The following is a 144,179-nucleotide window of genomic DNA, read 5'->3' as shown; positions in this document are numbered from 1 at the left end:
AGCCTAACGTGAACTGTAGGAATTTTGGTGAAGCGGGTGGTTCTACACGGTGTAATAAACTGTTTAATGTCTGTGGCATGGGGGTTCTTTTGCTGACTGGGGCGCTTCTAAAGCGAACTCAACATCGGATATCTCAAACATGTTTATTTTTGGAAGAACTGAGGATGAAAGGACATCCATCCATCCATGCCTGAAATTGATGGACGCCTGAGCCAACAGGGTTCTCTTCGAGCAAGTAACCATACTATCGCTGTAGAGGCCGGTCCTCAAGAACGGACTCAGGAAGGTTGTCCAGAAGACTCATTCCATATCGTTGCTAACGCCACAAGGAATCTGTTAAGGGACACTATACTTTGACATTCTCCTTGCTTTGGCAGCACCTGTTCAACAGAAGGGTTTGCCAACACCGTTGACATTTATTGATGCTCACATTGTTCCTAGTACTTCATATTTGGGGGTGGGTCCTGAAACCTGAACTTGTGGTGGTAATCCTAAGGCTACAACTGATATGGGGATTTGTGAGCTAATTTATCCCCTTTTGTCCAACTTACACGTTAGTTTAAACCTGGCGCTAAAAACTTTATGTGACACACAGGATAATTTGGGTGAGATTTTGTCTTGCCAGCAAACGCCATTTAATGATCTTTTAGTACATATGACATATTTTGAAAGCCTAATTAGCAATACGAATCTAGGCAGTAGAGCTGTACCCTTGGGCAAGAGTATTCATGATGATTTCAATTGTAGATTGACAATATTGGATTAGAAAATGTCTGTTATATTGGATGCTCTCACTTTAACACCCACGACGGCCTGTAAAGATAAGCATCAGGGTGTGACATTAGACCATGCAGAGGTGACTGTTCAGGATATTTCACCGGTAATCCAGGTTGAAAGTGCTCCTGATAGTCCTTCGGCTTTGGTCGAGGCTATGGGTCTTTTGAATGACAAAGCTTTGGAACAGGAGGTAATAGTAGTGGCTGATCTAGATTCCCCTTATAGCGGAAATGATCTTGATTCAGAGCCAGAAAGGAATAATCTTACAAGGGGGAAAAAGGCATAGGAAGGAGGCCAAACACATCAAAGAAACAAAGAACATGCCCTCTGTGAAAATCAATGGGAGAGATTCTAACCTTAAAGCCATGCGTCAATTGCAACAGCATGAAATACGTAGGAACAATGGCAGAGCTTGTGATGACTAATGGGAATTCTGCAGAAGTGTGTATGACTTCGCGTCCAGGCTTAGTCAGTGGTACAGGTGTTTGTGGAGAGATGACTACAGGGAGATTTGGTATCTGATTGGGATTGCAGAGGGGGGTTGACAGTGATAGTTTGCTAGAGCGCCCTCATACAAAGCAGACAAAGATGACAGCCTTTGGCAAAATCATCAGCACAAAGCATGCCCATACCTCTACGGGCCCACTACACTTAAGTGGCACTCTTGTTCCTCCGGTTACTAGTTTGCCTGCGGCAACTCTTGAGAACACTACAGAGGAATTACCTAAGTGTTGTATGTCATGTCTGCTCCTAAGGGAGTGGTGGGGTAGTCTAACTCCTTGATAGAGGGGGAGGGCGCAGCTGCTCAGGAGCTATACGAGGCTAGCCTGGCTAATAGTGGAGTCCCAAGTGGGGCTATACTCCCTAACGCTGGGGCTAGGCTGGGTCAATATGTACCAACTGGGGCCACTGAGTTGGTGATGGCAGAAGCTTCTCGCTCCGGTAGTAAAATCATAGGCTGGGTGCCTAATGTGAAATTTGTGAAAGGGACTCAACTTAATAGAACAGGTATATTGGTAATCTTTAAGAAGGTTCAGCTCCTGAGAACAATTACTACAGATGATATAGACGCTATATCCCTGCCTAGAACCAACAATGGTAGAATGGTTAGTGATTTACATTTGGCTATGGCGGCAACCATCTCTTTTTTTCCTCCTGTCACTAATTAGCCACTAAATAGTATTTATGTTCATACTGAAACATTTTCTCCAATACCTGAATGCAGCAAACAATATATTTGTATCTATTTTAAATGTTGTTAATTTGTAAAGGTTTTTGTACAACCATAAACAAATAAAAAATAAAATAAAAAAAAGAACATTGCTGAAGCCAAAACATTTCTTTCTTTTAAGGAACCAGTAGCATTGATTCCAGCTGCCATAGCAACGTGTGACTCCAGTACTGTGTTGTCTCTTATCTCTATCTCTAATTTCTTGGGTAATGGCCAGGACTGGTCATGGATTCAGCCGGCCCTTAAGACTTTAGAGTGTCTGAGGCAAGGTCCGGGGCATGCATGACAGAATTGAGATTGCGTTCATCTCCTGGAATACTTGTGGCAGTCTAATCTGTATAAATTCATGCTTAATCCTGCAGGTAATGGACTGCCAAGAATCTATCTGTTTCAAGAGTCTATGCTCATGACCAATCCTCTGTTTGATGGGTTCCATACTGTCTCATGTCCGGCTGTTAGGGGCGAAGGGGGGCATCCTATAGGGGACCTTACCATCGCTATTGATACCAACTTGGGGTTCTCATGGGATACTATATGTAACTATTTGAGGCCTAGTTATACACCTATCTTGATACTTAACCTTTATTGGAACCCCATTAGAATAACCTTTGAGACCATTGAGGATGGCTTTGGAGATATTTTGTATGATCGGATTCAGAGGGGCTATGGTAATCAAGTGATCTTGGGGGGGGTGATTTCAACTCCTTCTGTGCTGGAGGTGCACAGTGGATTCTATGGGGGCCTCCCCTTCCATGCAGCATGTGAATCTCAGAAGATGTATTCAGTGAGATTCTCTTCTGAGGGATTGGGATTTGGCTCCATTGGACCATCCGCTCTCCTCAACCGCCCCTAAATACACCTGGCATAGAGGGGAATTGACCTGCAGGATTGCCTACATTTATATCTCTAATGGCATCAGGAACAGCTGCAGTCACCTGATCCATACTCCCTCTGACTTGGGGGACCATTTGCCCCTATCCTTTTCCTTGTTTATTTCCATGCCTACACTGTGTATCAGACCGGATTTGGCGGGTCTGGACTCTAATAATAGAGGTATGAAAATGGTGTGGAATAGGAAAATTATCTACAAATTTAACAAGTTACTGCTAATGTCCTTGAAGTCTGCTGCTGTGACTCCTGGCTGTGAACCAGTGGAAGGATGTAAAGCTTCTTTATATAATACGATTCTGGCCTGTATCTGCCAATTTAGAGATCAATGCAGCTCATTGAATGTAAGCAAAAGAGTCTATGTGAGTGATGACAGAATTCTTCGATATAAGGCTCACAAAAGAAAGGAACTTGTTGAGTTGAGCAGATTGAGGTTGCCGCTCTCCGATTATGCTGTACGCAAACACAGACTGCTTTTGAGACATAAGAATTACCACAGGCACAAGAAGGCAAAAGCGTATCTCCACGTCACAAAGGCAGCAAGCAGTAACCTCAAATCAGACGTGATCTTAACCTTGAAGGAAATGGGTTTTGTCTTTGAGGAAATTACTACACCAGCACCATCTGACAAAAGCATATATGCCCCAAGCAGTTCGATAGAAAATCACCCTGCTCATCCAACGGACACAGAGATCCAGACTACAAAGAAAAGAGATGACATGAATAGGAGGTACACGGAAAGCCAGCAAGGCCGATTTCAAACAAATTACATTTCAACAAATGATAATGCAAACTACAAGAGATCTAATCACACTGAATACATAAGAAAGAACGACAGATGGGTGAACAAGCAAAGGCTCAATTCTTCGACTGAGCAAAGCCTGACTGGTCCCATAACAAAAAACGTGAACCCGTAGGTCCATGGAGATGGCTGAAAAAGGTGCTGAACCCAAACACTCGAGCATAACAACGAAACGTCCCATCAACACCAACATACAACATTGCTCAAGAATCTCAACACGTCTCTAAACCAAAAGAAACATCCTTGTGCTCATGGAACACGAGAGGCCATGAACACTTAACTAAATCAGATGCATTTGACCTGGCACAGTTCGACATCATCTGTCTCCAGGAGACCTGGTTGACGGATTTACCAACGATCGACGGCTATGATACCTGTATTTCACCGGCAAGTAAGGGCCTGTTTAGCAGACCATCATTCGGCCTCTTGACCGCAGTCAAACTTGGATCAGGCATCTCTATTAAAAAAAAAGTAATAGAATCATAGGGTATCTTGGCCTTACAAACAGAATGGATTCAAATGGAAAACTCCTCACGAAAGAAAACAAAATCCAGTTTAGCCATTATAAACGTGTATTGGAACCCGCAAAGAACAACCAATACTGAGTTCTGCAACGCTGTTGCAGGCACCCTAGATAAATTTACCATCGAACTGGCCACTGATCACATCCTTATTTGTGTAGACCTAAACGCGAGGTGTGACCAACTCGCAAAAAACTCCCATCTGTCGCCATCTCCAGAACGCGGTTCAATATGATCGGACCTTATGGACTCCAGAAATTTTCACAACGTGGCAACTCTGCGCGGCCGCTTTCCAATGATTCCAACTTGGGAACGTTTGGACACCTCAGCCACACTGGATTATATTTTTGTCTCACATTCCCTTCTCTCATTTATCGATCTCTATGAAGTCTACCGAACCAAAGCCAGTGACCACAATTTGCTGTCAACGACCTTTGTGTCAGTAAATACTCCCAAAGAACTCTATCCCTTCGACTTGGAGGTTTTACGTAACTCCTCTTGAATCCAACTTTCAGCAGCTAACATCACGGATATCTCCCGGAGATTTGACGAGGCAGATGATAAAAACATATCCTCACAAATTAGGACAAACTACCTCCCGCTACTTGTGAAGTACAGGAAAAAGCAAAGAAACCAAGCTCCATTGATTGAATACAAGACCCATGAATATGACTTGCAAGTGGTGATGAAAAGAAGAGAACTCCGTAAACTGAGACGTCTGGCTAAAGTTTCTGATAACAACGAACAAAAAGAAATCGCCATTGCGGCTGCAAAATCATATAAAGCATGGCTGAAACATCATAAAGGGACAATGTATCAGAACGATGCGGAAAAAATGCTGAAAATCCTAATGTCTAAAAATACGAAAGACTTCTGGGCACTGATCAAAAATAAAAGCATCGAGTCAGCCAGCCAATTATCAAACGTTATACCAGAATCAACCTGGATTTCCTTCTTTGCAGCCCAATTCGCACCCCTGCCAGAAACAACAGAAGCAACTGCTTTTCCTACAGCGACTCCTTGGGTTGATCTCACAGACCAAGAAGAGATTTTGACCACGATACTTAAACTGAAAACATCTAGGGCACCGGGCCCTGATGGTCTAACCAGCATGGACCTAAAACAACATCCTAAGGAATGGTCCTTCCTAATATCCAAAATTTTCAACCAATGCCAGGCCAAGAAACAAATTCCCAAAACTTGGACAGAAGCACTGATAGTACCCATCTTCAAAAAGGGAAGTAGAGATAATCCAGCGAACTACAGGCCTGTAGCCCTTTTGGACATTATGGGGAAAATGTTCGCAACTCTTCTCCTATCCCGATTTCACAGATGGGCAAGAACAGCTCCATGCCTGGACGAACTCCAAACAGGCTTTGTCAAAAACGCGAGCACAAGCATCAACATTATGATTCTAAACATCATAAAAGAAAAAGTGAAGAACGGCGCCCCGAAAGTATTCATTGCATTCATAGATCTGACACAAGCTTTCGGTAGAATTGGGCGTAGGAAACTCTGGTCAAAGCTATCAAAGTGGAACTGCCTGGGTGAAATCCTAGGACCTGTGATCGCTCTGCACACAGATACAATGCTGAGAGTTCGGCTCAACAAACAAGGCCTGATGTCTGAGCAATTTCCATCAGAACGAGGTGTGAAGCAGGGGTGCCCGCTTGCCCCGGCCCTCTTCATTGCATTTCTGGGAGATTACCAACACACCCAATCGGTGATAAGAGCTTTTCCTCCAAAAATAGGAAATACCGCAATATGCAGACTTTTCTACGCAGACGATCTGATCCTTATAGATCAGACCCAAATTGGGCTTCAACGCCAACTCAACAACCTGTCTAAATATATCGAAGAGAACGATTTGGAAATAAACACCAACAAATCAAAAATTCTGATCATGGGAAAAACCTGTTGAGCTGTAAGCAACAACGGACACTGGTTCCTGAATAACAAGAAGATAGAGATTGTCTCCAGTATAAAATATTTAGGAATAATGTTCGATGCAACGCGCTCAGAAAAGGCTATCCATTTGGCCTTGTGGTCAAAAATAAAAACGTTGACCACTCAGACCAAACTTGTAGATCGGAAATATGGAAAATGTTCTCTTCTACCGGCAATCCAATTCTATAAGCAAAAGGTGGTTCCATCAATAACCTACGCAATGGATGCAGCTTTAAACATTCAAGATACGATCTGGCCAAAGTTGGAAGGTTATTTGTGGAAAGCAGTTTTGGGCCTCCCGAAATCAACATCTATTTCTGCTATCAGGCGCGAGCTGGGCCTCTTATCATTGAAAGCATCTGTCAAGCAAAGCCAAATAAGACTTCTGTGCAAAATCATTTCTCCAGACGCTCTACCATTGTTTAAAGCGATCCATAAAGAACTTATCCAAGGACAATGCAACGTGCTGAACAAATGGGAGCAAGAACTGCAAAAAAATCTGGCAGACATAGCCTGTACATTTGAAGACTTAATTCATAACCCCGCCAAGATAAAAAGAAAAATAGCTCAGGAGGACTGGATTCAAACATGCGAGGCAGCGATGGCAAACAAGTTGCTCACTCACTTACCACCGACTACAAATCAGCTTGATAGACCTTTAAATTACTGTATAAAATTCCCTGACAAAAGGCTACAGAAAAATTTCATGAAATTAAGATTCAACCTCATGCTAACTCAAGAAATTAAAGCCATTCGGACAAAATCCACTACTAAAATATGCAGACTATGCCCAGAGACGCAAAAGGTGGAAACTGTAAAGCATTTACTACTAAATTGGGACAAAACGGCACACCTGCAAGAAGCTTTTTTACTGCCCCTAATGTATGGCGCAACACTCCGTGAGGAAGATACATGGTGGTGACGTTTGATTGCGGGCGAAAAGACGAAATGGTCCACGGCGGCGGTAAAGATTTTGGAGGCCGGTCTCAAACGAGCAACAGAGAGTGTAACATCTCTCAGTACTCCCTAACAAAGTCCCTTCCTACACGCCCCGTTCGGCTCGCTTCTTACGACACACTGTACTTTCTGCAATGCTTTTATGTGACATATAAGAGGTGATTTCTTGTAAAAATCAAATTTTGTTTTGATTATAAACAAGTAAATAAAAAAAATAAAAAATAAAAAAATAAGAATTATGTCAAATCTCTGAAGATGGACGTTTTTCTTTAGCGTCATCAGAACATGCTGGAGAACCTGTGCAAGGATAAAGATGGTCAATTCTGGTCCTCTATTAATAGGCTTTTGGGGAATGCTAAAGGGAGTATGGATTGCCGTATTGACTCTGCCAACTGGGTATTATTTTATACCAACAAATATGCCCTACCTGAGGATTCTAGGGTCTTCGATGGCCTTGATTTGGGCTCACCTGTGAAGGAATTATGCACCTGGAACAGGGAAGACATTGTGTGGGCTATAGGTCGGCATATGCCATCTAGGGCCCATGGTCCTGACGGCATCCCCCCCTTTCGTTCTTAGAGAGGATCCGGGCTTATGGGCTGAGCTCCTAAAACCTATGTTCGATCATATCTTTTTGTCCCATACTATCCCTGCCTCTTTGATCAAGTCTATCACTGTACCTATTTTTAAAAGGGGGGGCAAATTGGATTTGACAAACTACCATCCTATAGCACTGACCGATGCCACCAGTAAGGTCTTCTCCATTCTCCTTCTGCGGGACCTCAACTGTGCTATTAGGGAACTTAATCTTTTGAGTCGATTCCAGGTGGGGTTTCGAGCAGAGCTGGGAACCACACTCAGTGCCTCTATCCTGTCACATTTCAGACAGTATGTTCATCATTCCAAGGTGGGAGACGTCTATCTAGCTTCTCTAGATATGACTAGCGCCTTTGATGATGTTATAAGGTCCAGGCTCTGCCACAAAATGCTTTCTTTGAACATTCCTCGTAAATTAGTCCAATTGATTGCTTTGCTCCATTTACTGACCACCATGCGAGTTTGTCTGACTGAAGACGGTACTCTGTCGCTGGAAATACCTACTTGTACTGGGCTGGAACAGGGGTTTACTCTGGTGCCTACACTCTTTAACCTATACGTGTGCAATGTTGAGGGACTGTGGCAGGGTCCCTAGATCGCACCGGTTAGCTTGGGGAGCGTTAGGCTGGAGTCGATGGCCTTCGCGAACAACTTCATACATTTTGATAGAACTCAGCGAGGTCTTAGAGCTAAGATGCAGCTTTTCTTTAAGTATGCTCAGGAAAATAATCTTTTGCCAAATGCCTCTAAGTCTAAGGTTTTGGTTCTATTTAGTAGAACTAAGCTACAGCAGTATGTCTGGACTATGGGACCCAATAATGTGGAACAGGTCAAGACCGTGATTTATCTGGGCTATCATTTGTCTAACAGGGTTAGTATTGAATACTGGAAAAACATCCTGGCTGAAAAAGCTAAACAACTTACTGCTCAAATTAAGTTTCTGACACAGAAAGTTTGTACATTTTCTCTGTTGCCTTTGAGGCGTTATTATCTTGCCATATTTAAAAACTATTATTTTGTACGGTCTTGACCTTTGTTCCCATAACATTAGTAGCATCTGAAACATTCTCCAAGGAAGGTTTTGGAAGGATGTACTTAGCCTTTCGATGGCAATCCCCAATGCGATCATTAGACATGAGTTGTGTCTTGTGTCTTTGAAGGCCAGGTATCTTTGGAGACAGCTTTCCTTTTTTAGGAGAATGATTGACCCTCCCAAGAATTCCCTTTATGAGAATTTAAATACAGCTATGCATACTGGCACTGTTCCGTTCATAGGGGTGTTCAGTGAAAGGATGAATTCAGTGCTGGCTGCATCAATGTTTCTCATGAAGATCTGGTGTCTAGACCAGGGCACATTAAAAAGATCCTGTTTAGGTTGGACTGGGAGGAGCCAGTGGATTGTATTTATTCCTATGTCAGCTATGAGGAATACTCCCAATTTGTACATGCAAGGGAATGTCTACCGTTGTATTTTCAGAAATTTCCCAGTTCCAACATACGCATGAATTACATGCGTTTTAGGCTAAATCAATTACCTGTCTATGAGAAGATGAGGCATTGGAGCAAGCGTAATATCTCAGCTGCTTTGAATATATCTGAGAGTAAATGCAGGTTCTGTGGAGTTACTGAATCTCGGGAAAACCTGAAGCACTTGGTTGTTGTCTGCCTGTTCTTTGATAAGGATCGTGCCAACTGCTTCAGGGATAGGATCGCTGTCAGCACAGAAGAGTCCAGGAACTTGTTTTGGTGCCTCTGTATGTGGGGAACTAGCATTTCTTTGGTCCCAGCTCTGAATCTCTTTCTTACATTTCTTAACTCTGAATTCGATAAAAGGAATTTAGAATTGGGCAGTCTTAAAGGATTGGATTCTGATGAAAAGTTTCCACAGAAAGGGTTTTTTTATGTTGAATTAATTTAATTTGCTTATAAGGATGAACTGTGTTTCTGCGATTAATGTGTGATGTATCTAGTTTTTAGCATTTTTATTATAACATTTATGTTTTTTTAATGGAAAGTGTTTTTTTTCTTTTTCTTTTCTTTTTATTGTTCATTCCATTTTATTATGTTGTGTAAGGTTTTTTGTAAACTATATATGCAACAATAATAAAAAAGACACTTAGTGGCAGGGTGGAATAACATGAGCCAGGTAGATGTCTGCGACATGTGATCGGGGAGAAATGGAACTCATGAGGGGATTTATTGCGAATATGAAACCACAACCTTCCATATGTATGCATTGCTATTGATTAACATTGGACTCCTTGTTCCTTACCAACATGATAACCGTGCGTCACAGTGATTTCACCCAGCACCCATATTAAAGGTCACAGTAGGCCCACCAGTTCTATGCATCTCTTACTTTTCTGTGATGTTTAGAATTTGAGTTCGGAAGAAAACCATGATCCTGATCTTCTCATAATTCTGAGGAATTCGAAGGTTTGTGAAATGATAGAATGCAAAATTAATGTATGAATAGTGGAGTGGCAAATTTTCACTATTTTGGTTCGGGGGCAAATCGCAAAAAATGATACCTTCTCCCAGGAAGGTGGTGCAGAAATGAAATGAGTATTCCTTGATTCACCATAAAATGTTGAATTCAAAAATATACATGTTCATTGCAGTTGTCTGAAAAATGAAGGTAGTTGCCATATAGGGAGATTTTGTGTAAAAAAACAAAATGCAAAAACATGTTATTTTGAAATGATGCATCTTCCTCCTCCCCCATTATCCATAATACAGACCTCTAAACTCAGTGTCCTATCAGCCGTCAGTGGGTGGATTAGTGTGAGGGGGAGAAAGAGAGATGTCCAATCCGTAGCATGGGAATATTCATAATATGTAAGTATCATCAGCACTATATAATATCAGTTTTCAATATAAAGAGGAGGAGGCACAGAGAAACGGAGGCAGATGGGAAAAAGAGAGGAGAGCAAACTGACAACAACAGAGAGCTGACAGAAGGAAGGCTGACACCCAGGAGAGCAGATAGACCAGACACCCTGGGGCACTTGCTGGTGACATTTGCCTGGAAGCTGGGGGCCCTATCTGAGAGGCCTAAAATCTGGCTGGAGGGACCTTGCTGTGAATAGTGACCAGAGGTGTGAGCTGCCTACATATTCCTGAAAGAGGGTCTGAAGTCCAGCAAGCCTCTTGAGTTAAGAGCAGAGATCTCCCATGCAAGTAGATATATCCCAAAGATATCAGTTGTGTGGGGAGCTACCTGCCTTAATCCGTTTCCATTAGTGGGTGGGGTGGCAGCACTGGGTAGACCCTGACTATATTTGACTAAAAAGGTAGCTCAATTAATTCCTCATAGAAAACCCCCTACCTATTTTAATTGAATTGTGTTGGGAACCACCTGCCTTAATCCTATCCTTTTAAATTGAATTGTGTGGGGAACTACCTGCCCTAATCCTGTCGATTTAATTGCGGGTGAGTGGGGGCAAAACTCTGTAGCGTCCTTAGCACATTTAATTAAGGTTAATTCAATTAATGCCCATAATGAAAAGATCAGGGGATGAGTTTTGTTACATTTCGAAACTAACAAATTTCATACCCAGTGTGCTATAGCAATCATAGTAAATAAAGTACTTGGGTGATTCTACCTTTCTGAAACCCCGGACTTCCTCACAGAAGGGGGGTGTCTATAATCGCAAAATAAGTAACCCTAAGACTCTGCCATTCAAGTGAATGTTGAGTGTGCAAAACGAAATTTCCCATTTATTCACTTGCATCCCAAATCAGAATCCCAAAGCCCTGCATATTATTCAAATAAAAAGCCCCAAATAATGTTCCCATTGAGTTCCTTTCCCAAACCTTGCCTTTCAAATAAAAAGCCCAAAAAGATGTTCCCATTGAGTTCCTTTCTCAAACCCTGCCTTTCTAATAAAAAGCCAAAACAATCTTCGTACTGTATTCTCACTCCCAGTACCTTGCCTTCAAACTAAGGGGTCATATATAACTGATGCCTGTGGGTGGGGGCTGCTCAGAGAGAAGAGCATTGTGATAACCCAAGCAATCACTGGCTGTTGTTTAAAATTTCCTATTTGTGAATGTGCAAAGAAATCCTATGCATGCTTTGATTTCAAGTCTTCAAATTCAACCCGTGTTTGTTGTGGTAACAGAAAGTCCATTAAGAAATACATGTCAGTCAATTGATGCCAGTAATTTGCATTTATGATTACTGTGTTGTGCCATGGATTTGGTGGCTCGTGCTCTGGTGCTCTTGTGTTTGTGTGTAATTCAGTGAAGAAATTAAAATAAATATACACTGCTATTTCTATACACCGGCCTGGTTTCTAGCTCATTGATGATACAGAGGGTATCTGCTGAATGGTGGTTATACAGGTTGGAGGCCCAACCAAATTTGAATCTGCTAAGTGCTTTGTTGTGCGACACCTTAATCGGGGTGGGAGGTACTCCCTGAGTTAGGAGTGACCGTCGAATAACCCGTGACAAAGCTAGGGGCTTGTCGCTGGGAATTGGTTGAGAGTTTTCACTTGTGAAATGTACAGTAGTAGCAGACTGTTCATTTGGGTGTAATTGTATTGCAGTGGATAGGAAGTTGCATTTGCATTATTAAAATGCCACTCAGACTTATACCCTGGGTTCCAGGGAGGTGTATAGAGAAAACAGATTTCAATAGAACTATCTTGATTTGACATTCTAAGTAGAGACTAAGCAGGAACAGGGTTGAGATTTTGCCCCTGCATACAGAGTATATAAGGTTGCAGACCACATTCCAGAATGAGCACTGTATAAATCAATATGGGCAGGATGCACCTCCTATCCAAATTATTTATCAAATGGGAATGGGTGGAGGAAGAACATGAAATGTGGCAAGCCAGAATGATGCAGGTTACCTCTGCAAATGTTGACATGTAGCAGGATAATGGACTGTTGCATCAAGCTTTAACAGACTTTTATATGACACAAACTAAAGATGAGCAGACTAAAATGGCTCAGCTCACAGCATATATGTACTTCCATTTGATGATAGTGGAAGTACAACATCAGAATAGTGGGCCTCTGTGCAAAACCAGGCTGAGCTTTTGAATCAAGCCCAGCAAGAGCAGAAACAATTAGAAGCTAAAGTGCAACAGAGCCATATTATGGAGTTAACAAAGGAAAGTACAGGTAAAAGATGAGTTAAACATGCAGCAACCAGGAAATTCAGAGTGTGAAATGTGGTTTTCTGCACTGCAAGAGGAGCATAAAGAGTGTGTGGTGGGGTGTGGCTAACTGCCATCTAGAGAAGACGTGCTGCAAGAAAGCTCCTGCCGATCCGATATAGATCCATCAAATATGGCGTGTAAATTAAGTCATCCCAAGCTACAAAAGAGCACAAAATTATGAGACCGTAAGGGGACACCACCCACTTCAAGATACGGGGTACAACAGGCGTTCTCCAAATCACGAAGGAAACGTGGACGTCCGGAGGGACGGAATAACGCTGATGGCACCCCAGAGAAGCTAACGGTGTAAGCCAGAGTTCAGCGTGCGATGCCAGAGAGCACAGCAGTGGTCGTATAATAAACCGCTGGGGACAACATAAGACTCCACAAGGAAGCACACACCGACGCGCAGGCTGTAATACGAGCCAAGAGAAAGGGAGAAGTACATGAACCATTGCAGAGGCAAGGCAGAGCAGACAGCACTGTGACATAAGCGCTGGTCAGGTAATTCTGAGGCACACCCATCTTAAATATAAGCAAGACTAACCACACCAACACCCCAATATAGCACCACCCCACCGAGCGCGGGTAACCAAGAAGGGTGCACCACATGCAGCGTCGAGCGGGCTGTGCAGGGTGCAGAGAGGTATTGGCCCAAGTGATGCTAGAACTTTAATTACCCCTGTTACAGATCTTAGCTAAAAAGCAGCCAAGCAAGCAGGAAGTAATCAGGTGAATCAGAAGACGGGTGATGTAAATGGTGCCCAAAGGCAGCAAGGCAAAAGGGAAGCAGATCATCATGGAGGCATTCACTAATTCACTAAAGTCCAAGACAGCCCAAGAGGGGATAGATTGCTGGCACCGAAGGACAATATAATAGACGCATTAGACAATGGGGACCAACAGATACTCGCTGCAATAGTAGCACTGAAGACAGGGGCCAGATTCATGGAAGTGTTTTAGAATGATGCAATCCCATAGGAAAACATTCCATGAATCAGGCCCAGTGCTGGAAACAAAAATAGATGCAGTAATGGTGAACATGGGCTTACTGCGACAAGATGTGCGGGCATTCGTGGAATGCACAGGGCAACTGGAAACACAGGTCATGGACAACACTAACAAGATCTCTAAGATAACATTGGAAGTCAAACCATTACAGCAGTTGGTAAAATAGCTCGAGGACAGGGCTGAGGATGCAGAAGGGCGGGCAAGAAGAAACAACATTAGGATTCTCAGACTGCCTGAAGATATGGAGGCACCAACCCCACTAACTATGTGGAACTAACTATGTGGAAAATGCACTGCTGCACGAACTAGGACCAGGGAACCTCACGCAAGGCTTCACGGTGGAGCGGATGCACCTTTCTCTAATCAGGAAGCCATAACTGGGAGCACCCCCCATGCCCATCATTGCTAAAATCCTGAACTATAAGGACAGGGAGAAGATTTTGGCATTCTCAAGGACGGGCGGATCCATACAAAAAGCTTCAGCCAAACTAGCAATATACCCAGACTACACCTTCCAAGTCCAGAAATGCAGAGCCCATTACATTGCAACTAAGGAAAGACCGATGAAGGCTGGGATGATATATGTGCTAATCTACCCAGCCAGGCTGAAGATACTGCATACAGGTCGCACACTATTTTTTGACAATCCAGAAGAAGCCCAAGACTGGCTAGATAGCGTGAATGCACCAACGACAAGCACAGAATGACACACGCATGACCTGATATGAACAAACATTGCGACATGGCCACTGGTAAAGACCAGAAACCCAGCCAAGCAACATAGACGTAAGACTCAGGAGCCCAGCCAGTGAAGGCATTCAGAGACACAGCCGATATGACCCCAGTAACCAAGCATAACATTGTCGGTAACTGAACTAAGACTAGGGTGCAGGGGCACAAGCTAGGCAGTCACAGTCTTAAAGGGTAGGCAGTCACCAATAGCAGCGACATCCTAACCTCCCCACACTAATTTTGTTAGTGTGTGCCATAAGCACCCATCTAGGGGTGTACTGAAATTCGGGTTCGATTAAGTATTCGGTGGAATTCCAGCTGAAAATTAGGTATTTGGCTATGGCAGAATATCTAATGGAATGCTTACATGAAGCCGAAGTTACACTCCTAAACATAACTAATGTTAAATAAACCAATACACCATATCCGTTGTCAGATAACAAGGCAAAGTGCTCTCCTGGAATAAAAGGCTGAGTAAGTGCTCACTCGTGCAAATTAAGTACACAAAACTCTCAGTGCCAAAAAGTCTAATAAAATGCACAATGTAAAAGAGGCAGCTGTGAAGTACCCAACACAATAAAACAGGTTTAACCCTGAGCTCCTCCAAGAAAGAGTGCCATTCCCCATCACCACCTCATCTGATTTGGTGAAACAGCAAGAATGAGACTAGCATTGGCACAAAAGAAAAGAGGTTGCTTTGATTTACAGGCAGTTTGCCGTTCGTCGTCATCCCTTCCTGCTCTCAGTCAAATACGATCTGCCGATGGCCTTTGAGCTTTAGAGGAAAAAGAACTCGTTCCATTGTATCCCCTCACTCTCCCCAATATGCGTGGTACTGCCGTTCCACAGAACAAGCAATAAAATCAACATTCATTTTACAGCAACGCAGGCACTTGCGAGCCCCTACCCTACCCCTTCCTGAACCGATTTCTGCCTGGCCAGGCTCTGCGGGATTGGACCTTTGAAGCTAAGTGCAAGGCCCACTCTGTGGAATCGGTCACCCGCTGGTTCTTCTCTTGCATTGTCTATCACCGTGTTCCAGTATAATGTCTGCCCTTGAGGCATTATACCTCAGCAAGGTGACAGACAATGGGAGCGGAGAACTAAATAAAAGTGCCAGAAGGTGACCAAAGCGGACACCTGAGATACGAGAGAGGACTTCTAGGGGGTGGAAGTGGCTATGTGGCTTTGGGGGAAGGGTTGAACAGCGAGAGGACGACTGGGTGCTGAGGAGCCCCGCAGCTCGCACTGCCAGCACAAGACAGAGACTGCATGGTGTTATCGTTGAAAATTACTTTGCAGGAGTTGCACGGGGGTGTGCTGGAAACAGGGAAGGGTGTGCATGGCGAAGTCTGGGAAGATTTTGTGCATGGGATAGGCACTATGGAGCGCAATGCCATCATCCTCTGGGGCCACATCGGAGAGAAGGACAGCACCTGCAGTCAACAAGCAATGTTGTCTGAATTGCCTAGTTTGTTGCCATGGCATCCATAAGTGGGGAAACATTTTAGAGCATTTATTCAAGTTAGGTGTGTGTTTTCAGTATGCTTGGCGGCTGTGTGTCGGCATTTGCATGTCTGTAGTACCTTTTAGTGTGTCGGGAGCATCCTGGATTGCTTGCTGTAAGAATTTGTTTTCTGTTTGTGGGCGGTAATTATCACAGAGGGACTCCTGCTGAGCAGTGCCAGGTCGAGATTTGTTCATTCTAATAGCTTTTACAGTTTTGTTGTTTAAAAGAAACAAATACATACTTGGTTTAACTCTCCCATAGGGCTACGCTTTAAGTGGCAGATGTAAGCTGTGTAAATAAGAAGACAAATAGCCACTGTTAGCATATCAATGTTCCAGTGTGAGCTCCACCAGGTGTGACTGATGTGCCGAGGACAGCAAGCAGTGTCTTCACAAGATCTCTACCTTGGTTTCACTTTAGGCTTTTCTGCTTTTTTAATGGTTTTGTAGTAATTATAAGCAGAGACGTCTTTATGGAAGGGCAAAAGACACATTTGCCCAGGGCCCCCACCTTGGAGGGGGCCCCCAAAAAGGCTGCCGATCTGAAGAAGTAAGATTACATTGTTAACCAGTCTTAAATAGCACACATCAGGATATTTTATGGGGTGCTGCTGAGTCCTTAAACCCATTGCCTTTTTGTTTTGACAAGTACAGTCTGCCTTGATCAATTCATCATGTATTGCTTTCTGTGTTTGATTTTTTTATTTGATTTATTTATTTATAGAGCGCTTTACACCAAGGCGCTGTACAGTGGAACAACATAATACAAGATAACAACAACAAATAACAATGAGAGCAAAATTACATCATGAATCATTCGACAAAACAGTGCAAGGAGCAATTAACTGAAGGGGGGAGGGGAGTGGGACTAGGTGTGGGGGGGTGTAGATGGATTGGGTGAGGGAAAATGGAAGGGAGAGAGAGGAGGAGCAGGAGAGGGGAGAGAGAAATCAGATGAAAGGGGAAGGGGGAGGGGAAGTAGAGAGGGTAGAGGGGGAGTTTTCAAGGAGGAGAATGGAGGAGGAGGGATTTAAGGGAGGTGCGAAATGAGGTGAAGGTCATGGTAGAGCGGATTGAGAGAGGGAGCGAGTTCCAGTGCAGAGGTGCAGGAAGTTGGAAGGAGCGGAAACGGGAGGAAGCGCAGGGGGATGGAGGTACAGTGAGAAGGAAATGGTCAGCGGAACGAAGTGTTCACTGTGGTATACATAGTTTGTGTGTTCCTTACAGCACAACTCTGTAGCATTCTTTCCTTCCTGTGGGAATTATGTTGATCATGTGCAATAGGCAACAGTGAAATGCATAGTGATAGATTGAGTGTGACAATAGTTCAGAAGTTAGCTCAGTGTGTGAAGCACGCGTTGCAAAGATATGTGTTCATATGCAAAATTAGAATTTCATATTCCAACAAGGATGGCTGAGCTTTTCCTATGTCTGAAGTTTATAAAACTGCCTGCATATGTACTTGGTTTTGCAGAACAACATCTGCTGGTATCAGGATTGTACCTGTACCAGATGGGGAATGCTATAAAAACTAACATGTCATCCGTATGGTGAAGGTCTAGAAATTGGTTTGTTCAGATGAGGTGTTGTAAAACCTAGACAATCGCCTCCAACGATGGCATAAACTGTTAGTCCAAGAGGTGAATAAGTATCCAAATTCAAGACTATGGAACGAAAGCGTTCATGCTTGCATCCTGGCTTTGCCAGCAGACGATACAGTGATCCTGGTCAAATCATCTAATATATCTTACATTACTTTGCTGTCTTCTGTGAGGTTTGCCTTCTTGCATGCTTCTGGCATCGTTTAGCCCATTACTTGATCTTTCTTCTTATGTAGACCATTTGAGTGAAAGGGGTGGTAGACAGAAGAGAGCAGACCAGATGTTGCAGGCCTTAGGCAAGCATATTTCAAGGTCTGCTTGTTTGACACAAACATGGTTAGCTTTTTGGTAAAAGTCAAAGGTTTTTATGCACGTTTATAAATTAAAATGTCACAAGCCATTGTTTTGGAAGTATTTAAAGCTTTAAAATACAAAAGACAAACCCAGATTACATTTGTTAAATCACATTGATTGGTATGCTGATACTTATATACTTCCCTTGATGATGAAGAGAATGAAGCTCGAACCATTCCCATTTTGCATAGGACCCTTCTATAATATTTTGTTAAACATGGTCATGTTTGGTAATGTGATGTGTGTACATTCCATATAAAATGAGATTGTTTTAGTTAATGATAAGAACTGGAAAAGAAAGTGTTCAAATGCAGAAATTGCAGTATTGGCACAAATCCCAGCTTCACCCCTTCAGCCCTTAACCAATGTGTGATCCTGGGCATCTCATTTAATCTTATATTGCCAGTCCCTAAACCTTTCAAAATTGTCAGCCTTTCAGAGTGATTTCCTTCTCATGGTATGATCTTCATAAAATACTTATTCATGGTTTCACTGGCTATAGGGTTGCTTCCACTTTAATAGTGAGCATATTTATATCACACACCAGAGGCATTTGTTCCTTTGATATCTAATGGCAACACTATTTGAAAACCATATCCCACTTCTAATCTCAATCTGTCTGGATAAAGACACCTTTCTAGTAGCTTCTAATCTTCATCCACTATCCATGCTACAGTATGTGTAGCATTCTACTTCCTTCTAATTGGTCTCCTCTGTTCATGCATGAGCACTTTTGCATTCTATGAGGCAGCTAATGTGAGTTCTCTGTCTATTATGGGTGACATGTACCTTTTACATACAGTCCTGCATTAATACTACAGGCTGAACACCTTCCTGGATGTTATTGATAACAATTATCCTGTATGCACTAGAGCAGTAACCTCTTCGTAGACTGCTAATGTTGGTCTTCAAATGCTACTTGTTTATCATTCTGATTAGAGCAAGAATGAAGAAGGTAAGGGGACTTAAAGGGAGTAAATGTGCTTATTATGCTGCGAGACACCATATCAACCTATACGTTGTGAGCGCAACGGGTGGGGGTGGTGGGTGTAACCATTATGCTTGATCCCTTAATTCGTTTGGTTTGGTGGAGAGGGGCCCCAAACATGTCCGTGCCCAGGGCCCCGAAAGTGCTTAAGATGGCGCTGATTATAAGTGATTATGACCTCCGTTGGTGTGTTTCTAACATTGTGATCTAGTGTGGCAAATGCATGGCTCAATCGGCATTGCAGAAACTGGCTCCATGGGGGATGGCAACTCTGTCAGTGATTGTCTCTGCACTTAAGAGAGGTGACTCCCACTGTGCTACGACTAGGAGGAAAGGGAGCGGAAGCGAGTTTACCCGAGCATGCATCGCATAGCTGGGCAGTTTCAGTTGGGGATGGGACAGTTGAGCAGGGGAGTGGGTGGGGAGTTGTTAAAGGGTAAGAAGGGGAAGCCAGATAGTATATTACAAAAGATGGCCGCAACCAGAGGCATAACCTTAACAAACAGTAACCTGAAAAAGTGGCAGCAAACGGAGACGCTGAAACACACATACTATGGAAGGTAGCATTAGAACACTGACCTGGAAGATACATGGCCATAAGAACTATGTGAAAAGGCATACAACGATAACATGCCTATGAAGGAACAAAATTGGGGTGGCTTTGTTACAGGAAACTCACCTCGACAAAACCAGACAAGGGAAAATAGCACAACAATGTGGAGGCTATGTAATGGGATCCATGTACTCAACATACTCTAGAGAGGTCCTTATATGGATAGCTCCTACAGTCACACTAAAGATACTACACACGAAGACTGACGATGAGGGCAGACTGGTATTGATCCATGCATGCTAGAAAATAGGGAAATATGCATCGTGAATGGTTCTAGGTCAAAGGATCGACAGTAAAAGGGTCGAGAGGTCAAAAGATCGACACCAAAAATGTGAGAAAAAAAAATTCGATCCTTTGACCTGTCGACCTTTTGGTGTCGATCCTTTGACCTGCCGACCCCTTATATTCGATCCTTTGACTAGACACCATCGTGAATACCTATGCACCGAACCATGCCGCTACAACCTTTTTTCGCTCGCTATACGCAAGACTAGGCCTGTATAGAAATGGTGTGCTATAGTGGGGAGGGGACTTCAATTGCACGCTTAACCCCAAATTGGACAGGTCGGATTACAAGTTCAGGAGACCCTCCCCCCCAGCTAAGGTTCTAAATAACCTCCTACAGTCCTTTGGCCTAGTGGATATTTGGAGGAAGTTGCACCCAACAGACAGAGAATACTCGTACCATTCCACACAAAGTTTACACAAGGTTAGACTACTTATTTACAGGTGAAGAACACATAGGAGAGTCTGAGGAGGTGATATACAAGGCCAGAGTACTGTCAGATCATGCCCCATTATAACTCAAGTGGATAATAACGGCTCCTAGACCGCCCATACCAACCTGGAGGTTACGTAGGCAAAGCCTTGCTAGATGCAGCATTTAGCGAGCACATGTGAAAACACAATGAGAAATTCTTCAAGATTAACGAGGGCAGCGTTGGCTCAATAGGTACGGTGTGGGAGGCATTTAAAGTGGTGAGCAGGGGTGAGATGATAGCCCAAGAAGGTGGGGTGCGAAAAACCACCACTGTAGAACTGAACAAGATCAAACTAGAACTGGCAGAGGTAGAGAAAAAGAACAGTGTAGGGGAAGAAAACTGGGGAGAGGAAACTAGACTAACGCACAAGTGCATAACAAAATGGACGGACTGAGCAAATTTAGCTATGTGAAGCACATAGAGAAAACACATGCTGAAGGGGATAAACCAGGCAGACTACTAACATGGTTATGCAAGAATGATAATAAATGAACGCCAAAAGATGCCATACAGCACAAAGTGGGCACCGTGTGTAACAAACAAAGGTAGGTGAACAACGCATTTTATGAATATTACAGGGAGCCGTAGGAAGACATCAGAGCAGGAAGTTATAGCATGGTACAGGAAGCATTAGAACATATAACCTTACTGCAACTAGAGTCAGAGATAGCGCAGATGGTAGAAGAACCCATAACTTCCAAAGAGGTGCTGGCCACAATCAGAATGCTGCCCTCTGGGAAAACACCCAGCATAGACTTTCTGCTGGGTGAGTTCTATAAAGAACACACAGAGAGCTTTTCACTGCTGAAAGTATACACGGAGGCGTTCGCAACAGGGATACTTTCAGGTAGTATCAGAGAAGCCGTACTAATTCCCCTCCCTAAACCGAATAAAGGAACACTGGACTGCAGCTCATGCAGAACGCTGTTTCTACTGAAAGTGGATAACAAAATGCTCACAGCACTACTGGCAAAGAGGTAATGGAGAGTGATAGCGGAACTAATACACCCTGACCAAAGGGGTTACGTGGCAGGTAGGATCATCTCTGGGAACTTATTCAGATTACATCACGTAATCACCAGCACGAAAGATGGGGATGAGTATTGTGCGATAGCCTCTCTAGATGCAACAAAAGCATTCTACTCAGGCAATTGGGACTAGCTATACACGACAATGACAAAAATGGGCACAGGGCCGAAATATATGCAATGGATCAAACTGATCTACACTAAACCAACGGCGAGGGTAAAAATGGGAGGCATCTACTCTGAGAAATGGGAACTACCGAAGGGAACCAGACAGGGCTTCCCACTATCCCTGATGCACTATGTTATTGCAATGGAACCAATAGCAGCATTCCTCAGGCAAGAATACCACAAAGCAGGCAGCTGGATAGATGGTGGGGGGCATCTTATATCCATGTACGCAGATGACTCCCTACTGTACCTACAAAACCTGGAGAATAATCTCCAACACATACTAGATGTACTGGATAACTTCAGTGCACTGTCATGAATTATGATTAACAGTAGCCAATCCTGTCTATTCCTGCAAGCCAAACTGGCCACTTAAGCAGCGCGGAGTTACCAACACTAGCGCCCCCGTTGAAGACAGACACCTTTGGATATTTATGTCTAGATGCATACCACACCCCCAAGCAACAGCCCATGGCCAATACCTAAAAAGCGCTGGGTAGCCTGGTAAACTCAATGGGCCTCATTACAACCCAGGCGTTAAGGGTTTAACGGCGCCGTCGGCGCCGTTAACCCTTAACGCCTGATTACCATTTTAACGCCTGCTTTTAGCAGGCGTTAAAATGCAAGGCGCTAACCCGCCTTGGTGCTAATTACGGCACCGTAATTTACGGTGCCGTAGTTATCGCCTTCCCCACTCCCATTATGCCCTATGGGGCAAAAATGGGAATGGGGAAGGGTAAATGGGGAATGGGGATTTACCGCCCCACTCACCTTGGAATGGGGCGGTAAATCCGCCATCCACCATGGTGTAAACGGAGTTTACACCATGGTGGTAAAGTAGGGAACTTACCGCCTGGGTTGTAATGAGGCCCAATGACATTTTGGGGAAAGCCGCCACCGTCATTGATGGGTAGAGCAGCATTATTGAAAATGGTAGCACTGACTAGAAATCTGCTCTGCTTCAGGAACATCCCCTACAACATCCCTAAACCATTCTTCAACATGCTAGAAAAAGAGTGCAGAGGTTTCTTATGGCAAGGCGGCAGGCACAGGGTTGCACTTAGCACCCTACAGAGACCCTAGGAAAAGGGAGGGCTGAGATTCCTGAATTGTGAATTATATTAGCTAGCAAGCCAGTTGCAGTATGTAGTGGGTTGTCTGGCAGATGGCTCCTCAATGGACACAGCACTCCTACAACCTGCAATCCATCACTTACATTGAAAGGAGGCAGTACGGGTGACACCAACAGAACCACACCTTGTAAAATTGGGCATACCAGGGCGAGATGGGAGATATATATATATATATATATATATATATATATATATATATATATATATATATATATATATATATAGCAAGAGCCACCAGAGATGATGGCAGGATTCAAAGGAGCTAGTGAACAATGTTGCCCAAAATGCAAGAGTGTGAACGCAGGAATGCTACATATGTTTTGAGAATGTACTGTCATAGCGAAGTTCTGGGGGGACATACCACAAAGATTATCTAGGGGGCACATAGAACTAGACGTCCAACCCCCAGAAACATGAATACTGGGGCTCTTCCAGAGAAGTAAGAACGGTAAGGCACTGGCAAAATTGAAAGACTTAGCATACGTACTGGCCAAACGCAGCATAGCAATGGAATGGAAATCAGTCAGAGCCCCGTCAGTAGAAAGATGGCGGAAAGACCTGCAACAATAGACAATAGCAGAGACAGTGGTATGGCAACAGGCGATCAGCGCACAAAAGCAAGAGTGTAATGTAGACATGCTGCAATGGACAGAGTTAACACTAATACTGTTCAAACAGTAAAGGAAATGACGCAAAAGTCACTGCAAACGGGCACATAGGCCACAGGGTGTTTGCTGTAGTAAGGATGTTACGACAATGGGTTGCTACTGTCTGGCTAGTTGGGGAGTGGGAGGAGGGAGGGAAGTGGGTGTTTGGAATTGCGGGAGGTATGGGAAATATAGCGATATTGAACTGTGAGCATATAAAGACTTGTAAAATGCGATCATTCATATGTAGCCAAAAAAACAAATAAAAACATTTGACAAAAAAAAGAGTGTGTGGAAAATCTGCCCGCACTGCAATGCTAATTAAATGATCAGGTTGTTCTTAGTAGAGTCTTTTTAGAGGACATTTTCACTTCCAAATCACAAATAAAACAAATGAAAGATGAAAACACCCAATTAATTATCAAATGGATTGACTCTCAAGGTAAGTTTGATCAGATGTACCAAGATCTGAACACCTTGAAACAACAGAGAAAGCAGTCGAGGGAAGAAAGGGACCCATTAAACAAAGAGAATAGTGACCTGTTTCAGGAAGTGTGTCAGTTTAGGATGGATGCAGAGAAAAGTGAGTCATGTTCTAAGGTACTGACTGACAATAGGCTCGAAAATGCACAACCAATGGAATGTGTGAGGCAAGCATAAATTCACTGAGTGCAGGCAACACAGGGCCAAATTTTGCAACAGGAAGATATTAGCCTCCTGAAAAAGAAACAATCTGAATATGTGCACACGAGGCACGCCTCACAAAAGGAAAATGAGTCCCATTGTGAAGAACACAAGGGACTAAAAGACTGATTAATGGCCCATGGTAAAGTCCTAGAAGTCACTTATGCACTTGTGTCAAAATTAAAAACCCAGGTCTCTGCATCCCTCCAAGAGATAGGGACCGAGAAAAATAGATGTGAGAGGTTGGCAAATGAAATAGCCAAATATAAACATGCTTTGAGGCACCCAGACCAGTCAGGGTATGGAAAGGCGCCCTAAAATCACAGTGTGGTGACATCTCTACCAGGAACCTCAAGACAATTAACCACTTCAGATGTCCAGAGTGCGGCTAACCTCATGTGTACCACTTATCAAGAACAGGGAAACATGAGGCAGCTGGACTCACCCAGGCCTATTCCAACAGATACAGAAGGTCAGTCCTTATCTGACAGCCATGAGCATTCAGGGTCATCAGGCAGAAGGGAAGGTGGCTAGATCAGTGGGTTCTGGGAAATCAAAAATACCCTAGCGAGTGCTTCCGACCAGGAGGACTCTTATGATGAAAACATCACAGAGTTGGACTGGCAGAAAATGAAGCTACAAAGGGACCACATGGTCCGCTCTGCATAGAGAGAAGAGTCAGAGTTCAGGCCTCAAAAGAGTGTTTTAAAAACCTCCACATATTCAAGGACATGGGGGAATTTCCCAGCATACTTGGAAGGGGGATGAGGAGGATGAGTACTCTCCTGTGCGAAAAGGGGATTACAAGGAAAATGACCCTGAAAGTTCACAGCACCACAGGAGGAAAGAGCCCAGACCCCGTAATTCTGGTAGGTTCTTCCAGTCTCATAGATGTTGGGAGTTCCTAGAGGACCGCCAATGGACCCCCAACAGTAGCAGCTCTGACTCGAAGGGTGAATGGACTTAGGTGCAGCGGAAAAAGAAGTCTGCCAAACAGAAGAAAGGTCTTGTGAAAAACCCAAATCGTCAGATAAAGGCCATAAAGAGCTCCCTGTCTTCCTACAATAAGAATGCAAAATATTCGGTATGGGAGCATTTACAGCTTCATGAGGAAATTATGACCTCATTTGGAATTAAAAATGATAGAAATTGCATTGAGTTTGTCAAGTGGACTTTCTCCCCTGAGAACTCCAGCTTCTTTGCAGGCTGGAGGACCAAGATCACCATAAATGGTCCACCTACAGGGCGGCCTTTTTAACACACTTCTACATTCATAAAAACCCCCAGGCAAGGCACCATACAACCTGCAGTGTGGGGAAGACCAGGAGCCTAGAGAGTTCATGCAGGAGCTGAAACAAGCATTTGCCCAGACTTCTAGACAGGTGAACACCAATCGTAGGGAGTTCATCAATACATACTTTCATGCCCTCCCAAAATACATTATGACCCTATTATGCATTGGGTAATTGAACAGGTCACCAGGATATATGAGGTTCAAAAGCCCTCTGAAAATAAAAACAACCCTAAAATCCTTAAACCATCCAACACACTTGCCGCTGCAAAGGTAAGCGAGGTGAAAAATACCCCTCCATTGAACTTGGAGATGGGGGGGGCTAGAAATATTCCTTCTGCAAACACACAGAACAACAGGCAGAGGAGACACTCAGATTCAGACCAATCAAGGGTGGGTCGGGCAGGATACCAGACAAATGACCCTTCTGATCCTGACACCCCAACCATGTAAGTCCAAAATACAAAAGTACAAAACCTATAACTGGATATATATTGACTGCCCAGGCACAAGTGGGGGGGTCCAATCAGGTAAGTACCACCTGTGAGAAACCTGAAGGTGTCTCCCTAGCTAGTCACAGGGATATGTCATCCAGGTGGCCAGGACATGAACGTCGCTATTGGACCCAGTGCCTGGGAGTGGACCAGTGAGGATTTCCAGAACAATCCTCCTCTCTTTCCCCACTTTCAGGACAATAGATTCCTGAACCCGGGAGAAGAGATATCTAGGACAGAATGTTATCAGGGAAACTTCCAATACCCAAGCTACTCTGGGAGAAGGGAAAGTTACCCTTTTCGGGAGCGGCAAGGGTATGAATCAAGATGTCCCTAACAACCATAGAAAGTGTCACAACTGGAACAACAGGTCCAACAACTAACCCAAGATCTGGGTCTCATGCTGAGGGCTCAGTCAAACCCTCAACTGGAACCTGCTGCCCAGAATAACCTAACATCTGGGTGAGGCCCAGGGGGGACGTGACTGGAAGAGAATTCCAACAACCAACAGGTTCCTGAGAAGGGGGGCCAGGGGAAAGGGAGGTGCAAAGCCCTAGAGGAAGCATCCTTGAAGAATAAATCAATCTTGCTGATGCCTGTGAGACTGAGGAGCAAAAACAGAAGCTGGAACAAGTGTTTGTAGATTTTCAGGATATCTTTTCATTGGATTCATATGACTATGGACGCACAGATATACATACGACCACCATACCCACGGACCCCGAGATGGCACTAGTATAGCTCCTCCCAGAAAAGTGGTGCTGATATAAAAGTAGTATTCCCCGATCACCATAAAATATACAATTCAAAAATATATATGTTCATGCAGTTATCTGAAAAATGAAGTTAGTTGCCATGTAGGGAGATTTTGTGTAAAAACAAAATGCAAAAACATGTCATCTTCCTCCTCCCACATTATCCATAATACAGGCCTCTAAACTCCTTGCCCTAGCAGTTGGCAGTGGGTGGATTAGTGTGAGGGGGAGAAAGAGAGATATCCAATCTGTAGCGTGGAAATATTCATAATATGTAAGTGTCATCAGCACTATATACTATCGGTTTTCAATCTAAAGAGGGGGAGACTCAGAGAGATGGGGAGAGACAGAAGGGAAAGAGGAGAGTAGACTGACAGAGTGCTGACAGAAGGAAGGCTGACACCCCTGAGAGCAGATAGACAGGAGACCGTGGGACACTTGCTGGGGACTTTTTGCCTGGAATCTGGGAGCCCTATCTGAGAGAGAGTCCTAAAATCTGCCTGGAGGGACCTTGCTGTGAATAGTGACCAGAGGTGTGAGCTGCCTACATATTCCTGAAAGAGGGTCTGAAATCCATCTGGCCTCTTGAGATAAAAACAGAGATCTCCCATGTAAGTAGATAAATCCCAAAGCTACTAATTGTGTGAGGAGCTTCGAGCCTTAATCCCTTTCCATTAGTGGGTGGGGGAGCAATACTGGGTAGACCCTGACCATATTTGACTAAAAAAATAACTCAATTGATTCCTCATAGAAAACCCCCTATCTGTTTAAAGAGAATTATGGTGGGATCTACCTGCCTTAATTCTATCCATTTAAATTGTATTGTGTGGGAAACTACCTGCCTTAATCCTGTCTATTTAATTGTGGGTTGGGCGGAGGTGGGACTGTGTAGACCCTTAGCACATTTCATTAAAGTTAATTCAAATAATTCCCATATGAATTTTCTGCCTTTGTTCGTGGCAGCCATTTTCACTTGCCTTCTGGACTGTAATCTAGAAGGATCCTGGCCTGCAGCTAGAGTGTGCATTCCCTGGGGTGTAGTCCTTTCTTTATTTCTGGCGTTGTTCACCCCCATGCAATTGGTTGAAATAGTCTGGTGTGTCTCTGCCTTTGTTCCTGGCAGCCACTTCCACTTGCCTCCTGGACTGCAATGTAGAAGGATCCTCTAAGGAAACCACTTGGAATGCAGCCTTAGGGTCTGGTTGATGCTCAGTGAGTAGTTGTACATTGACTGTAATTTGTTTTTTACCTGTTTCATGTGCTCCTGTGGAGGGGTTTGTGTGTTTTTTCCATTGTTTTTTGACTCGTGTGTGCTATTCCGGTGGGATTCTCTTGTGTTTCTGTGGCTTTTTGCCCTGTTTTTCTGAGCTGGCCTGAATCTATAGTGTGCAGTCCGTGGGGTGTAGTCCATTGTTTATTTCTGGCTTTCTTCATGTCCCTTCCTTCCTCCTTGCAATTGATTGGAATAGTCAGGTATGTCTCTGCCTTTGTTCCTGGCAGCCATTTCCACTTTCCTTCTGGACTTTTTTCCATTTCTCTGCCGCACATGTATGACTTCTCCCCTGACCCTTGTCTGTGATTGGCTGTCACCCTCCAGGAAGCAGGTTGTTAACCATACCCCCTAGGTCAACCCACTGTCTGTGCAGCCCTTTCAGCGAAGGGCCCCAAGGCAAAGGGCAGCTGCCAAAGAACCAGCTCCAGACCGTGTTTGACTGCGTTTACCTGTGTTCGCCTAAGAAGCCATTAGCCAGCTGCCAACCAGCATCGACTGACAAGCTAAGTGTGGTCTGGGTGGGGAGGACAGCAATCACTATATTCCAAAAGCCTTGCATCTCTTATTACCTATACAATATAAGCATACCAAAATCAGCACCTAGTACAGAATACCCCTTCCCTGCTGTGTAACAAACACTCAGTGGTGTTATTCACTGTTGTGTCCCATACTTAGGCGCTTTCCATATATTCAGACATCTCAAATCTAGATGTGTCCACATCTGCTGTGTCTCCAATTTAGGCATTCACATTCTGTCCTGGTGAAGTTTAGCCATTCATCACACTCAGATAGAAGATGTGTGAAGACTAGCATTGCGTCACATCTAGACAACTGTAACACTAGCTTACGTCCCACCTCCACTCATCTGGATGGTGACAAGACACTCCACCAGCGACCAACACAAGCTGCCCCGACAGTGTCCAGTGTCCACGCCTGACAGATTGGGACTAGACGCCCATCAACCAGCATCAACAGATAAGGTAGGCACAGCTTTCAGGTACTAATAGCCACGTTAAGGCTCAACTCACCCTAAACAACCAAAACATGCAAAAATTGAACCAACGCACACGTCCATGACATCTTCTGCCAAGACCACTGGGAATCCAAGCGCACTTAAATGCCCTTCATATTTTGAAGCCTAGGCCTTTCCTCAACTGTCTAAGTATCTCAAATTTATCTGTGCTTATATCTGCCATCCTGTGAAAACTAGGCCATTCTCCCACTATCTATGAATCTCAAAGGTAGGTATGTTTATATCTGCCATTCTTTGAAACCCTGGCCTTTCTCCCACTAGCTAGTAATCACAAACATAGGTGTGTTTATATCTGCCACTTTGTGAAAACTAGGCCTTTCTCCTACTATCTAGGAATCTCAAACTTAGCTGCGTTTCTATCTGCCATTTTGTGAGACGCAGGCCTTTCTCCCACTGTCTCAAATTTAGGTATGCTTATATCTGCCACCCTGTGAAGCCTAGGCCCTTCTTCCACATTACAGGAATCTCAAATTTAGGAGTGCTTATATCTGCCATTTTGTGAAACCCAGGCCTTCACCAACTATCCAGGAACATCCAGCTACCATGGACGTTATTTAGGGGTCGCCAGGGGTCGCAACTGCAACCCCTGAGGTCTCTCTTGCTAGCCCAGAGGTCTCCCCCGCTACCCTTAAAAGAAATATATTTTTTACATTGAGGCCAGCAGCATGTGGCTCTTTGTTTCTGAAGTGGCTGGTTTTCTGATGGCTATAGCCGGTAAGATAACTGAATGGGTTGAGCACTGGCTGCTGCAATGTGTGTGCGATCTGCAGATTTCAGGTTTGACTCCCAACAAGTTCAACTCAGCCTTTCATGCTGCTGAGGTTGATAAATGAGTACCTACACAGGTTGGGTGATATTGTATGTATATTTGTTCTATATGAAGCACTTAAGCATAAGTGCTATATAACAACACATCATTATGGTTTGGCCTTGGCTGTCTGCTTGCATTCACAGTGATGTGGTAATATGGGCATATACGCACTGATATTAACGATACATATGGTGATCCATTCTTGTATAAAATGTGCATCACTTTACAGTGATATCCTAACCATATTTTTCTTAGTGTACTGACAAACAATGCTATATGATGCCACTTCCTGTTTTGTCGTGGGGTTAAAGGTTGTGTTCCATTGCTTTCCATGATGTCACTTTGGGTGGGGTCAAATGACATTACTTCCTGTGATGTCATCAGAGGTCAATGGTCGTGTGATGTCACTTCCGCTACCCCTGGCATTTTGGTGAAATTATGTCTCTGCCGGTTACCCGCTGAAAGCAACTAACCATAGCTTGATCACTACCCAACTAACTAAGAACCAAGGTCAGGTTGTTCACCTCCCACAAGCACCCGATAACCTAACTGCCTACTGTCTCTCCAATGCTTAATATACCAACACCACTGCACTTAGACCCTCCGCCCACAGGAAAGAGAGATTACAAAACCTAAATCCACAATATAGGCAGCCACCTGGGAAACTCCCAGAAAACTACCTGCACCCTAGAACAACCCAATCCCAGAATCCCCCAAATATCTCAAAAATCACTCATAAGCAGACACCCCAGTCAATCTACAACAGCAGCCCACTATATCACAAATACTCCACAACTAGCCCGGATTATAACTATCTACTAAAGATGCGAGGCCACATAGTGTGCCACGCAATCACAAAGCACAAGAGATCCTACAGGTGGGCTACAGCCCCTGTAACCCAAACCAAAAAGGAAAAAAAAAATCCAAGCCCTGCGACCACCTAGGACCACAAGATGCCCCGACACAGAACAGGACGCCGCCAAAGAAACAAGGAACAAGGAACAATCCCATTGCAGCCACTCCCTCTTCCAGTAGAAACTGCCACGAATTCAGAACACACCCCTACAAATACCATGACCAACAGACCAAACTTCATGTGAAGAGAAAAATCCCCATATCTAACACCATACCTCGCAACTGCCTCCACACTGCAACACCCCAATGCCACTGGCAGTTCTAGGCAGACAGAAAACCTATTGGAAGCTCGCAGGAAAAGAAGAGAAAGGAACGAAATCAGCACCCTCACTCTCTATATCACAAAAATACAAGGGCATCGTCAATAACTACATCAAAACATAGAAGATGAAGAAGTAGAAGATTTCTCAAACACAGCTATCAATCTAACAGAATGATTCAAAAATGAAGCAGAGCCCACAGAGCTCCAATCAATTTGTGTAAGCAAAACAGAAGCAACCCAACAGAACTACTGCAAGACAAAACAGACAAAAATAAAAATAATCATAACACCCTCGAAAAGATCCATTGTAACCTAATCAATGCAAGATCAATGTCCAAACATGCCACAGAGATTTTTGACCTTCTGTGCAATGGGGTATTGATATCCTATTCATAACCAAAACTTGGCTAGACGAAAACTACAAAATCACACTCCACAACTGCCTCAATGACAACTTCAACTGCTCATAGGCGAACAGAAAAAAATAAAAGAGGAGGACTGGCAGTAGCTTACAAGGAACACCTGAAAATTTAAACGGATGAACCACTAAGCATCGAAAACTGTGAATCCCCAATCATTCACCTAACAGCAAACCCCAAAACAAACCCCAAATTTGTTTTAGTTTACAGACCACTGACATTTGATGCGACCTTCGTAGACACCTTCACAGAAGCCATTAGCAACCTAGCCATTGAGCAAGAACACATGATACTCCTGTGAGACTTCAACATTTGGTGTGACAAAGAAACCGCTAACTCACAAAAATCACTAGCAAAACAATTGAAGACAATGAAACTACATCAGCTAGTCAAAGGAGCAACTCACACGGCGGGTCATACACTAGATGCAATCTTCGCAAACAAAAACCTCATCACCACGGCACCACCAATACAGATTCTCTGGGTCGACCACCTCATCATCCCTTTCGTAATCACGCTACCCAGGACAACACCGAAACAACCGGGCAAACTGACCACCATCATGAAAATAAACTGGAGGGCCATCAAAGTTAGCAACCTAAAAGAACAAGTGGAAATCAACAAACCACCAACAACGGCCCTGGACGAAGCTGACCTCAACAAAAAACAGAACTACTGAAAAAGTGGATCGCCGAAACAATTGATGACATCTCCAAGCAAAAACCTTTCGCCCCATCACACAAAGAACAACAGAAAAATGGTTAACCCGCTTCTGAGCGATATGAAAAGACAAAGCAAGACGCTTGAACTATAGTGGAGGAAAAAATACGACCAGGCAAAGAAATTACAATTCGAATGACAAATCCGCTCATTCAAAAAGGAAATCCACAAGGCCAAGAAGAAATTCTAAGACAACCGAATCTCCAGAGCTACCAACACTCAAAAAGAACTGTTTATAATCATAAACGAAATGAGAAACCCCCTGGTTGCAACAAAACACCCATGGCCTCACTGAAACTATGGAACGACCTTGCAGGTCACTTCAAGAACAAAATCAGCACCATCCACCAAATCATACAAAGCAGACCAATCTATCACAACACGCAACCGACCTTGCCAGTCAAGGATGGTCAGAACAAACTACAAAACATTCCCCAAATATCAGCAGAGACATTCATCAAGCTTGTAAGAAACAGCAAAAAAGCCAGCTCCCCCATGGATCCCTTCCCCCCAGACGTACACAAATCAATCCTCATGCAAGGAGCACCTATGGAACACTACAGAAACCTTTTCAACCAATCACCATTAACCGGGAAATTACCGCGATCATTCAAATTGGCATACATCAAGCCGCTCTTCACAGACACAGCAGGCAGCGTGGAAGACCTCGACAACTACAGACCCATCTCAAACATCCGCCATCCAGCGAAACTGCTCAAAACTTACGGATGAAGACCAATACAAGATAATATAGAAGAACACCTTCTGCTGGACCAGGCACAAGTAGGCTTCAGACCGATGAGAGGAACAGAAACAGCACTGCTCTCAATCTGGGACGACCTGAAGGCTAATGCAGACTCAGACACAAGTGCAGCTCTGATACTTTTGGAACTCTCAGCAGCATTTGACACTGTCATCCATGAAATCCTCATCAGGAGATTGGAAGAAATAGGAATCACCAACCTAGCCTTACGATGGATTAAATCTTTCCTAAAAGATAGAACAAAAACCATCTGGATCAAACCCTTCAAATCCACCCCAAGGGAATTAACCTGTGGAGTACCACAAGGATCCTCCCTATCTCTGCTGCTCTTCACCATATACCTGGCTCCACTAATCAAGTTCATTAAAAGACATGGACTCACATGCAACAACTACGCTGATGACACACCGATCATCTTCAAAGTATAAAACACATGTGAAGAAAACACAAACCTGCAAGAATGCCTCAAACTCAACCCTGGCAAAACAGAAATAATGGTTGTATCCAAAAACAGCCACTACATCCTATGTCCAAATGAACTAGGAACAGCACCAACACCATCAACAACAGTAAAGAACCTTGGAGTCCTGATGGACAACAAACTAACACTTAAGCCACAAGTACATGCTACAATCAAGAAATGCTTCTTCCTCCTGCACACAGTAAAAAGGATCCTAACGTTCCTCTCCTTCATCCACAAAACACTCACCATCATCGAATTCATAATGTCCAGAGTAGACCACGACAAGAGTCTATACTTAGGAATGCCAACACTTCAGCATATCCAAAATACAGCGGCCAGACTCCTGCTCAAACTACCACGAAGGGAACACATTGGCCCAGCATTTAAAATGCTACACTGGCTACCGATGAAACAGCAAATAAGGTTCAAAACAATGTGCATAACACACAGAGCAGTCCACGGCCGAGGAGCAAAGTTCCTAAAGAAGAAAATAACCATTTACCATCCAGCAAGACCACTCAGATCAAGCTATGACATTAGCCTAGAACCAAAAACATTACAATAAAATAAAATGTGCAGGAGCATCTTTTTCACACCTGGCTCCTAAAACATGGAATTCCCTACCAAAAAACAAACACAATAAAATGGATCATCTGGAATTCAGAAAACCACTAAAAACGTGTCTCTTCACCCCAAAATCAGAAGGGAACGAGTAGGAATCATAAATTCTGGCAGAAGACAGGAAGCCCAGGGAGGAACCTACAATCCATTGCCTAACCATCCCCAACTGGTGAGCATAGGGACAACATTTGGACCTCTTATGCACACACACCGCCAAGTTTACAGAGGAATACCAGCAGGGACCCTCCCCCCCACTAGAATTCAAGGTTGAGACCCATAACCTTCCGAACCTAACCATCTCTAACCCTAGGGTGGGGGGAAACACACCTCCACGACCCATGTCCACATACCGCTAGACTCCTACAGAAGATAATTACCACACCGCAATGTACCTGCCGACTATGATGCCAAACAACATCAAAGCACACAGGATGGTCATAGATGCCGACCACAGAAACTAAAGCAAGGAGGTAAGAAAAAAACCTGCTAACCCAATATTAAAACCTAATTTTTCCGCAAACTCTTCTCCTACAGAAACTTAGACGACCACATCTCTTCACAGCAAACCACACGTACTTCACCACACTGCAACAACATACAAACAACACATAACCATGGACAACAGCACATGGGAATCGCTCAGATTCGAAAATCGCACATAAACTCAGTGAACGGTGCAAACCGAACTGAAGCTGGCAACACATTATATCTCACTTTCCCATTCCCACTGCACCCTACTAACCAATCCCACAGCCTCCCTGTTTCACACTGTCCTTTGTCAGATCCGCCAGAGCGTCACGGGACCACTCCGGTGGTGATACTGCGTGGTACAAGTAATCTTTAACATCAGCATATAGAAAAGATCACGGGATGAGTTTTGTTACAATTCGAAACAAACAACTTTCATAACCACACATGAACCAGGTCGTGATCTAAGATATAAAGCCCAAGGGCTAGTGAAAATCTCACGTGCCAAAAAAGCAAACGGACTGGGGCGCTCATTCGCCACAAATGTGGTGACAAAGTAGAATGAGTTACCTAACTCCCTAAGACTAGAACCCACTTCTGTTCAAGTAAATGACCTTTCCACTGTCAACGAACTGTTAAAAGAATGCGATTAATCTCAGTAACCATAATTGTTGTCTTGTTTCTCTTGTTGTCTACGTCTAATTGTTGCGCCCTGATGCCCGTGGGCTTTGGCGCATTACAAATAAACAAAAAAAACAAAAAAGTAAGACTTAGTGGGTGAGGCAGAGCGGCTTGAAATACGAAATATACAGAATATATACAAAAATGCCTACAAAAAAGTAAATCTATAACAGGTTGAATGCAATGTTTGAAAATGTTATTTCCCAAAGAAAGAAAGCACATAATATTGATAGTGGTGTTTCAGGTCAAAGGTGTTGCAATGATAATCAGCCTAACTATTATCTCTGAACGTTTGATTGTCTGGCAATTTTATTCACGACCGGCAAAGGAACAATTAAGTGACATAAACCATAGTTGCCAACATGACCCATTCCAATTTGTAGGTGCTTATCCAGTCCTGTTTTTTTTTCTCTGCATTCTGCGATTTGTAGTTCCACTTTTCCCATTATAAAACTCGGAATACAAGTCCGAAAATGCAAAGAAAAAACCAGGAGTGGTTAAGCACATATAGATTGCAATGGGTAATGTTGGCAAGTATGAACAACTGTTGGCCCAGCAGGACTTTTAAAACGTGAAACAACGTATTAATATGGAGGTAAAATATGCAAGAATTGACTGGGCAAACTCCGGGTTAATGGACCTTCCTATGTACACTACGAAAACATTTTAAAAGAACACTAAACATGAAAACAGTACACTAAAATTATGAAGGAAATGTATTTGTCAAACAAAGTTCACAGCCACTACAGAGACATTCAAATCATATTGATATCAACATTGTGCACCTTTTACGCATTACACCTATTTTCGTTGTTGAGGTTTGATTAACATGAGTGTTGCCTATATTTTAAGACCAGAAATCCCACAAATGTCCATAGGGATGAATGGAGCTTATGCAAGTCCAGGAGGGATTTTTAGCTGAAGACGATTACAAGTCAAAAGGTTGAAAGTTGAAGAAAGGCCTTTTAGCCAGGTCCATGGTGAAATTGAGATATTTTTTTCTTTTTTAAAAAAATGTTTCCAGATCAGGAATTTAAAGGTATAGGAATCTGTGACGTTCCCAGGGACCCAAGCTGGGAAATAAGCGAGAACGGCAGCCACCATACTCGTGCATGACGACCGTCCTTAAAATGAATCCATTTGGATTGCACCAGATGTGTTCAGTTATTAAAATCAGATGGGCATCCATGGGGTTTGGAGCATCCCCTCCTACGTCCAAACGCGATTCGAGCAGAGACACTGTTGGCTTCCTCTAAGGGTGCAGTGCATTGTGTGGAGCGTATTCCCCACTCCGGGCCCCATTCTATCATTGTAATACTGATGACAGTAGCACAGGTGGGAAAACACGCAACACGCTCGTCTCACATTACTTTTTATTCATCCTATTTTCAATCACAGTCAAAATGAGGCTTTAAGAATTTTCGGCGGCCATACAAATCTCTTCTAAGTCAAAATGTAGGAATTTTTAGTGGGACAATCCAGCAAAGCAAAAAGGATGCAGGTTTGAGAATCGCCTTAGTCTGAAACTCATTAGTCTGAAAATGGGGTTATTGCTGGTAAAGACAGCAGCTAAGGTTCAAGTAGAAAGCAATCTGATCCATGTTCTTACTTCTTGGGGTTCTTGATGTCCTGAAGGTCTAAACATGGTATGCAAGTAACTTCCTCAATTGTGGGGGGCATCAGACAGGGCAGTGGGTGTTACACTAGTCATTGGGGGTGCAGTGGGAGCAGTGCTCTCTAGTGCAGGTTCCGGAAAAGTTGCTACGCCTTATAGCAGGAAGATGCTTTGAGACCCATAATGTATAGTTGTTGCAATGAATGGACATCTTTTCTCGGGTTCCGGTGACCCATCAAACCCTCTGCCCATCCACTAACTGTCCATGCAAGCAGAGACAGATCACAAATTGAGCCACACAAGTACACCCACACTTAAAAATCCACCTACCTACAACACGACACACGCAAACCTATACAACCATCCATCTGCCAACCCTTCACACACCAACACATGCTCATCCACAATCATAAAACCACAGTCAAAAGATTCCAATAGGTCAGCCTTTTTCGATTATGCTTTTCTGTTCTGTTCGAAGTATTGTTCTGCAAGGATTTGTCTAAAGATGATGCCCGTATGTGTTGCTACTCTCATCAGAGAGGGCAAGGATCAGGGGAGTTGCTAGGTCTGGAAAAGACCCGGGGCTAAGCTGATGTCGGAACTGTTGGGACTGGGGGCTAGCTAGTCTTTTGGCTGTAGCTCCTGAGATTCTATCCGGGGCTACAATCAAAAGATCAGGGGCTATAGCCCTCTTAGCCCCCCCCTAGCAACGCCCCTGGCAAGGATGTAATAACTGTGGAGTCTGAAATTCCTCTTCCTCTCCCTGAGCGTCACAATCATATGTAATGCTAATATGTGAGAAGTTACCGGGAGGTACAGCATTCTCAGCAGGGCTGTTATATTTATTGTGCCGTATTTGGCACTCCCTGGGAAAGTCTGCCATTTCTCAGCATGGCTTTTGTGGGGTGCATTTAAAGCCCCCAAACAGAAGTCCCTTGCACATGAATGGCAATTTTAAACACTAAAACAAAATTGGCCTGGCCTTTGTTTTAAAATTAAAGAGCCATGTGGAAAGGGGCCTGCCTGTCATTACCAATAGGTAAGAAGCATTTTAATTTTCAAAGGAATGAGGAATCAAAGATCCCTGTCACATGGAAAACAGGATTTTTAAACATTGAAAACAAAAACGCCCTGCACATATGTGTGCAAATAAAAACGGTTTAAAAAAAAGTAAAAGTGAAAAATAATAGCAACACTCACAGTAAAATGTCAGGAAAACAAAACATGATGTACGGGTTGACTAAAAGCAATGTATATTATGTTTCACCTACCAAAACTCCAGTGACATTTGAAGAGCCACTTTGTTTTCATGGAAAATGTCAGCCCTAAGCAGACCATTTTGCTGGCTGAGGGCAAAACTTCACAAGGACATCTCCCACATCCAGCCTGGAAGACACATCTCCCACCTAATGACCAACTGCAATCGAAATGTCCTGCTAAAGGTGTCGAAATTCAGTGTTCTCCAGACTTGCTGGCTCTGAAAGCATGGACTTCAAGAAAAGTCACCCTTGGCTGGAGCACGACTAATATGTGTGAAATTGGGGGCACCCATTTCAAAGAGCAAGCATCCAACACAAAGGAGACTGATAAAGGTACAGGCTGACCCAGTGAAAATAAATGTCCGGAAGCAGGAGCAGGACCATTTGAACCACATGTAGATTCACAATTCATTTAAAATGACTATTATCATTATCCTTTAGGCCTTCTTCTCAGCAACCATTAGGCAGACTGATTTCATTTTTGTACAATTTTTAACATAATTTTCAGGCAATTATGGGGATATAAACTCATCCATGTGCGACTCATGGAACTGTAATGGCTAAGATGTGTTTCTGGGTGATCTGAACATGTTCCAAATGTGAGAATTGGTGAGCCGGTGGAAAATGCAATTAGGGATATGCCTAAAAACTTACATATTCATGACTGTTGTGCTTTTCATGGAAACGGCAGAAAGGTGCCACATGGCTGTGCTACATGATACGGATTTGGTGGTCGGCTTAACTAATTCCATATGGTTAGCTAAAACAGAAAATATGTTTAGCATGGCAGTTGCTAGTAAAATTATGAATTTATGATACATAACTAGTTTTTGCCAAAAAATTGAAAGGAGAACAAAGGCTGATTCTAAATGGAAATTGCCATATGTTGCTCCAGACCCCTAAACTAATTCTGGCTTGGAGGCTGGGTTTGGGAGGAGAGAGAAGGGTAACTGTGGCAGCGATTATTGCAGGGTACTTCCCCAAGATTGTAAAATTGGTGGTGTCATTGCTGCTATATTAGGGGGACAGCACTCGGATAGGGGACACAGAAAAATGAGAAAGACCATCAGGAAGGCTGCTGAAATTGACCATATGACAGCTATAAGGAGACACAAGAGGAGATTGCTGAGAGCGCATGCGAGTGGAGCCGTCTATTCCTAAGAAGGCCACAAAGCTGACTGGGTCCTATGGTGGAGAGCTGGAGGCCATCTTTGAGAGTGGAGTGACCAGATTCCTGCCCTATCTTTCCAGAGCATCTTAGAATGTAGCTGGCTTTCCTGAACCTTAAACAGAGGCTTGCTATGCAAGTAGAACTGAGCCCTAGGAAACCAAAAGGTGTGCAAGTATGCTTGCTTGGAATCGCTTCCCTTTATATTGGGCAGGGGCGCAAAATGATGCAGATCCTTAGCCTATTTAACCAAAAATATTAATTTAATTAGTTCCCCATTTGGCAGAACACTACGGGGTGAATTTTGCGAAAATTCGAAATTAACAAAGCTCACGTCCCAGTGTGTGCTGAAAACTATAGCCTATAAATGTATTGGGTAATTCTTGTTGTCCAGCTGACTCTGACTTCTTTAAGAAAAAGGGGTGTCTTTGTTCTTAAATCAGTCCAAACTTTTTATCCAGCTTCCCCAACACAGGCCTTTCAGTAAGGGGGGTCTGAAATCCAGAATTCCCCAAAGCATTCCAATTTTTCTGTCGGACTTCCCAACAAAGACCTAAGCAAAGGGGGTCTGAAAAACAAAGCAAAAAAAAAATCAAAATCGCACAACATTACACATGAGCCTTTGTTATCGATCAGTGTAATTATTTTGTGAAGTGAAATTTGTAGAAAGTTAAGAATTGTAATGTGTTCTTTTGAACTCACTTTTGTGATTTATTTATGCTCAGAGAAGTTAATTGTGTTATGCCACAGATAAAGTGGTTTTTGATATTTTCATGTTAATTTCTATTACTTTTCATTTAAATATATACCAATATATTTCCCGTACACCAGCATGGTTCTTGGCTCATTTTTAGCTCAGGGGATCAGGATGCAAGGGGAATAATATGTGTCTGGTCTGAGATAGGGATAAAAAAAGAATCTTTTAAACAGTTTGTTGCATAACCACTTAAGTGGGGAGGGAAGGAACTCCCCGTTTTGAGGGTGGCTTCTCAATAAACTGTTACACTTTTGTAATTCCTCATGCATGACTACAGTGTTTCTGCTGGGCTTCCATAGTACAGTTGGCACTCTTTTCAGCTGGTCTGCTATACAGTACTGGCACCCATTGGAAGGCGCAACCAGGAGGACCAGGACTAAATGGATTTACAGTCTGAACTCTTCTCTCACGCTCCTGAGCGAATGTAATGCACACACGTATTGTGCATGCAGAATACCTTTGATGACATCTTGCATTCCTAGCACGGCAATGCCACAGGCAGACCAGCCATTCAAAATGATCCTGCATGGAGACATGGGTGGCCATGAAAAGTGCTGCATAGAGGCACATTCAAACCCAGACTCTTTGGATGACCACAAATATTGGAATTGGGTGACTAGCTCCCCTGTAAAAAATCCAGAAAAGTAGCAGAAGCAGACTAAGCATGAAGATTCATGGAGGATAGGTAACTGGAATACCAGGGGCTATCACCATCTCTTCACTGAAAGTAAACAGCCTATAACTGATTTAGAAATGGTTTGTATCCAAGAGTCGTGGCTAAAGAAAGCTCCCTTAGTTGATGGTTACACTGTATTATTTAATCCCGCAAAAGAGGGGGGGAGTGTAAGACCATCAGCTGGATTGCTGACAGTGATCAGAAATGGGACATGTCTATCCATAGTTGAATCGCAAAATATAACCTCTTACATACAGTTAACTGTCCTACAAATAGATCTTGGCACTGAAAAGCCAGGAGAGACACTACTAGTTTTAAACGTTTACTGGAATCCACTAAAAACGAAAGGAGAAAAATTCCTGGATCAAATCACAAATTGGTTGGATATCAAAACACATACATAACCATTTGCGGAGATCTTAATGCAAATTGCTTTGAAGAGGAGTGGACTAACTCAAAAGAAAAAATGAGCCATAAAAGAAGAAAAAAATGTGATCGAGGCAAATATTGTATGGAAGAAATGGAAGCCAGAGGAATCCATAGACTTAACGGTAATACGAAAGGTGACATACCGCCAGTAATGACTTGGTCAAATAGTAACATGAGGCACATATTAGATTATATGTTTATATCTAGAAACCTCCTTCAGAGAATTGTGAGTTTCATTGTAGTACCTGCTGTGCACAGTGATCATGATCCCATGTTTCCCACAGTTGTAAGAGCAAACAAAGTGATAAAGCAGCTGTGCAACACAAAGATTTAACTCGAACATGGATGTAATCATTTAAGAATAAAACAAAGGGATGTCCCAACTGTAATAAAAACATTTAAACAGTGGCAATTTAAAGAAGCAAACTCAGTAGAATATAATCTAACCTTACAGAGTTTCAAGGAAATAACTAATAATTCAATGAAACCCCAATTTATGCCAATTCATATCTATGACATAGAAGTAATGAAACAAAAGAAACAACTGCGAAAGGACTTAAAATTGATAAAAACATTGAAACAACTACAAAAAAAGAACTTATACGGAAGAGAAACCAGCAATATAAAAACTGGCAAAAGTCACATGAAGCAACTCTCCTCCAACGTGACGCAGAACACATGTGTAGAGCCCCAAATAACACTAACAACAGAAATATGTGGGAATTATTGAATGAGAAGCAAAATGCAACAGACTTATGTTTAATAAACCTGATCCCTGAGAACATCGGACAAGTCACTTTGAAAAGCTATTTAAAAATTTAGGGAAAAGCAGTGACTTGTGCGCATTACAGGGGACAACTGGTGAACCGTGTACTATTGAATTTGATAGGGAAGACATCAAGATCTTCATTAACAGGGCCAGTAACTCGAGAGCGCCGGGGCCCTGAGTGTCTATCAAATGAAGTACTTAAAACAGACCCAGAAAAATGGTCAGAGTACTGCGAGATCCGATTTACAAGGATTGTCAAGACACGAAAAAATTCCAGAATCGTGGAAATCAGCTATTATTGTGCCTGTTTTTTTAAAAAAGGGAATCGTATGGAGCCGGAAAATTATCGCCTCATTGCTCTTTTGGATTGTGTAGGAAAGATCTTTGCCACCTTAATTCTGATCCGTCTAAAAAAATTGATTAAGGAGTCAGAAATGTACGACAAAAGACAATCTGGTTTTGTGGAACAAGTGGGTTGCAGTTTGAAAAATGTGCTACTAGCACTGATGAAAAGAAGGGCATTCACCAATAAACAAAAACTGTATCTGGCGAGTATTGACCTTCAACAGGCTTTCGACAGCATAAATCGAAACCAGCTGTGGAGAAAGCTAGAAACAAAGGGATGTCCAAAAGCCCTTTTAAAAGCCATGAAAGACTTACATACTAACACTTCAAAAAGAATTAAATTAGACCGATATGGCAACTTGTCCAAAGAAATTGAGACAAGAAAGGGTCTGAAACAAAGATGCCCCTTGGCAGCCACTCTCTTTGGTTTCTTCCTAGAAGATCTACAACATATACCAGATAACAACCTATCCTAGCCGCCAAAAATAAATGGATCATCGGTCAGAAGACTTTTGTATGCGGATGATCTAATTATTTAAGATCAGACAAAGATCGGTCTGCAAAGATCCTTGAATCTACTAGAGAAATACATAGTTGACAAAGACATGGAAATAAATGCAGCCAAATCGGAAATCATGTTATTTGGTGATGGATGATAGAAAGGAAGCAAAAGTGTAAAATGGAAACTAAATGGCAAACAAATAGAATTGAGCAGTGAAATAAAGTATTTAGGAGTCCAATTGAGCTCAGTAAGGAGCAAAGTGCCATGGAAAAATATGCTGAAAACTAAAGTAAAACAACTAATTGCTCAAGGTAAAACTATTGATAAAAGATACAGTACATTTTCACTACAACCTGTAATTATATTCTACAGACAAAAAGTGACACCATCATTGATATTTGGTGGTGAAAACTGTCCGTTCATCAGTGAAAATTTCTGGAATGTCCTGGAGGGGCTATTTTGGAAAAACATCTTACCAATACCAAAAGCGACCCCAATGGCTGTGATCCATCATGAATTGTGCTTGTCTACTCTGTATGCCCATATAGTATATAACAAGCTAATGCTATATAGGAAGACCATGCTCAGCAATGTACCATCACAATTTGAAGTGCTTGGAGCAAACACTTCTGGCTACATAGAAAAGGTTGTAGGAGATTGGAAAAAGGAGTGTGAGTTGATCCTGTGTAAATTAGGAATAGACCCAAAGATCCTAATAGAAAATCCAAAATTAGTTAAAAGAATGATTTGGGCTGACGATTGGCAAAAAACTGAAATGCTAAGAGCAAATTCGAGAACACAGAAACAAATTGGAATCTAATGACTGTGACTCCAGGCTACTTAAGAAAGTTCCCTCATCATAAACAGAGAGATTTGCTTCTACGTTTCAGACTGAATGTGTTGCACAATAAAACTACCATGGCAAGATATGGAAAGGAATCTCTAGGCACAAGATGCAGGTTGTGCAAACTGAAGCCTGAAACATTAAGACACTTGATATTATTCTGCCCAGAGTTGAGGGATCAAAGAAACATCTACCTACGTGGACCCGATGCAAAAAAGTGGCGCAACATAATATATGAATGCAGAAATCGATAAATAAATTATGTAACAGCAACAATTTTAGAGCAAACATTCAAATTACTTAAAGAGAAGGAACAAAAGAAGGAAACTTGTGGGAAAGAAGAGAAAACTCGAGACAGGATAAGTCTTATAAGGATGGGCGGAAATTGCTATCTTAAATGCCCGACTGATAACTTACATTGAGTGGATTTTTACGGTTTACATTGAATTTCATGTAGACAAAAGAAACTTATTTTATCCTCTTTACGCCCTCTCCTGCTCTTTTCTTTTCTGCTTTGCATACTATATGTCATTTTAAGTATGAGTTATCCCTTCTTTCCAGATCAGGATGCCATCTGTTTATTTCTTCGTTCTGAAATTGTGTTTTGCTCTATTTGTTTTTATGGAATAGTGAAAAGTTTGTAATAAACTATGTACAATTTATTAAAAAAAATAAAAAAAATAGAGCCACAACCTATTAGTTGAGGCATAAGCCCCTAATCTTATCCACATTATTTTAATAAAAGTGCCATCAATAAATGAAAACTACACATACCCTGAAGCCAATAGATGCAAGGCACTGGGAAACTGTGAATACCCCAGATGACAAGATATTAGAACGTATATGGGTACTGGACACAATGCCATGGGAACATGCATTGTACACCTTTCATACACACATATGCAGTACTGCCCAGGCATCAGCGCTGCGGCGTTAATTGGCACAAAAACATAGTCAGTACATGCTGCAGCAGCGTAAGCACACACAAATAGGAACAAGATGGCAGCAGTTGTGCAGGGTTTCCTCACACAGAGGCCAGTTACAATATGGGCAGAAGATCAAGCTTTCTACACGAACCAAAAAACACAAAAACACACACACACACACACACACACACACACACACACACACACACACACACACACACACACACACACACACACACACACACACACACACACACACACACACACACACACACACACACACACACACACACACACACACACCCCCCCCCCCCCCCCATCCCCCTCCCCCCGCACTTGATCCACGTCAATCAATCCATCACACAGATCGGGTACGGAATCAGTAGCAGTCATGCATGCGTACCCACACACAGAAGGTACACCGCATGAGTAGCATCCTTTCCATTCCCAGACGGTTACAGTGCCGCCATGGATGCCGCTTCACTTACAGACAAACGAGTAAAGTAAAGACAGCAGTAGCAGAAGCGCATGCAACAGGGTGCAAACATGACTCACACAAGTGTTAGTGCAGCAGAAGTGCAAATCTAACGAACACGCTAAGAACATAATTAACATGACCAACATCAGAGCATTGTTTTCTGTGCTTTCCATTGAACATATGAATAACCTTGCATAGATGTTTCGATAGCGTCCAATCATTTATACTACAGTCCTGTAGGGAAATAGCAATCCTGTCCCAATTTATGAAATGCAATCCTCCACAAAGATGTAACGTCTACTGTCCCTTTCCATGCACTGCAGGCCCACAGACCAGTTCTTACACTGTCACATTGAAAGTATTGTAGTTCTAGAGCGTGTCAGGGTGTGTGTGTGTGTGTGTCCGCATTCATTCGTTCGTGTGTGTGTCTGTGTGTGTTAAATTTCATGGATGAGTGGATGGGTTCATGGATGGGTGAGAAACTGGAGCGTGAGCGGGTCAGTGAGTCAACAGATGAGTCAACAGATGGATGAATGATTGATGAGTCTGTTAATTCGTCGAAGGCTGAGTGAATAGGTGAATGGCTCATTGTATGGATTGGTGCGCTGCATGAGTGGATTGGTGAGTATATAACTGGATGCGTGAGTAAGTCTTTTAAAAGATCCATGAGCAGGTTAAAGGATGAGTGAACGCACTGATCTGTGAATGGATGGATTGGAAGATGAGAGAGGTAATGGATGTGGGAATCCATGGATGGCGGATGGATGAGTGGGTAAATGGGTGACTTAGTGCTTTGATGGATTCTTGAGTGTGTATGAATGGCATGCAGAGTGAAATGACCTTTTTTAATTTTCTAATTAAAAAAGGTCGAATTAGAAAGGCCGCACGGAGACAGGTCTTTCTAAATCAAGCTGTCACGAGTGTGCACAGCGGCTGACAGGCGTGGACAGGCGTGGCCAGTCGAGGAAAGCCGCTGGAGAGGGGGGGGGGGAGGGGTGTGTGTGTGTGTGTGCGTGCGTGCGTGCGTGCGTGTGTGTGTGTGTGTGTGTTTTTTTTGTGGGGGGCCAGGGGAGCCGTAGAAGTGTATTTGCATGTGTGTGTTGGAGGGTGCAGGGTGATTTGTTGGTCTGGGAAGGAGGAGGTGGGGGATGAAACAGAGGCTTTGAGGGGTGAAACCCCCCAATTTCATGGAAATCCCACCAACATGGGAGAGGGTGGGGGTGGAGCGGCAGTCACCTTCCCCGGGTGTGTGGACAGGGGGTTCAGAGAGTGATATTTAGGCATTTTGGGGGCCACAAAAAAAACTGCTGAAATAAGTCCGTCTTTTTTCTGTTCTGCCAAAATGTGGAAATAGCACGTAGAACTTTTTTTTGTTGTGTAGTTAGTCACACAAAAGGACTTTTTACACATTCTTCATCCAATAATAGACTTTGATATGACAGAAAAATAAACAGCAGAATATAAAAAGATGTCTATAAAAACAACACAAGTACTCAGCATCTAAACAGCCGAAAAAACAAAAACACAATAAAAAAATTCTTAATTGCTCTTTCCAAACAAATGTCAGCTATAAAATCTACAAAATAACATATATATTTGAAAAGTACTTAGATTCAAAGAAAGGAAACAGGGATACATATAAGAACTACTGCTACAGTTAAGTTCCTTACAATATTTCGCAATTACAGAGACATTTTTATGAAATAATATCATATAGAACTATAAACGGGTATGAGGGAAGGCTATTGGAAGGATGAGTAGGAGAGTAGATGTGTAAATGAGCACACTGGAGACTGTATGGGTGCGGGTACTAGATGTATAGGCGTGTACGTTATTGGGATTTTTTTTATACAAAATTACTTCCATGAAAATGATTCATAATGGGGGCCTTTAACACCTGATTCGTGCCACCATAGTACATATATAGTTGATACAGATTAAGATTAAATTCACCATATGACCTAGGTTGTAAATGGGCATAGATTGAACACCGCAACTTTGCAGTTATATAGTTCTAGCGTTAAGGGCTCCTGCGTGTTAAAAATAACCTGCCTCTGAACCCTGCTCAATTCATGTAGCAAAGAAAGGGCAACTCTGCCCAGTCATTTCAGGCTGGCGCTGCTGCTTTTAGAGGCATGTGCCCTGGCCACAGCATTTGCTCAACAGTAGGCCGGGCTATTACAAAAGATGCGATAGAACAGTGCACTGTGTGGGTGAGGATACTAAGGAAGCCTGGTGCTTTCCTTGCAGGACAGTCAGCCTTGCGTCTCCTGCAGTCCTGGCAGACGGACTTTAAGCTGATCTCGATGGGCCTGATTTACAAAAGCCTTTTTAATTGGACTTCCCCATTTCAAAACGTTTTTGTAAATCAGGCCCACTAAGCCTCTTTTCCCGCTCCTTTTAGCACTACTTATACCTGCGCTTGCTGATGTTGCTTTTTCAGCACTGTCTTGTCCCCTGTCCCCCCCCCTTGTATGCGCTTACCCTCATCTGAATGAGCGAAGACCTGTGCGGGATCAGCTCAATGTGTCCCCTCCTCGGCTTGACTACCCCGCCTCTTTCCTTCCCACCATCTCTCGCTCTTGGGGCACCAAGAACTGACTTGGTTTGCAGTTTGTGCCAGTGCTAGAAATGGAAAAAAAATACTCTGGGAACCGTGGCTTCCTTCGGAGGGTAGGGCTGGGATCACGACTGGGCGTGGCCGATGAGCTTGGCCCCAGGCCATGTACCATCTCTTCATGGAAACAAGGCCTGGTGAATTTGCATGAAAGCAAAACGTATTTAGGAGCATAAGGCTACCCACAGTTTTAAATGTCAAACATGTCTGTGATAGTGATTCATTAAGAAAGCCCATTTGTGCGAGTAATCGAAGTTGAACTCTGCTCTTTTTATTGGCCACAATACTCACCCTAACAAAAAAGTATGTAAATTACAAGACTTATATACCAATTTGCACAGACTCTCACACCTATTGAGGCTTTGGTTGCATATCAAATTGCACTTTGGTGAGTGTTGGCGGAACACAATCAAATGGTGGTAAAATGAAGACAGTCGAGGGGTACACACTAAACATCATGTCCACTTCAATTCATTTTCATTTCGTCCTGTTAAAAATTCTGGACTGTGCAACATACATACAGATCCAAGACTATTTGGAAAAGAACAATCTTTTGGGGCTCAGACAATCTGGCTTCCGTCCCCGTCACGGCACGGACACTGCCCTGATCGACCTCAAAACCCAGATTGAGGACCTAAAAGACAAAGGCAAACTTGCCCTTCTACTCCTACTTGATTTATCTGAGCATTCGATCTGGTAAACCACCAAATCCTCTGCGCCACCTCAAATCCGCTGCCCACTTCTCAGATAAAGCCACCACCTGGATCACCTCGTTCCTGGACAACAGATCTATGAGGGTCTTTTCCCCCACTGCTGCTGCTGATCCATCGCCAGTCTCTTTCAGAGTTCCACAAGGATCGTGTGTTTCCCCTACACTTTACAATGCGTTTACGAAACCACTGTTTGATATTCTGGATTATTTGGGTGTCACCTACACAAATTATGCGGATGACACCCAGATACTCATTCCCATCACCGGTGACCACACTGTGGACACTCTAGCCATAAACACCATCTACCAAGTCACACAAGCATGGATGGCTCAACACGAACTATGCTTAAATGACGATAAGACTGAGCTTGTTATCCTGGGCTCCCATCAGAGACTCACCAAACTAGATCCCTCGTTCAAATCATTTGTCATTGATGCCAATACCGTTAAAGTGACTAACGACACCAAAACACTAGGCATAAACCTCGATTCCACATTATCTCTCATCAGACAAACCAATGCAGTATCATCGGCCTCACCATATACCTGTAAACTCATTACAGCCTGCCGACCCTTCCTCACACCATCCAACTGTACTACAATAGCCAGAACCCTGGTTATGTCCAAAATCAACTATTGCAACACCCTCTACTTAGGTACTAACCAAAGCACTCTAAAAAAACTGCAGATCATCCAAAATAATGCCATCAGAGCTGCACTGAACATCCCCAAGAACCATCACATCTCTGATACCAGGCAGAGTCTACATTGGCTGCCAGTATCACACAGAGTCTCCCTTAAAACAGTAGCCTTGACACACAAATGTCTTGCCAATCAAGCACCCAATTACTTAGCTTGCAGATTTGCCCAAAGCAGTTCCGATAGACCGATTAGAACCGCCCAGGCTAACTGCCTCTCCCTACCTTGCTTCAAGCTACACAAATCAGGCAGGATCAGTTTCCCAGTCCTTGCTGCGAAACTCTGGAACTCGCTTCCAAATCCTCTCAGAGCTGAACCATCCTTCCCCGCCTTCAAGAGCAAGGCCAAAGCCTGACTGTGTAACCAAGACCTGCCCTGGCACTAACATGCCTTCACCATTGTTGCTGTACTGCCTCAATGCTTAAGTTGCTCCTATCATCTTCAATCTTACTGTACCTCATGTACTACCATTATCTACCTGTTGCATACTTGGTGCATGATAACCAACCTGTTTTTTCACTATTGTTTTTGTTAACCTATCTGTCTGTAAATTTCTGCCAGCGTCTCATCCCTGTTGTACTTTATTATAAGTACCCTATTGTTGTTAAGAGTTGAGAGTTGTTGTTCAATCTGCTACGTACCTTGTATTACTGTAATCCATCGTAACCCAAATTATGCACCCGGATGCCCTTGGGCCAGGTGCGCTTTATAAATAAAGAAATACAAATACACATTTTCAAAGGTGAGTGCTGTGAGGTCTCGTAAACATGTGCCTCCACATATACACCTCCATCCTGTTCACAGCCACTGAGGGCCTGATTCTGATGTTGATGTAAATATGGGATTTGCTTCATAAATAAGGATGAGTATATTGCACCAGTTCAGGATACCTGTGTGGCACCGTGACTCCTGATCCTTAATGTGCTTTGTGGGAGTAATTTGAATGTGCTCTTTGTTTACCAGTAGACTTGGCAAAATGTTTGCTATTTTACAACAAATTCAATATTTTATTCCAAATTTGGTAAATAAAAAACAATGGTGCCAGTGTGCTCTGTGGTATTTATGCAAGATGGAAACTAATATGGAAGGTGTTCTTAAGTGTGCTTATTGTGATAACATGATGAGAAAACATAAGCGTAGGTACCATACCACCTAGCAAAGCTAGCGTCTGCCCCCGCCACTGCCCAAGCTACAATATTTCTACACGTCATATGACTTTGAAATGTCTTAGTGCCACATGAGAGTGCATACATGCAGTTCCAACGCATTTCTGAATATTGCGTGGTCATGTTGGTTTCCAGTGTTAGGTGGAAACCTGTGCAGTTCCCTCTGGGACCACTGCAAAAGATTTAGGACTACAGGTGTTTGGCAGTAAACCCACTTGGTAGCAGTCTGTACCACACAGATTCACTTGGTAGCTGTGGCTGAGCAGTCAGACTTCCCTCAAGAAGAGTTAAGCAGTATGTGGAGTATACAAGATAGGGCAATTCTTCACAGTAAGACAAGCAAACACGCAACGAGACTCAGTGTAAAGATATTAAGGTATTTATTTATAGCGAAACATCTATCAAACACACTATGGCACTATCACGGCAAACAAGTCAAATACAATTACTCTACGAAGAAGAAACGATCAATCCCCCTAGCAATATTTCGACAAGTCTAGGTTCTACCGGCACCACTTATTTGCAGACAGAGGTGTATGCCTCAACCTAGATGGCACTCTAATATTAGTTAGGACGGGAGAGAAAAGTAAGTAGGTTACGAAATCAACACAGTTCAATACTTCACGGGAAAAATGCAAGGCAAGAAGGCAAGAACCACAATAGATCATAAAGTTCAGAGGCCAGGCCCACTCGGAGAGAGGCAAGGCGATATGTCCCAAAAAGTCTCTAGTGGAAATGCGTTCGAGTCTTTGTAGCAAATTGTTATCGGCAGATTGAACTAGTTCAGAACAATACGTGAGAAAGCTTGGAGGCGACCCAACGGAAAGGAGAGGATTAAGACACCTCACTCGAACCGATCGAAAGGGAAGCCAGGCGGACACAGTACCTTGTTTGTGGAGAGACAGCTCCGGCGGGGGCAGTTGTTCCTGGTGGTGGATGCACGTCGGGTCTTTGCCAAGAGTAGAGATGATCTCGTCGTCGAAGAAAAGTGAAGTCCTGTGCACCACCAGGGAAGAGACCAGCCGCGGAGTGCTCCGTCACAAGGCACCACCTTTTGGTCGCGGTACAGGGGTAGTGGCTATCCGGTTGCCGAGGTGCTCTGCACGGGCAATTCGACCACTGCGTCCTGAGGCGAAGAAAAAGCAAAGGGGACTGGTTGTTCACACCAGTCAGGGGAAGAGACTCTCCGGCAGGGAGATCTCCTCTGTCGTCGGGAAGTGGTGAGTCGGTACAGCAGGGCTCCACCAGAGGTGTCGTCGTTGCAGGTCGGCTCAGCTTTACCCTCGTCGGATTCTTAGGTCTTGTGGCGACTTCTGAAGATCCAGTCCCAAAAGCCCTGCTTTTATGCAGAAAACCTCCATTCATTCAGCCTAGCTGTCAATCAACACATGCTAAGTGGTGAGCGGGGAGGCTCACCACTTGGGCCAATCACACCAGAGTGCGACCGGAGTTGGCAAGGCAACTCGGTCCAGGGTGCCTAAACCCCCTCCCACACCCCTGTGGTAACCCAGACAGAATGGCACCACTTTGGAGGGTCTCTGTACAGAGCCCGCCAAAAGTGGAACAAAGGGCTCAACCTTTGGTTTAGGAGTCACAGAGACGAACACAGACGCCATTTTACAAACCGAGTTCTGGCAGAAAATACCATCCTAGAAACTTATTTAAGTTAAGTAGACCGGTGGTACGTTAGAGATTAACGAGAAACAGTATCAATCTCTAACAATGGGACGAATCGGTATCCAGTCATAATTTCGAATACAATATATTCGAAAGTAAAAATGTCGAAAATATTTAGTCGAAAAACAAAAATGTCGAAAAACAAAAATGTCGACTTTTTTTCGACTTTTTTCGATTTTATGTGTTAATAATAAATATTTTATTAAACTTTTTTTTAAAAATAATTAAAGGTATTTCCATGGGGGGTGGGGGTGATGGGGAGGATGGGGGGGGGTTGGGGATAGGGGTTTGGGATGTTTTTTTTAATAATTAATTAATTATTCAATATTATATTAAAGATTTTTTTAAAATAATTAAAGGTATATCTATGGGGGGTGGGGGGGATGGGGAGGAGGAGGGGGTTGGGGTAGGGGTTTGGGATGGGGGGGCTGGGGGGGACCCCCCCCATAATAAATGTTACTATCTGGGTAAAAAAAAAAAAAAAAAGTGTTTTGGGTTTTCGATTTTTTTTTCGACATTTTTTTTTCGAAATTATGACTTTTCCTATTATATGTATGTTTTTTCGACTTTTTTACATTCGACATTTTTTTTCGACATTTTTGCTATTCGACATTATGTTTTCGACTTTTTGACTATAAACCGGACGAATCCCATAGTTCGGGGTCGAACATAACAAGTAGTTTCCACTGCCACCAGCCAAAACTCGACGAGGGGGGACGGGACAGTGCCCCCTGGAATAACAGATCCAGGAGTAATCGAATTACCCCTACTAGTACGTCCACAATAAGATGGTTTGTACTAGTTCTGTTAGTAAATTTAGGTCTAGTAAAGCCAATGGTGACTTTACATGCCCGGGGACTGACTACTGTCTCCTGTATGGAGTCTATGATGGAGGTCCGCTAGGACGCCCCAGTGTTACGGCACGTAGGGTGTGGTGTAACACACATAGAAAAACATATGAGACCCTATGGAGTAAAAGACCCCATAGCCCATAGTACACATTGACATTCACAGGAATTACACACATTCATGTCCAAGAGTGGGAGAAAAAGAGTCTCACTCTTGGCAGGATGGAAAAAAAAAAAACTCCAGAAATCCAGCAAAGCTGCTGGGGGACTCACTAGGTTAGGAAATTCAGCCTAAACAGAGAATTCTCCCTAACACTCACCCCCCCCCCCCAGACTAAGGGACAGGAGGATTTAATCCACTCCTGGATGAATCTCATACCTCTAGTCGATGACATACATCCTAGAGAGACCATCAGCATTTTGGTGGTGACACCCTGACCTGTGCTCAATGGTGAAATCAAACCCTTGCAGGCAGATCGACCATCTCAATAGTTTTGGGTTTTCCCCTTTCATTTGCATTAACCATCTCAAGGGTTGGTGGTCAGTCTGAATGACGAAAGTAGAACCATACAAGTACGGCCTAAACTTCTTCAGAGCCCACACGATAGCAAAGCACTCTCTTTCGATTGTTGCCCACCTTGTTTCAGGATCCTTCAGCTTGCGGCTGATGAAGCAAACGGGGTGCTCCCTACCTTTCCCATCCAGTTGACTGAGTACGGCACCTATTCCTACATTTGAAGCGTCTGTCTGCACAATGAAGTGTTGGCGGTAATCAGGAGCTCTGAGTACTGGGGCTTGGCAAAGAGCCTTTTTCAGGTTTTCAAAATCCTGATTGCACTCCTCGTTCCATCTAACCTTTTTAGGAAATTTGGGCGAGGAGATGACATTCAGTGGAGAAGCTATGGTCCCATAGTTCTCTATGAAATTCCTGTAATACCCAGTGAGGCCTAGGAAGGCTCTCACTTGGGTTTGAGTAGTAGGTGTCCAATTTGAGCAAAGGCCTTATTTCTCCAACTCCTACCTCATGTCCAAGATAGACTACCTTACTCTGTCCAATTTGGCATTTACTCGCCTTTATGGTCAGATTGGCTCGTCCAAGAGCCTGCAAAACATCTCTCAGGTGGGTTACATGTTCTTCTCAGGAATTGCTGAACACTGCAATGTCATCCAAGTATGGCATGCAGAAGTCCTCCATCCCATTGAGAACCTGGTTTACCATCCGTTGAAACGTAGCAGGTGCATTCTTCAATCCGAAAGGCATTACCTTAAACTGTTAGAAGCCAACGGGGGTAGAAAATGCAGTTTTCTCCTTGGCATGGTCTGTCAGGGCTATTTGCCAATAGCCTGACATCAAGTCAAATGTGCTGAGGAACTTTGCGGCGCCAAGTTTATCCACCAACTCATCTGTTCTTGGCAAAGGGTGGGCATCAGTCTTGGTGACTGCATTAAGAGCTCTATAATCCACGCAGAATCTAAGTTCTTTAGATCCGGCCTTTGGTACTAACACAACTGGGCTAGACCATGGACTAGTAGAGGGCTCTATTACCCCGAGATCGAGCATCTTGCTGACCTCACCTTCGATGTGGGTTTGTACGTTCTCTGAAATTCTGTATCCTCTGCTTTTGACCGGCAGACAGTCACCAGTGAGTATGTCGTGCTGGCCCCAAGGGGTCAAGCCTGGTGAAAGCGAGAACAGAGAGGCAAACTGATTCAACATAGATTTGCACTCTTCTTGTTGCTCGGGTGTCAGATTGGAGGAAAGATTTACTCCTTCAATTTTTTCATCTAAAGGTAAGCCTCTGAGGAGATCCGGAAGAGCTTCACTCTCTTCTTCTTCCTCGGATGATGCTAGAAGCAACACTCCTACATCGGGTCTTGAGACATACGCTTTGAGTCGGTTGGTGTGGAAGACTGTCGGAGCCTCCTTGGGATTGCCCAAGTCCACCAGATAGTTGACCTCTCCGAGTTTACCCACAACTCTGAAGGGTCCCATCCACTTATCTTGCAAGGCCCTCTGCCTTGTTGGGATCATAACGAGAACGAGCTGGTTTTGAGCGAACTCAACCATGTTAGCCTTTTGATAGTGCCAGTGCTTGACCAATGCTTGTCCAGTTTTCAAGTTATCGCTTGCTTCCGTCATCATGTGCGACATTCTCCTCCAGAGACCTATCACGTAGTCAGTCACTCTGACTGGCTTGGGGGAAGGAGCACTCTCCAACCCCTCCTTAATCAGGGCCAATGGACCTCTGACGGGATGACCATAGAGAAGCTCGAAGGGAGAGTAACCTACTCCCTCCTGAGGGACTTCTCTATAAGCGAAGAGAAGGCATGGTAGTAGAAGGTCCCACTTGCACTTAAGGGGTTCTTCTAAAGCACCTATCATGCTCTTCATGGCTCGGTTGAACCGTTCTACCAACCCATTGGTTTGTGGGTGGTAAGCTGTTGAGAACTTGTAAGTAACTCCACAGGTTTTCCACATGGCTTTCATGTAGTGGGACATAAAGTTTGACCCCCTGTCAGAGATTACTTCCTTAGGAAACCCGACCCTAGTAAAAATACCAAGGAGGGCCTTAGCCACAGCCGGAGCTGTAACAGTCCTCATAGGAATTGCCTCAGGATAGCTAGTAGCATGGTCTACTACAACAAGTATAAACCTGTTGCCTGAGGAGGTTGGAGGATCAATGGGAACAACAATGTCAATCCCTACTCTCTCAAATGGGACTCCCACAACTGGGAGAGGCACTAACGGTGCCACATTCTTGGAGCCAACCTTACCAGAGGTCTGGCAGGTGTGGCAGCTCCTGCAGTGTTTTTCTACTTCGGCCCCCATCTTTGGCCAATAGAAGTAGAGAGAGAGCCTTTCCTTAGTCTTCTTGAAACTCAAGTGACCAGCCAAAGGAATCAAGTGGGCTAACTGCAAGAACTGTGGTCTGTTCTCTTGGGGTACTACAAGTCGTTTGTAGTCTCCAGGTGCAGACTCGGTCGGTTCACTGTAGAAGAGGCCATCTTCCCAGTGCAATCTGTATTTCCCAGGCTCTTGCCCTTCAGCCTGAGCTTCTGCCTGGTGGCGAAGACCTTCCAGAGTTGGACATTCCCTCTGTCCCTTACTGAAGTCTGCCCTGCTGGGTCCACCTTCTGCCAGTAAAGACTGCAGCTCAGGATGGTCAACAGGATCCAGATCTCCAATGAGTTCCGGGCCTTCCATTAGCTCTCCCTCAGAGTCTAATTCTACCACACAGGGTTGTACCTCCCTCTCAGCCTCGGCTGGAGGTGGAGTTACGGGTGTAACTTTGGACAACCGCGGGGAAGTCCGTGTTGGCTGCACTGGAATGCTGGCTGCTGGTTTCGGGATAGAAGTCTTAGGTTTCCCTTTCGCTTCTGATTTCTTGGAGACAGCGGCCGACAATTCCAGTGGAGCAGGAGTGATTTATTTCTTCATCATCTCCTGGAGAGTACCGCGCATGGTCCTCTCTCTTGCGGGTCTGGTTAGTTCCTGTAACCGTTTACTAGGAGGTCTAGGAGTATGCGATACAACACCGAGAGTTTTCAAATCGTTACCCAACAGTATGCGTCCTGGTACCTCACTCTGTACGCTGACAGGTATCTTCACAGTCATGTCGTTACACTGGATGAGAACTGGTAATTGGGGAAGCATCTGCACAGGCCCTTCAGCTAACTTGGTGAGGCGTTTGGGTGCCTTAGCAACATCCTCAGCCTGAAAAAATGATTTATCCACCACAGTTATGCTGGCCCCAGTGTCCCTAATGGCAGGAGTCTCCTGACCATTCACCTGGACACTGTCCTTATAATACTCTTTAGTATTATCGGGGATAGAATTATAGACATCTAAATTCTGTTGTTCCCACAACCCCAGAGATACTAAAGAAACGCTGGCTGAGACTCCAATGGGTTCGTCAGCTAGCAGTAGAAAGTTTCCACTTGCCATTTGGACTTCCTCCTCTGGAGCGAAGGCTAAGGAGACAAGCTGGACCCCTGAAGGTTTACCCTTACATCTGGGATCTCCTTTCACGTGGTCAGTCGAGCCGCAAACAAAGCATTTACCGAATGCTTTCTGGAATGGTGGCTTGTTCTGACCTCCTTCCGGTTTGGCACCAGAAGACACACTATTCTGCTGTGGTTTTCCTTGTGGCTTACCCTTCTGGTTTTGTTTGGGGCCCTCTTTGGAAGTTGAGTTATTAGAATTCTCTTTTGAGTCTTTTTTAGGCTGTTTTCCCTCATCCTTTTTCTGAGTTGCCCCAGAATTCTTATGAGTAGCCCTGTTGGCAACCCATAAGTCAGCAGCCTTAGCTAGCTTCCGGGAATCCAATTCCTTCGAATAAGCCAAGTGCTGTCTGAGCTCAGGAGAACAGGCATCATAAATAGACTCCAACATAAAAAGATTCCTCATACCCTCATAAGTGTTCACTTTGTAACCCTTAATCCATCCCTCTAAGTTTTTCAACCCTTCACTCACCCAGGTAGCCCAAGGGGTACCATCATGCTTTTTGAGGGTTCTAAACCGCTTAAGATACTGGGAAGGGGTCTTCCCGAATCTAGCTATCAAAGCTAGTTTCACACTTTCGTAATCCGTCTTATCCGCCTCCCCCAACTCCATTACCACATCAGTCGCAACAGGAGGGAGCCTAGAGAACAACCAGGGAAGTAAATCATTCCCGGTGATGTCCTGGAGCCCATGATTGTACTCAAACAGTTTCAACCAATCCAACACATCCAATCTCGGTTCATACATACCCACTAATTCCTTCGGCATCCGGGGTCTTTTGGGACTGGAGCTCCTAGAGGAACCAGAGGAGAGAGAAGCATTTTCCATAGACAACTTTTTCATCTCTAACTCGTGATTAAGTTCTATTTCCCTGAGTCTTAACTCAGCTTGCTTCTGCTCAGCCTGGGCATTCATCCATCTGAACTCGAGCTCTTGGTTTCGTTCAGATTGAGCCAAGAACCGTTCGTATTCTAATTCGAGCTTCATTTTTTCGAGTTCAAAATAAGCAGGGTTACTTGTAGGACCTGATATGGGCCCCGTAGGTACAGCTGATAAGGCAGGTAGAGGAGCAGGGGAGACAGGTTTGTTAGCCTCTCCGTCCTCTTCAGCCTCTTCATCGCTATCATCAGAATTACGATTTAGATCAACACCATCACTGTTATCTACATTTGCTGGAGAAATTGGTTCCTCTGAACCAGTACCCAGACTTTGGTTTGCCAGCAATCTCTCTATTAGTTCTAACTTCTTGCCTCTTACAGGAAGATTCTCTTGCCTACAGAGAGCTCACAGACTCTCAGTATTTTCACCTGACAAGGACTCTTGACTGTAAATTTCCATCGCAGACATGTTCCTGAAAGTTGCTTTTTAGTGCTAAGCTTTGTGGTTAGTTATCCTAAAGTGTCGAAAAGCACTCTAAACTGTATACTCGATACAAATCCCACCGCTGTACACCAGTGTTAGGCGGAAACCTGTGCGGTTCCCTCTGGGACCACTGCAAAAGATTTAGGACTACAGGTGTTTGGCAGTAAACCCACTTGGTAGCAGTCTGTACCACACAGATTCACTTGGTAGCTGTGGCTGAGCAGTCAGACTTCCCTCAAGAAGAGTTAAGCAGTATGTGGAGTATACAAGATAGGGCAATTCTTCACAGTAAGACAAGCAAACACGCAACGAGACTCAGTGTAAAGATATTAAGGTATTTATTTATAACGAAACATCTATCAAACACACTATGGCACTATCACGGCAAACAAGTCAAATACAATTACTCTACGAAGAAGAAACGATCAATCCCCCTAGCAATATTTCGACAAGTCTAGGTTCTACCAGCACCACTTATTTGCAGACAGAGGTGTATGCCTCAACCTAGATGGCACTCTAATATTAGTTAGGACGGGAGAGAAAAGTAAGTAGGTTACGAAATCAACACAGTTCAATACTTCACGGGAAAAATGCAAGGCAAGAAGGCAAGAACCACAATAGATCATAAAGTTCAGAGGCCAGGCCCACTCGGAGAGAGGCAAGGCGATATGTCCCAAAAAGTCTCTAGTGGAAATGCGTTCGAGTCTTTGTAGCAAATTGTTATCGGCAGATTGAACTAGTTCAGAACAATATGTGAGAAAGCTTGGAGGCGACCCAACGGATAGGAGAGGATTAAGACACCTCACTCGAACCGATCGAAAGGGAAGCCAGGCGGACACAGTACCTTGTTTGTGGAGAGACAGCTCCGGCGGGGGCAGTTGTTCCTGGTGGTGGATGCACGTCGGGTCTTTGCCAAGAGTAGAGATGATCTCGTCATCGAAGAAAAGTGAAGTCCGGTGCACCACCAGGGAAGAGACCAGCCGCGGAGTGCTCCGTCACAAGGCACCACCTTTTGGTCGCGGTACAGGGGTAGTGGCTATCCAGTTGCCGAGGTGCTCTGCACTGGCAATTCGACCACTGCGTCCTGAGGCGAAGAAAAAGCAAAGGGGACTGGTTGTTCCCACCAGTCAGGGGAAGAGACTCTCCGGCAGGGAGATCTCCTCTGTCGTCGGGAAGTGGTGAGTCGGTTCAGCAGGGCTCCACCGGAAGTGTCGTCGTTGCAGGTCAGCTCAGCTTTACCCTCGTCGGATTCTTAGGTCCTGTGGCGACTTCTGAAGATCCAGTCCCAAAAGCCCTGCTTTTATGCAGAAAACCCCCATTCATTCAGCCTAGCTGTCAATCAACACATGCTAAGTGGTGAGCAGGGAGGCTCACCACTTGGGCCAATCACACCAGAGTGCGACCGGAGTTGGCAAGGCAACTCGCTCCAGGGTGCCTAAACCCCCTCCCACACCCCTGTGGTAACCCAGACAGAATGGCACAACTTTGGAGGGTCTCTGTACAGAGCCCGCCAAAAGTGGAACAAAGGGCTCAACCTTTGGTTTAGGAGTCACAGAGACGAACACAGATGCCATTTTACAAACCGAGTTCTGGCAGAACCATCCGAGAAAACTAGACCGGTGGTACGTTAGAGATTAACGAGAAACAGTATCAATCTCTAACAATGGGACGAATCCCATAGGGTTATGTTCGGGGTCGAACATAACAAGTAGTTTCCACTGCCACCAGCCAAAACTCGACGAGGGGGGACGGGACAGTGCCCCCTCGAATAACAGATCCAGGAGTAATCGAATTGCCCCTACTAGTACGTCCACAATAAGATGGTTTGTACTAGTTCTGTTAGTAAATTTAGGTCTAGTAAAGCCAATGGTGACTTTACATGCCCGGGGAGACAGTAGTCAGTCCCCGGGTATGGAGTCTATGATGGAGGTGCGCTAGGACGCCCCAGTGTTACGGCACGTAGGGTGCGGTGTAACACACATAGAAAAACATATGAGACCCTATGGAGTAAAAGACCCCATAGCCCATAGAACACATTGACATTCACAGGAATTACACACATTCATGTCCAAGAGTGGGAGAAAAAGAGTCTCACTCTTGGCAGGATGGAAAAAAAACAAACTCCAGAAATCCAGCAAAGCTGCTGGGGGACTCACCGGGTTAGGAAATTCAGCCTAAACAGAGAATTCTCCCTAACATCCAGGCCATAAAGGGAAATGTATTTACCACACTCAGAATGGGGAATGTTTCAGTGGCCAGAAGCGGCTGCACTTAATCTTACAGAAAATCAGTATTCCACACCCATGTGAGAACCAGGCCAAGGCCCTCCCGCAAGGCAGATCCACCTCCTCTAGGAGGCGAGTAGGATGCCCTTTGCTGGGAACAAATCTGGACTTTATGGCAGTTGTCTCTGCTCCGGTCCGGTAGAAATGTATAAAGTAGGGAAGGCATACAAACCAGTTATGCTCAGTGGGTTTCTTCAACTGAGTTTCTTCTTCCATTTTTAATGAAGCTTTTAGATTCTCTGATCACTTTGTAATTCTTTTCTTGAAGAACCTTCTTATTTCCACCACTCACATTCTGGTTTCCGTCCAGGTTGCTGCCCTCAGAGTGTGCTGGTTTCCGCCATGGATGATCTGGCTCGGCCATATGATCAAGGCGGCCTCGGACCCTCCTGCAGCTTGATTCTCTGCTGACTTTGATACTATTGATCATTCTATTCTGCTCCATCGTTTGACTGGGGTTGGCCTCTCTGGTGCCATTTTGGCCTTGTTTTCTTCTTTTCTCTCAGATCGCTGTCAAACTCTTTCTCTCCCCCTTTTCCTTCTAAATCTGCAGCCCTCACTTGCAGTGTTGTTCAAGGGTCCACCATCTCACTGAAGCTGTTTAACATCTATATTCAACCCCTGATCAAACTCATCTTCTCCCACTGCTTACTCTGCTATTCTTATGCGGATGGTACTCAGATCCTGGATCGCCTTGATCTCTCCCTGAGACGGCAGGCAGCTTCAGATCTGTCTGGAGGCTGTCGGGGGGAATGGATGTGCAACAACTGGCTCAAGTTGAACGGCGATAAAACCGAGGTACTGGTGGTGGGCCCTCCTTCTGCTTCCTTTTGGACCCCTGCTTTCTGGCCATTCCCCCTAGGCCTTTTTCCTTCTCCGGTTCCCGTAGTTAAGGATTTAGGAGTAAAATATCTGCTGCATTGTCAAGTCGGTGCAGTTTGTCAGCAGGGCTATTTTCAACTAAAGGTGCTCTGTAGGGTCCTTCCTTTTATCCCAGTGCAGCTTTGTGCCCCGGTCATCTCTGCTCTTGCCACATCCTCTAGTCTTTGAAACTCTCTTTCTTGGCCCAGCCTGCCTATTTACTGCAGCGCCCTCAGGTTCTTCAAAACTCTGTAGAGAGACTGGCTACCTCCACTCCACACTGTGCTCATACCTGGCCTGTGCTATGGACATTACACTGGATTCTTGTGGCCCAGCACATCCAGTTTAAAGCACTGTGCCTAGTGCATCGTACGCCACGGTGCTGAGTATCTTCAGGAGAAATGTGCATATGCTCCTGGTCAGCACTGCATTCTGCAGATGCCTGCATTGTCCCCATCCCCCGGTTTAAAGCCATTCAGATTGGTGGGCTTTCTTTCTCCGTTGCGGCAGCTTCACTGTGGAATTCCATCCCTCGTGCCCTTCGGTCCACATCTAACCATCTTTCCTTTCGCCAAGCTTTGAAAACATACCTTTTTTAATTTCTCTTCTCTGCTGTCCTGTTGAGTAGCGCCAAAGTGCCTTTTTGGTGAACGCTGCGCTTTCCAAATATTTTAACATAACTGCGTCATCCGCTGAAGCAGAACCTGAGCAGCTCTCTCCAGGTGGAGTGCATCAAATGGCAGGAAGGAAGTGGTGCAGGAAGTGGAGGATGATGCTGGACTGATGAGAGTCACGTGCTGATTGGAACCAGGGTCCCTCTTAGATGTACCTTTGAGAGCTCTGAGATGGCGCGCAAGGTACCTTTTGTCAGATCCCTCAAAGCATACGCTATTTTTGATGTTCGCAGTTTACCTTGGATGTCCACTTTAAAAATCCTCCCTGCCTTTCCTCACCCGGATCCCACAAAAACAGTCGAGGATTGCATGTCACCAATTACAATGTAGACCAATAACCAGGTAATTGCTCAAGAGCTTTGTGGGGGGTGTTTTCATTCTGGCTTCCTTCCGTGAAAGCCGTGAATGTGTCTTTTTGTGTTTGATAAACAGTTAAATCACTACTGCAGAGTGAGGGTTAGACCCAGAGTGGCCAAGGGCGATATTCGAGCACCCTAACCACACCAGGTTTTTGGGCTTTCGAGTCACTGTATTCAAATGTAGTTTGAGGTGAAACCTAAAACACGGACTGGATTTGGTTCTCGAGGGCCGGACGTGGCGACCTATTGGTTAGATTATATCTCTTTTGCACAGGATAATGGTTGCGATGTGCCAAATGTTAATGTTAAAGGACATTTGTGCCGTGCACTATCACCGCCGAAGTGGTTTCCTGGCGCTCTGGCGGCTCTGAAAGAGGAAGGGAGAGGGGGTTAGTGGGAAGGAGCTGGCCAAGGGCGATATTCGAGCACCCTAACCACACCAGGTTTTTGGGCTTTCGAGTCACTGTATTCAAATGTAGTTTGAGGTGAAACCTAAAACACGGACTGGATTTGGTTCTGGAGGGCCGGACGTGGCGACCTATTGGTTAGATTATATCTCTTTTGCACAGGATAACGGTTGCGATGTGCCAAATGTTAATGTTAAAGGACATTTGTGCCGTGCACTATCACCACCGAAGTGGTTTCCTGGCGCTCTGGCGGCTCTGAAAGAGGAAGGGAGAGGGGGTTAGTGGGAAGGAGCTGGAAAAGTGCAAGAGAGCAGTGATGTGCTGTTGGCAGCCTTAGCCCGGTGGGTCCGTTGGCTGGGCCTGGGGTGTTTTGCGGCCGGTAGTCGTCGTGTACTGTTGTGCGAGTCTATGTGTGTTTTTTGTTTTGTTGTTGCCATGTAGTGAAGTTTGTGCGGTTTGTTGTGCTGTAGGTTTGTGGTTGTGTTTGGTTTGGAGTTTGAGAGATGTATGCAGAGGGGGAAATTGTTAGTGCAGTTGGTTAGTTGGCATCTCTATCCTGACTTGAGGCGGTGGGTTTCTGTATTATAATGAGTTTTATAATAAATAATGAGGTTTACCATGTTATAGTGGCCCCTTGCCTGGCACGTGGACCAGAGGGCGTCCTTCCACTGTAAGGAATGGCGGGTGGATATGTAATTGCTTGATCCAAGATTTGCACTGAAGGGAAATCCCAAGTGTGGTGGAGACTGCCTAGCTCTTGATCACATGACATGGGCTACCCATTGGATAATGTGTTTCTTGTGTATTCCACGCTCGACCTGTTCCCATAATATTGCACTATGAATAACAAGGCCCAAATCACAGTGGGACACGAATAGTCGTAAAACTTTTGTGATCACATACATAAACTGCCTGCAGTCAATTCTTTCACACAAGATAATCATTCAAGATGTTGATTCTTGTATTTAAGAAAACGGAGTGACTTTTCACAAGCACTATCTGACACGGCTGGTAAGTGCGTGCCAGGGCTCCATGCTGCTGCCCGTCGGAGCGCCTCAGACAGTCATTCCAAGAATGCGTCGTCCTGCTGTGTCAAAGCTTTGCATTTCAAAAGAATAATAATCCCCGAATCAGGTCGATGTTTTAACACCGAATCATGTTGACATAGAAATACCATTGGTTTCAAAGTGTTTGCTTAGCGAGAACACTGCTGGCGCGGACTCAGCAGCAGGGCAGGATCCCCACAGGTGACTACATTTAGGGAGACAGGTTCTCACACTTTCCTCTTAACAAAGTTGGGGTTTCACCCGTCCCTATCAGCAGCGCTGCACTGTGTGTGTATGACGGCCCAGTCGATTTAAAGAGAATACATGTATAATGTCTGATGTAGGGATGAAGTTTGTGGCCTGTAATGTGGGCTAGAGAGATCAGAAACCCCACCCCCTTTTGATGCACGTGGGACTATGATATGCACCCGAGACTGAGTGGCCAACCATCCCAGCAACAGCTACACTGTGAGTAAAGGGCCATGGTTCTGGGAGTTCTTGTACCAGCAACATGGGAACAAGAACACTCATTGGCAGTCGTATTTTCCTTTGCTTTTTCATATATATATTTTTATTTAAGTGATGAAACAGACTCTTTTTCCTCCTTTTCACTTTTCCACGCATTTTTGTTTATCTCAGCTTGTTTTTTTTGTGATGTTTGTTTTATGTTGTAGGTGCCCAAGAGGAAAAGTCGCAGATAGAAAGACGAACCTTTGAAAAGACATGTCACCGAGGAGAATGTCGCCATGGCAGACCCCTGCACACGAAAAAATCCTCTCAGAAGAGCTGGGCCAGTCGTCGGTCGCTGACCTTCATGGTCTACTTTGGCGCTTTTATTTGTGAGGGAGTTGGAAAGCACCCCAAGTCACCTGTCAGAAACCAGAGAGCGCTCAGGGAGGGAGGGGATTCTACTCTTCTCCATAGCACTTTTCAGTGGCAGACTACAAACCATCTCCCAATGCATGCATGGTTACATTCCATTAGCACCCATATTATACACGTGAATTGTGAGGACTTCTTTTAAATGGTAACATTTAGGTTTTCAAGGTGCCATGCGAGAGCTTTCAGATTCCCTTTGATTCTGGGTTGACATTTGGAAGCATCTATTCTATGCCAAGTGGACCAGGGTAGACAATGTGGAGCACAGGAGGTGGTTGGTGCTCTAATGCCCCATAGAGGCCCCTACTGCAGGAAGATGTTACTACCAGAACTTGACTCAGAACGCCATCTCCTTTTCCTGCATGTGGCAGTAGAAGTATTTCCCTGTGTTGGATGTCAGCAACTTTTCAGATATGCATGACAGCAGAATGGGCCCTATTCAGCAATGTCAGGCTTATGTCATCTGTGTACAACAGTCCACAAAGGACTAAAAGAAGCGGGCATTAACATCAAGAACAGAAATGTGAGGCATATAACTTTCCCTTTAAGGGAACCCCACCACATTACCAAGAAGGGAAAGGAGACAACAAACCAAGGACCGTTCTACGTGATTTCATCGAGGAGAAATCATCGAACTGGAATCCATCTGATTACTATTTCTTCTTTCATTCCATTAAGCCGCAAATATCTGCAGGGAGACCCGGCACACGCCCATACCGCCCCCCCTCCCACCCCTGTAATTATTACACTTACCAACTCCCCACATATATTTGCAGCCAAATTCGTTAAAAAAATGTGATGCATTCGAATTCGACGAATTCTCCTGCAACAAAAGCTACATATCCCTCCCCCTTCCTATTTAGAAGCAGTAGTTCTGGCTTTGTGAAGGTAGGGGGCAACGCTGGGCACTGCCCCTCCCCCTTCCTATTTATAAGCCGTAGTTCTGGCTTTGTGAAGGTAGGGGGCAACGCTGGGCACTGCCCCTCCCCCATCCTATTTATAAGCCGTAGTTCTGGCTTTGTGAAGGTAGGGGGCAACGCTGGGCACTGCCCCTCCCCCTTCCTATTTATAAGCCGTAGTTCTGGCTTTGTGAAGGTAGGGGGCAACGCTGGGCACTGCCCCTCCCCCTTCCTATTTATAAGCCGTAGTTCTGGCTTTGTGAAGGTAGGGGGCAACGCTGGGCACTGCCCCCTCCCCCTTCCTATTTAGAAGCCGTAGTTCTGGCTTTGTGAAGGTAGGGGGCAACGCTGGGCACTGCCCCCTCCCCCTTCCTATTTAGAAGCAGTAGTTCTGGCTTTGTGAAGGTAGGGGGCAACGCTGGGCACTGCCCCTCCCCCTTCCTATTTATAAGCCGTAGTTCTGGCTTTGTGAAGGTAGGGGGCAACGCTGGGCACTGCCCCTCCCCCATCCTATTTATAAGCCGTAGTTCTGGCTTTGTGAAGGTAGGGGGCAACGCTGGGCACTGCCCCTCCCCCTTCCTATTTATAAGCCGTAGTTCTGGCTTTGTGAAGGTAGGGGGCAACGCTGGGCACTGCCCCTCCCCCTTCCTATTTAAAGCCGTAGTTCTGGCTTTGTGAAGGTAGGGGGCAACGCTGGGCACTGCCCCCTCCCCCTTCCTATTTAGAAGCCGTAGTTCTGGCTTTGTGAAGGTAGGGGGCAACGCTGGGCACTGCCCCCTCCCCCTTCCTATTTAGAAGCAGTAGTTCTGGCTTTGTGAAGGTAGGGGGCAACGCTGGGCACTGCCTCTCCCCCTTCTTATTTATAAGCCGTAGTTCTGGCTTTTTGAAGGTAGGGGGCAACGCTGGGCACTGCCCCTCCCCCATCCTATTTAGAAGCAGTAGTTCTGGCTTTTTGAAGGTAGGGGGCAACGCTGGGCACTGCCCCCTCCCCCTTCCTATTTATAAGCAGTAGTTCTTATTTATTTGAAGGTAGGGGGCAAGGCTGGGCACTGCCCCCTCCCCCTTCCTATTTATAAGCAGTAGTTCTGGCTTTTTGAAGGTAGGGGGCAAGGCTGGGCACTGCCCCTCCCCCTTCCTATTTATAAGCAGTACTTCTGGCTTTTTGAAGGTAGGGGGCAACGCTGGGCACTGCCCCTCCCCCTTCCTATTTATAAGCCGTACTTCTGGCTTTTTGAAGGTAGGGGGCAACGCTGGGCACTGCCCCTCCCCCTTCCTATTTATAAGCCGTAGTTCTGGCTTTTTGAAGGTAGGGGGCAACGCTGGGCACTGCCCCTCCCCCTTCCTATTTATAAGCCGTAGTTCTGGCTTTGTGAAGGTAGGGGGCAACGCTGGGCACTGCCCCCTCCCCCTTCCTATTTAGAAGCCGTAGTTCTGGCTTTGTGAAGGTAGGGGGCAACGATGGGCACTGCCCCCTCCCCCTTCCTATTTATAAGCAGTAGTTCTGGCTTTGTGAAGGTAGGGGGCAACGCTGGGCACTGCCCCTCCCCCTTCCTATTTATAAGCCGTAGTTCTGGCTTTGTGAAGGTAGGGGGCAACGCTGGGCACTGCCCCTCCCCCATCCTATTTATAAGCCGTAGTTCTGGCTTTGTGAAGGTAGGGGGCAACGCTGGGCACTGCCCCTCCCCCTTCCTATTTATAAGCCGTAGTTCTGGCTTTGTGAAGGTAGGGGGCAACGCTGGGCACTGCCCCTCCCCCTTCCTATTTATAAGCCGTAGTTCTGGCTTTGTGAAGGTAGGGGGCAACGCTGGGCACTGCCCCCCCCCCCCTTCCTATTTAGAAGCCGTAGTTCTGGCTTTGTGAAGGTAGGGGGCAACGCTGGGCACTGCCCCCTCCCCCTTCCTATTTAGAAGCAGTAGTTCTGGCTTTGTGAAGGTAGGGGGCAACGCTGGGCACTGCCTCTCCCCCTTCTTATTTATAAGCCGTAGTTCTGGCTTTTTGAAGGTAGGGGGCAACGCTGGGCACTGCCCCTCCCCCATCCTATTTAGAAGCAGTAGTTCTGGCTTTTTGAAGGTAGGGGGCAACGCTGGGCACTGCCCCCTCCCCCTTCCTATTTATAAGCAGTAGTTCTTGTTTATTTGAAGGTAGGGGGCAAGGCTGGGCACTGCCCCCTCCCCCTTCCTATTTATAAGCAGTAGTTCTGGCTTTTTGAAGGTAGGGGGCAAGGCTGGGCACTGCCCCTCCCCCTTCCTATTTATAAGCAGTACTTCTGGCTTTTTGAAGGTAGGGGGCAACACTGGGCACTGCCCCTCCCCCTTCCTATTTATAAGCCGTACTTCTGGCTTTTTGAAGGTAGGGGGCAACGCTGGGCACTGCCCCTCCCCCTTCCTATTTAGAAGCCGTAGTTCTGGCTTTTTGAAGGTAGGGGGCAACGCTGGGCACTGCCCCCTCCCCCTTCCTATTTAGAAGCCGTAGTTCTGGCTTTGTGAAGGTAGGGGGCAACGCTGGGCACTGCCCCCTCCCCCTTCCTATTTAGAAGCAGTAGTTCTGGCTTTGTGAAGGTAGGGGGCAACGCTGGGCACTGCCCCTCCCCCTTCCTATTTATAAGCCGTAGTTCTGGCTTTGTGAAGGTAGGGGGCAACGCTGGGCACTGCCCCTCCCCCTTCCTATTTATAAGCCGTAGTTCTGGCTTTGTGAAGGTAGGGGGCAACGCTGGGCACTGCCCCTCCCCCTTCCTATTTATAAGCCGTAGTTCTGGCTTTGTGAAGGTAGGGGGCAACGCTGGGCACTGCCCCCTCCCCCTTCCTATTTAGAAGCCGTAGTTCTGGCTTTGTGAAGGTAGGGGGCAACGCTGGGCACTTCCCCCTCCCCCTTCCTATGTAGAAGCAGTAGTTCTGGCTTTGTGAAGGTAGGGGGCAACGCTGGGCACTGCCTCTCCCCCTTCTTATTTATAAGCCGTAGTTCTGGCTTTTTGAAGGTAGGGGGCAACGCTGGGCACTGCCCCTCCCCCATCCTATTTAGAAGCAGTAGTTCTGGCTTTTTGAAGGTAGGGGGCAACGCTGGGCACTGCCCCCTCCCCCTTCCTATTTATAAGCAGTAGTTCTTGTTTATTTGAAGGTAGGGGGCAAGGCTGGGCACTGCCCCCTCCCCCTTCCTATTTATAAGCAGTAGTTCTGGCTTTTTTAAGGTAGGGGGCAAGGCTGGGCACTGCCCCTCCCCCTTCCTATTTATAAGCAGTAGTTCTGGCTTTTTGAAGGTAGGGGGCAACGCTGGGCACTGCCCCTCCCCCTTCCTATTTATAAGCCGTACTTCTGGCTTTTTGAAGGTAGGGGGCAACGCTGGGCACTGCCCCTCCCCCTTCCTATTTATAAGCCGTACTTCTGGCTTTTTGAAGGTAGGGGGCAACGCTGGGCACTGCCCCTCCCCCTTCCTATTTATAAGCCGTAGTTCTGGCTTTTTGAAGGTAGGGGGCAACGCTGAGCACTGCCCCTCCCCCTTCCTATTTATAAGCAGTAGTTCTGGCTTTTTGAAGGTAGGGGCCAATGCTGGACATTGTAGATTTTACTTCAAAGATAATTCACAGTGAATTCGCAGGCAGCCAGGACCGCTGTTTGCTCTGCCTCCTGATTTGGATGTTAATTTCTCTGTCCAGCACCTTTCACTCGTTGGAATCAGCCAGCCCCCATTCGCATACCCAGGAAGAGCTGTGTTTGGTTTACAGGGTGATGTAACTTTCTTGCTGCAAATCATGTTGCATTTCCACAAAGGGTGATTTGCAAATGGTCATTAAGAGCAGAGAGTTCAGTCGAGAGACAGTGGGAAGAGCATACAAAGGGCACCTTAGTCTGACACTTTTCGGAAACAGTTCTATACACAAACATAAACACACACAAACGTAAACACACACACACACACAGACACACTCTGTCCGACTTTCGAAAGGCGTGTTGAGTTTAATGCACAGAGACGAACTATCACAAGCACTCGTAAGCGATGCACTTCTCTCCACAGCACCTTGAACTCGTCATACGAATAAATAGAGTAACTTGAAAAGTCGATAGATTTTGCAGATATAAGTACTGTGATGAGGAAGACAGCTTAGTCGAGGGCAGCAAAGTTGACACACATACGAGGAAAGCATGTGCACACACAATGCAAGCGTTCCAAACGGGCAGCCATGCACGGCAGGGTGAGCATGCACGGGACCAACGAGAGAACCGTTCTGCATCAGAGAACTGATGACACCAGGGTCGGCCTAGAAGTATCTGCTTTGCTTTGGGGTATCCCCAAGAGCTCGGTCAGGGAGCAGATGCTCTCTTCAGTGGGGACCTAAAGTCAGAACCCCAAAGGCATTACTTGCCAAGTTAAGATAACATTAAAGCAAAGGTTCAGGGCATACACAGAATGACTAGTGCAAGCCAGCCGCGTGCAGGCATCCAATGATACACAGTGAAGTACTATGGGGTGTGAGGCATACAATGGCACAGGCTAATGGGGGGGAGGCAGACGGTAGCAACTACCCACATGCATCCCAACTACAAAATAAATAGACTGCGGTGTGTTTCAACTAGCCCTTCCATAAACTCAAAGAAATCTGCAGATGTAGCGGCAAGAGGCAGGGCAGAACATGGTGGCCATTGCGCTCGAGACTGGAAGCGGACGCAATCCTGTGTGCAGTGTTCGGTACAAGTCAATGTGATGAAATCGTGCCAAATAAAAGAAATGTCCAAGCAAGTCTATATACAACTATCATTCTTTGCTGAAAATGACAATGGACTCTATAAACCCGCCCCCCAAGAGAAAGACACACAATAGGCAGACAAAGTACTAAACTAGCCAGCCTGGGTAACTGGGACTGGACATGCAGGCTGGGATGAAATGACGACTGCTCTGCAGGAGTACAGGGACGGGTAGTCGTTTCTAAACTCCTACTAAGCCCACACTACTTATAAGGCAGCAGTGATCTCACTGAACATGTTACCCATGAGTGGTGCACCTCTTGCCCTCTTTAAGGTGGCATGGGCAGAGAGCAGGCTTTAATCTTCAAGGGAGGTGTGAGCGAGCAAGGAAGCATCCAAAGCAACGGTAGCACTTTGGTACCAAAATAAATGTCCAATCAGCATTCTCTAATAATGCGAGACTTTAGTCAAAGTAAACAGACAGATAGCCTCATCACAATTCTGGCGGTAACCGTGCCGGTAAAACCAACAGGTTGCCGCCGGACTTGCAAATTTTACCGGCACCTGGCTTGCCAGAAACACTGGGGGATTACAACCCCGGTGTTCCGGAAAGTCAGGTGCTGAAAATTGTAAATCCCCATTCCCCGGAAGCACCAGCACCGTTAATAACAGTGGCGCTGCTTCCGTGAAATTCTGCAGGCGGGTGCCATTCCACCTGCCACGACTGGCCCTGGTGGGTGGGATGGCACCCACCCACAGAATCGTACTGTGCTGGTCCGGTAACAACAGTGCCGATAGGCCTACCCGCACCGTTGTTACCGGACCGGCATAGTTAGAATGAGGCCAAGAGAACCTAAAAAACACTAACAACTCACTTCTGTGATGAAATACACAGAATATACAGACTTTTGGTTGATAGGGCATTCTGAAGATGAAGACAGGAGTATTGAGGCAATTGTTTTTAAAAAGGTATGGTGTGTGGTCTTAATTATGCCAGCTCCCTTAAAAGTAAGTCGGGGGGCAGAACCACTGTGCAATTACTTGTAATCCTCTTCTTGAGGCTCAACACCATTGAGTCTGGCTTCTGAGTGCTTTCTGTGAGTTGGAGCAGGCATTGAAATGGTCAAGATGGTACGATGGGAGGTAGGTACAGTGTACTTCAACAAGCGGCAGTCGGCTCGAGGCTTGAAGGAAGCTTGGGACAGGCAGCAACAGGGTGTTGCTAGGTCTGGAAAAGATCTCGGGCTACGCTAATGTCAGGACTGTCGGGACTCAGGGCTAGCTAGCCTTTTGGTTATATACCCTAAGATTCTATCCGGGGCTACAACCAAAAGACCCGGGGCTATAGCCCTCTAAGATCCCACTAGCGACGCCTCTGGGCAGCAATATGCAGATTCTGTTGGTTAAATGGCTCGGATGAGTCTTGATGCAGTGATTGAACTTCAGCAATGTGCCTGCTCGACTGGGTCCAACAGATCAATGTGGTTCTGCAGTGGCCATCAGTTCAAAGGAGCTGGAGAACTGGTATGAGATGTCGAGACCGGAGCTTGAAGCGGCTCAAAAATGTAGAATGTCATCGTTCACTGTGCTGGCTATTGCAGCGACTTGAAATGGCTGGAGAGCAGTCAATCCATGCCAAAAGCACTTTGAAGCAGTAGCCAGAGCTTAAGCCTGCTCCAGTGGATCCTAGTGCACAGGATAGTGAGGGTACCTTAGGTATTTCCAAGATGGCAGGGCCCCTCTCCTGGGTTCTGCTCTCAATGATCTTCCTTGTACGTTTTAGCGCCCTTCTTTGCCCTCTGAGATCAAAAAGACTCTGGTCACTACCCCCAATGGTGTGACTTTCGTATTGTGTGAAAGAGATTCCTTTTGAAGTACCTTTCTCCCACTCCACCCCTTAGAGGCGTGTGCTGTCCTTCGGTGAAGCCGTGAAGCCTCTCCAGGCAGAGAACAAGGGAGGCAGACAGGGATGGGCGCAAACTCTTTTTTTGAAGTCCCCATCCCCAGACAGTAATACACAAAAGCTCTGACAACTATAGGAGTCACAAGAAACCAGTTGATAATAAAATGACATCCAATGGTTTTGGAAATGCACAACTATACCTCCTCATATGTCATTATATCGCACTGGATATAGCTTTATATTTACATTAAACCAACTGCCACCAGTCCTTGTGAATGCACAGGTATATATAATTTAAATCATTAATGCCTGCTGTTAGAGGCAGCACACGATGGTTGGAATTTATTTGGATTCCAAAAGGCTGTTGTCAGAAAGCTTGCTACTCTGTGGCTACAATGTTGCCAAGCTGCATGGCAAGTGCTGGTATCTCAGTGGTCCCAGGCAAGAGAACACGTGCTTGCTAAATGTTTTTAGATAGTGAGAGCTCATTAGCAGAGCTCACTTTTTGAGAGAGAAAAACTAGCATCATTTTACACTGGTGCAATTTAGAAAAGCTCGGGCTTGCACAGCCGCGCAGATGGGATTTCCTCACATAGGGTGACGTAAAAACAGGAGCTTTTGAAGAGGGGGAATGCAAAATGACACTTTATGTGTTCCTTCTTCTGACGTTCAATGTACTGAAACTTAGGCTGTCTCTATGACCCAAGGTCAGGCAAGGTGGGTTTGGTACCTACTGTGTCTTGGATTGGTGCATAGTGCAGTTACTGTAGCTGTTCAGTTCACAGGGTGAATAAATAACATCATCTCTGGCTCGTCTACTGCGAAGTAGACTTGGAAAAGGTACACATGCTTGATCCTGAGGCTACTGCACTACTGCCAAAGAAGGTGGGTGTAGAAAACCCTGCTTTAAAGCAAATAAACAGCCTCAGGGACTGTGATTTGTGGGCGTGTTGCTTGTTGGTGCGCTAGACAGCAGGCAGCACTACTTTGTGCATGCATGGCATCTGGCTCAAACATGGTGTCTGAGGGTTTAAATGCTGATTAAATCTCCTTAGGGTCTAGTGGGCTTCATCGCCAGCCAGAGGTGGCATCATTTGGTTCGGATGAAAAGATTATTTGAAACAGGAGACTTCTTCTGCTCTTGCTGCTCTAGCGACTCCAAGCACACTTCACTTTTCAAGCCTTTGGTGGGCTGCTCTTCTAGTCCTCAGCAGCAGTTACAGTAACGACCCCTTATGCCAGCAGTTTTCCTTATTAAGACTAGGTGGCCCTATTTGAATAAACTCAGAATATCACACATTTTCACCTATTCAGCCTCCTCGAACTTTCTCAGACTTCAATAGAGGTGCGTGCCGGGAGGTCTGGGTGAGATCAACCTTGCAGGTTACAAAAGGCCTGCAAGGCTGGAGTTTGTGATCCATCTTATAGGCAGAGGCAGAGGTAGAAGGTGCAGGGCTAGTTGATGGAGAGGCTATAAGCGGAAATAGGACTTAATTAAGGGGGATGTAGAAAGCAGAAACAGAATAGGGTAGTTGTTTCTTAGAATATCCAAGAGTAATTTGAGTTTGCGTACAAATTTAAACACATCAATATGAAAATCTTTAAGATCGGTCTGAGTGGTTGGTGCAAACGATAAGCCTTTATTCAAGAGTTTGTGTTCTGATTCAGATAATATCTTGCTCAAAAGGTTAACTACTAAGTCTACACCCGCTATTTTGCTAACTTCTTCTTCACATTGGACCGGGTTATATTCCCTGTTGAGGCTGCATCTTTGTCTGAACTCCCACTCCCGCTTCCTCCCCGTCTTCCCCCCTGACGTGACGTTTGGGGTTGGAATATTGGTAACCAACGATTTTTGAAATCTGACTTGTTTGTAATTTCTTAGGGTACACTTTCTCTAACGCCGGATTTGGTCTAAAAACAAACCACTGGAAGTGGGAGTTTGTTTAGTACTTGTGGAGCTATCATCTGTAATATTAGCAGTTTCTCCTTCTGACTCAGGATTGGAACTACCCAGAGTCGTGCTAGGTGTAGTATTTTGTGTGCTCCCTCTCGACCTGTAACCTATGTTGTCATATTTAGATTGAAATGTATACAGTCAATCATTTACATATGTTGAATTTGAGTTTAATGTCAGCCTTGAGAATGACCCAGTGGGTCGAAACACATGTCAGCCGAAGACCTTATTCTGGATATCAATAAATACAACACTTTTGTATTGTGAGATTGTGGAAATGATAGATAGATAGATAGCTAGATAGATAGATAGATAGATAGATATTTTATTTCTATCGCGCTCATACAAAAGTGTTTCAGAGCGCGACAAGGCAAGAGAGGGGAACAGAGGAGAACAAAACAGCGATCTTGCTAGGCCCAGTGACATTGAGAACGCGCAAGTGCATGGGAGAGGGGGATGGGGAAAGTGCATGGAAGGGGGAGAGGTGGAAAGTGCAAATCAGAGGAGAAACAGATAAATAACAATAAATAAATAATAAAGGCAACAAACAGTGGTAATGCAACCAGCAATTTGCAAGTGCTAGGTTTAAGGCAGCAGACAGGGTAGGTCTGATAAGTGCAGGAAGAAAAAGGGGGGGCTGTATGGGTACAGATACAGACCCCAGTGCAAGGGGTGGCCCGGAAGCAGTGCGGGAGGGTGGCAGGATGAGCAGGTACCTGGGCCCAAAAGACAGAGGGTGGGCAGGTGCACGGTGCCAAGAGAGAACAGATCAGCAGGGGAGAGGGGGAGCGAAGGCAGAAGAAAAGAGGAAGGTCTTGAGGTGCTTCCGGAACCGGAGATGGTTCTCCTCAAGTTTTAGAGTGGCAGGGAGGCTGTTCCAGAGGGAGGCCCCAGCTGAAGACAAAGATCTACCCCCAGCTCGTTTCTTAGAAAAACGACTGACCCTGAGTGAGTTGGAAGTAGAGGAGCGAAGAGCTCGAGAGGGGAGGTATTTGCGGAGGGATAGCTGAAGGTATTTTGGACCCAGGCCCCAGAAAGCCTTGTGTACAATGCAGAGAGTTTTGAATGTAATCCTTGCATCCACTGGGAGCCAGTGGAGAGATTTCAGAGCTGGAGAGATACGATCCCAGGGCTTGAGGCCACGGACAAGTCTTGCAGTCCTGTTCTGGATTAGTTGCAGAGGACGGAGAGTAGAGGCAGGTAGATTTAGAAAGAGCATGAAATTAATGAACTCACTATATCAGAATATTGGACCACTTTGTGGGAGAGCGCAGACACCCCATACCCAGCTAATATCCACTATCTAATGTGACGTAGAGTGCCTGGAGGCCATGAAGATGGTAGCTGTGCATGGCATAAATCAACATAACATAACATTTGCCGTAAGTGAGCGAGTGACTAGGGAGGTGACTAAAGCATGACATTTAGTGGATGTGACAGAGTGTGAAACCTTTCTGACTGGTACAGGGGAGGCGAGAATTCCAGGGCCCTCCTTGCACTCCCTACATGCACCTGGCATTCCTAGTGAGTGACTATGAAGGAGACCATTCAGAGTTGGTTGAAGCCAGGAAATTGCCATTCACTGGCTGTAATTCGGCAGGCAGTACTCTCCACCTTTTTATGACTGGTGAGGAAAAGTGACAACGGGGAGGGTGTGTATGTGGCTAACAGGAATTGTACATCAGCCACAACAGCTAATCAGTACACCTGGGATGCCCGGTTGTGTGTGGAAAATGCACGGCATCAATTGTGCATTCCGTAGTGGCTTTTTCCACACATCTCTCCGGTGTGTAAGATACAAAAGTGTATGCGCAGGCTTCGAAGCTACAGGAAGAGGTGATTTAGTCCACCTGCATTGGGGCAGAAGGGGAAGAAGCGCAGATTGTACAACAAGCTGTGTGAAGGCGTGGGATATGACAGGTTCCTGATATCCACCACCACCTACATCTTCTGATAGTTCTAATAATAATGGTGATGCTGATGATCAGCAATATAAGTACAATCAGCCCTCGGCGTCCAGGATGAAACATCTGATTCTGGAATCCAAAGATGCCGGGGAGGAGTGCACTCCCACTGATACTGAAATGGATGGAATAGGCACAGCTACCACTCCACAAATGCACACTGTCCTTCTAGTACAGCCTGGGGGATCTCAAATTGCACAACACCAGTGTGTGTGTGCGGCATCCACAGCACCAACACCCCCACCTCTTCATAGCCCACAGCAAACATCCAAAGTGCGGAATGCAGGACACAAAATAGCAGAACAAATATGAAGAACATCTTGCCAACTATCCTGTGCAAGGAAACTGTGTGCCTAGGGAAAGCTGGCACCAACGTGGGCACCAACACCTTTGTGGTCCATATGATCAGGGACCATGAACATGACTGGGATAAGCTCACACTACCTCAACTGCAGCGCTCCAAATAACTGCAACTAATCAACATACACAATCACACCAGTACTGTCAATCAAGACAACACTGATGCTGAGCCCCATCTCCATTTGCCCAGCGATGCATAGTTCATGCAAGCTGAGCTGTGATGCATCTTTGCCTTACGCCAGTGTCAGGGAGATGTTTTGCGCGGTCAAAAATAACACAGTCTCATGATTGACTCCACTTGCTGAATGCTATCCTGGTGGTCATGTTGTCTGGACTGCTTGCCATGTCCTTTTGCTATATAGACCTTGTTTCTGTTGGCTTATGGAAAAAGTCCTTCACAGCCGGGAAATTCACAGTTGCCATGAAATTTCTCGCAAGGCTGTACTAAAGTCCTTTAATGCGGGCGCTAGATCAGGCAGAGGGCCAGAATACAGATTTCAGCCTGGACATGTGGACTTGTGGACATAGCATTGACTACGCAACAGGCACTGCACACTATGACCATCCCAACTGCTGCCAGCGAAGAGAGGTCTTGCAAGTGATCCATGCGGGGCCCAGCTGCACATATTTATTTTGTCATTTATTAAGCGCATTTAGCCCGGCGGCATCTAGGCGCTAGTTGCATAAGTGTGGTGGTTTGTCATGGAATACATTCAAGGCAGGCTGCGTTAGGTTACATCAAATGACATGTGAATTTGCAGTTGTTACAGGATACAATAGGGTACATAATACAATCTGAAGTATGGCCCGCTACCCGCGCTCGTGCCTATACAATTCTAATTGTTAGAATCTTGAAAACTATAATATATAGAGTCCATCATCTTTATGTAATCTTTATTCGTGCAAAGTGACATCCAACACGTGTTTCGACATGTGTCATTATCAAGGCTTGCTTCTAATTTCTTATGGACCAATCCTAGAGGCATGCTCGAGTCAGACTAATGATTGCAGAGATAAACCTCAAAGAAGCAGCAACCATTAGGTGGAAACAGCGCCTAATAGTTGCAGTGAAAGATGTATGATGTACTGTATATGGTAAGGCAATATTAATGATGCCGTCCTGCCGTTAGGCTTGGTGAATGGAGTTAGCAACCTTTTCTGCAAAAGGGATAGTTCCCTACGGACACATCTTTGAGTTGAGTACATAACAAAAACTGTGTAGTGAGAAGCCTAGGAACAAGGAGCGAGCATGAGGTCTGCTATTGGTTCCCTTGGCAGAAGACCCAGGTTTTGAGTCCTTTGCGGAAGGACCATAGGGAGGCATCTGATCTCAGTGCCAACGGCATGGCGTTCCATTGTTTGGCAGCAATCACCAGGAAGCTGTAGCCTCCGGCTTTTTGGCATCTGAAGCGAGGGATATCGAGGCGGAAGGAGTAGGCAGATCAGGTGGGTCCGTTGGACTGGACTTCAAAGAATTGACTATATAGATAAACGGGGGCACTCTTTGAGAGACACTTATGTGTTAGCGATAGGGTTTTGAAGGTCATACGCTCCCGCATGAAGTCTGACTTGTGAAGGATGTGAGCTCAACCTTGTGTGAGGCTCCAGCATATTCAGAATGAAAGATACCATTGAATGCCTCCTGGAGTTGTGTCTTGACCCACTGATCAAGATTAGAGTGGTGGCCAATTTACAGGTGCATGTGGAGGATGAGAACTCAGACCCAGTAAAATGAGACATAGTTAAAGATTAGGAAATATGCACTGATGCAGGAATTAGAAAATAAATTGTGTGAAACACACACAGGCAGGAAGGAAGAAAATGCAACAACCTCTATGTTCAACATACCACCATAGATGTCGAGAACATTGGGGGCCATTACATGTTTGCCGGTATCCTGACGGTAATTCCAGTGGAGACTGCCAAATGGTGTTACCGTTCCTGCCGCTTGATATCCCGGAATTACTGGGATATTACAGGCAGTGGGAATACCGGTAAATCCAACAGGAGATGTTGTAATGTAGTCTTGTCTTGCCACTGGCCTGGGTGCTTGCTGTAGAATGTTGGTGCATGAATGCAGCTCAGGAGAATGTTGGGTGGATCTGTGTGTGGATGTTCTGTGAGTGTCAGTTGGGGGCCTGAGCTGGTTTGAATGGATGGCCTGTGGGTCAGCTCCTTTACAAGTTAATGTTATCCTTCCCATGTTCTTGTCCATGTCTATGCGTGCTGTAAATACATGAAGAGTAACAGGAGTATTGTACAGATTGAACATATGTGAATAAAGCCTACCTGGAACCAAACCTAGACTACAGCTGGTCTGTACTTCAGCGATGCATCTTGAATGTCTAGCATAAGGCTTTACAACATTGGCGACGAGGATACACCTGAAATAATAAAAGGACATGGAAAAAGGGACTGGTCAGCATGCGTATTGAGGAGCCCTCAGCAACTATAAAGTACAGTAAGGAGAGCTGTGGGGGGGGAAGCAGCCTAAGAGTGACCCACCGTTCCCCCAAAGACTTAAATATAACCATCCTGCCCAGCTAATATAAAAGAACATATGGCAAAAGATTCCTGGGGGTAGGCCCTCATTCAGTTTAGACATATACCAGGAATTCATTTTGAGGAAGATGAAAGGATAAATCTACATTTATTATGGAGTATGGTCATGAAATATGGAGAAAAGTTATGCCGGTTACATGGGAGTGCACGTTTCAGTATACAAAAAGAACAATTAATGGGCGCAGTATACAAAAGTCCAGCAGATGGCGTCTGTGCTCCATTGAACTATCATGGAATATGGGAAACTAAACGGAAATAATGCTGTAGATAGGAAAGTGCCGTGTGTTTGAGTAATATCAACTTTGATCAGTGATACCTGGAATTCGTTTACGGAGATCATTGATGTATTTAGTTTCCCGTGAAGCTTTATGAATGGAGATGTTATGTGTTAACATGTGAAAATTCAACATCATATAATAAAGTCCGTTCTCTGGCTCAGCAGAATCTGGATATTTTATATGATTAAGTGTGGAGAGCGTGAGTAATTTCAAGTACCAGCAGTGAGGGTTAATGACATTCGTTACAGAAAAAGTAAAACGGATAACGTGCATGAGCAACGCCAGTGCACCTAATGCATGTGAAATGACGATTGGAAATGCGAAACCCCCGAGATCCGCTCTGTTTGGTGCTGTCAGGCGAAATGATGACGTAGAGTGGAATGCATGTGGTAATGGCGAAGCTTGGAACGTGAGGAATTGCTGTTGCTGAGATCCTTTCAAACGCTCACAAAACGAAGAGATACATTAGGTGAGAGGCCGTGTGAACGTTGGCCAGCGTGATGACGAACACGGAAGGCTCTGGATCTGTCTTCCTTGTGATTAACTGTTATGGGAAGGAACGTGGAGTTTCCAACTTTCTGCTGCCTTGGAAATATTTATTGTGCAAGCGCTCGCACAACAAGTTAATGAAATGTATGAACGGCATCCATAGAAGTGTTTCTTCTGTTGGTTTTTCATCGTGAACAGCATGGGATGTGTGTTCATTCGTCCGAGGCAACATCAAAAGGGAAGTTACGTGCTGAACTAACAGTATATAATGCTAAAGTGAGGCGCATATTGTACCAGACGGCTGGCAGCCATTTGGGGGTGATTGTATAGTATCGAGTAACAATGAAGCTCATTGTTTTTGCAAGAGAGATTATGTACTGCTAAGCTTTTTTTCTTCAGGTGGACATTTTCATTTTTGAAGTAATGGTATTTATAGGTACTTAGGAGACACTAACAAATGAAATGCTGTGGTGATTTGCACTGAATTATTGAGTAGCTTTGGAACATTAAGGAAATAAGTTTTATGTATGGTGAGTAAAGTTACAGAATGCAGTATGTTTACATGTTGCACTGTATACTCAAGTCATTAGTGAAATCAATGTTCAATGTGTATTCAAATCATAATGTGAAGTGGGTTATTGTGTTTGATGTATGGTGAAACTAGTAAGTAACGTGACACCCTAAGTTGTTATGGGCCGTTGTCCTATGGAATGTGTTTATGTTGTGGCCCAGGAGTTCATGGGTTAGGCTATATATTTTAGTGACAAGTTTAGTGACAGGAAAAAGTTTGTCACAATGGTGAATACTGGAAAAGTGAATACAGAAAAGGTCAAGCAGAATTTATATGCATTTAGTACATGACATTTTTTTTTTTAATTCAATTTTTCTGGCGGCCACACTGCTTGATTTTGCAAGTGTGGCTGATGTCATGTTGTTGGGGACATCCTCCAAGTTTTTTGGTTGGATGGTGCGACAATTTTCAATAATTGCGCACTTATATGAAAAGTGTGAAGTTTAGGCAAAATTAAAATGCAAAGTGTATGGTGACATCCATAGAAGTTTGGAGGTGCGGCAATCTTTAGTAGATGCGCACTTATGGAGTAAAAATACAAGTGGTGTTAAGTTTATAAAGGTTAATGCAAAGGCTGATGAAGTGTAGTGACTATAGTAAAGAATTTTGAGTAAAAGAAGAAAAGGCCTCAGGATTTATGCTTAATGAGAATTTCAAATGTAAATACAGTGCACTAAGGAAAGTAAACAATGTATAGGCTGTTAGAGTTCTCAAATATTTTAAGCTGTTATAGTTTTACTTATTATAGCAATGTTTAACAATAAGTTAATGCTACCAGGAGCATTTCATTTGTTTTTTTGTTGTCTTGGCATGGGTCTGGTAGTGTCTGGTTTGCATGATTTTGGTGATCAGTGTTATGTGCGTATGTTCTCCTTGACTGGTTGCAAATGATTGATGGTTGAGGTGGTAGCTTTTTTTTCTGTGTGATGGTGATTCTGTGGGATGTACGAGGGAGTCAAGTGGGAGCGATTTGTTTTTGGATGAGATGTGAGGGTGTAAAGAGGAAGAGGAGTGATCTAAGTAGCGCTCTGTGCAATTGTTGACCTGTCATGGCAACACCTCTTTTTGTGTGTTAGTTGGTTGGACTTGGACTATGCTCCCCTGGGTGTCATGGATGTGGTGACACCGGGTCCGTAGCGGGGCAAATGCGTGATCCCCCCCTGTTTTCCCACCCGGATGTATGATTGGTTTCCTTGGCTGTGTATGGTTGGTGCCAGAGTGTGGCAGGCTCTGTGTTTGGATGTGGCAGGTACAAATGGAAGGTGTTTGTGTTGGTTAGATGGTTTTGGTGATAGGGAGATGTTGTGATGAGTCTGTGGTGAGTCTGTTATGAAATAGAGATGTTGGTGTGGTGAGTCTGGTATGAAAGGGAGATGTTGTAATGTAGTCTTGTCTTGCCACTGGCCTGGGTGCTTGCTGTAGAATGTTGGGGCATGAATGCAGATCGGGAGAATGTTGGGTGGATCTGTGTGTGGATTTTCTGTGAGTGTCAGTTGGGGGCCTGAGCTGGGTTGAATGGATGGCCTGTGGGTCAGCTCCTTTACAAGTTCATGTTATCCTTCCCATGTTCCTGTCCATGTCTACGCGTGCTGTAAATACATGAAGAGTAACTGGAGTATTGTACGGATTGTACATATGTGAATAAAGCCTACCTGGAACCAAACCTAGACTACAGCTGGTCTGTACTTCAGCGATGCATCCTGAATGTCTAGCATAAGGCTTTACAACACAGGACTCCATGGATGGGAATGCCAGTATTATCTGTACTGGTGCCGGTAATACCAGCTGTTTTTTGCCAGTGGGAGCCTGATTTTCCTCCAGCCACAGGTAACCCCCACCAGCAAACATTTAGTTTGCCGGTCTGGAAAGTGCTGATATACATAAATACTGGCACTTATTTTACAAACAGGCAAACTTGTAATGAAGGCCATTGTCTTTGTTATTATCAGCAAGTACCTACCTTTTGTCACATATACCACTGGAGCCATATTCTGTGAACACAACGGTTCGGTTGAGGTTCCTGTTGGACGCACTCCTCATTGATTCTGGAATTCTAAATACGAATGAGTTTAAAAGAATGTAGAGGGAACCTTCCGCAGCTACCATGGTGGATGCTTATGAGCGTGAAACACATCACATGACAAGGAGTGCCACAGTCTAAATGAGCCCTTGGTGTCGCTGGGAGAGGTGTGTCTGACCGCAGTAGACACGCAGAAGTGACGAAACGACATTCATTAAAATCAATGAGCACTACATTGTGGAAGACTATGGCGAAGGGCATCTTTAAAGCAAACACACCACCTTTTATTTTGAAGACTTATAATCCAATTAAGGTCACATATAGAGAAATGGAATAGAGTTGTTTGGTTGTGTTGTAGTAGAAAAACAGAAACTGACTGGTGACTGCAATATACATCAGGTACTATTAGTGTGTGTGCTAGTACTGCCATTCTTTCCTTGAGTTTTCTGCTTCTGGTATTGTAGAACTGCAGAAATGCACAGACAGCCACCTTTTAGGGCCGAGAGGAGCAATTTAGGGATTTGTTCAGTTTGTCCGAGCTTCACAATAGCTGCAATCAGTTTTCCGGCTGCCCAGCCTGCTACACAAGAGCTACAAACATGTGGATCTTTCAGGTTTGGCCTGCAGTACCAGAGTTTCAAACATGACAATGTTCAGGTCCTTCCTGCTACTCAAGAGCTGAAAACATGAGGATTGTTCAGACTCTTTCTCTCCTGCAGCAGATATGCAAGCAGCCCATTGTTTAGGCACTGGCTGCTACAAGAGAGCGATGAACATGAGAATGTTCCTGGCTCTGAGTGCGACTTAAAAGCTGCAAAGATGAGAATGTGTCAGGATTACTCTGCTTTACAAAAGCTACAAATATAAGAATGTGTCAGGTTCTCCCTGCAACATGAGAGCCACAGAAAATAATAATTGTTCAGATTCTCCCTACTGAGGGCCACAAACATGAGAATATGTCAAATTGTCCCCGATGCATCTGAGATGTGAACATGTCCCCTTTTCATGTTGTCCATGTGACACAAGCAGCAAACATGTTTGTGGGTCTCAGTAATGCAGTATAGCTGCATCTGGAAATGGGCTTTGTCGGCATTTGATTCAATTGTTATGAATGAAATTATGTATATGGGTCTTCCTACTATGTAATATCTGCAATAGCAAATATTTGTGCGAGTCCACCTGTTGCACACACGCTGCATGCAACTGTGCGTATTTCTATGGGTCTCGCTGCTACACAACATATGCGACCACACACCTTTCTCTGGGCCTCCCTCTTATCCAATAGCTGCAACTGTAAACATTTCTCTGGGTCTCTCTGCTATGGAATAGCTGGTAACATAAATATTTCTCACACTCTCCCTGCTTCACAATAGCCGCAACCACACATATTACTCACGGCCAACTTAATAGAAGACAGCAGCTTCCTTCCCATTTTCTCCTCCAGCCCCAACTCGTCTCCCACACCTTTGCTCACTTCACTGGAGGATGCCAGCTTGACATGAAGGAGAGCCTTAGCTTTTTGGAATGCACAGTCATCCGGCTGCCCCCAGCTGACAACCCCATTGTAAGCAATGCATTTCTGCATGCCAGATCAGGCAAACATGCTGGCTTCCCCCCAAATGGAAGCACAGCAACCGTGTCTAACACAAGAGCGGGGAGCCGACACTGGCCTGTTAGGCACGGCCAGCGCTATCGTGGTCATCGCTAGTGCCTCTGGGTGAGAGGTGGCTGTTTCTCATGCCTCTGCACTTGCCAATAAGGTAGGGCATGTCCAGCATCTCAGGCATGCCGGCAGAACCTTCCACTGCACCACTAGCGGGTGCCATGAAGACAGGAGAGATGAATGCCACACATGGGTCCTATCGATTTCTTTGTGACACCAGTGAACATGCTTAGGCATTACATTCATGCCCAATGTGTAACCCCCCCTCTTCTTGCCCACCTCACACTCTTGTTGCAGAGCTTGCAAAGAGAAGCAAATGCTTGTACCAGTGCCACCCCCATGGGCAAGCGGAGGCACTGCTATGTTTATGAGGAGCACCTTCTAGACAATGATGTGGCAGTTCCCTGTCCTTTATTGCACCCTTCTTCCCACCCCGCCCCGGCCAGGAAGAGAGTCAGCGGCATTAGCATGGTCAACTTCATCTTTATCCACCTCCTCCATGTTCTTGCCATCCTCCCCCTCGGGTTTCTCCACCCCCCCTTTGCTCCAATCTTCCTTTGCCTTGCATCTGTCTCCTCATGGGCAACCTCTGGTATCCCTGCCCTTCCTGCACCTCACCCGGCTTCTTGTGTTCCTCCTCCTGCCCCAGATCAACCTCTTCCTGCTGTCCTTCCTTTACCTCCCACAAGCAACCACCTACTGTTCCAACGTGTGTCACTCCAAATCCTGCTTCTCTTGGAATGCATCTGCCTAATTCTTTGGTGTTTCCTGCTGCCCTTCATAATCAGTCTCCCTCCACAATAGTTCCTCAATGGGTGCATCCACCTCCAATTTTCCTAGAGCCACAATCCTCTCAATAAAGCACCCAGTTGCTGACGTTCATGCCTTTCCCCCCATCAGTGAAGGGAGCTCCCCAAATAACCAGATGCTATTGTGTGCCTGTATCCTTTCTACCTCCCACTTGCACTGTTGCTTGGTGACTGTCTACCATGCCCCAAGTTAATATCATCCACAGCAGAGTCCTCTTCCCTCAAGCCTATCACGCTACATTCTCAGCCAAAATATCCCCCTCCATCCAACTCTACTCACATTCACGTCCTTCTCCTCAGAAGACTACATTCTTCCAAACATGCCCAGTAGAAACTCTCATAAAAATCCCACCACCACCAGGGAAGAGGCGACCGGCAAAGGTAACATATGGAGGGAGTCACAGAAAGGTTTTCAGAAAGGCTTTCTTTTCCCCTTTTTTAACATGTTTGGTGGACCGAGAAAGGAAAGTGTTAACAAATAAAATAAATCATTCACCAAGGGCAGTACAAAGGCTCCCACAAAGGATTTCTCAAATGATGTCCTTTTTTGTTTTGGAGCCGAGGGATTTCCTTTTTTTCTTTTGTTTCGTTTTTAGATGGAGGATTGAAAGTTCAAGAAGCAATGGGTTAAAAGCATCACACAAGTTGTTACAAAGGGTTTCACAAAGAGTTTCTTGAAAGGGGAGTACACATTTAACAGACTTCCGCAAACCCGCACAATAAAGTATACAATGCCACAGACAGGGACCACAATGTCTAAAGTACACAATAATGTCAAAAGCACACACTCCCCTGCTCTCTCCCATTGTGGGACAGTTCCCTATTTCCTTACAACAGACACAGAGAAGCAGCAAGTGTGCTGGGCCTTTTATATGCCCGCCAACCCCCCTCCCCCACCCCGCTGAGATGTTATCCCTCTGATTGGCCAGCCAAATATCCCTAAGAGGTTTGGCAGTTCTGATGGGCTTGCCAAACTCACGGCTGCCCTCAAAACGTGCACGCAAGCTTAAGCACAATTTTGGACAGCCCGCCAAACTCATGACAACTCAGGAGTCTGCCAAATCCCAAACGTGGCAGTTGGTTTGGCTCACAAATTTGGTGACTGTGATGTAAGGAAATGCTATGCAGTGATTTAAATGGATCCAAAGAATGAATTCATAACGAATCGAAAACAACGGAAAATAACGTTTTCTTTGGTGAAAATATATATGGGGGAATTAAGGGGTTAAAATGAGTATGGAGGGGGTTGGAGATGGGCTTTCAAACATAGGGAAAGGGGAGGCTTGAAGGAGGACCACACAAAATAAATAAAAAATAAAGAAATCAATATTTTTCATTGTTATAGGTTCGTTATTAATTCATTTTCTGTTATTTGATTGGTTTAAATCACATGGAACTGGAAATAGACTTTCTTTCATCTTGGTTTTCCCTGTCTTCACTCATATGGAAAGTCTTAAGATACAATCCTGCATAGACAAATTCTACAGGGGGCTGGTATATTCCAAGTGCTTTTTAAGGTATATTGGGGACACCTACTGACTTGGGTATCCCCCATCTCCTGTAAAAGTACCAAGGTGATTTGTTTTTGCCCGAGTTGCTCACTGATATATGCAGGTCATATTGGTATATGCAGAAAGGCAGATACCATCCATGCTGCCCGTGCCTCGACTGCTCTAGAACAAAAGCCCTGGATTCAGTTGTTTTGTTTTTTTTCTCCTCCACACCATTAGGAGGTTTGAATTGTATTTTGGATAGCAGAGGAACTGGTCTCTTGGCTAGTCGAGTAGAGGAATTGCCAATGTGGCAGTCTTGGTTACCTGGGCGAAAATATGATATTGTGCCTTGCCGTGCGGTGGATCTTTCGTGCCTCTTGGCGATGGCCTGCTGCATTGTGGTGCGATCCACAACGTCTTCACTTCCTCAGTTGATGCTGTTTGTGCACCTGCTGCCCTTGCTCTGCAGATGTTGTTGTGATGGTGGGTGGTACATGCGCAGATGGTAGCAAAACAGGCGGGCAAAGGAGACACCTAGGGATTTGGGTGTGCTTGGGACTGGGACTGCAACAAAGGTAAGTTGTTGGAGGCCTGCTGGTGGCCATGACTGGATAACTGGAGGCAGCAACTGGGCAGGACACCGGAATTTTCAAACAGGTGGTGGCTCCTTACCAGTTCTGACCGGGGAGAAGTGTGCTAGCCTAGTACACATTTCAATAGATTCTAGACAATGTAAAGGATTCTAAAGTGCATGCCTTGCTGTGTGAGAAACTAGTGTCATGACTTCCATCCATGGCTGATGAGTCATATATGTCCAAGCCAAGGCCGCCCTATTCTGATTCAGCTCTAATATGTAGAATTCTTTCTCAGGAAGTCCAGTGGCCATGTTGTTGCTATAGTCTAATTTTGATTGAGCTGAGGTCTGAGATATTTCCAACGAGGAAACGACTGGAGCACACAGCATACAAATAAAGCTGGGGTTTCTAATGCAAAGTCAATGGGCCTCATTCTGAGTGTTGCGGTAAGGCAACAAGGGTGCCGGTAGTGCTACCGGTGCCCTTGTTACCTCGCCGCAACATTCCGAGTTTGCTTACGGGTGCCGCTCTGGACGCCTGGTGAGACCAGGCGTGCAGAGCAGCACCCGTGAGCTGACTAGGATGGTAGCAGCGGTACCATTCTGAACGGTACCGCTGCTATCATCTTCCCCATTCCCATTGAGCCCTATCGGGGCTCAAATGGGAATGGGGACGTATCGGGTTCTGGTCCAGCAAAGTTATTATTATTCTCTGTCAGTGACCACAGTGTATATTTTGCTAGTTCTCCCCCTTTCTCTAATAAGGGGAATCCGTTTATCCCTGTGCCAATTCCCAGCACAGCTGTGCCCCTTGTCTTTGTCACTGTGTCTGTCATGCTAACTCTCTTCTGTCTGGGTAGATTTCAAAATCTAGTCACATATGGTATCCTCCCTTCTAAACTATCTGACAGTACCTTTGGGAGTCTCGAATATTCAACGGGTTCTGTCTTCATCGCTGGCTCATTGATTTCTGCCCACGCTACCTCTCTGCCTATCTGGGTAAACGTGGATGGGGTGTGTTCTGCCTCCTCTTCACCCCCCTCATCTTGTTCATCTTCAAACATCATATCATTTCTATCTTCATCCTCTGAATCTTCAAAATCTAATCTTCTAACGGGAACTGTTCTATATGTTCTGATCATCACTTCCTCCATTATGTTGCTGTTTTCCCATGGCTGGCCTGCTCCCCAACTTCCTACTGCACGAATGCTCTCCTTTCTGTTCCTGTTTAGACTGTAAATTCTCGTTTGCATAACCCCTTCTTCCTGTTTATCTAATCCCACATGCCTGCGCATAATCTCATCTTCTTCCTTTAATCATTTCTCTAAACTCCTCTCTCATTCAGTTTCTTCACCTCATCGCTTCTCTCTTCCTTCCGCTTCCCCTTTGTACTTTGCTCTTTACTTTTCTTCCCATCGCTTTTCTCTTTCTTTATCTGGAAGTGTATGAGCCTTAATAATATCATCAACTTCCTTTCAGCGCCTCTCCCTACCTCTTTGCACCTCTCACTCTTTTCCTGCTTTTCTCTTTCTCTTTTCCTTTCTCCTTATTAATTCCTCTTCTCTTTCTCCCTCTTTTCCCTTGTGTGCTCTCTTTCTCTCTCCTCCTCAATTCTTTACTTCGTTCTCTTGTCTTTCTCTAACTGTCTTTGCCTTCTTTTTGGAGTTATCAATGCCCTTTCCATCCAGGTAAGCATTCTTTGTCCTCCTACCCATTTGCTTGGTACTATTGCTATATCCACTTGGTCATTTTGCCCGCCTCTTTCTGAACCTCTTCCTCAGCTACTGTCAGCCTTGCTTGCAACTTGCGATGCTCATTATATTCTACATTTGTGGACACTGGTCGTTTGTTTATTTATTTTTTCACGTACAATGGGCCTCATTACAAGGTTGCCGGTCTGGATACAATGGTACCTATAAGGTTACCGGTACCGTTGTATCCGGACCGGCAAACTCAGAGTTGTGCCGTGGGTGCCTTTCATACGGCCAGGTCTGACCTGGCGGAATAAAAGGCACCCGCGAGCACAGCAAGCCTGTAGCAACTGGCACGGTAATGGACCTTGCCGGTGCTACAGGCACCCCCATTCTCATTCCGGCACCCGCAAAAGGGCAATTACTGGGTCCGGCGGGGCTGGAATACCCCGGTAATTGCCCATTCGTGGGTGCTGGATTTTCTTGCCAGTTTGGAGGTAGCCTTGCCGGTTTTACTGGCAATGCTACCTCCAACCTTGTAAGGAGGCCCAATGTCTTCACTGCTATATGCGGAAGGCGCCTCTGCACGGTTTGTATATCATGCTGCTGCTTTTAATAGATGTAATGGGTATTATCCCTGTGCAGTCAAGGACTGCTCCTCACTCTGGGAAAGAGGAGGAAGAGCTGTGGTTGTTGTACTCCCTTCGTTATGCTGATTAAGCATCCATTCCTTCACCTTTGGTTCTACTATGTTTCTGAGTAAACTTTCGATAATTCTAGTATACCTAATCTGTTCCGTAACTGTTTTCCCTTATATGCGGCATTTAAATATGTGCACATCTGCTGCAGTACTTTCTTTGAATGAGTGCCTTTGTGTGGCCAGGGCATAAAAATCTTGCCCGCAGTATCTTTAACCCATTCCGTATGGTACTTAAGGATTTTGTCCTTTTACTGGGGACATGATTTACATAAATAAATGATTGGAGTGTCACACATTATAATATCTCACAACACAATTTACCAATACTGACCAAACTTTTCTTTAATTCTCATTCACCCTTTTCTGCTTTTCAACCCTCCACCTCCAATACTTTTCCACAATTGAATACATCTGCATCTCTCTCTGATATCACGCCTCCACGTCACCCAGTCCTTTTGAGCGGCACCACAAAACGTCACTCATGCTTGGAGCAGCCCCATATCACTGCCCCTCAAAACTTCTGAGCAGTACCACAACCACCACTCACGCACTGAGCAGCTCCACCCCACTGCTGCCACTCCGGACCACACCCATTGGTCCACACCGTCAATTTTCATCCTCCACAAGTACCCAAAAATTCACTTCTACACAGCCTTAACTATCTCACAAGAAGAGGCTGGCGCCAGCAATCACTGCAAAATAAAATACAATACGCCCGTCGTCTCGCCCTCCACGAGGTATCCATCTCTTTTGTTTCTGCCCCATAACTTGGCTTATCACCCACATGAATGTTCCTGACTCCTGTCAGTAGCTAACTCTTTTTCTCTTACTCTTCACTATCCCCCAACATAAACAAATGCCCGCCCCCATTCTGCCCCCATTCTGCCATGACGATGTCATACTTGCATCTAAGAATCTGCTGAAGGTCTAAGACTGGGATTCTCCTCATTGGCACACCTGCTCCCTCCGTTCTTGTCACTCTCTGGCCGGCCTCTCTTGGCCCTCTCCCTACTCCACCTGTGAGGCTAAAAACCTCAGGGTCATCTTTGACTCAACACTCTCCTTCTCTCCTCACATCTCTGATATCTCTAAGAAGTCACACTACCAGCTGCACCTCCTCCGAGGTATTCTTCCTTTCCTCTCCTTCCCCCAGAAGCTCACTGTCTCCAGGGCTATGGTTCTCTCTAGGCTGGACTATTGCAACAGCCTCTTTCTAAATCTGCCTGCTTCTACTCTCTGCCCTCTGCAACTCATCCAGAACAGGACTGCAAGACTTGTCCTTGGCCTCAAGCCCAGAGATCGTATCCCTCCAGGACTGAAATCTCTGCACTGGCTCCCAGTGGCTGCGAGGATTAAGTTCAAAACCCTCTGCATTGTCCACAAGGCCTTCTGGGGCCTGGGGCCTCAATACCTTTAACTCTCACTCCCTAAATATCTCCCTTCTTGAGCTCTTTGCTCATCCGCCACCAACTCCCTCAGAGTCAGTCGCTTCTCCAAGCAACAAGTTGGTGGTAGAGCTCTTTCTTCGGCTGGGGCCTCCCTCTGGAACAGCCTTCCTGCCTCCCTGAAACCTGAGGAGAATCATCTCCGGTTCTGGAAGCACCTCAAAACCTTTCTCTCTGCTCCTGTTTTTTTTTTCTCCTCTCCCCTACTGACTTTGTGGCTGAAAATGATTCTGCACTGGTTACCTGGCCACCCTCTGATCTTGGCCCCAGGTCCCCTCCCCCCCAGTCAAACCCCTGCACTAACTTCCTGGTAACACCTGCACTTGGGGACTATGTTCTGTATTCCTAACAGTCCCACTACCACCTGATGTCTGAACTTATCCTTGCACTTGCCACCAGCGGGCCATATTTTTACTTATTGTTATTTATTCTTTTCCCATGTACTGCACTTTCCACTCCCCCTTCCCATGCACTTGCGCGATCTTATTGACACCTGGCCAAGTCCGATTGTTGTCTCTGTCTCCCCTCTGTTCCCCCTCCCTTGCCTCGTTGTGTCTTGAAACACTGTAATAAATGCCATATCATATCATATCATATCCTTTTCTACCATAGGTTTAGGGTTCTATGTGATTTCATCGACGGACTTTTCATCGTGGGGTTCTTTGCTGCAGATTTTTTTTTAAAAAAAAAACATTGATTTTTTATTTTTTTTTGGTGGGGTTACACCCCCAAACCCCCGATCCATTTAATTATTTTAATATTACCCTAGACACACACCAAATGCATTTAATTTTTAACCCCAAAAAAAATCGATTTTTTTTTTTTTGAAAAAAAAATTGCGGCAAAAAACCCAGCAATGAAAAGCCTGTTGATGAAATTACGGTATACCAGGTTTAGGTGGGCCCAAATTTCCCAAGTATGCCAGGGGAACTGGAGTCAAATCAAACCAGACTCAATGATGAAATAGACAAAGTGCAAGGCAAAGCCCAGCTTTATTGTCATCCAAAGAAAGCAGGGACAGTATACAAGCATTATAATCTCACGGCTCTCGGAGAGCAACTACAAAACAATAATTTACGTACTAAGAATGTGTCATCAAGGGCATCAAAACATACTTACAGTTACAAATACTTACAGGGATCAGGGATTGGTTCATAGGTATGGCTACATATAGATCATGTGGGGTTTAAACATTTGGTTTGGTTAGACCTATCTGATGGCTCCACCTGAGACCACCCTTCTTTTGATAAAGGTGAGAATACATAATCTGTTTGTTAAAGGATTGGTTGGCATATGATTCGATCAGCGACATGACACTATGGATTTTGATAGCTTGGCATTGTACTAACCATCCTTGGACACTTGACAGGTCAGCAAGATATGAGCCAGACAGGGTGCTGGGGGGTGAGAGGCCCATGGACTGTCCTTTGTTCATTTAATGGAGATACCATCCCTCATCCTCAGGCCATGAGACCAGGCAATCCCTTTGTACTTGACCTTGCATGGCGGCCAATATCTGTGTGTACTTAATGGGAGACTTGCAGGTGTCCTGGATTGTGCTAGCTCCTAATGAATAGCCAGTGTTCTCCAATTATAAATCACATGTTAGAGGACCGTGAACGAAATGGAATTAGCTCCTATTTATTGGGATTTTAGCTAATATTAATAGTGAAAATTTAGGCCAAGGTCTGGAAAAAATATTGTCCCTTCCTCAAGGGGTCCCTTTGCCGGTGATCAAACATGTACTGGGTTTACAGTCTCTACAGGCCCACATATCTGGAGCTGCTTACAGTTTTATAGAGGCTTCTTACTCCCACCTGTTGGCTCCCTATACACGCTTTTTGTGGCGGTCAGGAAAGCACATACTTGCCAGGTTCTAACACAGTGGAGTAAAGGCTGTCTGACGACATTGAGGGAGATTGCCTTATCAGAGGAAGAATTGTCAGCGTGTACCGTATCTTTTAATATGGTAGTGTTTTTTTAACAATGCATCCCTCCAAACAATGCCGAAATGTGATTAAGATTGAAATTTAATTTGTTTGAAACGAGTGGTGTGATAGGTACAAGGTTGAAAATTCCCAAAAATGAAAGATTATGCCGCCTCTGTAATAAGGCAGTAAAGACTTTGGAACACTTGTTCACAAAATGTGACAAATTGGTGCATATTCGCAAGCTTTTGGTAAATGTGGAACTACCACTGTTGATATATTTATGGTTACTCTTTTGTATTGATTGCTATGTGAGCCAAGTACTTCATTGTGTGTTGCTGCTATGATAAAATTGGTTATTTCTGGATGAAATGTGTGTACTGTTTTAGTCTTACTTCCTTTAATTTCGCTGTTTAATACTAGGAAGCATTGCTATATGAAAACTTTGGCTTTTATACATGTATTGCTGTTTGCTAATGTTTGTGTCAAAAGTTAATTTAACATGTTGTTTTATGCTTTTCTGTGATTTTATTTAAATTGTATCATACATGTGGTTGTAGTTTTTATATATGTGTTTTTGTACTGTTATTGACAGGGTGAAAAGATTATTTAAAGCTAGATCACACAATAAATAAATAAACTCTGGATCCGTGGGTCCAAGCTAAGATTGGAGAATTGTAAGGGTTCTGTGAACTAAAGGTTGAATGTTTGTGTTTACCGTGCTATTAGGCCTAATTGGACAGAAACATTTTCGAAGGTAATATGAAAGAGGCATGAAAATCATGTTTCCGATCAGGATAACAAATACCTCACTAGAAGTTTTATTGTAAACTGTGCTGTAAAGTACTGCCAAAGCAATACCAATATTTGATAAGGCTTTCTGGATAATTAATAGCTTACTATAAGTGTCATTGTACATTTTTCCTGCTTTTCATAATATCTTGCTTTCCTGGGTCTAACCTCCACCCCAAACACGGTCAAAATGCTGACATGTACCTGTCATAGGTTTTACAGCAGAGAATAGTGCAGTACCTGATGCAAGGCTCGTAAATAAGTTGGATCTCTTTGCTTAGTGCAAGAGAAACCACTTTCGCTGAGCCTCTGACAGACTTATTACTGGACAGCAGTATTATTGTGTATCTACCCCTAGAATCTAGGAATCAGTTCTTATTACATTTGTGTGAAGGATTAACAAAATATGTCATCAATAATCTTCCATGATGTTAGCAGTAATCGGTCTGTGAGGAAGGCATGGTATCAATCAGTAGGCACAGACACAATGGGCTTCATTACGAGGTTGCTGGTCTGGTAACAACGGTACCGGTATGCTTGATCGACTAGAAAGAGATAAAGACTGAGGCAGAGTGATGTACCCTCAACCATCCAAATCAGAAGTTTCAGACAGTATAGTGTGGAGCTGATTGCGCTCAGCCTATTATACCTGTATTGGTGCAAATTTGATAAGCACCTATTGAAAATCAATCACTATTCATGTGGAGGTAATCAGAATCCTTTAATTTAACTGACAGCCGACACGTGGTTCGGCCAAGCCGTCATCCTCTAGGCTCTACTACTTTATTGTCTCAATTAGCGGAGCAAGTGGCAAATAAGTAAGCACCTCCCTCTATTACCCAGTGGGTTGACTGCAAAGCGGCATACTTGCCAGTCATGATGATGTCAGTGGCTAAAGTGTTCTCCCAAAATAATCATAGCCAATTAATTGTTTGCTTTATAGGATGAAACAGCCTATTTTTGTTCTGCATGCAGTTGAATTTACATAATGGCCATCTTTCCAAAATTAGATAACATTGAGATGCATCTTGATAATGGCGAATTCAGTTCATTTTAAACTAGCCGAATCTTCATTGTTCAAGGACATGCTTTTCCAAGAAATATAAAGAATGATTTTACATTGTATTAAATCTGAAGTCAGTGGGCCTCATTCCAAGTATGGCAGTCCCGAAATAAGGGTACCAGTAGCAACATACCAGCACCATTTCCACACCGCCAGACTATGAGATTGCCTGCAGGAGCCGGATCTCCCAGCAGGTCTGACCTGCCGGGCGTACCGGCCCCTACAGACATGGTTTTCACTGAAGCACCGACACCATTAGCAATGGTGTCGGTGCTTTTTGCACCCATTCCCGTGGAGTCCTATGGGGACTTACAGTTTCCGCCGTAATGAGGCCCCAATACGTAGTTTATTCTTTCCAAATAACTCATTCAGCCTCATTTAAAAAAAATCAGTAATTCCATGCAGGGAACCACCAACGGTAGAACTTGCATGCTGTGGCGTCCGCTGCAGGCACTTTGAAATGTCCATGCGGCAGAGTGGAAAAGAAAAAAGCAAAAGCGAGGCAAACTCGCTTTTGCTCTTTCATTTTTCAACTATGTCTCATGGAAAACTAAATGCATCCTACAAAAGTGATTTACAGGTGGCATTTAGAATAGACTCTTATTGTGATCCACCTGCTCTTTAGAAGGTGCTAACGAGAAGCAGAATCCATTTGTTGCATGCTTGCATGAAAATCTTAAGCAGTCATACAATGAGGTGCATTTATGAGACGAGGAGGAGTGAGCGTTTTAGGTCTTATGTTACTCTGTGTCACTCCCCGTGTTTCCAGTGCACCCAAATGGGGCAACACATTCAATGGAGGCCTGAAAACATTACGCCTCACTTCCATGCCTCCATTAAATACTCTGCCCCATGCAATTGCGTTTTATTAAATAAAGCATCACACTTTTGTTGTGAATATGACATCAGCCTGTTTGGAAAATGTAGTATTGACAGAAAATGGATCAAATTTAAAAAATAATTAAAACAATCCAAAACTTTGTGAAAATACCTTGTGTCTCGTTAATGAAAAACCAGGACCCATTTTTTTTATTCTGTGAACATCCTGCATGTCTAACAACGGATAAGGTTGTGAGTGCATTTTTCTACTGGCACAGAGCAGTGTGCTTTCACATTATGAGGTGCAACATCAGAGCAATGTGCAAATGAAACATTCTGGATCACCGTGTGAGCTTGAGGAAGCTTGCATACAAATGAATGTTGAACTTAATGCAGCTTTTCCTTAGCTATGCTCATCTATATGTGTTTTGCAGCTAACATGTCTTTCAATAGTGGTCAATGCAATAGCACATTTTTACATAGGTTCAGACCTAATAGCTTACCCTGATTTGTAAAGCGTTCAACACATACTTATATAATATGGGACACATCAGTATATTGTGAATTATTTCCCAAACCAATAACTGTATGCGATAAGGGCATCGCTAGCAACATGTCAGCAGAATTGGGACATTTATGTCACCCGAAAAAATATGAAAAAATAGTACTTTATGCAGATGTATTCATTGATGCAAACTTTGTGGCAACCTAATATTTTGTGATTTGTTCGTTATGTTACACTCCTTGGCAAACAGAATATCTACCAATTGTGTCAAAAGTAAGTTGGCTTTTTCAACAGTTTTAAAATGGATGAATGGATTTCCTATCATCAATGTTAATGTTTTATATGAAGTTATTAATATAATTTTGGTAAATAACCAAAACGTTTATAAACCTTTTACCTAGCTCTTCATGGCTGTTGTAAAAGGGAAATAATTCTATATTTTGTACCCAAAAGTACATTATGTATTCTCACTAATAACCCTTTAACATATTAGCCTCAGTGCTTAATTCGCAACAAAATGAGTGCCAGGGCCCAAATATTTTCTAGCACTACTGTGTCATGCCAGGACAGGCAGGTTCCCACCCATTGCTGTGGCCACCAATGGCTCCTGCGCGTAGTGGCAACATATTTGGGGTGGCAGTAGCAACTGGCTCCTGGAGGGGGAGGAATCCGCTGCCTATGGCAGATGCATGATTTACTCCTACTAATCAACATTACCTAAAACATTTTGACAAACTAATTGTGTCTTCAATTGAGACATCAAATGCTTAACTCCTTCTTTAAACAGGAGGGAAAAAGGCATGGGCTCTAGGTTGGAACCAACCTCGCTGAGCCCTGGTAGTGGGGTTCCTTGGTTGCTAGTGTTGCGGCAAGACCACAGGTTAAGGTTGAGGTGCAACCCACACCTCGTTTGATTGGTAGAAAAAAGAAAGGAAACCTGGATACCTTGCCTTTGTTGTATATATGAAATAATGTATTGTCCACACAATTTTGTGTTTAAAGTGCTAGATTTGTAGCATGGCTTGTTTATTTTCTTAATTTATCAACACCTTTGGTGGGTACAGAAGGGGTTCTTGTTGCCCCATGTGGTCAGCCGACCAGCAGGACCGTTGCAAGCAGCAGAACGTGGAAAGGAAGGAGCTCCTCAAACTCCAGGGTCCAACAAGAGACTCTGTATATACAGGACCAATTGTAACCAGAACCCCATAGGGGGCACCAGACTGAAATACCTAGCCTTTAGAAGGACCTTCGGGTCGAAACACGTGTCAGCTGACCACATGGGGCAACAAGAACCCCTTCTGTACCCACCAAAGGTGTTGATAAATTAAGAAAATTAAGAAGCATCATTCTTAGGGGGAAGAACCTGTGCCCTGAGAGGAGGATGCTACACTATGTGCCTGGGAATCAAACCTTATCATCCTCCACATGGCTGTGTATTGTTCCACATGACTGTAGTGGAGAGAGTCAGAGCAGACACCACTTTATACCAGTCCTGTAAAGCTGACATTTCTCAGAGAGCTAACACAGTGTGGTATTACATTGCATTAGCTTTATAATTGCGTGACTCTAGCAGTTACCATGCAAAAACAGCCTGACGTATATTTACAGATGTACATGCCACCAGACTGTCTAGATTACACAATCATTAGAATTTAGATCAGAGGTGCAGACTGATAATATTACACCTCTGCCCGCTGGGATTTGGTGTTCCAGCAGCTGTATAAGATGCAAAGGTGACCTTTGAACCTACTCTGTGCCACTAAAGAGCAGGTGCTGTCGATGGCAGTAATATGGTTACAGCAAGGCACATGTGTGCACTATAATTGTTTGGGGGGGATTATTCAAATATTATGTGACACTTGGTAGACTCTTTCCAGAACCTCCCATTATGACATTTAGTAAACATTTGACGAATGTACTAGTCAAAGCTGATATATCTAATGTATTGGGAATGGTCACGCATAAGAACAAAAGAGGAACATTCCCATGTTGTTACTATCAACATTGCGGCAACATTATTAGAGGAGAATCAATTTTACATCCTTATACAGGTAAAAATATTTGGCTTAATGACTACAGCACATGTGACTCTATAAACATGATATATGCCATTACATATCCATGTGGACTTTATTATTAATCTGGAAAGACCAATAGGAAAACAAAGATCCGCTGGACGGAACGTAAGTCCAATATTAGGACGGGCAATCAAAAATTGCGTATCACAAGACATTTCAGGGTTTGAAATTGAGATTCGATGAGTAGGAGCTAAAACCAGCTCCTGGGTGTCAGCATCACCCTGTGGTCAAGAGCTACCACAGTTGAACCAGTAGCTTCCATAAATGCTCCTTTAACCTTTTGTCCACTTTGTATGAACCATTGTATTTAAATGTGTATTAGAGGTGTTCTAAATCTTCTTTGTTAAAATTCTCAAATACTCAAAGTTAAAGTCACATTTACATGTTTGGAAGACACCAGTTGGCTCTACGAGCCAAAAGTAGCTCATGGTAGCTGTTCTGTCAAGCTAACCAGGGTCTACGATGCTAGAAGCAAGAGCTAAATATCTCCCAGCTCCCCTCAATTTCGAACACTGCATTTTCAACAACATAATATATAACAAATGTGGTTTGTTTTACTAGAACTTCTCAAAAAACAACCCATCCAAGAAGTGAATTTAGATAGGTTACTCCTCTAAAGAGAGACATTTTGGATAGATATAATGGATACAATGTACCCTAGAGGTTTCAACGATGAATTAGAATTATACTGTTTCCTATAACTTTTTCCATCTGTAAGATAAGAGCTTTGGTGAATTGCTGGAATCTGTATATTTAACCTTATTATTGGAAGATTGGGTCTAACATCTTAAATAGTTCTATACTGTTATATAGATCACAAGCATAATAAGTACTAGGAGCTTCTGATGGTTTGATCTAAATTTGTCACACTAATGTATTGACCCTTTAATATAGATTGTATGAGTGTATTAAGAACAATTGACAGATTTGCAAAATATGGTAATCAATTCAGAAAACTGATCTAAGTGTCAGGATTGGAATGACTTTACGTTGTTACAGACATGGGCACTCTGCTGATTGTGACCCTCTGACCCTCGTAATTATCGCCTTCTGGCCATGCTGGACTTTTCGTACAAGGCATTTGCATGGATTCTGCTGGATGAGTTGACCGTGTGGGCAGAAGATAACAACATAACTCCCTGGAATCAAACTGACTTCAGGAAGGGATGCTCAACATCGGTTAACATCTTAGCACTCTCCTCCATAGTGGAACAGGCACAGCTGACCCGCAATCGGCCTATATATGCAACGTTTGTGGACTATAGCGCTGCCTTTAACACAGTGGATCGAGCTAGGCTGTGGGGGAAGCTTTAGGGTTGGTGGATCCCACCAGGTCTAATGAGGATGAATGTATTGCTCCATACCAATACACGTGTCAAAATAAGGCTCAAGGGAGAAGGTGGAACCTCTGCCTGGATCTCAACGGAAGTGGGTCTGAAGCTCGTCTGTCTCCTGGCCCGATCCTTTTTAATCTTTATCTCTCTGACATGGGCCTCGCATTGGTGGATCTTAGAGCTCTTACGCCAAAGCTAGGCGATACAGTCATATTATGGATGGGTTATGCGGATGACATTGTCGTCCTGGACCTGATGCCAGGCGGCCTCCAATCTTTCCTGGATAACGTCAACTGAACTCTCTAAGAGTAAACATCAATAAAATTAAGACTGAGGTCTTTGAAACATCTCATAGACATGCGGCTAGAGTGGGGAGGAATATGAAGGGTGTGCTTATCGAGGTTGTGTCCTAGTATGTTTACTTGGGTCTTGTTTTTTAACCAAGCTCTAGAGGTTTGTCACACCTGTGTGGTAATAGGGTGTATATGGTGCGAACTGTGTGGGGTATATGCTCCTTTGCATCACGGGGTGGAGGCTACTCAGTGGGGATATTGCTCAAGCAGTTCTCTACCGAGGTTGTGCCAATCCTGTGCTACGCAGCCAAGGTTTGGGGCTCGGGCATTTTGGATCTAATTGCCAAGTTTAAGGTTAGCCTCTTAAAGCGTCTGTTAAGACTACCCTCTTTTGTTCCAGCCAAGATGATCACCCTTCAATTTGATCTCATTATGTCCACCAAAGGCATTGTGCTCAGCAGCTTCATGCTGTATTGGAAACTCTCACAAGCTCAAGCTAATACATTGATGGTGATTCTGTTCTATGCTTTTGCCACCAAGGCTGTTTATATGAAGAAATCAGCATTGGGTACGATACTGAGCATGATTAATCAGTGGGTCGGGAGCAGTCGGGAGGGTATGCTGACGTTAAGTGCTAACCAATTTAAAAATTGCAATGAGAGGGAAAATGGTGTCTCTCAAACGTGAGAAAATGGTTGTTACTCTGGCTGCTAAATCCACAGCAGCCGGTTTATTTCCGTATCTACTCGAAAGACAACTGGCACCCACTTACATCTGCAACTTTGTGGGGAATTCCATTGTGTGGGACTATCTATGACTCAAATTTAATGCAGTAAGCACCTTTGAAATTGTTGGTCTAAAATTTCCAGCGGGGACAGATGTTGTGGTAATGGTGAGGTGGAGACTGTACAACATCTGCTGAGAAACTGTGATGCACTGGTTGTGCTGTGTAGAAGGGCCCTTAGGGCATCAGGATTGGACCCCCACAGCTCCCCAGCTGTTCTATGGAGCCTTTTTGTGTCTGGTTCCCATGAGGTACTGATTGTCTTTCTCATCTAGTTGTGGTGAGAGGTACATGGCATATTTCCAATCTTAGTAGACTGAATGTACTGAGATTATATATTTTCTTGTGGAGAACGATTTGATTTGATTGGAGAGATGTATTTTAATTTTTATTTTTTATAATGTTATGCGTTAAAAGTTATTTGTTTAACTGTACGACACAAGTAAAAGAAGAAGATTGTGATCTAAGTTTATAATTCACTTATGTTCTAATTTCAAATCAGTATTTATATGACTGCATGAGTAATGTTGAATTATGTTGATAACAATGAAAGAAGTACAACATAACTGTAATCATTACTCCTAAATGTCTAAATAGTTACAGGACACATTATTGTTTTACCACTGAGGTTATTGCATTTGTACCAGTTTGACACCTAATAGTTGTTAGTATCTGTACCAATGGAAGTTCATATAATTTTGACTTCTAATAGCTGTTAGAATATGCCTTATCACATATACCATCACAGCAGCCTTTTACTATATTTGATAAAATGCTGATGTTTACCAACAAAACCATGATTCATACATAACTACATTGATGATTTAGTATCCTTCAGGATATCTACTTTAAACAGTATAAAAAATGAATATTTTTTTTATTATTATATATGTAAAACATCCTTAAACTACACAACGAGGCATAATGTGTTTGTCGGCCATTTTTGTAAATCATAGAGGCCATGTTCAACGTCTATTCAATGGAAAAGGTCAGGTTGCTCTCATTGTATTAGAAAAAAATGCCAGTATTTACCAATCAAATGTTGATATCTGAGCAATTGTATTTTAGATTCAGTATCATGTGCTATATTATTCCGAATCAGTATAATGAATGAATATAGTAGGTGCCATATTTTTAAACTAGACATTGAGGAATGATGGGCACGTTGGCCGTTTTCTTACTTTTTCCTGCACTTGTAGGGCTTTAAATTGATGGGGATTGTAACAGTTGGTGGTTGAACGTAGAATGTGTTACAACTCTACGATTTGATCTTCTAAAGTACGTTTCTCTTCATGCTACCGTGTCTTTATAGCAAAGTTGGCCAAATGTAGGAGGCCTCGTAGCATACTCAGTGCATCTAACTTGCATCACAATACATTCCGATCAACTGAGTCAAAAGCTTTTTCTAGATCTAAAAAAGCTGTGCATAAATGGCCTTCTCTAATTTTACATTAGTTCTCTTCTAGAGTGTGAAGAGTAAAACAATGATTGATCGAACTAAATCCTGTTCTAAACCCAGCCTGATTATCGGTGAGCAACTGTTTTTCCCGGGCCCAATTGCCTATTGCTGAATACAGTAATTTCGCAAATAATTTATAAGCGGCGTCCAATAGAGATATAGGTCTATAACATTGGGGATCTCTCATTGGGAGATCTCTGTTACCACCCTTTTTAAATATCGGCATAATCACACTATGGGCCTCATCAGGGGTTGGGCAGAGTGGTAAACATAAATGCAGCGGTAATGCTATTGTCACCACATTACCCCATCCGCTCAATCCAGAGTTTGGGGCGACTCAGAGGATTCATCTTAGGTCCCCACCTCCTACACTCCTACTGCAGAGCGGGTGCGGAAGATGTCTTACAGCAAAGCACATGTGTGCATTATCATTTTGGAATGGAGAATTATGAAAGTGGGGGGTCTGATTACAGACCTCGCTTTCAGTGACAGTACTGTCTGCATCAGTTTAACATTAAAAATTTGCATAACAGGCTAAGTCTTTCACACGCTGGCAGATGGCAATGCATCACAGGTCAAAGGATAAGGAAGACAAGGACTAGGGCAAACATTGCCCTGGGGCACAAATGCATTGAGATATTTTTTTTGCACTATGGGAATGTTTGCCCTCATACAAATTGCACTTGTACTGGGGCAAAGCCTCTGCAATACCACCCCATGTTTTTCAAACCACCTCCTACTTACTCAGTTATCCAGGGCCATTGCCTGACAAACCTGCAAAAGCTTCAATCTCAAACAACTGCAAACTCTCAGCACACAAGGCACTGGCATTGGGGGTTCTTTGAACACACAAACAATGATATCTTGCCAAGCTTCTTGTGGTTGCTTTCCTTCTGTTTGTTTGTGTTGACATGTATAATAATGCACATTTTTCTATTTTGGTTTCTACATTTTATGTATTGTTTTGTTTCATTTATACCTATTACAATGACCTTCTTTTATGGTTTCAATGGTGGGTTCGATTTATCTATTTTCTTCTATTTTTTGTCCCAAATTGTGCATTTTTATATTTTTTTATCGTTTTGTGAATATCTAATTTCCACATGCGGGTTTGATAATGTACTGTTTTGTTTGTATGCTTTAACAATACATGTACAGCCTAGAAAAAGACCCAGAGGGTCGAAGCACGTGTTGGCTGTGTGTCTTTGTGGCCCTAATGGTTTAGGGGTATCTGTACCCGTATGTATGCACTAGTATTCAATAAACCCACATCAGGACAGTGCTGTGAGACAGTGTTTTTCTCTATTGTGTTAACATGTATTTTTACACTGCTTAGGACTATATAGTAATGCTGAGCGATCTAGTTACAGCATGATACAAACTACCCGAATTTTGGATGGCTTAAAGTCCCACAAACATTTGAAGTTTTCTAGAGGTTTTTGTGGAAAACTTCACAGCTCACGAATGAGGTCCTTGCAAGGAAGGACTAGCTTCTGCCATCCTCCGCTGGGTTCCCTAAGGTGCCCCCCTGTAGCGTGGCAGGCACATGGAGGCCTATAAGGGCTGTTGGCCATACTAAACGTTTATTTTATTTTCTGCACCCTTGCAGTGGATAGTGACATAACGTTGTTCTATTTCCTTTGGTGCTGTGAAGGTGAGGAAAGTCATGGAATACTGTGTAGGGATAAGAGGGCATACAGAGAATTGGGGGTGGGAGGTTGTCGAGCATGGAACATTAACTGGTCACTTTTGTTGTTTTTTGGCCAAGCCTAGAATTTAGCATGAAGCACTAAATATGAATAATAATAATAATAATAATAATAATAATAATAATAATCATAATAATATTAGATCATTGACTTCACATAGTAGATGACACACCATAGGCACATTGTTCCCTTTAGTTCCCATTCCGTGAGCACACAAGGATGATAGATCATTTCTTCCCTCTACTCACTCAGCAGATTCAGCAAAAGGAGTAATTCCCCATTTCACTTGATCCAAGGCAGCTTTCTATAAAACTCAGAGAGCATCTTCCTGAACCAAGGGAGTAACAATGCATAGATAAATGCATTGAGACTATTTTAAGCTCTGACGTCACTACATTCTGGGTCCCAGTTTTCAAGTTTGAGGAGAGATTAAGTCTTGGTGCTCTTAGAAATTACCCTGACCTCCAGTATCTCTGGTCCTAAAATGCTTTTGCCACTGTTGGTGGCCCAGTAACCAACGTCAAACTTGTTGGTTGGGAAGGTGAAGAAAGCAGATGTGAGTGTAAAACTATTTGTTATCATAGTGCCTCAAGTTCTTTAAGTCCAAAGGTTTCCTCACATCCGCCATGTGATGGGGCTCCCCATTAACCCTGACCTAGCCTCTTCAAACTACCCGAATACAGCCGCACATCTCCATGAAACTGCCTTCACCAAATGCTAGGCCCTACTTACTGCCAGCCCTTACCACGCTAAACCCTCTAGAGAGCCAGGCCTGGGAGGTGTCCTTTATACACACTCTTACTCTTTTGCACCTTGCTTCTTCCCCTCTCCCACATTTACTGTGACATCCCCTCTCTTCTCCTTCCCATTCCCCTTTGCCCCATGTCCTCTCAGTAATGCGTGGCTTGGCACTTTTTTAAATAAAAAAACAATTAAATTAAATTACAAAACATATAACAATGCTCTCTCACAAAGGCTTCTGAGCACCAGCGGTGTTGCTGGGTCTGGAAATGATCTTGGGCTTTGCTAATGTCGGACCTGCCGAGACTCGCACTAGCTAGCCATTTGGTTGTAGCCCCTGAGCTTCTATCCAGGGTTACAACCAAAAAACCTGGGACTATAACCACGTCCCCCCACCCAGAACTCCCCCCTAGCGATACCTCTGCTGAGCACTGTGATTAAATCTGGATGTACTTAAAAAAGACTTGGACAGGGAAAATGCAGACAGTTGCATTTCAGGACACGCTTCTCAGTGCTCCCAGCCCCAGCACATTTAGAGTGATATTCTTGCAAAGACCTTAATCAGCGAACAGCTATTGTTTTACCCTGAGAATTCTGCTTATAGTAACCACACCTTCTAGCAAGCTAGACTATTCACAACACAACGATTCTAGGGACATTATGCATTATTTGTTACATTTCGCACATGGGACAAATGCAGTCTGCAATGAAAAGAGGTGAAATAGAGAAGGGTTTAAAATAGGTGTGTTTGAAAAGCAAGCATGGTCCTGGCTTAACTTATTTTTTGGGGAAAGGTTCATAAGGTGTTGAATGTCCCAGGAAGGCCAGAGGTTTGATTCCTGTTTATTCGCCAGGGACTTTTTAAAAGAAAGGCAGATTAAAACAGTGGTAGAAGCGTACGACAAAAAATAGTGGAACTGTGACCCGCGCGGGGGACAGAGTAGGCAGGAAGGGAGCCACATGCAACACATTTTTCATTGGTTGTAACACTGCTGGTTGACAGCCAATCACGTTGAGACAGATTTTAATTGAGCTACACAAAAAACTGTTCCGGAATGGTTCAAATGGTTACAAAAAGTAGTGGAACTGTTAACAGTAAAAAAACAAAATATTGGAACGCCGCTCATGACCGCTCCCACTCACTTTGACCACTGGATTGAAGTGAGTGTATGGGCAGAATCTGTCCCTGATATACTTTTCCAAATGTGTTCTAATTGTGGTTCTGAGGCAGATTCCGGAATATTTGCGTTGATAAGGTTATCAGGCCACAGAGGCTCGGAGAGAAAACATTCAGTCCCAAAATACAAATGGTTTGAGGGCCAGAGATAATATCCATTGAATTGGGCAAATTCAAATGTATTCACCTGAAGAACTGCATTAGGGAAAACAACAGCATACAAGTGACCTGAACGCAAAATGTTTCTTAAGATTGTGGGGTTGTAAACATACCTGACAGATACTGCTTAGAATTGAAAAATAATTACAAACTGTCACGATTGTTCTCACGAGAAGAGAAATCATGCTTCGGGCTTGTCTGGTATTTGGCTTTGATTCAGAATCTTTGCTGCGGAATCCATTTTGGGATATTAACAACCAATATGATTTTATGTTCCAAAATCGAGATTTTCCAGAGCTCCCAGATACAGTTTTTCCTCCACTCTTGCAGCACAAGGATGGATGGGGATGTAGAAAACCTGTGGCTGACGAGTGCTAGCATTTGATCAGACTTGGCGCCGGTGATCCTTAGTCTATATATATTTTTTGAAAGAATGTTTGTATGCTCGGGGTTGGTTCCAGCCCCATAACAGTTGGTGGGCTGAAACTTTGCCCCAAGGTCAGTATACCAGTCTGGGGGTGTACTGGCAATGGTGAAATTTGACCAACCCCACCCATTCGCCCTGCACGGGGCAGGGTCCGGCCCTGTGCTTTCAATATAGGTGGTTTCAGGAGATTGACGATAGTGCGATTGTTGGCTTCATCCCCACAACAATCGGTGGGCTAAAATGTTGACATGAGGTCAGCCTACCAGTCAGGGGTGTACTGGCAACAGTGAAATGTGTCCAACCGCACCCATTCGCTCTGCACAGGGGTGGAACGGAGTCCGGCCCTGTGCTATCAGTATAGGCAATTCTGGGATTTTGCGATTTTTCAAATATAGGCAGTTGGAACACAATATAACATGCAGAAGGCTATAGCAGAACTCCACGTGCATGTCAGCTACAGACCCGGCAACGCCGGGGGCATGTCTAGTCTGGTATGTAAGCCTCAATTTGCTTCAGTTCAGTGTTGGTCATTGTCACAATTATTGAGCTATTTGTTGACATGTTGCTCTTTTCACTAAGTGGCAATCACTGATCTAATATTCCTTGGTATACACTTCAAACCCACAATTCTGGGACGAGAAACAGGATGTGTTTATATTTAAAACTCAAATGTATTTCGCCCAGTTAAGAAGTCTTTATTTGAAGATCTTGGAAGAATCTGTCATGCAAGTACATTGCTTCCTTTGAATGCGTTTTATGTTGCGCCTTGAAACACATGTGTATTGGCGCATTCTAAATGCCATATCATATCATATCATATCATATCATATCATTCAGAATGTCTTTTCTTATTTGGGGAATGTAGGGTCTTCTTTGAATGAACTGATAGCAAACCCTAACCTGCTTAAGAGGAAACTCAAGATATTGGTTTGGTGTAACCAGTGTGAGAGCTTGCAGGGTTACAATACCTATGAGCTTTATAGGCAGGCTAAATTGAAATATAATAAACCACAGGGCTATTTCATGTTGCACCATAAGGGAAACACATATGCAATTTCAGTTTAATATCCCACGCACTCTAGACTTGGTGTGCCCAATGAGAAGGATTCCCCCAGAAGAGCCGGGGTGTTGATTGTGTGGGTGCAACGTCGAATCCTGGAGACAACTAATTATGCAATGTGAAAAAGTGAGCCTACTTACAGATAGTTGGCTCAGGGACTTGGTAACACAAAATACAGTAGATCGAGCAGAAACCTTATGGGCAATGTTGTTAATAGGGAATAAAAAACACATTACTATAGCACTAGTGCACTTTATTAGGGGAGTACTACAGCTACTTGGTGAAAATGTTCACTAATGTATAGGCTTTTGAGATATATTGGCGAATTACTAATACTGTGTAAATGTGAAAATTATGAGTCTTAGATACACACTGTACTTGTGAAAAATTAGCATTAATTTAATGATGGGTATTGACTTGACGGTATTAAGGATGAGTTTAAATGAGTCTGTATTTAAAATGTGTTTTAGTGAATAATTAATAAGGAATTGTTCATGGATATTGATCAGGTGTGAATGGAATCGTTTGTCACGAATTCTAAGATTTGTTTTGTATGTTTCAATGTATGACTTAAATGGCTTGTAATGAAATGTAAGACTTGTTTTGTATATTTTAATGTATAAAGGTTTGACATATACCATATATACAATAAAAAATGTTTTTAAATAAATAAAAATCAAAGTAGGTCCTCTTACTTTATGCAGGAGAAGTCACCACAATAAGGTACATGACAGTTGAAAACTTGTTATACAATTATATATGGACTTTCTGTGACATTTAACTAAGAAAAGTGCACATATGTGATCACACAACAGAGCTTGTAATGATATTTCTCATTCTTATTCTAATAGCAGAATCTAAGCACAATCTAACTCTATAATTAAATCACCTCTTATCGGCCAGTATATTCAAAAACTTAAAACAGTTGGTGCATCACATTAGTTTTCTTCAAATCAATCGCCAAGTTTTAGAATATAACATTTTCTTGAGTATCCAAAACAAGTGTTGGTATCAGAGAAAGGCTGCATGAATATCAGCACTGTTATCATTCAATAGAAATCAATTCCTCTCTCCATTTAAATATGGAGTTGAGCGTTGCTAGTATGTTTATGCAATTTCAATGCAGACTATAGTGATTTGCGTTTAATTCTGATGGTTTGGGTTAGGGAAGCAGTACTATTAATTTAGAAAGCAGAGGATATTGGTCAACCCACCAAACCGAGGAAATTGGTTTTATGGTTTTCTAATACAGGGAGGAGAATCATCCTACTTAACTATTTGGGCCCCACAGACACAAAGCCCTTACCCTACTATGCAATGTCAAGAGAGAGGAGGGAATGTAATTTAGGTTGGCATTGTTTTCTAGGGGGATGCAAGACACACAGCTAAACTCCATTCATCGCTCAATGTCTATTTTTAAATGCCTTTCATAGCTGCTGATTTATGAATTCTCTATTTAGGCTATGAAGCGTGGCCACCGATTTACAGCCTGAGGTGTTCACTATACATGTGAACACCACAGGATTCAGTTTAAGTTAGCTATCATTTACAAAACGCTGCAGTGTCATCACTGGGAAATGCTCCCTCTTTTACACAGCACACACAGCACAGAGAAAGCATTTTTGTTCTTATTTAAATGTAATCTCATTCAGCTTTGATCACAGTGAAACAGATATAGCTCACACTAACGGACTACGGTATCCTATTCTCATTCTGTTAGTAATACTTTAGCAGCCCCTGCTCTCTCTGCACAGAAAAATGCTATGTTTTCTACAAGAAGTCAAATTACACCTGTCTTTAAATATAGTGAGAAAGCATTGTTGCATTTCACACTAAAATATCAACACATAGTATTGGGAATAAGTTCCTCTTAGTTCACCTTACTGGATTCTTTCCCACTCCAGAAACTTAGCAGGGGAATGATTCAAAGGCATTCTCAATCGTTCCAAGGAAATCCCCAGACATTTGGCCTCTCCTAGTCGCTTTTTCCCATTTTCATGAAAGCGGATATGCCTCAGGCTCTAAATGGACAAGGCCCTCTCATCTCCAGATATGATCCATGTCCAGTACTCATACATTTGGAACAGGTCTTTGCCTTCTTGGCAGCTTTCAAAATCCTAACTCCCTGCGTCCATGTTTGTTTCTCTTTTCAATACATGTAAAAAAAAAATGATGGGGGCTGCCAGGGCTCATACCTTTCAATTAAAATCCTTTTTATTCCATATCATCTCGTAGCAATATGCAGACTGATTAAATATGGATTCAGATTTTGACTCATTTGATAAAGGGGAATCTCGCAGACATAACACACGTTTCCTTTTGATTCTACATAATATGGCTGTGGATTTATAAGCAAAATCATTTTTAGATATATTTCTGGGGCTGACTTTAAATGAGCTTAATTGTCTTGAATTCCGAAACCTTGTGTTCAGCATACAGAGTCATGTAAAAAGGCCCCACAGTCAATTTCTTTTGTTTGGTAATGTACATTGTTTCAGTGCAGAAAGGGCACCATTTTACATGAATGCAGAGAGTTCCGTTTTGAATTGGAGCTTTCAGCATTTTCTGTTATCAAATGTAAAGTTGGTTAAAACCCAGCCCCAGGGCCTTTTCATAGGAATGTCCCTGGTGTGTGGTAAACTGTGCTCCATTTGCAGAGTGCTGTCTCTCATGGAAGCAGGTAACTATCTGCATCCCATAGATGCAACTTATTCATGGTAGCTGGTGAGAAACAGACAACACGAATGAAGCCATGGCGGTGCGCTGCAGCATGGCTACAATATGGCCGCTGCCTCAAAAGGCTCCGACCAGTGACCAGAAATCCTCCATAATCCTGGTACTTCCCAACGCTTGCGACTGGCACTGGATGTGGGTACAGAGAGCAGTGAGCAATGGGCACTAGCTGTGCCATTCAACAACTGTGGAGCAGTTCCCAAAGTGTTCTTACTTGCTGTGGGCCGGAGCAGTGTTGTGCGGCCGTTCCTCCAACAGCAACATGAGGGTCGAGCCGAGAAGCGGGCTGCATGCGAACAGGCTCTCCCATTCTTGGATGGTGATGGGCGGTCCCTGACCCATTGGTGGGCCTGTGGAGTTCAGAAGGCCACATCCCAAGCCACCGGAGAGGGAAAATACACTGCAGCACTCCGCGACATCTGTGGGCTAACTGCTGCTGGCCGGGATGGGTCCCAATGTGCACCGGGCTGAAGGAGCTTGCGAGGCTGGTGTGTCTGCTGTGCGGTGGGTGGTAGTGGTGGCTCCCCGCTGCACTGGAGAGTGCGGCTGCATCCTAGACATGTGGGGGAGCCCACAGGATTTGTAGCGAACCACCGGTCGCTGGAGTGAGGTGCGACACCCCGCCCTGCATGCTGTGCCTGCAGTGAGCTGCCGCTATGGAGAGTGAGGTCCTCAGGCTGCGGGGGGGGGGGGCCCGGGTGCGAGCCCACCCCCCATGTGATCCACATCTTCAACTGCGTTGCAGGTGCTAACGGCCACCAGAGTACCCCTGGGACACATACAGGATACTGATCCTGATCCCGACTGCAAGGAGGAGGGTGAACAATGTGCTGGGAGACCATTGGGGCACTGGTCTAATGTCAGCATCATACAGTGCTGGAGGAGGAGCACTGCTCTATAACTTGAGCAGCCTGGCCCCTTCAATGGATATCCGGCTCCCACTGAGGGCCTGAGATCTGGACTGAAAGGCTTCTGGCAACAGTTTGGAGCATTCCCTGGTAGAGGATCCTGGGGTGCACTTTATGGAGAGCTGAGGGGGTCCTACCCATCTTTGGGGACAGAAGGAGAGTTGCCACAACATAGAGCCAGGAAGAGCTATGCAACTATTATCAGTTTGAAGAAGACAAGACAACCGGTGAGTAGAGGCCCCTAGGCGTAGCGTGATCCGGTCCATATTGAAGTAGACTTTATTCTAAAAGTGAATTGGACAATACATTAGACCTTGTTGGGCTGCATTTCTGCTGGTGGGGAGAGACTCTCTGAGTACCAGACTTGATGCAGACTCTGCCCCCACCCCTAGTCCCTGGACCCCCAGACTGCTGGAATATATTGGAAGTGGTGCAAACGCTTGGGTTTGCAGGGGATGAGTTCCCGGCACCTTGCAGCCCGGTGCATCCAGCATGGTCAATTAGAAAAAGCTGGCGAAGATGGATCAATACGTCAAATCGGACCAGCCGACTCCTCTGGCGACTGCAATCCTGCGCCCCTCACAGATTGATGTGGCTGCTCTGAACCACACCCTCTTGGTGCTGAAGGAGAGCACGGATAACCTGGGGGCCAAGATTGACGCCCTTACCGGCCCAAGGTTGATATATCTGAGGTCCAGATAGATAAACTGTGCGAGCGCATGATGGAGGCGGAACAGCATATCAGGATTGGAGAACACATTTGAAAGAAGATCACGTAAGAAGGAAACACTTTGTATACTAGGCGTTCCGGAGTCCACTTCGGTTGAAAATATGGAGAAGTTCATAGGGAAGTTGCTCATGGACACCCTGGGGTCCCCTCCTGGATCCAACATGTTTCTTGCAGAGAGGGCACGCAGGTGCCTGCCAGCTAAGCTTCCTCCAGGTGCCCCTGAGCAGGCTATAACAGCCAGCATCTTCAGGGACAGGGATGTACTTCTCAGGGCAACAGGAGAGAAGGGCTAATTGCGATCTGGATCTGCCACAATCTGTCTGTTTCCGGACTTCAGTCCTCAGGTTCAGGAACAAAGGAAAACCTTTCAGGCTGTTAAGCATATCTTGCGGAAAAAGGACATTTGCTGCGCTATCTTGTTTCCTGCAAAATTAAGGGTGGTTCACAACGGAAAACCGTGGTTCTTCAATTCCACTGAGGCGGCAGAACGTTGTGTGATGGCTCTGCCAGACCCGGGGGGCTTCCTGTGGGGTCCCAATCACTGAGCTGTCTTGTGGGCACACCATTATCTGTTCTAGCTGTATTCTTGTTATTAATGGGATGCTTTGCTACAGGGGAGCCCAGTACGGCTCATGAATCTTCACGGCATGAGTGATGGGTGCTGGGAAGTACATATTCAGTGTGGGTCGCTGGTCACGTGTTACCAACGTGGCTGCCAGCAGCTCCTTATTTCTCGCAGTAACTTGCATACATGGGTGGTTTGTTAAGTTTCCTGTTTGTTTGGTGGAGGGTACTGTAGCCGGTATGTTGGAGTTTCTGGCATGGGTGCATGTGGCTGGTAGGGGGCTTAGGGGGTGTACGGTACTGCTGTCATGTTTGAGTCACTTATGTAGGGCCTGGTCCAAGGGGCCACATCATCCCCAATTTGACATCACAATGGGATCTGTGTGTGCTGGAAAAGTAATGAGAATGTTACTGGCATATACATGGGGATGGGGAGCAGGAGCTATTAACAGTAATGTCTTGGAACCTTCATGGGTTGACAAATGGGGAAATATTTCGATTGGTTATGAATCAGCGAAATGACACAAGGTTAATGCGCTTTGTCTGTAGGAAACACATTTGGCTAAAGGGGGCACACTCCAGGGGGCTGCCGGATGCGGGGTTAACAGGTACAGCTCGCCCTATTCATCTCACTCTAGAGGGGTGGCAACATATTCACAAATCCTTGAGATTCTGGCTGCATGAACAGGTTGCTGATGAGGAGGGTCGGTTTCTCCTCCTGGCTGGGGAATGCCTAGTTACACGCCTGCTCATTGTTAATATATATACCCCAAACATTTATTTGCCAGAATTCTTTTATGGGTGTGCATCGCATATTCACAAATTCCCCTCTTATGAAGTGGTGTGGCCGGGGGATTTCAATGTTGCCCTGTCACTATCACTGGACCGCTCTGGCACGACTTAAGTAGCTCCTCTGAGGGCCGTTACAGCATGGGGGACGTAGCAGAATACCATGGTCTAGTCGATGTGTTGCGTTTTCTCAACCCTGATGCGAGGGAATACTCGTTTTTCTCAGGGGCACAGCACAGCTCGTCTATAATTGATTGTATCATGATCACAATGACCCCGTGGTGGTGGCATTGTCTTGTCTAGACCAGGCGCATTGGCCGCTCCGGTTGTGGTTCAATGCTCATGCCCTTGGGGATGCAGTGTTTAGGGATGAGATTGCGCAGGATATACAAGATTTCTTCATGAGCAGGGGTCAGTCCCGGATCCTATAGTGACTTGGGAAGCATTCAAGGTTTAAATTAGAGGATGCTCATCTCTGAGGAAGGGGGGTGCTAAAGTCATTGCGTGGAACCCTAAACAGTCTGGAGCAGGACATTAAGGAGTTGGAGCAGCGGCAACTGAGGGGTAGGGATCTGGGTGTGGCTGAGATCCTACAGGAGAAGAGGAAGGAGTACACAGTAGCGACATGCAGGGAAGAGAAATATTTCGGTGACCCAATTGCGGCAATCTCCTATGGTGAGGGGGGATAGTCCTAGTCATACTCTGGCCTGGGCAATATGGAAGGAGAATTCCCAGGGTGCCATCCTCGAGCTCGAGGACCGAGAAGGAGGCCGAGTTAGAAACTCTAGAAACATCAACATGGTGTTCTGTGATTATTATGATTGGTTATACTCCTCCCATGCACAGGTGACGCTAGAAGAAATTGGGCAGTGGTTGGATCGGGTGGCGCTAAGCTGGTTCGACCCAGCACATGCAGATCTGTTAAATGCACCTCTGACTGCAGAGGAGATATGCAAGGTGATTATGCTCCCGGGATGGACAGTATAACCGCTGAGATGTACAAAGAATATGCACAGCTCCTGGTTACACAACTATGCCAAATGTATGAGTACTGCATCGGTCTGGTACTCTGTCAGAGTCTACAAGGACGGTGTTAGTCACTCTGCTCTTAAAACACAATAAAAACCCTTGTCAATGTGCCTCTTATAGGCCACTGTCCCTGATAAATACGGACAACAAGATCATTGCTAAACTACTAGCCAATAGGCTGCTCCCACATATGACGGCCCTAAACCTACAAGATCAGGCAGGGTTTATTCCCGGATGGTCCACTCAAAATAACTTAAGACAGCTATTTACCTTGATGTACAACGTGGATGATGAAGTTCCCATTGTGGTGGCAGCTTTGGACACTGAGAAGGTATTTGACTCTGTTGAATGGCCATTCCTATTTGAGGTCCTTTTCCGCTCAGGTTTGGGGGATGACATATCTTCAGTGAGTCCGGCTTCTATATACTGCCCCCTCAGTGTTGACTAATCAGATGGTGTCTGACTGTTTCTGCACTACTGGGAGTACCCGCCAGGGATGCCACCTGTCTCCTCTCTTATTCGCCTTAGCTATCGAACCCTTGGCATGTAGCATAAGAGAGTACCATGCACATAGAGGAGTGAAAATATATTCACATGTCTGACTTTATCATTGGACGCCGATGATATGTTGTCATACGTGAAATCTCCAAACATAATCTGCGGCCACTGTTACAAGAAATCACACGATATGGGGATTACTTGAGATTAAGAATCAATTGGTCCAAATCAGAGGTACTGCACCTTATGCCCACGGTAAGCGCAGAGGACATCATGGAGGGCTTCAGATGGTGCCTTAAGGGTATACGATATCGGGGAGTGAGAGTGTCAACTTCTCCAGCTCTACTGTACGCGGACAACTATGTGGCAGCACTAGACCAACTAGAACACAAGGTGGAGATGTGGACCCACCTCCCGCTGTTGCAGGCTGCGCGGATCACCCCGGTCAAAATGGTAGTGGTCCCAAAAATGCTGTATATTTTCAACAATGTGCCTGTGATTCAGCCAACTCCATTTTGGAAGCACACAAAAAACTTGCTGGTGAGACTGGCGTGGGCGTTGAAGCATGCTGGGGTCTCCCTTTACACCATGGCTCTTCTGTACAAGGAGGGGGGGTTGGAATAGCCCAATCTGTTTGGCTACTATCTGGTGGCACAAATGCAATATGCCGTCTGGTGGTGGCACCCATCACCCAAATTTCCGCACATTGGATTAGAGCGGGCGACCACATGGGTGGACGACTTGAAAGAAATGTTGTGGGGGAGGAAGAGAACTGTGGCCGGTGGGAGGTGCAGCTGGTGGATGTCACTTGTTGTGCCTGGGAGCGGCCTTTGACTGGGGAAGAGTGCGTGGGGAAGTTGGACCTTGAGTTTGCTTTTTTACATTGTGCATGGGATTGGGATCATGCATGAGAAGGTCTTTAGGGCCCATTTTAAAAAGCTCAGCGTCCACACCCTTGGGGATGTGGTTCAGGAGGGAAGATTCATCTCTTAGAATGCACTGAAGGAAAGAGGTGCCTGGAATGCACTGACAATACTACTGTACTTCCGACTGAGAGAGACCCTCAGTGGTCTGTGGCTATGCTTCCCTTGGGTCACAGGGCACTCCCCTTTGGTTTGATCTGTGGTCGACCCACCTGGACATACCAGGATGGTATCTTTCATCTATAAACTCATAAAGGCACTGCGGGCAGAGGGAAATCCCTCGTTTAGAGCAAAATGGGAGGTATCTCTGGGGGGGAGCACGCTTGGATACACAATGGCGGCAGATATGCATGTTATCCCAGAGAATCTCCCTAAACAATAGACATCACAATACAATACAAATCACCTGTGGTGTCCCACAAGGTTCATGTGTCTCCCCCACAATGTATAACATCTTCATAAAGCCACTCTTTGACAAACTTGACAGACTGGGGGTAACTTATACTAATTACGAGGACGACACGCAGATCCTCATACCACTATCTGGCAACTGAAGACTCAGCTTTAGTAAATAAGATCTACCTCCTCGTTCAGGCATGGATGGCCTCCCATGGCCTCTGCCTAAATGACGACAAAACAGAGATACTGATCCTGGGCTCCGACTCTAACCTTAAAAAACTCAGCCCCAACTATCTCGCCTTCAACATAGATGGCAATATAATTAAGGTGGCAACTGAGGGTAAAACACTAGGTGTCTACCTTGATTCCACATTATCTCTCAAAAAACAAGTCAACTCCTTGGCTTCTTCTACAGCCTACACCTGCAAATTAATCAGGACCTGCAGACCCTACCTTTCCAAAACTAACTGTATGACACTAGCCAACGCGTTAGTAATGTCTAAGTTGGACTACTGTAACGCCCTTCATGGCGGCGCCAATAAAACTGTCATAAACAAAATACAAATACTGCAGAATAATGCTCTTAGAGCAGCCTTGGACATACCTCACAGAGCGCACATTTCTAATATCAGGAAAGACCACCATTGGTTAAAAATCAGTGGGCCTCATTACGACCCAGGCGGTAAGTTACCGCCTGGCCCGTGACTTTACCACCATGGTGTAAACTACGTTTACGCCATGGTGGTTGGCGGACTTACCGCCCCATTCCGACCTTGGCGGGGCGGTAAGTCCCCAATCCCCATTTACCCTTCCCCATTCCCATTTTTGCCCCATAGGGCATAATGGGAGTGGGGAAGGCGTTAATTACGCCACCGTAAATTACGGTGGCGTAATTAACTCCATGGTCCCTTAGCGCCATGGATTTTAACACCTGCTAAAAGCAGGTGTTAAATCCGCCATGGCGCTAAGGGACCTCGTACTCAGGCGGTAAGGGTCGGCGCTGTTTACGGCGCCGTAAACCCCTTACCGCCTGAGTTGTAATGAGGGCCAGTGACAGAGTTCTTCTCAAGACGTTGGGCCTCATTCCGAGGTTGGAGGTAAGTACCGGTCGTTTCCGGCATGACGTAAAGTACGACTCCGGCAAGGTTACAGACCGCTAATTGCGTCCCATTCCGACCTCGCGGACACGCGCTTTTCGCCATGCCGGAAAAGTACCTAGCGGCATGCCGCAAAACCCCCCGAAAAACCCCTACCGGCCTGCTGCGACACGTACATTACAACACCGCCATGGAAGCAGCAGCGACAGTAAATAACGGGGACCGTAATTTACGGATCCCGTAAATTACGGTCACCGCAAAACAACGGAACCGGAAATTACGTCATTGCACAGGAACGGGAAGGAGCGCGGCGGCCATCTATAAAAACACAATCCATAGCCATCCTCATCAGGCAGCACCCTCGGGAGCAATCCGAAGTTGGGGAAAGCATCAGGAACCCAGGAACTATGCCTAAAGCACCTAAGAAGTCTGCGGACCGGCTCCGCAAGAAGCAATTCTGCCCTGATGAGCTCCAGGTCATGGTGGACCACCTGGCAGAACACGCTGACGTGGTGTTCAGCCCAGACATGCGGAGGGACTCCACTATCCGCAAAAAGAACATCTGGGCAGAAACCGCCCAAAGGGTGAGCGCTGTAGGCTCCACCCCTCGCACCCCCAAGGACTGCCGCAAGCGGTGGGATGACTTGCGGGTGCGGGTGCGGGGACTCCTCACTGCCAACAGGAGTCAGGCCATGCAGACTGGAGGGGGCCCAAGTTCCCCTGTGCGACTTGAGGCATGGGAGGAGACATGCGCCGCAATGATTGGCACGGAATGCATAGAGGGCATCGGTGAAATGGACTGCGGGGCAACGTCGTCTGCCGATGGAGGTGAGTGTCCAAAGTCAACACTGCCAATGGCAATTGCATGATGTAGACTCCCCCAAAGGCACCTTGTCATGTAGCCACCCCCCCATCCAACTAATGCAGAGTCAACTGCAACGCAATCAAGGGCCAACTGCAAGTACATAACACACATCAGCCATAGTGCAGTAACTTGCACATTCCATCATGCACATTGTGCATCAGGTTCGGCAGTGTGTGTGCCAGACTGCACATTACTATGGCAGGATGAGTCACTCCGACACATGCGTACACATGCGTACATTCAATTCACATTCATATGTACTAGTACTGTTGCAACGCCCATAGGGCCACAAACCCCAAATTACAGAAATGTTAATGCAGCGATCTATGCAATTAGCGCATCATACAATCACTCATGTTGTCCCTCTCCTCTACCCCCACAGGCACCGATCATGACAGCGGGGATACCCAGACGAACCGTCCATCCACCTCCACGTGCAGAGGCCGGTCCCGGAGCATTCCCGCACGGAATAAGAAAACCACCCAGGCACCACAAACGCCAGTGGAGGATGCACCACCACAATCCCTCCCTGCCTCGGCACCTGCCACATTAGACACCCCAAGGTCGGCAGAATCAAGCATTGCTGGGGAGTTGGCAGCTATGGCCACCCAGGAGAATGTGGACAGCCCCTTATCGATCTGTGGTGCCACTGAGGAGGACTTTTACCCCACAGTCCACACCCCGGAGCCCACCAATGTCCCCCTGCCATCAAGCAGTGACTCTGTGGAGCAGGAAACACCTGGACGTAGTGCTCCGGCAGATCCTGGACCTATTCCACAAGTTGAGGCCATGCCAGGGCAGGTAGGCCCAAGACCCGCCAGGAATGTACCTACATACATTGATGAACCACGTGCACATCAGCTGACGGACCTCATCAATGCGTTCATGGAGGACACCTGCCAGGGCAGGGTGGAGTGGGTGGATGAGCTAAGGCAGATGCGTCAGGCGGTCACTGACAGCAGCAATAGGTTGTGTGCGGTCCTGGGACGCATCGCGGATGCCCTGGAGGCTGCACCTCCCACACGACAGCCCCAGCGGGAGGACACACCATCACAGTGCTCCTCCACCCAGACCAGCCCGCTCCGACGCTCATTGCGTACATTGCGCCGGCCCAACATGGATCCCCCTGGCTCTGGGGGCACGCCTTGAACATGCTGGCACACACATGTGGCCTATGTTGGCCTTATGGCACTATTCTGGGGTTGTTGTGGGTGAGGGGGAGGGGAGTGAGGGTGTGTTTGGGAGTTGGGGGGAGGGGAGGGTGGTGGAGGTTTTGTTGTACACGTTTCATGTCAATTATTCAATACACTGGTTGTTCATAATGTAAAACGGAGTGGACATTGATCATTGCGCAGGTGTCATTTGATGTCTCACAGTGCATGGAAGGCAACATTTGCATCATGGGGAGTCTGTGGTAGGTATATGTAGTCCCTTGTGTGCTTGAGGAGGGCATCCAGCTCTTGGTTCAGTATCCGGGTAAATAAGGGTTGTGATATACCATGCATGTGCCCCACTGTGTGCCGGTAGGTGCCTGTGGCAAGGAAGTGGAGCACAGTCACTACCTTCAGTGAAGGGGGGATGGCAGAGCTTTATTCAAAGAAACTCACTATGTCGTCATGTATCAGGTCCACTATGGTGGTGATGGTGTCATGGTCAAGCCGGTACAGGGTGTGGATCTGATGTGGTGTTAGGTTGAAGGAGGTGGCTCAGATGCGAGGGATTGGGGGCTGCCGGCGTGGTAACGGTGGATGCACTGGTGGTGCATGCTGGGCCTGTCTCACCTTCCGTCTCCTCCTGTGTGTCCTCTGTGGTTGGGGCTGTGGTTGTTGTTGTTACTGCCTTGCAAGCAAGGCCTCCTGCTCCAGTTGTGCCACTACTATTGGTATCATCTTGGTGTGGGAGAGAGTGTGGTGTGTGGGTATGCTCATTTTGTGCTGTGCCAGACTCCATTGGCTACACCTGTGCTGATTGTGTGCACCTGTGGCTGTGGAAACCACTGCTCTGTGTTCTTAACTCCTTCTCTGAGATGCCTGTATGTACTCCATGCCGGTAAGGTACTTTACGGCCTTAAGGAGACCGTTATTTACGTGTGCTCCTTACTTGCGATCAGCTCCGGTTTACGCCATGGCGTTAATTACGCCATGGTGATGTGCGCGCACGACCCAAGACCGTAAATTACGGCATTGTTGTTTACGGTGCCGTAATTTACGGTCTGAAGGGTCGGAATGGCATGGAGCGGAAATCCATGCCGGTAAATCATTACCGGCATGGTTTGTACCTTACCTCCAACCTCGGAATGAGGCCCGTTATCTCTTACCCATAAAGGACTGAACAATACTGCACCTCCTTAAATCTCAGCTAGACTGACCAGAAAATCCTCTAGTCACCACACCAGAGCTTCTAACCATCTCCTACTAGAAACTCCTAGATTCAGACTAACTAAAGCGGGTGGAGCAAGCTTCCCTGTCAGAGCTGCCCGAGCTTGGAATGCACTTCCTATTACATTGAGAGTTAATCTACCCTACTCTAGATTTAGATGTAAGGTGAAAAGTTGGCTCTGGTCCAATGACAACTAACAAGCTGATCCCTTGCACTAGGCCCTGGATCACTGCATACAACTGCCTTGATACTTCTGAAATTTGTACTATAGACTTTCTCATTGCCCTCTATGTGTTGTGAGGTTCTCTTATCTTGTACTTTTTGTATATATGTACTGTAAATACGGCAATAAGACATGTACTGCATCAGCTGTTTTTATCCTCTGTATGTAACCTAAGCTTAAGTAATCTTATTTATTTATTTATTTTGTTTATTTAAAAAGCGCAGCCAGGCCCGGGGGCATACGGGCGCGTAAGGTTAGATCTGGTTACAGTTACAATTGAATACGGTAAGCAAAGGTTACAGTGGTTCCGGTTATAGATGAGTACAGACATTAGTAATACAGTTACATACATACATGTTGCAATGTTCATATGGCAGGCAATGTAGGCTGCCAATAAAAATATAGTATAAAATAACTTAAATTATTTACAAAACGTACAGTCGGCAGTCAGTAATTCAAGGATCTGGGAAGTTTAGGCTGTCATTGTGTCCAAGTCGTGAAGCCAACGCTTTGTGTTGCGTTTGAATAGGTTAAAGGAAGGTTCTGACCTAAGGAGTGCAGGGAGTGTGTTCCATAATTTCGATGCTTGTACAGGGAAACTAGCTCCACCCGAGTTATGGAGTTTGAATCTTGGTATGGACATGGTGTTTGCTTGAGCTGCTTTAAGTGGTCTTGATGATGTATGTGGTGTGAGTTGGTTGGTGAGGTAGGCAGGTGCAAGGTTGGCTCTGGCTTTGTGTGTGAGGGCCAAGGTTTTGAGGGAAATTCTATACTCTACTGGGAGCAGTGCAGACTACGTCTAGTCTCAGAAATATGCGACTTTTTAGGGATGTTGAGAGCTGCCCTAATGGCATTATTTTGAATTACTTGAAGTTTGTTGATATTTTTGTGGCTCGTGCCTAAGTAAAGGGCATTACAGTAGTCTACTTTGGACAAGACTAACGCTCTGGCAAGAGTAATGCGATTGGGTGTGGAAATGAACGACCTACATGCAGCGATCAATTTGCAAGTGTAAGCGGCTGATGATGCTACTGCATTAGTTTGTTTGGCGAAGGATAAGGTGGCATCAAGTTATATACCGAGAGTTTTAGTGTTGTTTGAAACGGGGATATGATTGCCATCTATGGTGAAAGATTTGAACGCAGTGTTAAGATTTTTTAGTTTAGAGTGGGTACCAAGGATGAGCAACTCAGTTTTTTCGTCATTGAGACAAAGTCCATGATGTGCCATCCATGCTTGTATTACTGAGTAGATTTCATTGAGGGTTTTGCTGTCTGTTACATAGTCGCCTGAGATAGGAATGAGTATCTTGGTGTCATCGGCATAGTTCGTATACGTGACACCCAGATAGTGAACGATATCGAAGAGGGGCTTTGTGAATATATTATAGAGCGTCGGGGACACACAAAAGCCTTGCGGGACCCCGCAAGGTACAGGTGAAGGTTCAGCTGAATCAGTGGGCGAGAAAACCCTCATGGTTCTATTCGCCAAGAAGGAGCTAATCCAGGCAGTGGCTGCGTCTGAAAAGTGTGCTGCAGTTTTCAAGTGGTGACAGAGTGTTTGGTGGTTGACCAAGTCAAAAACTGCTGACAGATCGAGCAGTAAGAGGAGTGCAAGTTTACCGTTGTCTTTTATGTGTTGGATCTGGGTGGTGAGATCTATTAAAGCAGTTTCCCAAGAGATTGTTCGATTCTAGGTAGGCCTGTATTTGCAGGTAAGCTGCTCTATCCAGTATTTTTAATAAGAAGGGTACAGTTGTTATCGGCCTATAGTTAGACGGGTTGGCTGGGTCAAGAGTTGGTTTTTTGAGTAGAGGAATGACCCAAGCGTCTTTTAAGTTATCAGGCACTACTCCGGATTTGAAGGAGGCATTGATAAGGTTAGTAATAAATGGTGCCAAATCATGTGCTGCTGCTTTGTGCCCGTTGCGCCCGGGTACCCCAGGGTTTGAAGCGCATTATCAAATAATAAACTAAACTAAACATCGTTTATACATCGGTATACTATACCCCGGCCCAATTAAATAGGTACTACTTGGCACGATCCACGAAATGTTCACGGTGTCATGCAGACGCAGCAGATTTCATGCATGTGGTATAGGAGTGTCTTCTGGGTGCGGATGCAGGAGATTATGGGTAAGATGGTCAGTGATTGTCCTCGTAGCTCACCTGAAGCCTGGCTACTGGCCTGGTTTGATGTGCCTTCTAGATCTGACAGGAAATTGCTGGGAATGGCTTCCACGGTGGCCCGATCACTGGTGGCAAAGGCCTGGAAGAAACCAAGGGCCCCAACAGCGCATGAATGGCTGTCTTGTTTAAATTCTTGTGAATGACACGAAACTGCATATGCCTCAACCCAGCAAGAGCAAACCATTGGACTACTGGCCTCCCTGCATTTGTATGTGCGTAGAGATGATGCAAACTCTGATGTTGACGGGGAATAACTGGAGGTCGGTTTGGGGGGGGCACAAGCGATTTCTGGAACAGGTGGGAGGGCAGGAGGGGGCAGATGTGAGGGGTGGGGAGGACTACTTTGTTTAAGGTTGGAGCGTCGGGGTAAGGGTTGAATTATAATACAACAGACTGTACGATTTTGTTTACAGGTAATCTCCCCTTTTGGATGTACTGTGATCTCATGGGGTCTTGGGTGCGGTTGGATGGGTGCTGGTGGGGGCTGGTTGGGTTGTTGTTCTGCTCTATGCGTTTATGAGTATACAAATTGAATAAAGAAAGTTATTATTTAAATAAATTAAGCTATACATTATTTTGGCTCCTCTTTGCTTTCAATTGAGGCAGTCTCCATGCCTCTTAATTTTATCTACATATTTCATTGTTGTGGTCAGCCCTCTTGCTCCTGTTGCCTGTCACGTATTACAAGTTACTTGTTCCTTTTCATAATATCCTGAATTCCTGGAATTCGACTTTGTTATGCTTCACAGTATTTCCTTGCTTCTTGGGATTACTCTGTTTGATAGATCTATTGTTCATGAGCTTGTGCTATTTGAGCAGTGCTGTTTTGATGTGTTTTATAGTTACTTGACAAAGCACTACGCTAAAGGGATTCCCTGAGCTTGTTCTGCTTGGAAAATATTCCTAATTCTAGTCTCTTATATTTGTTTCCAAAGTTGGGGAGGGGGATATTGTGGTATGTATTCTTGTTTTTTACTGCTTGTGGCTCCATGTTTGCTTTGTTTTTAATGTAACCTTTCTGTGGTCTGTTGATTTCATGTTGATTATTAAGCGTATTGTTTGGATGTTTGTCTCCTCTTATTGTTGTAGGCTTTTCTTTTCTGTTTGATTGGCACAGTTCATTGGCTTCACTGACATCCCAGGTGTTGTGTCTTTGCCTTGTGAGTTGTGTCTTTAAGTTACCTGATATAATGCCACCAAAGGTGTCAGCAATTGTGGATGAAGAGCATGACAAACTTTGGTGAAATTACAAGGAGCTTCTGAGTGCTCACTCCACATCCATTTTTATTTTATAATCTTCCTATCTCGCACAACCTGGCTGTTACTCCGCAGTATTGATTTCTGAGTGCATTTTCTTGGTTTATGGTCTTAGACACAATTTTATTGCTGGTATCCTTTTCCTATACGGAAGCCAAAAAATAAAAATACATTTAAAAAAAGGCATTCGACCTTTTTTTCTCTATCCTTTTGACTCGAAACTATTGTAATTCGAATCAATGTATTCGACCCTTTGACTGGACACCTGGAAATCGATCTGAAAACCCACCTTTGTACATTTTCTTTGATGGAACACAAACCCTGATCTAGTAATCCAGGAGACAGCACATCAAATGGAATTAAATGCACCCCTGATCTTGTGACCAATGGTGTGGATGTCCTCTTGAATCCTGATCCCCACAACTACCAATGGGCGTTCTCAGTCCTTAGATATTACAGTGAGTACAGAAAACTGGATGTCTAGCTTTCTGGGGGTATAATGCTAGGTGCCCCCCTAAAATGTTCAGGTACTTTTAAGATATTCATTGTAAGGCTGTGGCAAGGCATACATGGCCCAGCCTCAACTAATGTGAATGGATTGGAATAGATATCTAATCACCTTACGAGAACAGACATCCTCTGATACTGACCTGAAAGCGAGACCGCAGGATGAAATGACAAGGAGGGAGTGGGCTTCTAATAAAAAGATGAAGAGCCCCGTGCTGTCTACCACTGGGGTGTGACTGTTGACAGGCTTTTTCACTTGAGAGGATGAATGAATGGGGAAATCAGATTATTAAAAAAGATGTGAATAAGTCTCTTCCAAAAGACATAATAATCACGATTATAACCGGTCCGTGTGTTCAGGAGAACATGTTCTCAGATGCTGTGACTGTAATACACCCTTCAGCCTTTCTTAAGGTTACCAGGATTGAACAATAGATTACGGAAGCGGGTAGACCAGCAGTTCCAGCATTTATTAACAAAGAAAGAGAACAAATGATGATTACAATTTTAAACTAATCTTGTGGACAGTATTAAGTTGATTTGCCGAAAAACTTTCTTTCAAAGTAATTTCCGATTCCAAAATTACTTAGATAAAACTCATTGGGATATAAAGCGGGGGGGGGTGGAAGGTGGTTAAAAGGGGTTGGGAGGGGGTTGATCTAGGGGGTCAAAGTACAGGGAAAAGGGGCAGGGTTGGGGGAAGCCCCACCAAAAATAAATAACATAAACATTTTATGAGTTTTTTTCGAAGTAATTTTCACATCGGAAATTACTTTGAAAGCAAGTTTGTCAGCAAATGGACATGGAACCCTTGTGGACATTTCTGGTGAATGCTGGAAAGGATGTGGGGGGCATGGGAATATTATACTAGAGACAAACGAAAACAGGAAGTGGTGTGGCTGTTGGAGGTTTTTAGAGGTCACATGGTAGCAACCATTGACTACATATATCACAATAGCATTAAGTATTTAGGTGACCCCTGCTACCAAACTGTTCCTACATGCTGATACCTCTAGCATACACTGTGCTTTGTACTTGTTGCCAACGGCTCCCACCGACTACTAATGTGGTACGCTAGATAGGCCTCCTTTATATAACTATGTATCTACCAGCTATATACACAGTCCTACTGAGGACTATCCTACATCTACTCATCATGCTAGATGTTAACCTACCTAACAGCCTGCCTCCTTTGACATCGGTAATACATCTGAACTGTAACTCTCCTGGCCAATACCTATATCCTAGCCATTGATCCCCTGAGACAACCACCTCTGTATCACTTCCATGTGATACACGTAGTAGAAACCTTAGACTCCGTGCCAGACTAACTAAACTGTATGAACCTCGCCGTAGGTCTCTTCCCCCTATTAACATCAAAACCAACTTCCAGCAGATCTGTAATCCTCGCTATATTGGACCACCTCTTCTACCCAATTCCAATACCTGCCTAACTCAGAACAATAAGCCCACGACACCTAATACACCCACTACTCCATCACCCCAAGCCACAGAGGTCTCTAAGACCCCAACTATTGTTGGAGCACTCCTGAACGTGAGATCGCTTGTCGCCCATGCCCTAGACATTGCCAACCTAATCTCAGAAGGCAACCTTGACTTTCTCGCTATTACAGAGACGTGGCTACACAATGCAGCAGGACCCTCGCTCATGCTAGCCATCCCGGATGGCTATACGATAATTAGAAATGACCGAGAAGGTGCAAGAGGTGGCGGCATCGCCATAATCTCCAAAACGAGCCTCTCACTCAGACTAGTACCCACCCAATCGATCCAATCTTGCGAGACCTTATCTGCTAAACTCCAGATAAATAATAATCAAACTCTCACCATCCACCTCTTATATAGACCCCCAGGCCCCCTAGGCACCTTTGAAGAGGATCTCCACAACCTTCTCACTAATAACCTCAAACCTTGTTCTCAACTAATCCTCCTTGGGGACTTTAACTTAGGTTTCCATGACACCACGGATACTAATGCTACAGTGGTAGCCAACACTATTCACGCACTAGGCCTAACTCAAAGAGTTGTCAAGCCTAAGCACCTGAAGGGAAGAACGTTAGATTGGATAGCTGACTGTAAATGCTCAGCCACTATTTTATCCATAAGACCCCTACCTTGGACAGACCATTCTCTAGTGTCCTTTAATTTAGCTACTTTCAGACCTAAGCCCACGCTCCTTCCAATAGCACCGCCCTGCTTAACCAGAAATAAAAAATGCTTCACGGTAGAGAAAGTGATCCCAGCTATATTACCGACCCTCAATGCATTATCCGCTAATCTAAGCCCCAGCACCCTAGTACAAGAATTCAATAATATCATGCTCGTCACCCTAGATAAACTGGCACCTCTCAAACTCAGATCAAGCAAACCAAAAGCTCACCTAAACAAATGGTTTACTCCACAGCTAAGAGACTTACGCATCCTGAAAAGAAAAATTGAAACTACCTGGAGGCTCTGCCCTTCAGTCGATAACAAAGCCAAACTAACTTCTCTCTCCTCACTTTACAAAAAAGAAGTTTGCCAGGCAAAACGTAACTCGTATGATGATCGCATAGCCAACTCCAATTCCAGTATGAAAGAGCTTTTTTCTATTCTAAAGGAACTTGAGTCTCCTATCGCCACACCGGACGCCTGTACCAAGGACAAACCTTGGTGCACAGATATCCAGCAAGCCCTAACAAATAAAATTAGCACTCTCCAAAATAAAATCCAGCAAAAAAAAGAAGTACTTAAATTTCAGGATTCGCCCAAAATGCCCAACACCAATAATTTATTGGCGCACAGTAATTCCTTCCACTTCTCTAAAATGACCACCTTGGAAGTAGAAAAAATTATCCTGTCGCTTAAACCATCTAATTGTAAAGGTGACCTCTGCCCAGCACAGTTAATAAAAGACGCTGCTAGAGAATTATCGCCCTTTATCACTAAACTGATTAACACCTCCTTTGCCTCAGCTACCATACCTGCCAACCATAAACAGTCCTTGGTACTCCCCCTCCTTAAAAAGCAGACATTAGACCCCCTCATCCCTACTAATTACCGCCCTATTACTACGGTACCGTTTCTTCTCAAGATTCTGGACAAAGCCGCTTATAACCAAATTCAAAAGCATCTAGAACTACACAACCTCCTAGGAGAGAGGCAATCAGGCTTCTGTCCCCTACATGGAACTGAAACTGCCCTTATTGACTTGAAATCCCAAATTGACGAGCTGAGAGACAAAGGGAGAACAGTACTCTTGCTACTCCTGGACCTCTCAGCCGCCTTTGATTGGGTGGATCATAAAGTCCTCTGTAGTCACCTGGATTCCGCCGCCCATTTCTCCCCGGAAGCCATCAGATGGATTGAGTCATTTCTGAGTGAAAGAACAATGAGAGTCTTCTCCCCCTCGGCAGCGGCAGATCCCACCCCTATCTCATGCGGAGTCCCCCAGGGCTCCTGCGTCTCTCCAACTCTATACAATATCTTCACCAAGCCCTTGTTTGATGATTTGGACCATCTCGGTATCACCTACACTAATTATGCAGATGATACACAGATCCTCCTCCCGCTTTCTGGGGATCATGCGAAAGACACGGAATTGGTGAACAAGGTATATCTTATCATCCAGGCATGGATGGCCACTGATGCCCTCTGTCTGAACGATGAAAAGACAGAGTTGATTATCCTGGGCTCCCAAGCTAATATCAAAAAACTAGTCAGGAATTCTCCTCATTTAACATAGACGGGAATATCATCCAAGTGTCCAAGGACGTAAAAACCCTGGGATTGTATATTGATTCTACCCTATCTCTTGATAAACAGCTAAAATCCCTTGCATCCTCCACGGCTTACGCGTCCAAATTAATAAGAGCCGGTAAAACATTCCTTTCCAATAAGAGCCTCTTAATCCTGGCTAGAGCCTTAATACTCTCTAGAATTGACTACTGCAACGCTCTTTACTCCGGAGCGAATGAAACTATGGGCCTCATTACACGGTAGGCGGTAAGGGTTTACCGGTACCGGTATTTTACCGGTACCGGTAAACCCTTACCGCCTTACTACGAGGTCCCTTTGCGGGTTGGAGAATTTTAACGCCTGCTTTTTGCCCTATGAGGCAAAAATGGGAATGGGGAAGGGCAATGGGGGAAGGGGGAATTACCGCCCCACCAACCTTGGAATAGGGCAGTAATTCCCCTTCCCACCAAGGCGGGGCCGGTATTTTACCGGCATGGACCAAGGTGCTAATAGCACCTTGGTCCACCACCGTCCGTGTAAGGAGGCCCTATAACTCAAAGACTACAAATATTACAAAATAATGCCCTGAGAGCAGCACTAGGCATAAACAAAAGATCCCATATCTCCGCCTCCAGACGCCATCACAACTGGTTGACCACTGAGAACAAAATAACACTTAAGATGTTATCCCTGACCCACAAAGCCCTTAATAATTCCGCCCCCAGTTATCTGATTGACAAATTCCACAGGAGAACATCCCTCAGACTGACTAGAGCTATCAATTCTAATTGCCTGACAATACCGAACTTTAGACTCAGGACGATCGGAGGAAACAGCTTTCCAGTAAAGGCTGCAAAAACCTGGAACTCACTACCACAATACATGAGAGTGGATTTGCCCTACCCTCGCTTTAGAAAAAATGTCATCCGATTCCTCACCTCGATGGACCTCAGCTGACCTCAGCTGACCTATGTCACCTACAACCCTGATTGCCCTCACTTGAACTTTGTATATTTGTAATTATCTGTGTTCCATGACCTTACAGTATTTCTACTGCACATTTTGCCATGATGTAACCTGCAAGTTGATTGACCTTTCTTGAATTTGTATAGTTTGTAATTATCTGTGTTCCAGGGACCTTTATTGTATTTTATACTGTACGTTACACTATGACATAACCTGTAAGCTTTGCATTTTCTTGCCACTGCGCCCTGCTACCCTTGGGTCCGGCGCGCATAAAAAGTGAATAAACAAACAAACAAACAAACAAACAAACAAAAAATCAACAAACATAGAAGGTGGACAAAATCCAAGCTTGGGATCTTACTTCTAAATTAGCTAAATACTTTTTAAAAGATTGTAGATAGAGTCCGTCTCACACTTCCAGTAAACTCCTAGTTCAACATTACAAGTAAGCCTAACATTTGCCGCAAGCTCCCAGTTTGATGTTCCCTGTATGCTGACAGTTCAAGTAAGCTCCCAGCTTGACATTCTAGGGATGCAATGGTTTATACTAGGTCCAGTATTAGGCACTGAAAAATCTTTAATAACTCCCAGAGATCATGGAGAACAAGCTCCCATTGGAAACACCCTTACTGACACTGAAAAGTCATAAAACACATTGATAGACGCTTTTAAACACCATGTGATGAGTGCTCTGGATCCATCACACTGAGACAAGGTTGCCCAAATCTAATTATGAAGGTTTTATTTTCAGAATGTCATGTCATCCAGACCACTTTGCATTATAATTTATCAAAATGTCACCCATGTTGTGAAATTGGTGACATTCTGAGCACAATTTCACCAAATTGGTGATATTTCTAAATTGGTGATATGATATTTTAAATACACATCTTTACTTGTGAAAAGACATTTGACCATTACATTGAAGAATGGATACAGTTGTGCCAGAACTTAAAGAATGACCAGTGAAGACCCAACATAAAAGTCAAAGATCAACCCTGAACATCTAAGCATTCATAAAAAATGAAAGTCTCTGTTAAATGTATACAAATAATCTGCCAGATATTTCATCCCCTAGCAAGCAGAGGAGGCTTTTATGAAAGGAAGATTCAAATTCACAGGTTCTGGTTTAGGTGACAGGGCTTGGGTGAACATGGGGGCCAGGTGTCACCACCCACTACTTAACGTAGAACCCTAAGGATATAAAGGGAGGGTCCCCAAAGATCCCCAGCTCTTCGCCAGCATAGGAAGAAACACCTTCTTATCGGAACTGGCCAAAATGACCAAGCTTAAAAGCCTGAATGCGTGACTTGGCCGAATTTCGGCTATTTGAAAATTCTGAGCAGCCGAAAATTTCGACCAAATCACACATTCGGTGCCGGGGGTTGATGGGGTGTCCCCTGCACCCTTGCTCACTATATTGTGAGCGGGGGTTGCAGGGGTGTCCCCCGCAGCCATCCCAAAAGCCTTTACAAAAAGAAAAAGGGCTGCAGGGGCTGCGGGGGCTGCGGGAGCTGTGGGGGTGTCCCCCGCAGCCATCGCCCAAAAAAAAGGAAAAATAAAGAAAAGGACCCTGCGGCGGCGGTTCCCGATCACAGAAGTCGCAGGAACACAAGGTAAATTAGGGTGTGGGGGTGTGGTGGGGGTGTGGGTGGGGGCCAAGTTGTAAATGTTCAGGGGAGAAAAGACCGAACATTATTTCGAAAAAATAATCTTCTCTTTTCTCTTTCCTCCCTCGAACATTTGGATCGCAGGCTTTCAACCACGATCCTTCTCATCAGAAGCCAGGACAGGTAAAATTGTTTTCCGAATTGAGTAAAGCAGTGGTGATACAGATCCTAGAGGAAGCATGATTGAGGATACGTGAAGTGAGTGAACAGGTGGGAGGTGGCAGAAGAGTTGCCCAAAGAGAGAGAGGAAGGAGAGAGTGGAAAGGCATGGAGATGGGAGAAGGTAGGGAGCAAATTATAGAGTACAAAACCCTTTTGGTATGCGTAGAAAGTGGAGTTTGAAAGTGTAGCAAAGAGTGAAGAGGCCTTGAAGAGCAGAGAAAAATAGAGAGCAGAAAAAAACAGAGAGGGGATTCGAGAGTAGAGGAGGTGAGCAGTGGAAAGACATAAGGAGGAAGGATGAGGAAGGAGACAGTGAAATGAAAGAAATGAAACCAAGTGAGGAACGCAGCGAGAATTAGAAAGTGATAGTACAGAAAAGTGAGATAACAAATCACCCAAGGAAGAAGAAAAGAAGTTAAGAGGGAGCAGGGGTGAAGACAGCCTGATAGTTACAGGGCATTGAGGAGGTGATAAGTGGAGATAAGAGAGAGAGGGAATCAGATGAGCCTAACAACCTTGAGATGTCAACAACTGTAGCAGAGGGTGTGGCCAGTACCCCAGAGCTCACACCAAAACCTTCTGTATCTAGTGAGACCTGTCAACCGGACCCATTAGTGGCATTGCCTGAAGCAAGTCCAGACCCTTCTTTTCCAGCAGGTGGAGAGGACCACCTGCACATCTCGGCATCCTGACTACAACGGCAACAGTAGAGAGAACTAACCAAGCCAGAAAGACGTGCAAGGAACACTTCAACTCCAATGACTATGAATGACATTCCTTCGACCACTGGGAGTCGGAGTCCCAGGTTAGGGAGGGGTGGACTGACAGCGTAGGGTCCTCATGAAAGTTGGTATTGCTTCCTTTGCATATCTTTGAAAACTCCTCGTATGCTTACCAGGTCCATCCTAAGCTCTGGGCAAATTTGTGTTGTTCAATAAACCTGTCAGAATCTTATCTTTGAACAAGAGTTGTCTGTTGAGCCTACTGCTGTGACACAGAAAATATACACACAAGGGAGACAAAGGGCCTGATTCACAGATATGTTTTCAATGGGATTGCGCCATTATAAAATGTTTCTGTGAATCAGGCCCAAAGTCTCCACTTGCATATCAATTGGTGAGGTATTGACTTCAATGTATGATATGAAAAATACTCATGATTTCCAACCACATTTCATTTACAACAGTATAGACTATTGGGTAATGCGAATGGCACACGTGAAATAACAGCCACAAGTCAGCATTTGAACATACCGCCGACCATTAACCATAAAGCACCCCATGAAAGCTGATCTATTCTGTTTAACGATGCCTTTTCATACAGCTTTCCCTTGCTTACTAGTCAGGTCTGTGCTTTAGAAAACATGGATGTGCTACTCAATAGATATGTAAATGTGCACAAAGCCAAACAATTGCCCACGGATGACTACCAAAGCTTGTGCAGCATAATCAATAAGTGGAGGTTCTCTTAGGAATTCTGATGCTTCGAGAAGGGGTGGATTTTCACGCCCGAATTTTCACGTGCCCATTAGACAGATGAACACGTGCACTGCTTTCTTATAGGGGACATGCTGTGCCCCTGGTCTACTTTCCTTTCGTAATTGTTTACAGTGTGTTTACAGTCTGTTCTTTTAGGCTGGATTAATGTAGTCAAGCCATCTCCTCTAAAGGCATGGGGAGGTTTGCACAGATTACAACACACTTCACAACCTCTGCCACCTCTTCCATTCAACATCTATTGTTGGTAGCTTCCCCATGCTGACTCCTTATTCCACTACCACTCTGCAATCTGAATCTCTAAAAATATTTTACTTGCTTACCCTGTGCTGCCTTCCCCAACTGCTCCTTCACCCTGGAAGCACACTCCTCAGAAATCAATACAAATATACCCACTATTCTGGGTGCTGAGTTCATTGTCAAAAACCTAACCTTTGAAGGAGCATCTGAAACCTACGGTGGACACTGAATTTCTCTAACAAAGGTGGTGTTGACTGGAATGTTACTATCTTGCACTTAGTGCATTAGGTTTTGATCAGATTAGATCAGAAAGATGTTATTTTGTCATCAAGGTGCCATAAAAGTTGGTCAACAGATATACAATAAAATATACTAACTTTCAAAAAAGTTGTTCCCTATCCAAGCCTATGGACCCCACATATGGTTTCGATTCTCTCTCCTTTTACCTCCTCTCCCATTAATGGTGGCAATCAGTGGGAAGACCTCCTGGCCCCTTCCCACTTCACTCCTCCAAGACCATCATTAATTTCTATCTGAATGGCACCGTCTTAGTCCAGGGCCCTCGGTCCAATCTCCTCCTTTTCGAAAGACACTTCATGCATCTAATCAACTTCCTTCCTTCTCCTGCTACTCCTACTTACACCTCTCTGGCTCCTCCACCAGCTTCCTCTTCTGCCACCTCTCTGACTCCCTCCTCAGCTTCTCTGGCTGCTCTGCCTCCTTCCTCCACCACCTCTCTGACTCTAACCTTCCGGTGAAATGGATCGGCTGCATCGGAATGAGGAAAAGATCCCCCAAAATTGGATAATTAAAAAACAAAAAGGAAATAATGCTGATGTAAGCAATCAATCTGAAAGCTTCTTTGAAGTGCAATTCTAAGATACTCTCCTGATGAGCCTTCAGAATGTGAAAAGGTGAATATGGTCAAAAGGTGGATATGAAGTTGCTTTCTGGGATGAAGGGCTTGATTTTCCGCAGGAGAGAAAATTGACACCAGGCCATTTGTGTTTTCCTTGCTATGTGCTGTTTAAACGTGTCGATATTGAACCCAAGAGACTTGGGTGTAAATCCCTTGAGGTTCATAGCAGAGAGCCATGTCTGCATGTCAGGGTGCTCAGTGTTGTTGGTCAGCAGTAGGAATTCAGTCTTGGAGGGGTTGAACTTCAGGTAAGCACTGGATGGTTCTGTGTCATTTCATCGCAGGATGTTTTTCTCGCAGGGTTTTTTACCGCAGTTTTTTTTAACACAAAACCCCATCACATTTTTTTTCAATTCTTTTTGGGGGGGTTCCCCTCAATCCCCCATTCCCTTTCAGTTTTAATGTATTCCCAAACAACCACACCCCATATATATAACTGTCTAAACCCACTACAAATTTCAATGGGTTTTTTTGTTAACAAATTTTCAGTAAAAAAAACCTGCGAAAAAACATCCTGCAATGAAAGGACATCGGACCCTATGGATATCCAGGATTGGATCAATGTGAGGCAGGCCTTGAGCCTGTGGATGTCTTCAATGGAGGATATCTTGAGGGAGCTCTGCCTGTCATCTGTGTAATGGTGAATGTGGATGTTGTGTGGAGAGAGGAGGGTACAGAGGGGTTCCATGGAAAGATTGAAGATCACGGGTGACAGGATGCATTCTTGAGGGACTCCACAGGTGATGGGTAGAGTTGGTGATCTGGAAGAATCCATTTGTATGAACTGTTGGCAGTTTGTAAGGTAGGATTTGAACCAGCTGAGGATGATCTTGCTGATCCCCATGCAGAGATATAGATTGTCATTGAGTGTCTGGTGTTCTACTGTGTCAAATGCTGCTGAGAGGTCAAGAAGAACTAGGAGGCAAGGAAGTATAGCATTGCCCTCAACTGTAGACAGTTGAACTAGGGGTTCATACACCTTTCATTCCCACCACATTTCTGCTATAGCACTGAGCCTCATAGCATATAGCTGTATCCCATGGAAACAATTTGGTCCAGCTGTCAGACTCTATCACCTTCATACTCTTTTAGCCTATTATCTATCTGCTCTCTGGCTGCCAACATCTCCACACCAGACCCTCCTTTTTCCATACAGGACCTAAACTGCATTTTCTGCATTGTGATACTCCTCTCTCTCTCATCTTTCAGACCATTGTCTGCTGAAGGGCCATGTTTCCTACAGCTCTTCAATGCCATTACCTATGGCAGGAGGCGTTGTACAAATATAAGATAACATAACATTTGAAAGAGACAGCTCAGGAGCACATTCCACCAAATCCTGGCAGAAACCTATGTCACAGATTAAATTCAGGGCAGAGAAAATAACTACTTGACAAGTGTTGCATTTAACAAATAAAATATTACACTAATCAAAGACTCCAATGCCAGCAGATGGAGTTGTATGGAATCACAGGCACAATGGGCCTCATTCCGAGTATGGCGGTAAGGGATACTGGTCACCGTTAACGAGACCGGTGCCGGTAATCCCTTACCGCCACATTCCGAGTTCCCTTTGCGCCCTAGCCCTTAACGCCTGCTTTTAGCAGGCGTTAGGGACGAGGGCGCAAAGGGGCTTTTTAGCCAATAACGGTGACGGTAAAGTATGGTCACCGTTATTTGCAATTTCCCCATTCCCATTGATTCCTATGGGGGCTCATTTGGGAATGGGGAAGAGCCCTGGGGAATGGGAAATTACCGCCCTGGTCAACTCGGAATAGGGCGGTAATTTCCCATTCCACCAGGGCGGTGCCGGTACGGGTCCGGTGCCGACCAAGGCGCTACTACCGCCATTGGTTAGCGCCGGACTCGGAATGAGGCCCAATGAGTCAGACAGAAAACAATGAATCACTTGGTTTGAAAACTTTGTATCACCAATAACGGAACATCGCTTCCCGCGGAAACCGGCAGTGTGAGAGAATTGCTACTAATATAAAGCACATTGGGGGTCATTCTGACCCTGGCGGTAAGGGGTTAATGGCGCCGGTATAGGTGCCGGAGCCGTCAACCCCTTACTGCCCCATTTACGAGTCTGCTTGCGGGAACAGGCGAAGGACGCCTGGTAAAACCAGGCGTCCTTCGCGGGTCCCGCGAGCAGCCCAGCATGCTAACAATGGGCCCGTTATTAACAGGCCTGTTATTAGCATATTAGCATGCTCCCCATTCCTATTGAGGCCTATGGGGGCTCTAATGGGAATGGGGATGTTCAGGTTCTGGGTTCCTTGAATGAGGAATTACCGGGCCCTCCAAGGTCGGAATGGCCCGGTAATGCTTGCTATTTTGTATCAGCTTATCTTTCCGCAAAAGTGAAGTGCCAGGTCTGCGAACCTGGCGACCACAAGGCGCAAATTCATAAGTTCAAAACGCGACAGCTGACATTTCTCATTTCTCCTTTCTCATTTTACACAGGGACTCTAAAATACCCAGGGGGATGTCGTCCGCCCTCTGAAAAAGGTGGGTGGACGCTGTATAGAAGGTAGAAGCAATGATCCTGTTGCAATGCATGTTTATTGACTTGTAGAATAGGTGCTGTGGAGCATGCATGTGCCTTCATGGGAAATCCTACGCCATGAATATGTACACAATTCATGTTGCATGAATGTTATCCTGAGCGCATCTCATTCACTACACTTCTCTCTGTCTGTACCTGGGTTATCCTCCAATGATAGCATCCTCCATCCCTGTCATTTGCAGAAGGACAACAGCAAATCTGCCTTGGAAGTTATTAGTGTATCATGTCATGCATGAGTCATTTGGCTAAAGGCAGATGAATAGGGTACCTGTTGTGCAATCTCATGGCATTGGTATGATAACTCAGTCAATGGTATCAAACATGACATGTACCAGAGGTAGACTTCACCAAAATACACCACTATGGTATGCAGCCTATATAGCAGCACACAGGCTGCAAGTGATTCGGTCTGCCCATGTGTGGTCACCAATTCTGTTGTTTCTTTTTAGATGAACACCTTTTGCCTTCTACAGGTAGTCAGAGTCCTAGAAACTGCTGACCTCACCTTTCTGTGTTCCTGTACAATGGCGTTCCCTGCTTTAAGTCACATCTTAGAGCAGGCGGCAGAATACAGAGCCAATGATACCAAGCAAAGAAATACCTGCAGAGTTCTTTTGCCCTTCAGTACCCTGACTGGGAAATAAGCGCTAATCCCAATACATTCCATCTGCCTTTACATGTTTAGGAAGGAGGTGGGAATTCATGGTGACTCAAGTCCCTCTGCCAGGAGGGCAAGGCCACTGCCCAGTCTCAAGGGATGCAAAAGCTGAAATGGGTTTGAAACCCAAGTATGGTGTTGGAATCAAAATCCACTTCAGACACTCACTCAAGGGATTCTGAATGCAGAAAGTAGGGTTACACTATTTTGCAATAGAGAAATAAGGGATGCAGGGGGGTAGAATAGAGAACTTCATTTTAGTAGGGTTTAGAGTACAGAAGTGGAAGGACTGTACGCCAGCCATGGTACAAATCAGATCCTCACTCAGTGAATATTAGCAAGCAAGATATGTCTGGGTGCCATCTGTGTACTGGCGGGTCAAGATAAAAGTGTTTACCCGGCTGGCGTACCTGCATCGTCACATAGGGGAATAGGACCAACCTTGGTGGGCAACATCAGAGCAAAGCGAGAGAGTGTCTGATCTGCAGGATTTGGGGCCTCATTACGACCCTGGCGGAACAGGTTAATGGGTGCCGCAAAAGGATGCGGACCCGTTAAACCCGTTCTGCCACATTATGAGGTAAAACCAGGCGTGCTTACCGGGTCCTGCGAGGGGAAGAGAGAGCAAACAACGGGCCAACTCGTAATCGGCCCGTTGTTTGCTCCCTCTCCCCTTCCAATTCAACCCTATGGGGGCTGAAATGGGAATGGGGAAGGTCTGGGTCCTTGGAGGGAGGAATTACCGGGCCTTCCGAACTCGGAATGGCCCTGTAATTCCTCATTCTGGGAACCCGGACCCGGAGGCGATTTCGGCTGCAGCCATGCCGCCAATAGCAGCATGGCTACCGCCGAGGTCCTAATGAGGCCCTTGGTCTATTTGAAAGGAGTCTGTCCAAAAAGAAAGCCGACAAACTGTTAAAAATGTGGGCCCCAAATTCCCTGTGTCTGTAGAGCATGCAAAGCAGTGCTCAATATTTGAAGCACATCCCCCATCAGTGGCGCCCCCAGACATTTTTCATAGGGGTGGCCACACTTGAAGTCTTGGGGTGGCACACCAAAACAAACATATATAAATGAATGGGCCGGTGGGAGGGCCCGGGCTTTTATAAGGGTGGCCGTGGCCCCCCTTGGCCAACCCTTGGAGGCGCCCCTGTCCCCAATCCAACAAATGCACGCTGTCGGCTAGCATGCACTAGCTGAGAGCTCTGGTTACTTTAGAGAGGGATTCCTGCCTGTTAAATGCACCACAAGTGCGGGAGGTGACATGTTTTGGATTTTAAAGTGTGTGCATCTCTCAAGGACTTTTCCCAGAAGGGGTTAGCCCAAGACTGATCATTACCTGTCTACAACTGAATCATTAGGGGATTGTGTTTTAACTGAAGGCAGGAATGAGTGAGGGGCCTGGAAAATGCCTTGCAAAAAATATTGAAAATATATACCCAAAAATAGAACTTTGGAATGGGGAAAGCTATTATTTTCCAGCAATTGCATCTTCAAAATAAGAGGCGACTTTAATTACCAAACATATTGACAGATTCAAAACTGATCTTCTAGGATGAAAATGAAAAAGATGAGGAGACTTTGGAATGATTCATGAAAGCCTAGCAAATGAATCTGATGTTCATGGAGAATGTTTACTGCGTCATTGCGCCATTGCTCTTCGAGAGCGCCATAGAGAGAACCAGAATGTCGCATTGAAGGCATCCATGGCATACCGTTTAGATACCTTCAAAGAATAGTCTACGCTGGCCTCTCAAGTTTACATTTCTTGGAGGGAAGATAGCTTAAATCGGTAGAATTTTCCAAGAAACCTCTATCTTAGTGGCTTGTGTTTTGAATATAAAACTGGTAATTGCCCTTCGTAGGAGACTCTAGTGATCAGCAATCTGCATTTCAGATGGTGTTAACAGCATGCGTGTGAACACTTTGGGAAGGCACCTCTTTCTCCCGACCCTGTAGACAACTGCTGTGACCAGCGCTTCAGTTGGAAATCACATTTCAAATGCTGTACAATCTTTGGAAGTGTTTGACTCCCAGGCTCCATTTTTTGAAAGGCTTAACTGAAATGTGACGCCAGCCCCTGCCTCTCACCTGGAGGGAGCCAGCATCCGAAAATACTTGAGCTCACGCTTTTCGGCGCTTAATATACATAGTGCCAACTGTGGATCAATAGGTTTGGCGATATTGTGGTAATAATATAAGACAAAACTATTGCATTGGAGTACAGCTTGGAGGAAGATGGGTTATGAGGAGGGGGGCACAGCATCACTGTCCACTCAGGGGATCTTCACTTGTCAACCAGTTGGGTGGGGGAAAAAGGCAGTCACCTGGTGGTTCTTTGCCCTTCAGTACCCCAACCTGGAAATACGCGCAAATCCCGATGGATTCCATCTGCCTTTTACATGTTTACAAAGGAGGTGAGAATTCATGGTGATTCAAGTCCCTCTACCCGCAACATAACAACATATGGTCAGAGATTCTGTCGATTTCTCCTTCCCAACATGAAACCAAACCATACACATTCTCACCTCAACACCACGTGACGGCTACTGACTGAAAATGCACCAACGCTCAGTGACTGGTTTCTCCGAACTGAAGCTGCCAACGCCACATCAACACTCTCTTGCCCGTTTCCCGCTCAATTACACTAACAAATCCCGCCACCCCCCCTTGCAATGCAGATAAGCCAGAGCATCTAGAGACCATGCGGGTGGTAACGGTGGAAGGTACAAGAACCTTTAACATAACATAACATAACGTATCACAGCTGGAAAACGCCTGAACAAATTGCCATGCTCCATAATGGGTATTCTGACAAAAAGAGCACAGCCTGGAAGACACATGTAGAATTTATTCTGTGTGTTTTTTCAGATCCATGCAATTTTTAATGGCAATTAAGATGAGGCCCCTTTGTAGGTCCCTTACACAGTGTGGTACCACAGCAGGGCTCTTGCTGTCCCTTCTGTAGTATGCAATTGATGGCATGGAACATCTGCCCGTTTATGAATCAAGGTTTTATTCTGTTGTCAGTGGTTCATGCATTTTTCCTACTTCTCGCAACAGATGCAATTTTGTGGATTCAAACTACCCCTTTGGTCGATAGATATGTGCCTAGTAGAAACAGGGCCCAGATGGCACTACCAGCGTGATTAGTAGAGCCGCAGAATCACTATTCAACTGCTTGGACTGAAGCCAGATACAGACATCAGCCAACCCATAAAAGCATGCATGCCAGAAAACTGCCCCAACGCAACACTCTGCGCGCTCTATTCACAAAGCCTTTCTAGTAAATTCATCATTATTGGGAACAGAGCGGAGTCGCTAGCAGTGCTACTGGATGCTGACCAGGCCTTTTCACAGCACGGGGCGAGTTACAGCATCTTCTTGTTTGTTGCTCTAGCTGTGACATGCCAGGAATAGGACATATGGATGCTGAGGAAAAAGGTCCAGGTTTGCTCTGACTTCTGGAGGGCCAGACTGCAGTGCACGTGTGAGTGCTTCATGCCAGGCTTTCTAGGAACGTGTGCAGATTTAAGCCAGGCTGTAGTGTGGACCAAGGGCTGGTTTACACAGTTCCACGGAATCCTGTTGGGGTATGCTGAGAGCATCTCAGACTTACACCAGCCCTGTTCTGCCAGGTTCACCCAGGGATGTCATTTGGGGGTTGCCAGGGGTAGCAGTTGCTACCCCTGGCTCCCCCTCTGCTACCCCTAGACATGTCCATGCAACCCCTAGGCCACTGCAAAAAGAGGCAGTGCCAAGACCCTAAATCTGTGTTGCAACTGACAAAGGAAGTTGTAAATGCAGCTAAATGTGTCACAGCTTTCTTCACCTGGAATCTAGATCTCGTTAACTGGGGAAATAATAGGGCTACAGGAAAAAGCATGTCTGTGCAGCTGATACCCAGTACTGTAGCAACAGGAAGGGAATGGGAGCTAGGTCTCAGATACGTTTTTATAGGAGGTCAAACGGGGCACTTGCCCAGGGCCCCCCCTTGGAGGGGGCCCCCACAAGGCTGTCTGATCTAAAGTAAGACTCCATTGTTCACTAGACTTAAATAGCACACGCCAGGAGATTTTATGGCATGAGATTTTATGCCATGCTGCTGAGGCGCTAAACCCATTGCTTGTCTGTTTTGCAAATGCATTCTGACTTGATCAATTAATCATGTAATGCTTTCTGTGTTCACTGAGGAATACATAGTTTGTATGGCACAACTTATGCAGCATTCTTTCCTTCTTGTGGAAATTATGTTGATCATTGCAATAGCCAAAGTTGAAATCCATATTGATTAATTGAGTGCCACAATGATTCAGAAGTTAGGCCAGTATGTTAAGCACTCCTTGCAGAGATATGTGTGCATATCAAAGATTAGAAGAGCACATTCCAGCAAGGCTCGCAGAACCTTTTCTATGTCTGAAGTTTATAAACCTACCTGCATACGTACCTGGTTTTGCAGCATAAGAGGTGCTATTATCAGCAATGTTACTGCACCAGATAGGGGTTGCTATAAAAACTAACATGTAATTTGAGTTGGCACACATCCCAGCTTCACCCCTTAAGCAATGTGCGATCCTGGGCATCTCTTTTACTCTTGTATTGCCTAACCTCTGAGTTGCCAGTCCCTAATCCTTTCAAAATTGCCAGCCCTTCAGAGTGATTTCCTTCTTAGGGTATGCCTCATTTATGGTTCACTGGCTATAGGGTTACTTCCACTATAATTGTGAGTGAGCATTGATATACTGCACACCACAGGCACTTGTTCTCTTGATCTCCAATGGCAACACTATTTGAAAACCATGTCCCACTTCTAATATCATTCTTCTAATCTGCATTCACTATCCATGATATGCTATGTGTAGCTTTCTCCTTCCTTACAATTAGTCTACCCTATCCATGCTTGAGCACTTTTGCATCCTCTGAGGCAGCTAATGTGTGCTCTCTGCCTATCTGGGTTAAATGTATCTTTTACATACAGTCCTGCATTAATACTAGAGGCTGCATACCTTCCCGGATGCTATTGATAAAAAGTATCCTGTTTCTATACTAGAAGAGAAGTAACCTTTTCGTAGATTGCTAATGTTGGCCTTGAAATGCTACTTGTTTATCATTCTTATTAGAGCGAGTATGGAGAGGGTAAGGGGACATAAAGGGAGTAAACATGGTTATTTTGAATGCTGCGAGGCAGCATATCAACCTATAGGTTATGATCACGGTAGGACGAGGGTGCCACCAGATATTCTTGATCACTTAATTCCTTTGGTTTAGTGGAGGGGGGGCCCAAAGTTGTCCATGCCCAGGGCCCCCAAAATGCTTAAAGTGGCCTTGATAGGTCTATCTAGCTGGGAATGGGTAAGAGCAGCCTGCAGTAATCAGTAACAGCACATCATGAATGGAAATCTCATCAGTGTTTCTCGTTGTCTGCTTTGCACATCCAGTGAGCCACTGCACCTGTGAAGTGAGAGGTGTGGCCCAGTGGCTTCTGCCACCAATCCTGCTTGGGCACTGTGTGACCTGGCCCAGATCTGTCAGACCTGAGTCACCGGCACACTGTAGATAGATGCAAAATTAGATAATTAATTTAAATAAAGTTGTCGTCTGCCTTTGAAGTAAACCATCTGTTGCTTCCTCAAGCAAAACAAAATATATATCTGGAAGGATAGCTCAGGGGCAAGGCACTTGCTTTGGGAAAAAAAAAAATCAGTGCAACATGGGTTCAGTTTTGTGATGCCACTTCCTGTTTTTGTCAATGGGTGAAAGGTTGTGTGCAATCACTTCCTGCGATGTCGCTTGGGGCGTGGTAAAATTACATCACTTCCTGTGATGCCATCAAATATCAAAAGTTGTGTGATGTCACTTCCGCTACCCCTGGCATTTTGGTAAATTGACATGCCTATCTAGACATGGGTGGGACACCTACAGCAAGTTTTTCTGAATTCCAAATCCACATGAACATTTAAAGGCTGCAGGCATCTCTGGGTTTGCTCCTGTGCCAAACTATGTGACTATTATAAAGGTGACAGATGCAAATTAGCAATCCTCTCTGTATCTCTTAATTTGTTGGATTTATGGAAGTAGGTCTGATTGCAGGCTATCTCTATGGTAGTGGAGAAAGTAGAATGTCACAGGTTGTGTGCTCTGAGTGTGTTTTTATGTTGGTCCACTAAAGTGTGTGAATTGAGCTTTTAAAATATGTTTTCACTTCACAGCATTCAATGGGATAAACATTTACTTTCCTAAATAATCCATGAGTTTATTATGCTGAGGTGGGTTGGCAACGCATCCAGTCTGAAGGTTGCCGTGTGTCCATTTTCCATCTTAGTTCTTGGGATCACAGTGCAAATATGTGTCCTGTGATGAAACACGCGTTCTGTCACTTCTCCTCAGGGGGAGCCTTTCCCAGTGAAGCTAGGTAGGTGAGCCCACTACGCAATACCCTCAGCAGGACCTCACTGGGAGAGACTCCCCCTCTGGGACTTGTGTCTTTATGAGGAATTCCCTAAGGAACATATCTCTAATACACCTTCAAAAGCATTTTCTGAAGAAAAGTATGAAGAACAAATGAAAATCTGTAATTGTCTTCCAAACACTCTAATTATACCCGCGAAGGAAAATGTATGTGGTACAGAGACAAAGAAAACCACTGGAAGAATACAGAATATGGATCAAACAGAGAAGAAGGACTTTGACACTATCCCGGGGAAGTTCCACAACAGTGTCATAAAACAGAGAGGCTGAGACTTCAGAAGAGAGAGACCCTGCAATTTTCAGACTGACTCGCTGAGGTGTGCTGAAGGCAACTTGGGTGCACAGCATGCAATGCAACATGGGAAGCCAAATACTGTTTCGAATATGCAAAGATGAAGAGATGCGTAAGAAGCGAGAGGCCGAGGTAGACTCAGGGCGTCCTGATCCTGATTGTGAAATCATGGTGGTTTGACCACAAACAAGTGGTGGTGGACCAGTGGGTCCAGGAACAATGCCGATACCACTTCCCTTGAGGTATAGCATAGCAGACCAAACCAAGGAGAAACTGAGAAACCGTACATGGAGCTACAGAGGAGCAGAGAAGACAACCTGACAAGAAGAAGAGAGGGCTACAGCCTGTTATGAATCCCAGTGACGTTATCCCTGAGTAATTAAGGCAAAGGGGAAAGCAGGAGACCCGAGAGGGGGACCGAAAATAACGAGTGGAATGATCATACTCGTCCCTGTAGAGATGAAGTATCAAATGTATATGAAGAGATTGAGACTAATTATTGGCTCATACTCATCTCAATTGAGACAAGGTATCAGGAGTATATGAAGAGAGGGAGAATAACCAATGAAACACTGCTAATCATCCCAGTCAAGGTAAAGAAACCAGAGTAAATGAAGAGATTGAGAATCATTACTGGAATGTTCATACTCGTTCCAGTAAAGTAACAAGAGTAAATTGTTGAGAATCCTTACTGGTGAGCTCATACTTGTCCCAGTCGAGATAAAGTACCAAGGGTAAATGAAGAGACTGAGAATAATCATTGGAACGCTCATACTCGTCCTAATCGAGACAAAGTATCAAGAGACTACGAAGAGAGTGAGAATAACTACTGGAATGCTGCTGCTCGAACCAGTCAAGGTAAAGTAACCAGAGTAAATGAAGAGGTTGAGAATCATTACTGGAAATGTCATACTCGTCCTGTAGAGGAGGTCCCAAATAAAGACTACAATCCAATCATCCATTTTGAAGTTCCAGGAACGTTCACCCCAAGATATGTGACGTATGACAAGCAAATAAATCAGCAGATAGCCGCAGTAGGGCTCTGCCAAGTGCCTATCAGAAGAACAGCACCTA

This window comes from Ambystoma mexicanum, chromosome 7q, assembly GCF_040938575.1.
Source record: "Ambystoma mexicanum isolate Mex_15411 chromosome 7q, UKY_AmexF1_1, whole genome shotgun sequence".
In the NCBI taxonomy this organism is placed as follows: Eukaryota; Metazoa; Chordata; class Amphibia; order Caudata; family Ambystomatidae; genus Ambystoma; species Ambystoma mexicanum.
This window is presented reverse-complemented; position numbering follows the sequence as displayed.